At 42.2% G+C, this 144,179-nt stretch overlaps 1 protein-coding gene across 1 annotated transcript; it reads left to right on the forward strand.

The window, feature by feature from the left end:
• Positions 1–4,547: 4,547 nt before the first annotated feature.
• LOC139387554 (pinopsin-like) lies at positions 4,548–102,204 on the forward strand. Its single transcript, XM_071133882.1, has 4 exons — positions 4,548–4,917; positions 33,877–34,205; positions 82,970–83,203; positions 101,848–102,204. Exons 1-4 carry the CDS (start codon positions 4,548–4,550, stop codon positions 102,202–102,204), a joined length of 1,290 nt encoding a protein of 429 aa, XP_070989983.1.
• Positions 102,205–144,179: the final 41,975 nt, after the last annotated feature.

The raw sequence follows: 144,179 nt of genomic DNA on the forward strand, positions 1-144,179 counted from the left end.
TGCCACAACAGTTTGCCAAAAAAAACTAATTTGCGGCGACTTGGGAACTCCTGGTCAAAGATTTGCCACAACTGTTTGCCAGAAGCCTGTTGTTTCAGTAAGAGTGAGCTGGGTCTACATGATTATACTGGGAATGGTCACAATGTTCTGTTATTTGGTCTTTTATTGGACTCACAAACATAATTAATGGGACCATCCAACATCCAGTTGGGAATGTCCTGGATAGAAGTTAAAGGTTAAGTCTTCTGACCTTGTGACCCTAGTAGCGCCCTTGTAAAAGGAGAGCTCTCTGAAGTCAATCTACGGTATAAAACTAAAAAACTTTTACGAAATACCATGGAAGTCCCACTGAGCTTATTAAATGGAACAGATATTCAGCAGAATACCTAAAATGTCTTAATCCAACCCAATTAGGGCTGCATGTCTGGAAGACCTTTTTCATATTAAATGTCGCAATGCTGTTTTTAAATTGGTAATTAAGCTTGAAAAAAGAGTTTGTGTTGGAAGTACTTTCCATCCGTCTCCTATAGTGCAAGAGCAAGCATTTATGGCCATGCATGTGAATAGAGTAGTCTTACAATACAGCAATGAGTTTATAACTACCAAACCAAATGCGGCCTTCTTCCTCATAAAGGTTAAGGTAAAGGAGTTCATGCGTGGGTTACAATTACCTACACTGACAAATAAAACAATTGGACTGGAGTGGTCTGGAGTGGACTGGAGTGGTCTGGCTGCCATCAATTTGTCTCACGCAGGTAACAGCGAAGATATCTGGAAAACGACCATGGCATGTGATTCGGAGTACATCAAATCAAATGTTATTGGTCACATGAACCGAATACAACTGGTGTAGACATTACAATGAAATGCTTACTTATGAGCCCATTACCAATAAAGCAGAGTTAAAAACAAGTGTTTGCTAAATAAAAAACGGAAATAGTAACACAATCAAAGCAATAACGAAGCTACAGTGTGTATACAGTACCAGTCAAAAATTTGGACACGCCTACTCATTCAAGGGTTTTTCATTATTTTTACTATTTACACATTTTTACATATACACATATGAAAGTGTAGCAACAAAGATTTTTTTGAACAAATCAAAATATATTTTAGATTCTTCAAAGTAGACACCCTTTGTCTTGATGACAGCTTTGCACACTCTTGGCATTCTCTCAACCAGCTTCATGAGAAATGCTTTTTAAAACAGTCTTGAAGGAGTTCCCACATATGCTGAGCACTTGTTGGCTGATTTTCCTTCACTCTGTGGCGCAACTCATCCCAAACCATCTCCATTGGGTTGAGATCGTGTGAATGTGGAGGCCAGGTAAACTAATGCAGCACTCCATCCCTCTCCTTCGTCAAATAGCCCTTACACAGCCTGGAGGTGTGATAGTCCCACTAAACCCAAACCAGATGGGATGGCGTATCGCTGCAGAATGCTGTAGTAGCCATGCTGGTTAAGTGTGACTTGAAATAAATCACAGACAGTGTCACCAGCAAAGCACCCCTAAACCATAACACTTCCTCCTCCGTGCTTCACAGTGGGAACCACACATGCGGAGATCATCCATTCACCTACTCTGCGTCTCACAAAGACACGGCGGTTGGAACCAAAAATCTCAAATTTGGACTCATCAGACCAAAGGACAGATATCCACTGGTCTCATTTCCATTGCTCGTGTTTCTTGGCCCAAGCAAGTCTCTTCTTATTGGTGTCCTTTAGTAGTGGTTTGTTTGCAGGAATTCGACCATGAAGGCCTGATTCACGCAGTTTCCGCTGAACATGTGATGTTGACATGTGTCTGTTACTTGAACTCTGTGAAGCATTTATTTGGGCTGCAATCTGAAGTGCAATTAACTATAATGAACGTATCCCCGCAGCCGAGGTAACTCTGGGTCATCCTTTCCTGTGGTGGTCCTCATCAGAGCCAGTTACATCATTGCGCTTGATGGTTTTTGCGACTGCACTTGAAGAAACTTTCAAAGTTCTTGAAATTTTCCAGATTGATTGACCTTCATGTCTTAAAGTAATGATGGACTGTTGTTACTATTTGCTTATTTGAGCTGTTCTTGCCATAATACGGACTTGGTCTTTTACCAAATAGGGCTATCTTCTGTATACCACCCTTACCTTTTCACAACACAACTGATTAGCTCAAACGCATCAAGAAGAAAAGAAATTCCACAAATAAACTTTTAACAAGGCACATTTGTTTTTCAACAGGACAATGATCCAACACACCTCCAGGCTGCGCAAGGGCTATTTGACCAAGGAGAGTGATGGAGTCCTGAATCAGATGCCCTGCCTCCACAATCACCCGACCTCAACCCAATTGAAATATTTTGGGATGATTTGGACCGCAGAGTGAAATAAAAGCAGCCAACAAGTGCTCAGCATATGTGGGAATTCCTTCAAGACTGTTGGAAGGCCTTCCTCATGAAGCTGGTTGAAAGAATGCCAAGAGTGTGCAAATATGTCATCAAGGCAAAGGGTGGCTACTTTGAAGAATCTGAATTTTAAACACACTTTTTTGGTTACTAAATGATTTCATATGTGTAATTTCATAGTTTGATGTCTTCACTATTACTCTCCAATGTAGAAAATATACTTTAAAAAATACCTTGAATGAGTAGGTGTGTCCAAACTTTTGACTAGTACTGTATGTAAAGGAGATTTCTGTATTTAATTTTCAAAGAATTTGCACATTTTCTAAAAACATGCTTTCACTTTGTCATTATGGGGTATTGTGTGTAGATGGGTAAGAAAACTAATCTATTTATCCATTTTGCATTCAGTCAACACAACAAAACTTGGAATAAGTCAAGGGGTATGAATACTTTCTGAAGGCACTGTAAAATTAGATATGTTGTAATGTCTAAATCAAAGACAGGAAGTTGCATGTATAAGAATCAAATCAAATAACTCAAGTGAGTATGTTTTTTGTACTGTACTGCTGGTCATACTGCAAATTAACTTGCAGCCTTGAGTCACTCTCGTATTGTGGTGGTGAATAAAACCGACATTAATATAGAATTGTTGTTTCCGATCAACAAAAATGTTGTAATTAATGTTGTTGTATGGTACTGGAAAAAATGACGACAAACAATAATTCAATGGGTTGATTAAGAAAAACGTTCTAAAACAATTCTGATTGGGGTGACAATATCCTACAAGAATGATCAAAAACCTATGGAATCCAATATGATATCTTTTGATTTCCAATAGGAAAAAAGTAGTCCAATAGGATTCCAATAGGATTCTGATAGAGGTGACACAAAATCCTATAGGGTTGCAAGAATCGTACAGGATCCAATATAATTACTTTTGATTTCCAATAGGAAAACATTGTCCAATAGGATTCCGATAGGATTGTGAGAAACCAATAGGATTCTTTTAGAACAATCACAAATTATATAGGAATATATATATATTTTTTAAAGGTTTCACCCATCTTTATCCAAAACCCCACTGGCTGCGTTAAGATCAGAGCTCTGTACAGCAGCTAATCTTAACCAAAATTGTATGAAATGTCATATCTTCTCGGTCTGAAATCATCCACGACAACAATACACAGCTTGAAAATGAATAGGCTTTATTGGATTTGCAACTTCACCTATGTTTAGACAGAAATGATAAATTACCTTAACAACGAAGAAGGATCGATAGCAAGCACAAAACATGCACACACTGTCATGTGTAGCCTATAAACGATTTACATGTGTTCTTGTCTTTTAAGGAGTGATTAAATGCTAGGAATGAAAAGGCGAGTAAAACAAAAGGAACAAAAGTATTGCTCTGAAACAGAAGAGTAGCTCCTCTCTCATGGGATGCTGACATTCATAAAAGGAACTATTTTGTACGAAACTTTTCGCACCGTTGATTGGATATATTTGATGTAGTGATGTAATTCAATTGGCAAAGATTTCAGGACCATGGACCGCGCCTGCACGTGGTGGTTACTAAGGTACAGAATAACAGTTTCAGTGATAGGCTACTATCACAGCACTTAGCCTAAATTTGGTTAGATTTTGGTAAAAAGAAGTTGAGAGTCGGCTGCATATGGGTGGTGTAGCCAACTGTACCCTACTTTTTCTGTAGTGGAAGTGGCAGCAAAATAAAAGGTGGAAGTGGCAGAGGTCAGGCAGCCGCAGTATAACTTCTTTTCGCTCGCTTTCATCTGCGTTGGCCTTTTAACCCTCACTGCATTTTCAGGTCATTTGGACCCCCTGCGAATACAAAATGCTCAGTTCCAAGGCGCTCACGTCATCTGTGAAAGTAGTACAATAATATCAACACAGACGGAGAGAGTCTAGTCCTGCGGTGTGTGGATTTTAACTACCACATGGTGGAGCACAGCCTTATCAAACTTTGTTCTGGTTTTAAACCATGAACTGGGAAACAAAGTTATAAATTTGGAAAACAAATTATTCAAAGCAAAACGTTTCTCTGCAATCAACCTTAATGGATTTTAACTCAGAATCCCACATTTTTCGTCCCTCCTAAAAATGCCAACCACACGCTTGTGCTGAGAAAACGGATTGCGATGATTGTGCCCAACGTGAGCCTCGGCGGCTGCATGAGGACCAATGGCGCGCAGTGTGCGGGTGCTGGAGACAGGAATCTGGAAGCGTCATACCGCACCACCCTAAGCCCGACCGGGAACCTGATAGTCGCTGTGTGTTTGGGCTTTATTGGTACCTTCGGATTCCTCAACAACCTCCTGGTTCTCGTCCTCTTCTGCCGCTACAAGGTGCTGCGCTCGCCTATCAACCTGCTACTAATTAACATTTCCTTCAGCGATCTGCTTGTGTGTGTGGTGGGCACTCCGTTCAGTTTCGCGGCAAGTACGCAAGGAAGATGGCTCATAGGAAAAAGTGGATGTGTATGGTACGGCTTTGCCAATTCACTATTTGGTAAGTGTACTACAGAGTTGCTTCATTATTAGCGTTTGGTTATGTTTCAAATGTGGTTGTAAAATAGATATAGGCTATCCTCGATGTGGTGTGCGCTTTTGGAATCTGGCCAGCACAATGCGTAGAGGGGATATGCTTGGTATTCTTTTTTTGATGGTTTAATTTGAATATCACAATTGCATATCGATAGTCATCAGTTCCAACCGTAGCATGCAGGTCTAGATGAATGATGGGTTCTTTCTATTTAAACTTCCATATATCATCAATTAATATCTTGTTTCGACATACCCTTCTGAAGTCTCTGACTCATTTGTGATAGATAATGTGATAGATGTAAAAAAAAAAAAATTATATATATATATATATATATATATATATATATATATATATATATATATATATATAAATATATATATCTTGTCATACACATTAAATCAGGCTAGTTAAACATTATCTCTGCTTGATTAAACTGCATTATGGTGTTCACTGTAGGTAGGCTACATGAAAATAGCTCTGGCATCAAAAACTAATCTTATTTACAGTGTTTAGACATTTTGTTTAGTCTTCATTAGTGTTTAAAGTGCACGCCCGACTGTGTTGTGAGTCAAATTGGTTATTTAGTCTGTTAAAATATAATAGTTTTCACACGATTCATATGCGGTCTTAAAATGATAATGAAATGCATGTGAGGGCACCAACAGGTCGGCTATCATGTCCTTTCAAAGACCAGATTGTTTTAACAACAGTGTGCTGTCTGTCACATTTTTTGTTGGGAGACTGTAGCAAGAGTGCAAAATTGTAAAGTCGAAGATAGACTCACCATAGGCTTCCTCGCCAAGAATGAGAGTATAGATACAATTGTATTGCACGGGAGATGCTTCAAGAGCTTTAGTCACAATCAACTGTGGCGGTGTGTGTGGATTTATAGCTGTCTATTTACTGATAAACCATGCAGTGATATGGTCCGATGCCTATAGTGTAAAACCATGACATCTGACACGTTTATAACCAAAACGTCAATGTTTAAAACTTATTAAACATTAGGCATTTAGGCACATTAGGTATTTTGATTTGCTAGTATTCTCATCTTTAACACAGGCGTTCAGAATACAGAATTAATCATGATAGTCAGCCTTTTCCAGTCAGTTCCAATCAGGAGGACATCTATATCTCCTGAGCGTTTCGATTTGAAACACAAGTGTTTACTTTCCTATCATCCTGTTTTGAGTGCATCTAATCATTAGAAATGTATGTGACCTTCCATGTCTTTTATTCAGTTCAGTGTTAGGAATGTCTGTCACCTTACCTACATTTCAGCACAACTGAACATGACATTTAATTTAATGCATATTTTTAATTGAGTGGTGTTATTACTCCTTGTTACACCTTGTTAAATGTATTTCTGTTAACTCAGAGTGAAAAAGATGTAGGAGGGGCCTCATAATTTTTCCCAGTATGCTTTGTTGCAGGGAGATTTTTAGAATAGTTTGTTTTAATATCTATTTCATTTCCTCATGCACATTGATTAATTAATGAATCTATACAAAGATAAATAACTGACATTTTTCTAAACTAATCCAATCTGTTAGCTAGTCTTGTTTATTAATTCCATCACCATAGTAGTCATTCAGGGTACAGGTTGAGTGTGATAAAATATTAAAATTCTTGAATATCCTCCCTCACTTCACAAACCAGCGTATTGTGACATGCAGGTCTGATGAACTAGGCCATAACTAAAGGCATTATGTAATGTATAAGATGTTGCCATAAAGGGTTTACTTTTAATTGAAACAAATTCACTAAGGCAGTCACTTGGTGAAAGCTTCAGGAGTATAATTTATGTAATGCAACAACCAGGTCTCTGTCACTAACAAACACAGTCATTGGTGGGTATCTCTCTCATTCACTCAAAAGGCACGCTGGGAAATATGAAAATACGTATTTTACACCCCACAGTGTAAAAACAACACTCCCAGTGTTTAGTGTTTTAAACCGAAGCACATTGTGAATATAAACGTGTTAATGTGTTTAAAAAGTGTTACAGCGAATAAACATGTTCTGGTGTTTACGATCTAAAAACACTATGACATGTTTTCATTGAAATTCTAAATCCCTTGACGCATTTAAAAAGTGTTACAGAAAAGAGTTTAGTTATGTGTTCAGATCATAAACACTAGGCTTTACACTGTACCAGAGATTCAGGATACCAATGACTTAATTTCATGTGATTTCAAGCTAACTGAAATAATCACTTCAACAGTGACTCCGAGTAATTTTATCAGTCCTACTCTGTGATGCTGCTTCAGTCCCTCACAGATGTCTGGAGTTTGGAATTGTGCCATATTGGCTTCTCATGAGTTAAGTTGTCTGAGTGTTAGATCATGAAGGTTATGTAAATACTCCACTGGGGCTTATTCAGAGATATCGGTCTGCCTCTTTGTGTGGTTTTTACTGTTGTTTTTGGAGTTGGGCACCCTCCTAATCTCTCCTAATTGCCCGAAGCCCCGCTCAATTGCTGCCTTGCACATTAAACTGTCCAAAGTGCATTAGTCCATCCAACCAAGCCTCAATAGGCTGTAAAGAAAGAATCACCAATGTTCCTGTGATCTTTTTCCCGATATAAACACAAGTTTATTGAAACTGGCCATATGTGGGCTGCTTGGGTTGTTCTAGGCCAGAACCAGTGCATATCCTCTTTTTATAACATCTCAGGCTCTCTGCTATCTTTATACAACAGCATTTAGCAGCTATAGCTCTTTTTAATAGTCTCCATAAGCCTGTTTAAAACACCACTGGCAAATGTGTCCAGACCTGCATTAATACCCATTGGCACCAATAAAATGTCATGTTTCAACCCAGTATTGTACATCCAAACCAGTTTTAACTGCCCCAATCACACCCAATACTAGTCCCTCTCCTTTGACCACACATTATAAAAGCTGGAATGTCAGCCCATAAGACATGTTGTCACGAAGATATATACTGTACGTGTTGATTTTCCATCTGCCCCTTAAGAGATGCAGGCAGTGCAGAGACATTCAGTGGGCTAAAATCTAAAAATGGCACATCCGACTTTGTATCATGAATCCATTTTTTTTTCAATTGAATTTTGCTAAACAATGCATGTTCCATTAAAAAGCTTTTCCACACTGGTTTGGCAGTGGCGGTGAGCCATGGCGAACAACAGAATACAACCATCGTTTAGGCCTATTAAATACAGATGCATTTTTCATAAAACAATTATGTTTAGTGATACTCCTGCATGGTTTAATTCATTCATTTTTTGGGAAATTAAGTTGAAATGGACAGAAAATTGTTATTTTCTTCTCTTCAACGGCTTACTTCTAAAACAAAAAAAGGGTGCTTTTCGGTAGAGCTATGGGCAGTATCATAAAATATTTACAACTTAATTTCATACAGAAACATTGTTAGTGCATCCCTTCAGGTTAGATAAGTGGTATCCTTGTGACATTGTTAAAACTTTTTATATTCACAGAACTATCTTGACTTTTTCTCTTCTTAAATAGTTTTTTTGCCTCCAACTTGAAAGGAAGCTCACATAGCATCACACCAGCTCCCAGAGTTTTGCCTGGGACATTTCATTGTGATCATTTCAAGTCTCTTAGTCTTGATTTATTGCTTACTAAGTTACCCACTATATGAGACATTTAGTGGTTCCGCATTACTTATCTGAAGTGATAACAGTACGTTCCACAAGGAGCCAATTTACTAACCCTTTGACAAGTTTTGGCATCTGAATCTGAGGCATGGTGTGTGGTCGCTGGGCACTGTTGCTCCCAGACATCAACAAGGCTCGATTTTCCATTGGCTCTGGCTGAGGAATTACTCAGAGTCACTCTTGAAGTGATTATTTCTCAGTTTCAGTGTTATACACTCAGGCTTGTAGGATTTGTCTTATGCAGGCTTGTCAGAAAAATACTCAGTGGAAGAACAATCATAAATGTATCATAAATCATCCTTCTAAGAAATAATCACTTAGAGGGGAACAAAACAGAAAGTATACACATTTATAGTATACACACAATTTAAATGTGTTTGGTATCAAATATTTACGATAGTGTAAACCAAGAGGCTGCAGTAGTCAGCACCCACACATATACTGTTAAGCATCTTGCCATATACACAAACGTTCGCTAAGCTGAGCTCTGCTGCAACATCAAATCAAAATAAAATGAAATGTTATTGGTCACATACACGTGTTTAGCAGATGTTATTGCGGGTGTAGCGAAACTTTCGTGTTTCTAGCTCCAACAGTGCAGTAATATCTACCAATTTCACAACAATACACACAATACACACACACGAGCAATGTCAGAGCGGCATATAGTAAGATACAGTAGAAAATAATCAAATCAAATTTTATTTGTCACGTGCCGAATACAACAGGTTTAAACCTTACAGTGAAATGCTTACTTACAAGCCCTTAACTAACAATGCAGTTTTAAGAAAAAAAGTGTTAAGATAAAAATAGAAGTAACAAATAATTAAAGAGCAGCAGTAAAATAGCAATAGCGAGGCTATATACAGAGGGTACCGGTACAGAGTTAATGTTCGGGGGCACAGGTTAATCGAGGTAAAATCTATATGTAGTTGGAGTTAAAGTGACTATGCATAGATAATAAACAGAGAGTAGCAGCAGCACAAAAGAGGGGGGAGACAATGCAAATAGTCTGGGTAGCCATTTGATTAGCTGTTCAGGAGTTTTATGGCTTGGGGGTAGAAGCTGTTAAGAAGTCTATTGGACCTAGACTTGGTGCTCCGGTACCGCTTGCCGTGCGGTAGCAGAGAGAGCAGTCTATGACTAGGGTGGCTGGAGTCTTTGACAATTTTTAGGGCCTTCCTCTGACACCACCTGGTGTAGAGGTCCTGGATGTCAGGTAGCTTAGCCCCAGTGATGTACTGGGCCGTACGCACTACCCTCTGTAGTGCCTTGCGGTCAGAGGCCGAGCAATTGCCGTACCAGGCAGTGATGTAACCAGGATGCTTTCGATGGTGCAGCTGTAGAACCTTTTGAGGATCTGAGGAACCATACCAAATCTTTTCAGTCTCCTGAGGGGGAATAGGCTTTGTCGTGCCCTCTTCATGACTGTCTTGGTGTGTTTGGACCATGATAGTTTGTTGTTGATGTTGACACCAAGGAACTTGAAGCTCTCAACCTGCTTCACTACAGCCCAGTCGATGAGAATGGGGGCTGGCTCTGTCCTCCTTTTCCTTTAGTCCACAATCTTCTCCTTTGTCTTGATTGCGTTGAGGGAGAGGTTGTTGTCCTGGCTCCAGGTCTCTGACCTCCTCCCTATAGGCTGTCTCATCGTTGTCGGTGAACAGTCCTACCACTGTTGTGTCATCAGCAAACTTAATGATGGTGTTGGAGTCGTGCCTGGCCATGCAATCATGAGTGAACAGGGAGTACAGGAGGGGACTGAGCATGCACCCCTGAGGGGCCCCCGTGTTGAGGGTCAGGGTGGCGGATGTGTTGTTACCTATCCTTACTGAAATAATCACTTCAACAGTGACTCCGAGTAATTTTATCAGTCCTACTCTGTGATGCTGCTTCAGTCCCTCACACATGTCTGGAGTTTGGAATTGTGCCATACCACCTTGGGGCGGCCCGTCATTTAGTCCAGGATCCAGTTGCAGAGGGAGGTGTTTAGTCCCAGGGTCCTTAGCTTAGTGATGAGTTTTGAGGGCACTATGGTGTTGAACCCGAAGCTGTAGTCAATGAATAGCATTCTCACATAAGTGTTCCTTTTGTCCAGGTGTGAAAGGGCAGTGTGGAATGCAATAGAGAGTGCATCATCTGTGGATGTGTTTGGGCGGTATACAATTTGGAGTGGGTCTAGAGTTTCTGGAATAATGGTGTTGATGTGAGCCATGACCAGCCTTTCAAAGCACTTCATGGCTACAGACGTGAGTACTACGGTCAGTAGTCATTTAGGCAGGTGACCTTAGTGTTCTTGGGTACATGCTTGAAAAATGTTGGTGGTATAGACTCAATCAGGGACAGGTTGAAAATGTTAGTGAAGACACTTGCCAGTTGGTCAGAGCATGCTGGGAGTACACATCCTGGTAATCCATCTGGCTCTACGGCCTTGTGAATGTTGACCTGTTTAAAGGTCTTACTCACATCGGCAACAGAGAGCATGATCACACAGTCGTCTGGAACAGCTGACGCTCTCATGCATGTTTCAGTGTTACTTGCCTCGAAGCGAGCATAGAAGTAATTTAGCTCATCTGGTTGGCTCGTGTCACTGGGCAGCTCGTGGCTGTGCTTCCCTTTGTAGTCTGTAATAGTTTGCAAGCCTTGCCACATCTGACGAGCTTCGGAGAGCCAGTGTAGTACGATTCAATCTTAGTCCTGTATTGACACTTTGCCTGTTTGATGGTTCGTTGGAGGGCATAGCGGGATTTTTTATAAACTTCCGGGTTAGAGTCCCGCTCCTTGAAGGCGTCAGCTCTAGCCTTTAGCTCAGTGTGGATGTTGCCTGTAATCCATGGCTTCTGGTTGGGATATGTACGTACAGTCACTGCGGGGACGACATAATCAATGCACTTATTGATGAAGCCAGTGACTGATGTGGTGTACTCCTCAATGCCGTCGGAAGAATCCCAGAACATATTCCAGTCTGTTGTTAGCAAACAGTCCTGTAGTTTAGCATCTTCTTCCTCTGACCACTTTTTTATTGACCGAGTCACTGGTGCTTCCTGCTTTAGTTTTTGCTTGTAAGCAGGAATCTGGAGGATAGAATTATGGTCAGATTTGTCAAATGGAGGGCTAGCTTTGTACGCATCTGTGTGTGGAGTAAAGGGGGTCTAGAGCTGTTTTCCCTCTGGTTGCACATTTAACATGCTGGTAGAAATTAGGTCAACTTAAGTTTCCCTGCACTAAAGTCCCAGGCCACTAGGGGCTCTGCTTCTGGATGAGTGTTTTTCTTTTTTACAGCTAATTGAGTGCGATCTTAGTGCCATCATTGGTTTGTGGTGGTAAATAGACAGCTACGAAGAATATAGATCAAAACTCTCCTGGTAAATAGTGTGGTCTACAGGTTATCATGGGATACTCTTCCACAGGCGAGCAAAACCTTGATACGTCCTTTGATTTCATGCACCAGCTGTTGTTTACAAATATACATAGAGACTGCTGTTCTATCTTGCCGAAAACGCGTAAAACTCGACAGACGACTCAGTGAAACATAAGATATTACAGTTTTTAAAGTACCGTTGGTAGGATATACATGTTCGTAGTTTGTCTCTTTCATTATCCAATGATTGTACATTGGCCAATAGGGACCGATGGTAAAGGCAGATTACCCACTCGCCGTCGGATCATTACAAGGCACCCAGACCTACGTCCCCGATATCTCCGTCTCTTTGTGTCTGGTGTAAATCCTTTGTGTCCGATTTGTTAAAGAAAAAATCTTCTTCCAGTACTGGGTGAATAATCGCTGTCCTTATATAAGAGACGGTGGCAGAAACATTATGAACAAAATAAGTTACAAATAACGTGAAAAAACACACGATAGCACAATTGGTTAGGGGACCGTAAAACGACAGCCTTCTCCTCCGAATAGAGTATATACATATAAGATGAGTGATGCAAAATATGTAAACATTATTAAAGTGACTAGTGTTCCATTATTAAATTGGCCAGTGATTTCAAGTCTATAAGGCAGCAGCATCTAATGTGCTAGTGATGTCTATTTAACAGTCTGATGGCCTTGAGATAGAAGCTGTTTTTCAGTCTCTCGGTGCCAGCTTTGATGCACCTGTACTGACCTCGCCTTCTGTATGATAGCGGGGTGAACAGGCAGTGGTGGATGATGGCCTTGATTATATTTTTGGCCTTCCTGTGACATAGGTGTAGGTGTCCTGGAGGGCAGGTAGTTTTTCCCCGGTGTTGTGTTGGGCAGACCGCACCACCCTCTGGAGAACCCTGCGGTTGTGGGCGGTGTAGTTGCCGTACCAGGCGGTACAGCCCGTGACTCAGCCCGTGATACAGCCCGACAAGATGCTCTAAATTGTGCATCTGTAAAAGTGCATCTGTGAGTGATTTAGTTACCAAGCCAAATTTCTTCAGCCTCCTGAGGTTGAGGAGGCACTGTTGCGCCTTCTTCACCACACTGTCTGTGTGGGTGGACCATTTCAGTTTGAGATTAATGTGTACACCGAGGAACCTTAAGCTTTACACCTTCTCCACTGCGGTCCCGTCGATGTGGATAGGGGGGTGCTCCCTCTGCTATTTCCTGAAGACCACGATCAGCTCCTTTGTTTTGTTGACTTTGAGTGAAAGGTTATTTTCCTGGCACCACACTCCCAGGGCCCTCATATGTCCTCCCTGTAGGCTGTCTTGTTGTTAGTCATCAGGCCGACTACTGTTGTGTCATCTGCAAACTTGATGATTGAGTTGGAGGCATGCATGGCCACGCAATCAAGGGTGAACTGGGAGTACAGGAGGGGGCTGAGCACACACCCTTGTGGGGCCCAAGTGTTGAAGATCAGCGAAGTGGAGGTGTTGTTTCCTACCTTCACCACCACTCAGGGGCGGCCCATCAGGAAGTCCAGTACCCAGTTGCACAGGTTGGGGTTTAGACCCAGGACCTCGAACTTAATGATGAGTTTGGAGGGTACTATGGTTTTGAATGCTGAGCTATAATCAATGAACAGCATTCTTACATAGGTATTCCTCTTGTCCAGATGGGATAGGTCAGTGTGCAGTGCGATGGCGATTGCATGGATCTGTGGATCTATCGTCTGTGGATCTATTGGGGCGTTAAGCAAATTGAAGTGGGTTTAGGGTGTCAGGTCAGGTAGTGAGTGCTACTGAAGTGAGTGCTACGGGGCGATAGTCATTTAGTTCAGGTACCTTAGCTTTCTTGGGTACAGGAACAATGGTGGCCATCTTGAAGCATGTGGGGACAGCAGACTGGGATAGGGAGAGATTGAATATGCCCATGAACACTCCAGCCAGCTGGTCTACGCATGCTCAGAGGATGCTGCTAAGGATGCCATCTCGGCCGGCAGCCTTGTGAGGGTTAATACGCTTAAATGTGTTTACTCACATCTGCCACGGAAAAGGAGAGCCCACAGTGGTCGGTAGCACTGTGTTATACTCGAAGCAGGCGAAGAAGGTGTTTAGCTGGTCCGGAAGCAAGAAGTCAGTGTCCGCAACGTGACTGGTTTTCCCTTTGTAGTCCGTGATTGTCTGTAGACCCTGTCACATACGTGTAGTGTCTGAGCCGTTGAATTACGACTCCACTTTGTCTTTGTACTGACGTTTTGTCTGTTTGATTGCCTTACGGAAGGAATAACTACACAGTTTGTATTCGGCCATATTCCTAGTCACCTTGCCATGGCTAAATGCAGTGGTTCCTGTTTTCAGTTTTGCGTGAATGCTGCCATCTATCCACGGTTTCTGGTTAGGGTAGGTTTTAATAGTCACAGTGGGTACAACATCTCCTATACACTTCCTGATAAACTCAGTCACCGTATCAGTGTGTTCGCCGATGTTATTATCAGAGGCTACCCAGAACATATCCCAGTCCGCGTGATCAAAACAATCTTAAATTGTGGATTCCAATTTGTTAGACCAGCGTTGAATATTCCTTAGCACTGGTACTTCCTGTTTGAGTATCTGCCCATAGTAGCAGTGGTTGAGTGTTTTAGCAGCGCGAGTACTACAGTCAATGTGTTGATAGAACTTCGGTTGCGTTTTCCTCAAATTTGCTTTGCTAAAATCCCCAGCTACAGTAAATGCAGCCTCAGGATATGTGGTTTCCAGTTTGCCTAAAGTCCAGTGAAATTCTTTGCGGGCCGTCGTGGTATCGGCTTGAGGGGGAATATACACGGCTGTGACTATAACCAAAGAGATGTCTCTTGGGGGGGAATACAGTCTGCATTTGATTGTGAGGTATTCTAGGTCGGGTGAACAAAAGGACTTGAGTTCCTGTATGTTATCACAATCACACCATGAGTAGTTAATCATGAACCATACACCCCCACCCTTTTCCTTCCCAAATGTATTCCTGTCTGCGCAATGAACTGAGCTTTGGGTATATCCCGAGAGAGCCATCTTTCCGTAAAACAGGGTATGTTACTATCCCTGATGTCTCTCTGGAAGAAAATCGTCTCCGTGAGCTCGTCAACTTTATTATCCAGAGACTGAACATTAGCGAGTAATATACTCGGACTTGATGTCCACTCTGAATCCCTCTTCTCTGCCGGCGGTGTTTTGGATCAGCCTCTGGAATCAGTTCAATTGCCCTGGGGGGGTACGAACAAAGGATGTGATTTGGGAAATTCGTATTCCTGATCGTAATGCTGGTGAGTTACCGCCGCTCTGATATCCAAAAGATCTTCCTGTCTGTATGTAATAACACAAAAAATATTCTGGGCTAATAATGTAAGAAATAACACATAAAAAACAAAATACTGCTGCCCTATCTATCTGCACCGTTTTCTTGGTTGTTTTTCTTGACAGCTGTGTGACAACAAATACTGACAAGGATAACCTCTCACTTCATATTCTCTTTCAGGCCATTTCAGAGGTGAGGTAAGTGTACACAACTCAGACTTTCATGTAAAATCATTAATTGATGTCAATGGGTGACTTATGTGGAAATTTGTGTTAAGTGTGCAGATCTCAAGTTGTAACACCGTCTTTATTCTATGTTGTTAGTTGCCCAGCATAGGAACATCATATCGCTGAATAAGCAATCTCCCTAAAGAAAAGCACACTAACTTACCCTCAAGAGGACCCTCAAGAAGCTGTGCTCATGACATTAGCATGACATTATGACATTAGCTTTGGTTTTGAGGCTGTAAAACAGTTGAATGTTGCATACATCAGTCTCGCCTTTGGACCTGAACGGCCATTATTGTAGTTAAGTGATGTCTGGAATGACTTTAGAACCTGCTGCCTCAACTTAATGGCCTGAGATGAGAACTCAGCAGGTTTAAGACCGGAAAACATTATTGCAGTCACACATCTTATTTCACATTAAAAGGGCTTGCTTAGTTAGTAGCCCTGGGCAACCATTTAGCCAGTCCAACTCCTCTTTGCATTTGTATCCTTATCTCGCAGTGTCATTGTCCTCTATTATATTGAAAATCACTTCCTTCCTCTTTTTGAACTTCCTTCCCCCATCAGTGCTTTGTGATCCTGCATACGGTAATGCACTACATTACCAAAAGTATGTGGACACCTGCTCGTCGAACATCTCATTCCAAAATCATAGGCATTCATATGGAGTTGGTTCCTTTTTGCTGCTATAACAGCCTCCACTCATCTGGGAAGGCTTTCAACTAGATATTGGAACATTGCTGCGGGGACTTGCTTCCATTCAGCCAAATTAACATTAGTGAGGTTGGGCATTGATGTTGGGCGATTAGGGCTGGCTCGCAGTCGGCATTCCAATTCATGCCAAAGGTGTTGGATGGGGTTGAGGTCATGGCTTTGTGCAGGCCAGTCAAGTTCTTCCACACCAATCTCAACAAACCATTTCTGTATGGACCTCGCATTGTGCACAGGGGCATTGTCATGCTGAAACAGGACAGGGCCTTCCCCAAACTGTTGCCACAAAGTTGGAAGCGCAGAATCGTCTAGAATGTCATTGTATGCTGTAGCGTTAAGATTTCCCTTTGCAACCGAGGACAAATGATTTTAAGCGCTTCAGCACTTGGCGGTCCTGTTCTGTGAGCTTGTGTGGCCTACCACTTTGTGGCTGAGCCATTGTTGCTCTTAGACATTTCCACTTCACAATAACAGCACTTACAGTTGACCAGGGAAGCTCTAGTAGGGCATAAATTTGACAAACTTACTTGTTGAAAGGTGGCATCTTATGACAGTGCCACATGAAGTCACTGAGCACTTCATTAAGGCCATTCTACTGCCAATGTTTGTCTATGGAGATTGCATGGCTGTGTAATATATATACACTTGTCAGCAACGGATGTGGCTGAAATATCCAAACCCACTAATTTAAAGGGGTGTCCTTATACTTTTGTATATACAGTGGGGCAAAAAAGTATTTAGTCAGCCACCAATTGTGCAAGTTCTCCCACTTAAAAAGATGAGAGAGGCCTGTAATAGGTACACTTCAACTCTGACAGACAAAATTAGAAAATAAATCCAGAAAATCACATTGTAGGATTTTTAATGAATTTATTTGCAAATTATGGTGGAAGATAAGTATTTGGTCACCTACAAACAAGCAATATTTCTGGCTCTCACAGACCTGTAACTTCTTTAAGAGGCTCCTCTGTCCTCCACTCGTTACCTGTATTAATAGCACCTGTTTGAACTTGTTATCAGTATAAAAGACACCTGTCCACAACCTCAAACTGTCACACTCCAAACTCCACTATGGCCAAGACCAAAGAGCTGTCAAAGAACACCAGAAACAAAATTGTAGACCTGCACCAGGCTGGGAAGACTGAATCTGCAAGAGGTAAGCAGCTTGGTTTGAAGAAATCAACTGTGGGAGCAATTATTTGGAAATGGAAGACATACAAGACCACTGATAATCTCCCTCGATCTGGGGCTCCACGCAAGATCTCACCCCGTGGGGTCAAAATGATCACAAGAACGGTGAGCAAAAATACCAGAACCACACGGGGGGACCTAGTGAATGACCTGCAGAGAGCTGGGACCAAAGTAACAAAGCCTACCATCAGTAACACACTACGCCACCAGGAACTCAAATCCTGCAGTGCCAGACGTGTCCCCCTGCTTAAGCCAGTACATGTCCAGGCCCGTCTGAAGTTTGCTAGAGAGCATTTGGATGATCCAGAAGAAGATTGGGAGAATGTCATATGGTCAGATGAAACCAAAATAGAACTTTTTGGTAAAAACTCAACTCGTCGTGTTTGGAGGACAAAGAATGCTGAGTTGCATCCAAAGAACACCATACCTACTGTGAAGCATGGTGGTGGAAACATCATGATTTGGGGCTGTTTTTCTGCAAAGGGACCAGGACGACTGATCCGTGTAAAGGAAACAATGAATGAGGCCATGTATTGTGAGATTTTGAGTGAAAACCTCCTTCCATCAGCAAGGGCATTGAAGATGAAACGTGGCTGGGTCTTTCCGCATGACAATGATCCCAAACACACCCCCTGGGTAAAGAAGGAGTGGCTTCGTAAGAAGCATTTCAAGGTCCTGGAGTGGCCTAGCCAGTCTCCAGATCTCAACCCCATAGAAAATCTTTGGAGGGAGTTGAAAGTCCGTGTTGCCCAGCAACAGCCCCAAAACATCACTGCTCTAGAGGACATCTGCATGGAGGAATGGGCCAAAATACCAGCAACAGTGTGTGAAGACCTTGTGAAGACTTACAGAAAACGTTTGACCTCATTGCCAACAAAGGGTATATAACAAAGTATTGAGAGAACTTTTATTATTGACTAAATACTTATTTTCTACCATCATTTGCAAATAACTTCATTAAAAATCCTACAATGTGATTTTCTGGATTATTTATTCTCATTTTGTCTGTCATAGTTGAAGTGTACCTATGATGAAAATTACAGGCCTCTCTCATCTTTTTAAGTGGGAGAACTTGCACAATTGGTGGCTGACTAAATACCTTTTTGCCCCACTGTATATTGTATCTGCCTCAGGTGTACACAGGCTTTGAATTAACCTAACCTTGTCTGTTCTTGCTGAAGTTAGACTGTATTCTGTATATGGCCTGGATTCGTCTGGTGTTTTTTTTTTCAAGGTCGGTGAGAACTCTCAACAGTAAAGGGAAGCAAAATCACTCCAACGTAAAGGTCATGATACGATGGTAATGAGCAAGTCCAATAAATAGTGAATAAACACATCTCACAATACTCATTATGTATGATGGGAGGTGGTATTTCAGAGCATTAGTATTACTATACAGACTTGCCTTGGGTGCCGAAAGCAAAGGCAGTCATTTGTACTTTATCCGTAACCTTTTATTCATACAAAGAAAAAAAGTACACAGCTTATGTTAATTGTGTTAAGCCACTTTCAGATCCTGTATCTTGTCAGTGGTGCATTCTTTGACCTTTTGTGCCTGTAATTCCTTTTAAATGTATGCACCTCCTCTGGCCTTATGAAAGATAAAGCAGAGGTTCCCAAACTTTTGCAAAGGCTTCCTTTCTCTAATCTGTATCATTCCCACATTGAAAGTCATTCAGAGTGGTTGTCCTCTTTCTAAATTGAATTAATTTAATCACAGAGCCTCTTCTCCATAATAAAACAGTGTATCCATTTGAGTCCAAACATTTAACAATGGGCCTTCATTCATTTTCTTGCTGATTGTATTTTCCTTATGGTACAAAGGATTCTGTATTCTATACTGATTTTGTGAAAACGTGTTTTTGAAACACTTCACTTGTTCACATGTAAAATTGGTGTGGTTTTTCCACAAGGTTGACTATGGTTGAACTACAGATAGTGTGCATGAAAACCTTTTGCAAAACATTTGCGGTGAGCTCTCAACTTTATATTTGATAGGGAAACTTTTGCACTTATTAAACTTTTCCAGATGTTGAGTTACTGGCCGAAATGGAAATCAGAAATGACGGCAGTTCAGGATTTTTTTCTGGCATGGTCGCACACTCGTTGTGGCTGAAATGTAGAGATCATTTTCTCAAAGTTCTCAATAGAGCTGCAGTTTCAAACCAAATTTCCTGTCATTCTACTCATTTTGCCATGGCTAATCGTGTGTTCTTTTGCTCAAACGTAAACACAAAATACATTCCGCTAAATTCATTGATATTGCAATTTTTAAATCTTCCTGACTGTGTAGATTATATTATAAAAAAATATATAGGACCATTATCTTTTCTACATACTTTATCTCTGGTTTAAGTTAACACTGAAAGCGCTTTAACACACTGAAAAGGTAATTCTGACAGTTTGATTTTAGGCGCTCCAAAGAAACGCTTAGACGGCCCACCCAAGGATTTCAATGGCAGAAAAATCGCTGCAGTCAATTATTGGGCAAATGTAGGTATCATTTCATCCTGTGATAAGAACTGTACAATAACAAAACATTTACATGATTCGATTTTCTGTGAAAGACAAATACACGGTGCACAAGGAACTAACCCAAAACGGGGGAAATGCTCAAGTGGATTTCATCTTATTTAGGTAATTTCAAAACATATCAGATTAAGCTGGCCTCTCTGATGTGAGGTCCATCGAGTTGGTGTCTCACTCCATAAGGCTCTACTTTGAATAAGCAGTCCCATGTTGATTTCATGCTAGCGAGATGGTCCAAACTTGGGCAGAGGCATCTGCTTGGCCAACTAACATAACCTAATTTCGGCGGTTGTTTCCTCCACTTAATAATGGGAATATTAGATTTCATATTCGCCGTCTTTGAAGAAAGGCTTTAATTAATTTTGAGTAATTATATTTGATTTGAGTAATTTGTTGGCTGTATACAGCTCTCCATCAGCAGAGCATCACCTTTATTATACGTTTAGATGCTTGAATATGCTGGGGTCAGTGCACAGAGAAGATACTGGGCACTTTATTAAATGGACTACCTGGATGTCTATGTTTTGAAACCATGAGATGCTGTAGTATTTTGGTGTCATTTTTTGTAGTATATTGCAATTTCATAACTTTCATAAAGCTACACATCTCACCAGCCCAGATAGGTCAAGAGTATCAATAAAAACGTCCATTAAGTCCATCAAGCAAGCACATGTGAATCCAGTAGCCGTGGTCGTATGAGGTAAACATGTGATTAATATCTCTGAGCTTTGCCTGCGGCTCAAACAGTCAACAGCTGTATATTACACATGTATGCAGACACTGCTGTGAACCGGTGTGCGCGCACAGATGAACGTACACTCACACCTAAACAACCTGCACTTTCAGAACCCATGCAATATCTCCCATTGCCTGTGAGAGCTAAGAACTATACAGCAGCTCAGTGAAAGGTCTCTGGCCCACACTTTTAAATTAGAGGGCTGGTTGGGTCTGCTTCATTGCTGTTGGAAATCAATGGCCGTGAAGGATAGCCTCATGGATCAAATCAAATGTTATTTGTCACATGCTTCATAAACAACAGGTGTAGACTAACAGTGAAATTCTTATAAAGAAATAATAGAAAAGTAGTAACATGCAATAATTAAAGTAATAATAAATACACAATGAGTAACGATAACTTGGCTATATACACGGGGTACCAGTACCGAGTCGATGTGCAGGTGTATGAGATAATCGAGGTAGAAACAGTGTATTCGGACTCTTTTCTTTTTCCATATTTTGTTACGTTACAGCCTTATTCTAAAATTGATTAAATAAAAACAAATTCTCATCAATCTACACACAATAATGACAAAGCAAAAACAGATTTTTGAAAATGTTTGCAAATGTATAGAAAATTAAAAACAAATATCTTATTTACATAAGTATTCAGACCCTTTGCTATGAGACTCGAAATTGACCTCCGGTGCATCCTATTTCCATTAATCATCCATGAGATGTTTCTACAACTTGACTGGAGTCCTCCGGTGGTAAATTCAATTGATTGGACATGATTTGGAAAGGCACACACCTGTCTATATAAGGTCCCACAGTTGATAGTGCATGTCAGAGTAAAAACCAAGCCATGAGGTCGAAGGAATTGTCCGTAGAGCTCCGTGACAGGATTGTGTTGAGGCACAGATCTGGGGAAAGGTACCAAATCATTTCTGCAGCATTGAAGGTCCCCAAGAACACAGTGGCCTCCATCATTCTTAAATGGAAGAAGCTTGAAACCACCAAGACCCAATCGGGGGAGAAGGGCCTTGGTCAAGGAAGTGACCAAGAACCTGATGTTTACTCTGACAGAGCTCCAGAGTTCCTCTGTGGAGATGGGAGAACCTTCCAGAAGGACAACCCTCTCTGCAGTACACCACCAATCAGGTTATGGTAGAGTGGCCAGACATAAGCCAATCCACAGTAAAATAAAAAGGCACGTGACAGCCCGCTTTGAGTTTGCCAAAAGGCACCTAAAGGACTATTAGACCATGAGAAACAAGATTATCTGGTCTGATGAAACCAAGATTGAACTCTTTGGCCTGAATGCCAGGCATCACATCTGGAGAAAACCCAGCCAGAGCCCGGACTTGCCAGAGCCCGGACTTGAACCCGATCTAACATCTCTGGAAAGATCTGAAAATAGCTGTGCAGTGATGCTCCCCATCCAACCTGACAGAGCTTGAGAGGATCTGCAGGGAAGAATACAGGTGTGCCAAGCTTGTAGCGTCATACCCAAGACGACGCAAGGCTGTAATCGCTCCCAAAGGTGCTTCAACAAAGGTCTGAGTAAAGGGTCTGAATACTTATGTAATTGTAATAAATCAGTTAAAAAAAATCTAAAAAACTGTTTTTGCTTTGTCATTATGGGGACGACGCAAGGCTGTAATCGCTCCTCAATTTTTAGATTGAGGGAAAATACTATTTCAAGGGGTCTGAATACATTCAGAATGTACTGTATGTACAGTACATATAACTAGGAATATAGTTCCTAGACAACAGGATAGATAATAAACCGTAGCAGCCGTGTCTATGCTGAGTCAAAAAGTTGAGTGCAAAAATGGTTAATGCAGGTGCTATTTGTTGTAACTATTTAACCAACTATTTAGCAATCTTATGGCTTGGGGGTAGAATCCTTTCAGGGTCCTGTTGGTTCCAGACTTGGTGCATCGGTAACGTTTGCTGTGCGGTAGCAGAGGGCCTTCCTCTGACACCGCTTGGTATTGAGGTCCTGGATGGCATGGTGCTCGGCCCTCTTGCGGTCGGATGCCAAGCATTTGCAATAGCAAGTGGTGATGCAGCCAGTCAAGGTGCTTTCAATGGTGCAGCTGTAGAGCTTTTGGAGGATCTGAGGCCCATGCCAAATTCTTTCAGCCTCCTGAGGGTGAAGAGGTGTTGTCGTCCCCTCTTTATGATTTTGTTGGTGTGTGTGGACTATGATAGATCCTTAGTGATGTGGACATCGAGGAACTTGAAGCTCTCGACCCGCTCCACTACAGCCCCATTGATGTGAATGAATGGAGGCGTGCTTGGCCCTCCATTTTCTGTAGTCCACAAACAGCTCCTTTATTTAGCTGACTTTGAGGGAGAGGTTGTTGTTCTGGTTACAACATGATTCCATATGTGTTATATCATAGTTTTTATGTCTTCATTATTATTCGACAATGTAGAAAATAGTAAAATTAAAGAAAACCCTCGCATGAGTAGGTTAGTCCAACCTATTGACTGGTACTGTATATTATAATCAAAACAGTAGGACTATAGTACTTTTAAAACTCACCTCACTGTGATAATCAATTTGAAGAAAGAAGTTCAACAGCAGGTTAAAACCGTCCCAAACATGGTTGTTGTGGATGTTGTTTCAAAGCCTAACATAAAAAAAATGGACAGCACTTACTAAGATGATGATTAATTCAAAACATAGTAGAGCTCATGCATATGCATAGACTTATGAGTACAACACCCCCCCCCCCCCCCCCATTATTAAATGCATAGCGTACCGCATATTATGGCAGAAAAACATTTAAAAAACTGATTAAATATGCCTTTGGTACATAATTGGTCTAGCATATACTCAGAAATTCAACAAATTCAAGTAATCACCTTTGAGTGTGAACTGTATTATGTATACTGGATGGACTGGTTATCTTATGCTAAGTTCCCCAAAATATCCATGAAGCTGGAAGAGAAAGTATAGCCCTAGGCGATGCTGTTGGTTCATTGATTGTGCAGGACGGCTTACAGTTAGCCTACAATTACTGCATTTTGAACAGCTAAGTAATAGTGCTTTTTTTTCATAAATTGGGTGACACTACCTTTAGCTATGCAGAATATATCACCATCATGATTTCTCCTCCTCTCTCTCTCTCCTTTATTACTTTCTCGAGCGTGTAGACGGGCTGTCAACAGTTTAGTGAAATATGTTTAGTTGCTTACACATGTTACTATCGATGTTCCCGGACAGATTTCACTTGGATTCCCAAATTAAGCACTGGGTAGCTGCAGGAACAGGGTTGGAGAGGCATACAGAGTTTCAGCGGAATATCATAGTTCGGGGCAGACAGAGCATGCTCCTCAAACAGTGGTTGATGCATGGAGTGAAATAAGTGTTCTTATATGTATTTCTCAGCTGCTCATCAGCTGCACATCTCCGCTATAAAACCGAAGTAGCCTACCTACTGTTTCAGTATGATATGTTAGATAAAGGAATAAAGACAGACACCAATGTCAGGTTCAATAGCCTTGTTTGTGCATTGTACAAATCCCTACAACTGGAGTCCGGGGAACAGTCGGGCTAGTCGATTACCTATCAACTAGACTCCATAACATCATCCTTTTCAATAGAAAGTGCAAACATAAAGGCATAACATTAAGTTCTTAACAGTCAGGTCATAACAATAGAAAAATCATTACATTTTCTTTTTTACTTCAGTTGTCATCTTCCTTTTTTAATTTTAATTAACCGAGGGCAAGTTAACAGTCCCTTGCTTACAGAGTAAGCCTGTCCGGTGGCTTGCACAGCCGACCCACCCGTGAGTAAGTATTGGCTCTGACAGGGGCAGGATTAGGGGCACGAGCTGGAGAGCTTGGTGGGGTAGAAGCCTCACCTTCAGTTGGCCCATGTCTCAATTCTGCGCCCCTTACCCTTAGGCCTGGACTGTGATCCAGCTCATCTAGGTGAGTGTATGGCGTGTTCTGGTTTGTCTGCTCTGCTACGCGCAGATCCACCCGATTGCGACGATAGACGGAGCAACCAACATCCACCAGGTAAGAACGCGATGCAACTCTCTGCAGGCATGTGCCCAGCCTCCAAAGTCCTGTGTGGTCTCCTGGCAGCGGTCTCATCCTTATCGTTTCACCCACCTCCAGCTCTGGTAGGTCTCGAGCAGTCTGGTCGTAGAAGCACATAGCGAGCTGCTTTCTGTGACGCAGTTTGTCCGTGACGCCAGCCATGACACAGGGCTCAAGTAGCTTGTTAGCTACGGGGATGGTAGTCTTCAGACGTCTGGACAGAAGGCGTTGTGCTGGGCTGCTGTCCATGTTTTCGGTGGGTGTGTTCCTCCACTGTAAGATCGCTTTCCATGGGTGGTTGCTGTCGCGCAAGGCCCTGCTTAACAGTTTTTTTGCAATCTTGACAGCTGATTCTGCCTTGCCATTTGCTTTTGGGTGTCTTGGAGAGGAGGTCACGTGGTCAAACTCCCATTCTGAGGCAAAACGCTTGAACTGTGCAGTGAATTGTGGGCCATTGTCCGTGATTACCTTGTCAGGCTAACCTTGCCTTGCAAACTGCGTCTTGCAGCGCTTAATGAACGTCTCTGCAGACAAGTCAGGGAGCAGTTCAATTTCCCAAAAGTCAGAGTAGTGATCAACGATGAGAAGATAGTCCTTTTGTCTGTGGCTGAATAAGTCCATGCTGACGATTTGCCAGGCCCTTGTGGGCAGTTCGTGTGACATCATGGTTTCCTTTTGCTGTTCATGAGCGTACTTGTTGCATGTGGTACAGTTGCTGACAAAGTCTTTAATTTCTGCTTGCATGTTTGGCCAGTATAATGTTTCACGAGCCTGGCGGTAGCATGCATCACCTCCAACGTGACTGGAGTGTATGCGGGTAAGCATCTCTTATCTCTGGACGTAGTGATTTGGGAATAATGACCTTCTGACCTCTGAACAAGATGCCATTTTGCACGCTGATCTCATCTCGAAAGGTCCAGTATTCTCTCACTGTGAAAGGTGTCTCCTCTTTCAGGTATGGCCAACCTGCGAGAGCCATGGACTTCAGTGACTGTAGGTGTTCGTCCTTGTCAGTGTTGCCTTATCTGGGCTAGGCGGTGATCTGTGACGTTTAAGTAGTCTGCCTGATTGATCTGTTGAACATCTTGTTGTTCCTGCTGTAGCGAACAGATGGCCTGCCGCTGATAGACAGTGCCTCTGCCTGTACATTGTGTTGTTGCCCTGCTCAGTGTGTCGCTGATGTACATCTCTGGTCCTGGCTTGTAAATGACCTTTAGGCTGTAGTTTTGCAGAGTCAGGAGCATGCTTTGAAGCCTCTTGGGCGGGTTGAGGGCAAGGTTTACTGAATATGGCAATGAGTGGTTTGTGGTCAGTTTCAGCGATGACCAGGTCTCGCCCATATAAGTAGTGATGGAATTGCTGGCAGGAGAAGACGATGCTGAGGCACTCTTTCTCAATTTGTGCATAGTTTTGTTCGGTGGGGGTGAGCGCTCTCGAGGCAAACGCAACGGGCTGGCCTTCCTGCATAAGGCAGCATCCAAGTCCCCTTTGGCTGGAGTCGCTCTGGATTGTGACAGGCTTCATGACGTCGTAGTAGCGCAACACTGGCATGGATGAAGCCAGAGATTATCTCCTGCACTGCGGCCTCGTGCTTGGGTAGCCAGTGCCATGGTGTGTCTTTGTCCAGCAACCGGCGCAGAGGCTCACAGACTGCTGATAGGTGTGGCATGAACTTTGCAAGATAGTTTGCAAAGCCGATGAGACGCTGCACTCCTTTTGCATCAGACGGGTTTGGCATGTCGAGGATTGCTCTGACCTTGTCTGGGTCCGGCTTCAGGCCTTTTGCCGAGAGAATGTGGCCATGGAAGTGGACGTCTTTCACCTTGAACTGCAGCTTCTTCAGGCCAAGGTGAAGCTTAACTGATCGGCAGAGCTCCATCAGTGCCAGGAGCTTCACATCGTGGTCGCGTTCTGCTTCTTCGTCTGTGTCACCACAGCCTACGATCAGGACATCATCGGCGATGGGTTCAATGCCCTTGAGCCCAACCAGTAACTCGTGCTGCTTACGTTGGTATATCTCAGGCGCCACTGAGACACCAAACGGGAGCTTGAGCCAGCGTTTCCGACCCCAGGGGGTCCAGAAGGTAGTCATGAGGCTGCTTTCTTCATCCAGCTTGCATTGAAGGAATGCATCTCGGGCATCCACCAAGGTGAAAATCCTGGCCTTGGGAAGCTTATAGAGGACATCCTCTAGTGTCGGCATGATGTGGTGGGATCGTTTCAGTGCTTGGTTCTGATGCTTTGGGTCGATGCAGACCCTCAGCTTCTCTGGTTTTTTCACTATGACCATATTGCTGATCCAGTCAGTTGGTTCAGTCACAGATGTCATGTGGCCATCGGCCTCATACTTGTCCAGCTGGGCCTTCACAGCCACTTTCATTGCAAAGGGCACATTGCGAGGAGCACACTGGACTGGAGTGATGCTCTCATCCACTTCAAAGTGTACCTCCCCAGGCACAGATTCAAAGGGCATGTTGAATACATCGTCATATCTGCTGAGTAGTTGTTCTTTGGACAGGGGTCCATGCTGGACATGATCCACAATGTGCAGGTCATTTGGTACAGTGAACTGCATCAGTCCCAGGCGTTCGCATGTAGAGCCTGAGAGGAGAGGATGTTGACTGGTTTTTACAATCTCAAACTCCAGCTTGTGTTTGCGTCCCCGAATAACACATTCGGTCTCAAAGGTGCCCATAGAGCTCATTAGCTCTCCTGAGTACAGCTTTAGTCTAGTATCGCTGGGCAATAGATGTGTGTCAGGTGCCAGATTGATTTTGTCTTTGTAGCTCATTGCGTTGCATGTAGCACCAGAATCCAGTTGACATTGTTGTTGCTTGTTGTGTAATCGTAGTGTCACTAACCATTTCTTCCCTCTTGAGTGTACAGCCCCAATGGATTCATGCATGTAAATGTCACTTTCACTTTTCAGCTCTGAACATTGAGTGACATCATCAACACAGTGAATCTTGCCCTCACTCACCCTTCTTTTGCTTTTGAGACACACTTTTGCAAAATGATTATTAGTTCCACAAGCTCTGCATGGTTTTCCGTAGGCAGGGCAGTGCTCTTTGCCACGTGTGTGTGTATTCCCACAGTATTTACATGCTACGGGGCTCTCTGTCTTCACCGTTCGTGGTGAATTGCTCTGCCTCGATTGGTTTAGTCTGATGGTCTGCCTAGCAACAGCGTGAACAGTATCAACGTCGGAGCGTGGGGTTTCGATTTCCATTGCTCTCATTCTCATGTCAGTGACTTCAGCAGTGCGGCACATTTCGATGGCAGTTACTAATGTTAAGTCTCTATCTCTCAGTAGACGCCGGCGTGTATCCTCATTTGCAATTCCCAGCACTATTTTGTCACGAATCAATTCATCTTTCAATCCCCCGTATTCACAAGTGGCGGATTTCTCTCTCAAACGGGTTACAAAGTTGTGTACTGACTCACCCTCTTCCTGTTTACAGCTTCCGAAAACGAACCGCTGATAAATTACGTTTCTGGCGGGTTTGAAGTAATTCTCCAATGCATCCAATATAGCCTTTGCATCACACTGTTGTCGTGCTGTGAGGGTGAGATTGTGCCGGTAGATATGCCTGCATTCGCTGCCCATTAAACTCCTCAGAGTTGCAGCTTGTACCTCGTTGGGTTTCTCATGTAGACCGGTCGCCAGCGCATAGTCCTCGAATTCATCCCTGAAGTTGTCCCAATTAGTATTCCAGTCCCCTGTGAGAACCATGGGATTTGGTGGCGGAATGTTCGCTGCCATAGCAATGGAATATGAGATTTCTTTGCCTTCAGTCATCGACGTAGGTAGTGATGCTAGCCAGCCAGCTAACAACGAGTTGATCAGTGTTGTGAGTAGGAAACGGCGTGTGTTCGCATATGGAACGTAACTGCGCCTATACTGTACTTAGCTTCAAAAATAACAAACGTGTGTTTTCCGAGCCACTTCTGATACCATGTTTCAGTATGATATGTTAGATAAAGGAATAAAGACAGACTCCAATGTCAGGTTCAATAGCCTTGTTTGTGCATTGTACAAATCCCTACAACTGGAGTCCGGGAACAGTCGGGCTAGTCGATTACCTATCAATTAGACTCCGTAACAGAAACCTTGCGGGCTCCATTCGCCATTCGAGTGCATACAGATGCCATGTCTTTTTTCCCCTTCCCCGGTTCCTGCTCATTTCATAATCGGCCATTCTAAATTAAGATTAAAGACTTTAAATGGAGCATGGGTGAAAATATGACCACTTGATGAGAGAACAGTTGTGCAGCCTGAGACAAGGAACAGAGCTTTTTTTGCTACTTTCTCAAATCATCAATAGCCTATAGTCGCGCCATGCAGCCCATGTATGTTTTGATTTATATGACATTCTATGGTTTGTATCATTCACAACTAAAGTTGCCAGATAACTCTGAATCTAGAATATAGGACCCGTTTCAAATGATCACTTATACGTTCAACATAGCCACTTCATATGCAGTGTCGCTCCTTAATGGGAAAAATATACTTTCCATTTTCTTCAGCTAAATTCAATTATATTCTTCTTATTGAAAAAAAATGGTATAAAATAATATAAACTACAGGACCTACAAGCATATATTGTCAGCTAAATGAACAAGCCCATGGCATGGAGCATATCCAGATGTTTTAAGATGGAGCAGAAGAGGATGGCAGCCGTTTTCCATGCCCCTAACCAACTGTGCTATTTCGTAATTTGTTTTGCTTTGTTTGTAACTTGACTTGTTTTTTTAACTTATTTTGTAAATAATATTGCTGCTACCATCTATTATGACCGAAAAATTACTTCTGGACTTCAGAACAGTGATTGCTCACCTCAAACTGGAAGAAGCTTTTTCCTTTAATGAGTCTGACAAGAAGGATATACTGCTTTCCCAGGAACAGGCCCAAATCCCCATCATTTGCATGAAGAAAAGACAGAGGAAAAGGGGGCGCATGTCGGGCTGCCTTCTGAGAATCTGTAGGCGAGCGAGTAAACTCCCATTGCCATCTTTTCTACTGGCTAACATGCAATCATTGGAAAATAAGATTGATGACCTACGATTATGATTATCCTACCAACGGGACATTTAAAAACTGTAAAATTGAATGTTTCACCAAGTCGTGGCTGAATGACGAAACTAATACTATAGAGCTGGCAGGATTTTCCATGCACCAGCAGAAAAGACAAGCTACGTCTGGTAAAACGAGGGGTGAGGGTGTATGTCAATAATAGCGGATGCGCGATGTCTAATATTAATGAAGTCTCAAGGTATTGCTCACCTGAGGGAGATTACCGTATGATAAACTGTAGACCACACTATCTACCATGAGAGTTCTCATCTATATTATTCGTAGCCGTCTATTTACCACCACAGCCCGCTGCTGGCACTAAGACCACACTCAACCAACTGTATAAGGCCATAAGCAAACAAGAAAATGCTCATGCAGAAGCGATACTCCTAGTGGCCGGGGACTTTAATGCAGGCAAACTTAAATCGATTGAACCAAATTTAGTCATCTGTGCAACCAGAGGGAAAAAAACTCTCGACCACCTTCACTCCACACACAGAGATGCATACAAAGCTCTCCCCCGCCCTCCTTTTGGCAATTTTGACCATAATTTTATCCTCCTGATTCCTGCTTACAAGCAAAAATTAAAGCAGGAAGTACCAGTGACTCGCTCAATACAGAAGGGGTCAGAGGAAGTAGATGCTAAATTACAGGACTGTTTTGCTAACAACAGACTGGAATATGTTTCCTGGGATTCATCCAATGGCATTGAGGAGTTTACCACATCAGTCACCGGCTTGATAAGTGCATCGACGACGTCGTCTCCAAAGTGAACATGCATACATATCCCAACCAGAAGCCATGGATTACAGGCAACATCCGCACTGAGCTAAAGGCTAGAGCTGCCACTCTCAAGGACACTTATCCGGACGCTTTTAAGAAATCTTGTTACGACCACCGACGAGCCATCAAACAGGTCAATACAGGACTAAGATCAAATCCTACTACACAGGCTCTGACGCTCGTCGGATGTGGCAGGGCTTACAAACTTTGCTTTCTTCAATGCTCGCTTCAAGACAAGCACAACTGAACCATGCATTAGAGCACCAGCTGTTCCGGATGACTGTGTGATCACGCACTCCGTAGCCTATGTGAGTACGACTTTTAAACAGGTTAACATTCATAAAGCTGCAGGACCAGACGGATCACAAGACGCTAGCGAAACAGTCCTGTAGCTTATCATCCGCTTCATCGGACCACTTCCATATTGAGCTGGTACTTCCTGTTTGAGTTTTTGATTGTACGCAGGATTCAGGAGGATAGAGTTATGGTCAGCTTTGCCAAATGGAGGGTGAGGGAGAGCTTTGTATGCATTTCAGTGTGTGGAGTAAAGGTGATCTAGAGTTTTGATCCTCTAGTTGCACAGATGACAATTAGGTAAGACATATTTCAGTTTCCCTGCTTTAAAATCACCGGCCACTAGGAGCACCGCCTCTGGATGAGCATTTTCTTGTTTGCTTATGGCCCTATACATCTCTTTGAGTGTGGTGATCAGTTTCTGGTGGTAAATAGACAAATATAATAAATATAGATGAAAACTCTCTTGGTTAATAGTATGGTCTACAACTTATCATGAGGTATTATAACTCAGGCAAGCAGAACCCTCAAGACTTTCTTAGTATTACAGCTGTTGTTAACCTGTTGCGTCTACCAAACCCGGATCCGGGATTCTATTTACAGACCTAAGCTCATTACCATAACGCAACGTTAACTATTCATGAAAATCGCAAATGAAATGAAATAAATATGCCATCTCTCAAGCTTAGCCTTTTGTAAACAACACTGTCATCTCAGATTTTCAAAATATGCTTCTCAACCATAGGAAAACAATCATTTGTGTAAAAGTGGCTAGCTAGCATAGCATTTAGCGTTAGCATTTAGCGTTAGCATTAGCGTTAGCATCCAGCACGCAAGATTTCAACAAAAACATAAAAGCCTTCAAATAAAATAATTTACCTTTGAAGAACTTCGGATGTTTTCAATGAGGAGACTCTCAGTTAGATAGCAGATGCTCAGTTTTTCCAAAAAAGATTCTTTGTGAATTCGAAATAGCTCCGTTTTCTACATCACATTTGGCTACCAAAAAAAAATCAAAAATTCAGTCCTCAAAACGCGAACTTTTTTCCAAATTAACTCCATAATATCGACTGAAAACATGGCAAACGTTGTTTTGAATCAATCCTCAAGGTGTTTTTCACATATCTCTTCAATGATATATCGTTCGTGGAAGCATGGTTTCTCCCCTCAATCAAATGGAAAAGTACAAGCAGCTGGCGTTTGCGCACCGAGTTCCACGCAGGACACCAGGCGGACACTTGGAAAATGTAGTCTCTTATGGTCAATCTTCCAATGATATGCCTACAAATACGTCACAATGCTGCTAACACCTTGGGGAAACGACAGAAAGTGTAGGCTCATTCCTTGCGCAATCACAGCCATATAAGGAGACAATGGAAAACAGAGCTTCAGAGATTCTGCTCATTTCCTGCTTGACGCATCATCTTGGTTTCGCCTGTAGAATGAGTTCTGGGGCACTTACAGACAATATCTTTGCAGTTTTGGAAACGTCAGTGTTTTCTTTCCAAAGCTGTCAATTATATGCATAGTCGAGTATCTTTTCGTGACAAAATATCTTGTTTAAAACGGGAACGTTTTTCATCCAAAAATTTTAATAGCGCCCCCTAATGCATAACTGGTTAACAAAAAGACACTCACCTCTCCCCTTGAGCTTACCCGATGCTTCCGTTTGATACTGCCAATGCATAGAAATACCAACTAGATGTATATTATCCATGCTCTCGTTCAGCCACGACTCCGAGGAACATAGGATAGTCTTGAACGGAGCTCGTCCAGTTTGTTCTCCAGTGATTGTACGTTCGCCAATTGAACGGAGGATAGAGGTTTATTTATTTGCAGACTTTTGTAAGGGTGCCCGCATGCCGGCCTCTCTTATGCCGTCTTTTCCTTTTCCGAGTATCTGGGATACATAGCCCATCTGTAAATAGCCCATCCAACTGTCTACCTCATCCTCATATTGTTTTTATTTACTTTTTGCTCTTTTGCACACCAGTATCTCTACTTGCACATCATCATCTGCACATCTATCACTCCAGTGTTAATTTGCTAAATTGTAATTACTTCGCTACTATGGCCTATTTATTGCCTTACCTCCTTACTCCATTTGCACACACTGTATATAGATTTCTCTATAGTGTTATTGACTGTACTTTTGTTTATCCCATGTGTAACTCTGTGTTGTTGTGTTTTGCCGCATTGCTTTGCTTTATCTTGGCCAGGTCGAGGTTGTAAATGAGAACTTGTTCTCAACTGGCCTACCTGGTTAAATGAAGGTGAAATAAATATTTTTTAAATTAGGGCCTGGTCTGGGGTGAGTGGTATGTCCTGCGCCCTCGACTCGCTGAAGTAGAAATCCTCATCCAAATCAAGGTTAGTGATCGCTGTTCTGATGTCCTTTTCGGTCATAGGAAACGATGGCGGAAATATTACATACAAATATTACGTTTCACTTCAATGAAAAAACAAACAAGATAAAGAAGATGAGGAGTCAGGTTTCTGGGAGCAGTGACTGGATATGAAATGCTCCTTTGCAAATGCTGCAGAGCAGGAAGTATGTGCATTGAAAGGTGAGAAATTATAGAATGCTACATGGAAGCTTTTCTGGCATCTCTTCGTCACTGGTATCATTGGCCCTCCTGCAGAATGTCTAAAAGCTTAATTCTGCATGCCCTATGCTACTTTGTGTGAAGCAATCACACTAACATGTACATTGGAATCTCTCTTTGCAAAGTAATAACAACCTATATGGATGCATTACTTACCCTTCCAGGGTAAACAGTAGGAAGCCAGCATACACTCAAGTGTGATATAATTGACTCGTGTCTGTATGAGCACTCCCACTAATGTTTCTGCATGCATTTTTGTTTAAACACCCCGTAGGTAAATGTTTGTTTTAAGGCTGGAGTGTTGTGTCTGTGTTGTCTTTGACCACCCGATAAACTCCTGTATTGACCCTGTTCTACATAGTCTGAGCGAGTGTCTGTGTTCTCGTTTCCAGGCATCGTGTCCCTCATCTCCCTGGCCGTGCTCTCCTACGAGCGCTACAGCACCATGATGGGCCCAACCAAGGCCGACTCCACCAACTACCGGAAGGTAGCCTTGGGCATTGCTTTCTCCTGGTTCTACTCCTTGATATGGACCCTGCCGCCGCTCTTCGGCTGGAGCCGCTACGGCCCCGAGGGGCCCGGTACCACCTGTTCCGTGGACTGGAAGGCCAAGAGTGCCAACAATGTCTCGTACATCCTCTGCCTCTTTGTTTTCTGCCTCATCATCCCCTTCCTGGTCATAGTCTACTGCTATGGTAAGCTGTTGCATGCAATCAAACAGGTGAGTAGGACAACCACACTTGTTTTCCTGAATTCATACATTTATTCATGTTGATTTTCATTACAGTAGCTATTGCACACAGCTCTGTTACAGTGCACACTACTAAATGCATGGACTACTGTTCCTTGGTCTCGGCAGTGCTGAATTGCAGTTACAGAGACATCTCCGACCTCCCCAGCCTTACTAATAACAACACACACTATGGGGTATTTTTGCAGCTACTTTATTGTGGCAGTAAATATACTAGCTGTTGTAAAAACACGTGGAAATGACTAGAGATTCACGCATTAAAATATTTTTCAGCCATTGTCCAAGTTCAGAAGTTAAATACGATACAATATATGTATGGATTAAACCACAATTGTGTCTAGAGTGCAGCAATGATATATGTAACGGTACTTCCAACTTGTCTCACATTTGTATGTTCTTAAGAGCATTATTACCCCAGTAAATCATCATGAACTATGGCAGTTTTTGTTTTCGTTTCCACTCTCATCTCTGACTATCAGCAGACAAGCTGTAAAGGAAGCGTTGTCACACACTGAGAGAGAGACCTCCTGGGGATCTCGCCTTGCTCTGATTTCTGAAAGCCGGTCTCAGAGCAATCTTTCCAGGATTACAGCTCACTTAACTCTTTGTGCATCATGCCTTAAATGATAAACGCTCAGCGGCTCATCAACAACCATGAGGAGTGACATGAATAATAACCAAAGTTTCCATTATTTTAATAAGCAGATCCCTCCTTTCTTAATTTTTTTCCTTTTCTTTTTTGTCTTCTGAAGACGCATAGTAATGAAATCAGAGAAGCTGACAGCATTGAATTCCCCATTCTAATAAAGTGCTCGTCTATGGTCTGGGCCACATGAGGATAACAAAATTGATTAATCTCTTTTAAGCTGCGACAGGCTCCACCATCTCTACCTTATCAATGATAAAATGATTACGTACCTAATTTGCAATCACTGTATATAGACTTTTGGTTTTGTTTTGTTCTACTGTATTATTGACTGTATGTTTAGTTTATTCCATGTGTAACTCTGTGTTGTTGTATGTGTCGAATTGCTACGCTTTATCTTGGGCAGGTCGCAGTTGCAAATGAAAACTTGTTCTCAACTAGCACTACCTGGTTAAGTAAAGGTGAAATACAAAATAAATAGCCAATCAACGTAAGGGAGGTGAGGGAGGGAAGTTTTGGATGATGCAGCTTCCCCATTGTGGGTGTTATCGTCTTTTATTGCTGCCGCATTGTATGGAAATTAAGGGTGTTTATTAGTAGAGAGGAGTTGGTCATGGGACAGGCTCCCTCTCTCTGCCCTTGCATAGAGAAGACTTAGGGACAGTTTTGAAGGTTTAACGACAGTGCCTTGCTTAAGTATTTTTCCCCCTTGCCATTTTCCCCCCAAAAATTGCATTACAACCTGTAATTTTATTTGGATTTCATGTAATGGACATACACAAATTAGTCCAAATTGGTGAAGTGAAATGAAAAAAATAACTTATTTAAAAAATGTCTAAAAAATAAAAACGAAGAAGTAGTACAGATCAGGGTTGGGTTATAAAAATATCTGAAACTTTGAACATCCCACGGAGCACCAATAAATCCATTATTTAAAAAATGGAAAGAATATGGCACCACAACAAACCTGCCAAGAGAGGGCCTCCCACCAAAACTCACAGACCAGGCAAGGAGGGAATTAATCAGAGGCAACAAAGAGACCAAAGATTATCCTGAAAGAGCTGCAAAGCTTCACAGCGGAGATTGGAGTATCTGTCCATAGGACCACTTTAAGCCGTACACTCCACAGAGCTGGGCTTAATGGAAGAATGGCCAGAGAAAAAAAGCCATTGCTTAACCTCTTGAAGCTAGGGGGCACTATTTTTATGTTTGGAAAAATAATGTTCCCAAAGTAAACAGCCTTTTTCTCAGGACCAGATGCTAGAATATGCATATAATTGACAGATTATGATAGAAAACACTCTAAAACACTCTAAAGTTTCCAAAACTGTCAAAATTGTCTGTGAGTATAACAGAACTGATATTGCAGGCGAAACACTGAGGAAAATCCAATCAGGAAGTGCCTCTTATTTTGAAACCCTTCTGTTCCTATGCATGCCTATCCTCCATTTAAAGGGATATCAACCAGATTCCTTTTTTATGGCTTCCCTAAGGTGTGAACAGTCTTTAGACATAGTTTCAGGCTTTTATTTTGAAAAATGAGCGTGAAAGATCACATTGCAAAAGTGGATAGGTGGGGGTTCTCAGAGTGAGTTTTTGCGCAACTGAGTAAAGCCACCATTGTTCCTCCCGCTGTTATTGAAAAACCTACACACTCAGTTGATATATTATCGAATTATATTTAAAAAACTACCTCAGGAATGATTATAAAAAACGTTTGACATGTTTCTGTGGACATTATGGAGAAAATTTGGAATTTTCATCTGCGTTGTCGTGACCACTCTTTCCTGTGGATTTCTGAACATAACGCGACAAACAAACGGAGGTATTTTGGGGTATAAAAATAATCTTTATGGAACAAAAGGAACATTTGTTGTGTAACCGGGAGTCTCGTGAGTGAAAACATCCGAAGATCATCCAAGGTAAACGGTTAATTTGATTGCTTTTCTGCTTTTCGTGACCAAGCTTCCTGATGCTAAGTGTACATAATGCTATGCTAGGCTATCGATAAACTTACACAAATGCTTGGATTGCTTTCGCTGTAAAGCATAATTTCAAAATCTGAGACGACAGGTGGATTAACAAAAGGCTAAACTGTGTTTTGCAATATTGCACTTGTGATTTCATGAATATGAATATTTTTTTGTTATATTATTTGACTGTTGCGCTATGCTATTCAGCGGTTGCTGACGAAAATGATCCTGCGACAGGGATGGGTAGCGTCAAGAAGTTAAAGAAAGAAATAAGCAAACACGTTTGGTGTTCGCCAAAAGGCATGTGGGAGATTCCCCAAACATATGGAGGAAGGTACTCTGGTCAGATGAGACTAAAATTTTGCTTTTTGGCCATCAAGGAAAATGTTATGTCTGGCACAAACCCAGCACCTCTCATCACCCAGAGAATACCATCCCCACAGTGAAGCATGGTGGTGGCAGCATCATGCTGTGGGGATGTTTTTCATCGGCAGGGACTGGGAAACTGGTCAGAATTGAAGGAATGATGGATGGCGCTAAATACAGGGAAATTATTAAGGGAAAACTGTTTATCTTCCAGAGATTTGAGACTGTGACAGAGGTTCACCTTCCAGCAGGATAAAGACCCTAAGCATACTGCTAAAGCAAACTCGAATGGTTTAAGGGGAAACATTTAAATGTCTTGGAATGGCCTAGTCAAAGCCCAGACCTCAATCCAATTGAGAATCTGTGGTATTACTTAAGGATTGATGTACATCAGCGGAACCCATCCAACTTGAAGGAGCTGGAGTAGTTTTGCCTTGAGGAATGGGAAAAAATCCCAGTGGATAGATGTGCCAAGCTTATAGAGACGTACCCAAGAGACTTGCAGCTGTAATTGCACAAGGTGGCTCTACAAAGTATTGTTTTTGGGGGGTGAATAGTTATGCACGCTCAAGTTTTCAGTTTTTTGTCTTATTTCTTGTTTGTTTCACAAAAAAAATATTTTGCATCTTCAAAGTGGTAGGCATGTTGTGTAAATCAAATGATACAACCCCCCCCCCCCCCCCCCCCCAAAAAAAAAATCTATTTTAATTCCAGGTTGTAAGGCAATAAAATAGGAAAAATGCCAATGGGGTGAATACTTTCACAAGCCACTGTATATAATTTATTCCATCCTAGTCAAATTTTCTCATCTGATTGCATGCAGCTCCCCTATCAAGGTGTTTGGTACCTCCCATATGCACTACACTTTTCTGCACACTAACTATACCACAGGTACTGTAATTGTAGCAGCCTAACGGTGTGTCCTGTCCTCTATCTATCAGGTTTCAGGTAAGACCCAAATGCAGACTGTGTTGAAGTACAATGTTTATTACAGCAACAGGGGCAGGCAAACGACAGGTCAAGGCAGGCAGGCGTCGATAATCTAGAGTGGTGGGGCAACGGTACAGGACGGCAGGCATGCTCAGGGTCAGGTCAGGCAGAGGTCGGTAATCCAGAGAAGGGGCAAAGGTACAGGACGACAGGCATGCTCAAGGTCAGGGGCAGGCGGAGTGGTCAGGCAGACAGGTTCAGAGTCGAACAGGCAAGGGTCAAAACCAGGAGGGCGAGAAAAAGAGAGAATGGGGAAAAGCAGGAGACGAGACAAACTGCTGGTTCACTTGACAAACAAGACGAACTGGTAACAGACCAACAGAGAACACTTGTATAAATACACAGGGGATAAGGGGGAAGATAGGCGACAATCACAAGGACAGTTAAAATAGATCAAGGCGTGACACTATCCACCATTAATAGTGACAATAGTGGGAGGTGGATCATTTGTCCAGATCTGCAATAGGCTAACTAGCAATCTTACCACACATCATTGTTGTGTGGTTCATTGGCACAGAAAACTGTTGGTGGAAAATTTGTTGCATATATTTCATGCCATGTAATATCCCTTGCGTTTTCTTTTCCATACACATGCTTGTCTGTAAATACACATCTAGAGAGTATACTTGCATTTCAGAAACACATGGTTATCTGACTCAAACAGTTTGCATGTTTTTAAAATGCCAATTAGTGGGACCTTTGCAAGTGATCTTGAGGAAGCTCTTGTACAGTTTGTGTGTGGGCCACAAGTGGCAGGTCTTGCTCCTTCACTCTCCGTTTCTCTCTATTTTGGCTAATCTCTCTCAATCTCTTAACCACTCTCTCTGTCGCTCTGTGTGTCTCTCTCTTTATCTTTGTCTCTCTGTGCCTTTGCATCACAATACAGACTTTCCTATCCACATCGTTAACCTGTAGTTACGAGGCCTTGAATCAGATTAATCCGCTACTTCTTTGACTCTTGACTTTTGATTAGCAGAGGGAAAACATAGGTGGTTGATGTGCTAGGGGTTCAAATTGAAGTTTTCTAGGAAAGCTTTAGAGGAATGATAGCTAGCAAACATACAGTGCAGATAAATTCTTCAAATTCATTATTTTACACAAAACCTTATCACAGCACTGGAAAACCATGGTTGACCAACTGACCAAAATGTCTGACCTTTATCTCATCATAAGAAGGTTCATATCCATTCTAGTATTCTAATTCCTAATTCTATCGATTCGACCCCCTCCCCCACATTCTCTCCCCTATTGTGTGCTGAGCTTCCACCAGCTTGATAATATGGCTGTTGAAACCAGAACGGGTCCCAGGGTGTGTGTGTGCACACAAGTGTGTACATGTTTGTGTGTGTGTATGTGTGTGCACATGTGTGTGCCTTTGTGTTAAGGCTGGTTTACAGTCTGTCTATCGACATGTCTATAGACAATTAGAATGTGACAAGTGTTGATGGTCAAAATGCTATTTAATTTATACTCCAGTGGAATGTCTGTTGCACAGACATGAAAAAAGTTTGTCTCTGTGACTGTCGCAACATCCGTTGTCGTGTTTACCAGACTGCCACAGCAACCAGACTTGTAATTATATTGTTGTGGGTTTATTTACCTGTAATGATGAATAAAAAGTAGTTAAAGTTAAGATGTTGTCAGCTATACTCTGGTCATTATTTGAACTGGCTATCTCGCCAGCTAGCTAGCTAGCAACGAACCAAACCTTTGTTGATAAAACAGTTTTTAGTTGCCTGGCATGCTAGGTTGACATTTACTGAATGTAGTTTTAAGCGGATGGGTTTATTGGTGTTAAAAAAGAGAAAGTATGCTATTTGGAGCACCGGGCTGCTGATGTCATGCAGAGGCTGTCGTTTTGTGTTTATACTTTTTCATAATGACAATGATGTCGGATGACAATAGAATGTTCATGATGTCGCTACGACAATTGTCTATAGACATGTTGATAGACGGACTGTAAACCAGCCTTTAGTCCCCGTCTTAAGAGTGATAGACGAAGCAGTGAAGCAAAGTGCGTCTGTGTTTCTAGTGTACATTTGTGCACAAGTGTGTGAAATTGTACCTGGTTTTCAGGATTGGGCGAAGTGAGCACTTTGGACTTTACTATTTTGTATTAGCTGAGGCTAATCATGTACAGTATCACTGTTATTGTATAGGATCGACTACTAATTTAATCTTTACATTACGAAACCACATGACAGCAGTGACCCATTCAATTGCTGTGGAACTGGAGACTGAGGATTTTCATTATTTTGCACTTTCAAATGAGAAAATAGCAAAATGTCAGTTATTTTTCGTTTTTTAACTTCGAAAAGGAAGGGGGGTTCTACTTTATAACATATGAAATATTGGATATAATATTGAATTTGGCCTTTACTACTATAGCCCTTAAAACGCATTGAATAAGACATTCATAAATGGCAAAAAGACAATCAAAAATATAAGATATAAGACAGCTCAGAAAATGTTTTATTTAACCCCTTATTTTTGTTGGCACAAAACTACCTTCATACTTCCATTCATTTGTATGGGGTACCTTCAGACGAGTTCTGTGACAATTGTAGCTGAAACGGTTCTGACGCTACAGACAGCAGTTGGCACATCAGCATGACTGACTTCAGACGAGTCCCGTGGGGCTTGTGTGGGTCGTAGAGGAAAATGGAGAACACCATTGTGAGAGTCTTATCTTTTCATAGAGTGGTCCAATTAGTTTGTGAGAAGACCGATTTTCGGGATGTCCCATGGTCTGACAAACACCGCTGTAGCTCGGCCACCTTCCACCGTAGATGAGGAAGGCCGACGGTGGATTGAGGCGGATGCGGTGGATTGAGAAGCTGCCCATGTAAAAAATCAGATACCCTATACATTCAAAAGTATGTGGACATTCAAAAGGGTGTGGCCATTTCAGCCACACCCGTTGCTTACAGGTGAATAAAATCAACCACACAGCCATTCAATCTCCATAGACAAACATTGGCAGTAGAATGGTCTTACTGAAGAACTCAGTGACTTTCAACGTGGCACCATCATAGGATGCCACCTTTCCAACATGTCAGTTCATCAAGTTTTTGCCCTGCTAGAGCTGCCCCGGTCAACTGTAGGTGCTGTTATTGTGAAGTAGATATGTCTAGGCGCAACAGCGGCTCAGGCCCAAAGTGGTAGGCCACACAAGCTCACAGAACGGGACGACAGTGCTGAAGTGCATAGCGAGCCTAAGATCACCATGCGCAATGCCAAACATTGGCTGGAGTGGTGTAAAGCTCGCCTCCATTGGAGCAGTGGAAGCGCGTTCGCTGGAGTGATGAATCACGCTTCACCATCTGGCAGTCCGATGGACGAATGCCAGGAGAACGGTACATGCGCCAATACATAGTGCCAACTGTAACTGCTAGGCCCGTTAGTTTCAGTGAAGGGAAATCTTATTGCTACAGCATACAATAACATTCGAGACGAGTAAGTGCTTCCAACTTTGTGGCGACCGTTTGGGGAAGGATCTTTCTTGTTTCAGCATGACAACGTGTGAGCTCGATGCGCAGTTTCTCTAAAAATAAATCAGATCAAGCCTGAACTGTGCGATGTACTAGGGAGTTGTAGTTTCCACCAGACCAATAATCTACATAGTTTACCCCAGAAAACATGATCATTAACTTCAATGACCATAATCCATTGCATGCACGCCTACTTGTTCCATCTATGTGGATCACATATGGAGATGGAGAGAAGAGAGAACGCGTGATCAAGAGGGATAGAAAGCAGTTGCTTGACAAGGTATCTCTACCTGAAAATACATGATCTAAGTGATTGATAGTTGGTGTTCAGCAGTCATAAATTATGACTTATTTACTTTGAAGAACTACTAAAATAATGATTTTGTCAGACAGCACAGCATAGGCAGCAGCTCTATAGAGTCATCAAATTAAACAAATACACAACAACTGAAATATTATATATTTATTAAAGTAAAGTCATGTGAATAAATGATGGTTAATAAGTAATAAGCAAAAATGGGCAGTCACTACCATCATTGGATTTTTATTAATTGTTGTATTCTGTGTTACAGTATTCAGCCCACATAATGCATAGTGCATTTCATGTAATAATAATCAAAACTGAAATCGAAAAACATGGTTATGTTTTAATAATCTAACTGAAACCGAACCAACCTCAAAAAGCACTAATCGATTAGTACTACTTTCCATTGAACTTTTTTAAATTGTAGACTAAACTATTGGGAACGAAAAGCAAACAAACGACTACTTCCATGGCAACGTGCCAGGCCACAATCATAGATGTCATTCCCTTCCATTCTGCCGTGGCAGCGTATGACTGACACCAACCACTGAAAAATGAATCGCTCACCTCTTAGGGATGTCTTTGTTCCTGAGTGTGGAACCACCTGACATTTAACTGCCTGCGCTGCCGACCTGACATCTGATATATTTCAATTTGGCAACCCTGCAACTTTGTGACAATTATCATGTTTCCAAAGAGCGTCCGTTACTAGCCTATCACAGTAATGAAATTGGGTGTTCCATACCTGTAATCTAATTTAATGATTTTTTATCTTGGCTGTATATTTGCTCAGAGGAAATTGCCCGCATTCAAAATGACACAGGCCATCGGTTCAGTAATTTTGTCAGTGGTATCTGATTATTTTTGTGAGCACATCTGAAACCTTATATGTGGAATTCTTTGGTATAATGAACTAATTAATTTGTTGATGAATTCATTAGAGATTAGAGATACCTTCATGTTCACCATTCATTTCATTACTCTTATAACCACATAATATATAATCCATTTGATGTTTTGATCAATGGAACATTGTACCTCCATGATCCCCAATTGAAGAAAGTCAGAACCACTCTAAAGCTTATTGTGCCACAAGTTTGACAACAAATAAGCTCAGATCAATGGATATTCCACATTTTTGGACTGAGGTTTCCTATGTCCTGTGAGTTTACAAAATGTTATTTCTGTAAAGCTGCCCTAATAGATTGGGAGAAACTTCAGCCGGCCAATTGGATTTAGAGAATGTGCTGATGATTTAAGTTTTTACATAGGATAAACCTTTAGCTGGTGAAACTAAGTGAAACTGCAGGTAAAGAAATTCAAACCTTTTGATTATCACAATCCATGGCTATGTTCCAAAGTTAGCATGCATACCCAATACATCTCTCCATTCTGACATTTTGGAACTGAGCCAATATTCCTGATCCATATGTTCATTCTCTGAAACTCCCTTTTGGTATTTTTCTCTTCTATTTTTGATCATCACTCTCTATCTGACTCGTTCACTGTCCTTCATTCGCAATGAAAGCTGTTCTCCTCTCCGTAATTGCCATTCCAACACACACTTCAGACATGTCTCATCTCCTGTCCAATTTTTGATGGTTTGGGCAACTGTTTTCTGTCGATAGGAGGCATGAAACAGTTTCACTGCTGTCAAGATGATACCACACAGCAGTTGCATGGAAATAGAGGAACATTTGACATAGACACCATACAGTAGTAGTCTTTTTTATTTTAATGATACATTTGGTGTCCAATGTTCTGAGTTGAGACAACTATTGCTATTTATTGGGCATGGCTTTGTAGTGATTAGAAGTCATTTTAACAACGACACCACCCCCTTAATTATACTTTTCAGGTGTCAATGTGATGTGTGTGTTTGATACATGTCAGTTTAATTCTTTGTTTGTGTGTTACATGTTCCCTGTGTACTACATTTTGTGATGGTAAAACATTTTTGTAATAATCACCTCTTTCCTCCCTCTACATTGGTGATGACACACTCGACAGGCAAAAAACGGCAATTATGTGTTCACTTTATTGAAATACAGTTAGAGTGAATAGTGTATAGTAAATAAGAGCACCTTTGCAGCAATAGATTGACAGACATTTATCCCTTGGCGGTGAATACCTGTCGGATTTAGTCATTTTTCCTCAATCTCTTGGTTTTTAGGTGATTATCTCTGCTTTGACACATCCAAATTGTCTGTGGCCATGATTTCACTTAGCAAGGTCTGTCACATAGGGCAGACCTATAGGGAAGGCTGAAATACTTCACACTTATTACCAAGTGTTGCTTGCTGTTAGTTACCAAAGTGGTCTGCTTTCATGCTCAGTGACAGTTTTTTTTCCAACACCATTGTCTCAAGTCAGATAGCGTGACGGCCATCTGCACTGATCTGTCTGATAACTCGCAAACACTCATGGGATAGCTAAAAGGAGTCTGGCTACAAAATGCTGTCCTAACTAGTGCTGTTGCGGTGACTATCACCGCCACACCGGCAGTCATGAGTCATGACAGCAAGTAAAATTCCATGTGACCGTTGACTCAAGGTAATCTCCTTTTATGCATTTTGGACATTCTTTGGTAGTACCCAACTTGCTAATAACCATCAGGTCCTAATGGCCTGGCACTCAGGGCTATATTGTCCCTCTAACTCCGATATCAATGCAAATGTATTTGAAAATCAGATGAAAGAGTTATCATCAAAACAGTATACTGCTTTTAAAACTCACCTCAATGTGATGATCAATTTGAAGAAAGAAGCCCGGTCCTGGGCTGTGTCGCAGCTGGCCACGACCGGGAGGCCCATGAGGCGACACGCAATTGGCCCAGTGTTGTCCGGGTTAGGGGAGGGTTTGGCCGGGGTAGGCCATCATTGTAAATAAGAATTAGCTTTGAACTGACTTTCCTAGTTAAATCAAAATTAATAAAATTGTACCAGTGGTGTAGTGGTGCCTGGAGAAGTAGGAGTACTATAATTTTGCACCCAAAAATGCAAGAGGCCCGCCCAGGCGAAGGAAAGGCTGTGTAAAAAATTATATTACAAACAGTGACATAAACTTTGAATGACTTATATGATAAATCCCATATTGGTCTTTCAGTCAGGCCAAACCAAGTTGCACTGTGCAGTAGGCTAATGGTAGGCCTACTATTGAAACATATAAGTCTGAAATTCACAGGTTTCAGATTTTCAAAAATAATTTCTTCAGGTTTTCATTCTCAGTCATACTTTTTTTAAATATTTTTATTACAGAATATGACAAAAATGTATGTTCTAATTCCATAACAATGCTTAACCCACATCAGGAGACCACTTTTGAGAGTATTTGCCCTTTCATTCAAATGTGTAGGCACCTAGCACTGTTGTTTGATTGAAGGTGTTTCTGAATTGATGCAAATAATCATGATATCATTCTGACAGGTAGGCATAGTCTACTTTGTATGTACAGTAGTTAACATTTAATAGAGAAGAATTTTGGAAAAGCCTTTCCATCTACCAGAAGACTGTTAGGCCAATCATTAGCATCGCTATATTTTTTCCTGTTCCTAAATTGTTTGAAAGCTTGATGTTTCACTTCATTTTATGAGCCATGTGTTAACTTTCTACAAAGTAGCCTTTAGAAAATATCCCACCATAGAATCTTAGAGACAATTATTATAATAAAGACTTACTCATATGCGCTCTCTTGTTCTATTAGTTTTCTTTCAACTTTCTTTATTGTCTAGCAGCCAAATGGCATTATCCTATTCATATTAGCAGCCCATGATAGTTGTTGCTTCTTTAAATCCCCCCTCTTCCTAACTGATATTTCCATCCTTGTCCATGAAACCGCTTGATTTTAGAAAGGTGTTTTCCCACAAATTGCATTTTGGAACATTCACGTGTAGGCCTACCTCAGTGTGTACATTTCTGCCCCTAAAATGTGGAGAAATAATAGTTTGTCAACATTTTAAGCTAAACATTACTATCTGTTCCATCAGCCCTATTAATTGATATGGCATATACCTCCACTACACTACTTTGATACTTATCAGTGAGTATAGGCACATGCCTACATGGCTTACCTACAGTATGTATACCCTCCACTACTCCACTGATTGTGTCTTATACAATACATAGCCTACCGCATTTTGCACATTACGCATGGCAGAAAAACATACAATAAAACTGACTTAAGATGTCTTTGGTACATAGGCTAATTGGTCTATATCACTTGCTTTCCCAAATTTAGTATGGGGTAGCTGCAGAAACAGGGTTCGAGAGCCCATGTCTTACAGAGTTTTAGCGAAATAAGTGTTCTTATATTTATTTTTCAGCTGCTCATATTAAGCACAACTCTGCTATAAAATCGAAGTAGCCTCCAGGCAAAATTGAAGAAAAAAAAACGGACTAGTGGGAAAGCATGCCTCCATTCGCTATTCGAGTGCATATACAGTGCCTTGCGAAAGTATTCGGCCCCCTTGAACTTTGCGACCTTTTGCCACATTTCAGGCTTCAAACATAAAGATATAAAACTGTATTTTTTTGTGAAGAAACAACAACAAGTGGGACACAATCATGAAGTGGAACGACATTTATTGGATATTTCAAACTTTTTTAACAAATCAAAAACTGAAAAATTGGGCGTGCAAAATTATTCAGGCCCCTTAAGTTAATACTTTGTAGCGCCACCTTTTGCTGCGATTACAGCTGTAAGTCGCTTGGGGTATGTCTCTATCAGTTTTGCACATCGAGAGACTGACATTTTTTCCCATTCCTCCTTGCAAAACAGCTTGAGCTCAGTGAGGTTGGATGGAGAGCATTTGTGAACAGCAGTTTTCAGTTCTTTCCACAGATTCTCGATTGGATTCAGGTCTGGACTTTGACTTGGCCATTCTAACACCTGGATATGTTTATTTTTGAACCATTCCATTGTAGATTTTTCTTTATGTTTTGGATCATTGTCTTGTTGGAAGACAAATCTCTGTCCCAGTCTCAGGTCTTTTGCAGACTCCATCAGGTTTTCTTCCAGAATGGTCCTGTATTTGGCACCATCCATCTTCCCATCAATTTTAACCATCTTCCCTGTCCCTGCTGAAGAAAAGCAGGCCCAAACCATGATGCTGCCACCACCATGTTTGACAGTGGGGAGGGTGTGTTCAGGGTGATGAGCTGTGTTGCTTTTACGCCAAACATAACGTTTTGCATTGTTGCCAAAAAGTTCAATTTTGGTTTCATCTGACCAGAGCACCTTCTTCCACATGTTTGGTGTGTCTCCCAGGTGGCTTGTGGCAAACTTTAAACAACACTTTTTATGGATATCTTTAAGAAATGGCTTTCTTCTTGCCACTCTTCCATAAAGGCCAGATTTGTGCAATATACGACTGATTGTTGTCCTATGGACAGAGTCTCCCACCTCAGCTGTAGATCTCTGCAGTTCATCCAGAGTGATCATGGGCCTCTTGGCTGCATCTCTGATCAGTCTTCTCCTTGTATGAGCTGAAAGTTTAGAGGAACGGCCAGGTCTTGGTAGATTTGCAGTGGTCTGATACTCCTTCCATTTCAATATTATTGCTTGCACAGTGCTCCTTGGGATGTTTAAAGCTTGGGAAATCTTTTTGTATCCAAATCCGGCTTTAAACTTCTTCACAACAGTATCTCGGACCTGCCTGGTGTGTTCCTTCCAGTTTTTTTTTTCCCCTGCCCCTGTTCCTGCCCATTTGATAATAGAAACTCATTTCATATACGCTAAATTAATAAAAGTATGTGGACACCTGCTCGTCATTCCCACACTTTGCTGCTATAACGACCTCCACTCTTCTGGGAAGGCTTTCCATTTGATGTTGGAACATTAGTGAGGTTGGGCGTTTAGGCCTGGCTCGCTGTTGGAGTTCCAATTCATCCCAAAGATGTTAGATGGGGTTGAGGTCAGGGCTCTGTGTAGGCCAGTCAAGTTCTTCCACACAGATCTCAACAAACCATTTCTATATGGATCTTCCTTCATGCACATGGGCAGTGTTATGCTGAAACAAGAATTGTCTAGAATGTTATTGTATGCTGCAGCGTTAAGATTTCCCTTCACTGGAACTGAGGGTCCTAGCCCGGACCATGAAAACAGCCCCAGGCCATTATTCCTCATCCACCAAACTTTACAGTTGTCAATATTTATTGGTGCAGGTAGCATTCTCCTGGCATGCGCCAAACTCAGATTCGTCCTTCGAACTGCCAGATGGTGAAGTGTGATTCATTACTCCAGAGAACACTTTTCCACTACTCCAGAGTCTAATGGAGGCGAGCTGTACACCACTCCAGCCGACACTCTGCATTGTGCATGGTGATCTTAGGCTTGAAGCCCCCGACGAAAAGTTATTGTGCTGACATTGCTTCCAGAGGCAGTTTTTGAACTCGGTAGTGAGTGTTGCAACCGAGGACATACGATTTTTACGCTTTACACATCTCAGCACTGTGGTCTTGTTCTGTGAGCTTGCATGGCCTACCACTTTGCAGCTGAGCCGTTATTGCTCCTAGATTTTCCACTTCACAATAACAGGACTTACAGTTGATCAGGGCAGCTCTAGCGGGGCAGAGATTTGATGAACCGACTGGTTGGAAAGGTGGCATCCTATGACAGTGCCACGTCGAAAGTCACTGAGCTCCTCAGTGAGGCCATTCTACTGCCAATGTTTGGTTATGGAGATTGCATGGCTGTGTGGTCAATTTTATATACCTGTCAGCAACGGGTGTGGCTGAAATAACCCAATCCACTAATTTGAAGGAGTGTCATACTTTGGATAAATAGTATATAAGTAAAGACAAGATTTAATTGAGAATAGTCTGATGGGTGAAAATATGATCACTTGATGAGAGAACAGCTGTGCAGCCTGAGGCAAGGAACAGAGCGCAAGCTTTTTTGTGACTTTCTCAAAATTATCAAGAGCCTGTAGTCGCATCATGCAACCCATATATGTTTGATTTCTAAGACATTATAAGGTTTGTATAATTCACAACTAAAGTTGCCAAATAACTCTCAATCTAGGGTACAGGACCTGTTTCAAATAATCACTTTCAGCTCAACATAGCCACTTCATATGCGTACTCGCTCCGGAATGTGAAAAACTTATCAAGCTAAGTTCAATTATATTCTTCTTACCATAAAATCATATCATTTTAAATAATGGCACCGTACTTATCTTGTCAGCTAAATGAACAAGCAGCCTAGAGTATAGCCAGATAACATACAGTAGGCCAACTCATATTTTGTTCTTCAGAAATACATTTTCTTCATATCATGTTTCTTTAGACATGACTAAAATAAACAATGGATTTATTTTGATGGTGCATGTTAAATTGATTTATTAGACTTTTTTGAATGTAGCTGTTCCAAAGGTGCGCCTCAGTGGCTTGTAAGCAGCTTGTATGCGTGGAGGCCTGGAGATGCTAAACGTATTCATGTTAATTAACCGTCAACTGCCGAGAGACCAGCAGACTTTTGCATGACAATAGCCGGCTGACAAAATGTAGTGGCTGCCACAGCCCTAGTCCTAACATTCAAACATGTTACCAAGGTGACATCATCCATTGAACCCCCTTTCATCCTCAAAAGAGTCAGAGTTAATCTTATCAAAAACTATAAACCTGTAGCTAATATTGATGTATTTTTTTCATGAGCAAGCCTTCACTACTTAATTCTACATCTAGCGAATGTGTTTTGTGGTGGTAGAATCAGTATTTATGACATTTGAAAAATGTGCACGGACATTTGCTAGTTAAGGAGTAAGTGTCTGCTTGCTGGCTGGACCAGTCTCAAATCAATCCATATTAAATGAAAGGCAGAGATGCTAACAACACCAGTACACACACTCAATGCTGAATACCCTCTCTAGTTAGCTAACTAGCTAGTGTAGTCAAGTTCTAGCTAATGTACACATTTAATTTCTTGACATCTGTTCTTCCGTGATTAGTGCTGAGAGTTCTACAGCACAGCTGACAGCTCTCTGCATAGTTATCGCTTTGGCCAATTGTTACAAAGTAGCCAGCTGGCACCGTGTTAACCTTTCAGAATCAGATACATGCTGATTTCTGAGAACAGTCCCATAACTTTGATGCTTTACCACGTTGGTGACTTTGGGAGTATCTCCCAAAGTTAAAGAGGTGAATGAGCTTTGTGGTAAGGTGACAGTTCTGAGGCAGGATAAGGAGGAGCTGAGAGAGAAACTGGCAACGGTCGAGAGCATCATAAGTAGAGAGGTAGCTGACATCAGGGAAGATCTACAAAGGGATTTGTCATAGAATTGCTACAACACAGACATCATCATCCACACTCTAAGAAAACAACTGGAGCAACCCTCACTACCACACCCTCACATCCCCTCATGAACAGTACCACTGCTTCTCATAGTGAACCTCCGGAACTCACACACTCAGCCCAAGAGGTAAGTAGCTAGACCCAGTACAACTCCTCCTCCCACACCAGCACATTCCCCTCGTCCGATAGGTCTGGCCAGACCTGCCCAAGATCATCCCAGCCCCAGAGCACCAGCGCTAGCGGAGCCATGCTGGGACCCTCAGGAGAGAGGAAGACAACGAAAGGCCACCTGTGTTCCCCATCCCAGTCCATCCAAAGAACATCACACCAGACAGACAACACAGCCCAGAACAGCAGCACACAGGCAGAGGACCCTATGGCCTTCATTATATATGTCCATTGGGACATTTCTCATAGAGAAACTGCTAGTCCTTGGCATGTCAGTCAGAAAGCTATGGTGCCCAACAACAGCAAGTGTCTTGAAAAGTCTGTCAAGCAACAAATGAAATTGGGCCAAACATATTATAATTCACACAGGTACTAATGATTTGATGGTAATGATAAGACATGGAGCTCCTGCAATGCAGCAAGTGGCAGCCAGAGTTGTAGAGAGATTTCCTAACACCAAAATCACTATGTCCACCCTGTTACCACATTGCAATGTGCCCTTCCACATTATTCAAGGCAAATAATGCTGAGATGTCTGAGAGTTCTGTGCACTCTTGGACAATGTTTACCTAGCGTACCACCATGACATTTACCACCCGCTGATGTGCAACCTAGTACACTTGAACAAACAGGGTTTCAAGGTGTTTGCTAGGAAACTGAATGAAAAAAAAAACAGGAACGCGGCCATACATCCTCCAAGATCACAACCACCAGCTCCCACCTAGAGAGATCAGCACCACCCTACACCACCAGGCCCTAATCCAGAGAGGCCAGCTCCACCCTGCACCATCAGGCCCCTTCCAGGCCCCTTCCACCCTGCACCATCAGGCCCCTTCCCCTTCCCACCCCACTATCCACCATGCTAACAGGACAACACCCCAATCAGAAGAGACCAACAGTCCAGCAACACAGCTATGGAGAAGTGGCACAAAGAATAGAGCACCCTGCTGCAGCCAAGCTAACAGGGCCTGAAATGTACTTTTTGGTCCACCAGCCACTTAGACCAACTTTTCTGCCTGTGCGCAGCGCTTCTAAAAAGTAATTTTTCACCCAGCTCTTCACATGCCAGGCAGTGTTACAGCACAAGGTGGGATAGGATTCATAGTTATTTTACTTTGTGTGATTAATTTTCCAGCCATGAAAGAAAACAGCAGAAATACTTTGAAAACAGCTACTGCAACATTTATTCTACTATAAATGTGATCATACTTGACCATTTTTATTCACAACTGCGAGTGAAATGCTCACACTGTCCAGCCCAGCTGTCCACCCGCCAACATGTATGGTGAAATAGGCATCTTACCCGCCAATGCCAAAATCTACCTGCATTTGGCAGGCGGCGATTGTTAATTTTAGGCCATGCGAGCTAAAATCCACAAATTCCTTATTTTGTATTATAAGAAATATAATTCTTAGAAATACAACCTATTATCATTATGAGTTCAGTTTTATATAAGCTACCCAAGAAAGAGTTAACGATAGCTCATATAAATCAAATCAAATCGAATTTATTTATATAGCCCTTCGTACATCAGCTGATATCTCAAAGTGCTGTACAGAAACCCAGCCTAAAACCCCAAACAGCAAGCAATGCAGGTGTAGAAGCACGGTGGCTAGGAAAAACTCCCTAGAAAGGCCAAAACCTAGGAAGAAACCTAGAGAGGAACCAGGCTATGTGGGGTGGCCAGTCCTCTTCTGGCTGTGCCGGGTGAAGATTATAACAGAACATGGCCAAGATGTTCAAATGTTCATAAATGACCAGCATGGTCCAATAATAATAAGGCAGAACAGTTGAAACTGGAGCAGCAGCACGGCCAGGTGGACTGGGGACAGCAAGGAGTCATCATGTCAGGTAGTCCTGAGGCATGGTCCTAGGGCTCAGGTCCTCCGAGAGAGAGAAAGAAAGAGAGAAAGAGAGAATTAGAGAGAGCACACTCAAATTCACACAGGACACCGAATAGGACAGGAGAAGTACTCCAGATATAACAAACTGACCCTAGCCCCCCGACACATAAACTACTGCAGCATAAATACTGGAGGCTGAGACACAGCCTCAGAAACAAAGTTCATGAGATTAGTAATTTGCTAATCTTAGATAATATTTTAATATATTATCCCTTTCTGAGACTCTTGATGATACAGCAGTAGGGATAAAACATATAACATCTATAGAAAAGAAGGGAATGCTTACGGGGAGGTGTTTCTGTATTATTCAGAGCCTTATTCCTGTAAAGCTCAGAGAGGATCTCATGACAAATGAAGTAGAAGTGCTGTAGTTGCAGGTTTACCTGCCTCATCTGAAGCCTCTTCTTTTAGAGTGCTGCTATAGACCACCAAGTGCAAACTGTCAGTATCTGGAGAATACGTGTGTGATGTTAGATAAGGTCTCTGATGCTAACAGAGAAATGTATTTTCTTGGTGACCTGAACATTGACTGGTTATCATCTAGTTGTCCTCTCAAGAGGAAGCTTCTTACTGTGACTAATTCCTGTAACATGACCCAGGTTATCACTCAACCAACTAGAGTGTATACCAATAGTGTTGGATCTGTGACATCCACTTGTATTGATCATATCTTCACCAATGCTGCAGAGCTTTGCTCCAAAACAATACCCGTTCTCATTGCCTGTAGTGACCATAACATTGTGGCAATAACAAGGAAAGCCAAAGTACCAATGGCAGGAGCTAAAGTTATTTAGTTATTTAAGAGATCATACAAAAATTATTCTCAAGACTCTTTTGTTGAAGATGTAAAAAATGTATGTTGGCCTGATGTGTATAAGGAGAATCCAGATACAGCACTTGGGAGTATTAGTACAATTATTATTGCAAATTGTTGACAAACATGCACCTGTTAAGAAACTGTGGGAACTGTTATTGTATGAAGCAAAAAAGGTGGCAAACAAGTCAGGCTGCTCAGCTGATTGGTTGACATACTGTCAATTGAGACATTTTTTTTTAAGAAATTGTATTGCCAAAACAAGATATTACATAAAAAACTAGGGGGGAAAGACTTAAATGCACCTTAAATTATATTATGGGCAGAAAACCCAATTCATCATTCATTGAAGTTGATGGATCATTTATAACAAAACCTTATGATATAGCCAATCATTTAAGTTACTTTTTCTCAGGTAAAGTGGACAAACTGAGATGTGAAATGACATTGAACAGTAAACCATCATATTAGTGTATTGAATATCTAATAATGTAAGAGAAGGATTGCTGTTTTGAATTTGGTCAAGTTTGTGTGGAAGAGGTGGATAAACAGTTGGTATCCAACCACCAGGTATAGACAACCTAGATGGGAAACTATTGAGAATGGTATTTGCCATGTCTTTAACCAAAACCTAAAGGAGTGTGTGTCTCCTACTGGGCTAAAAGGAAAGGAATATAACATACAGTGTTTACTGGAAAGTCACTCTACATCCTTAGATGAAGTTGCATGAAAAAAGGAATGGGTGGTGAAATCATTTTCTGTCATTGTCATGGACAAGGAACTCAAAAGGTGTGATATGAATCAACACAAATTTCGATCTGAATGAGCAAATAGTCAGGAATGATTCGCCAGGAAGGTGGCTCTTTCTGAAAATGAAAGTGGATGAAAAAGAGATCATGCTCATTAATCTATATGGTCCAAATCAGGATGATCCATAATTCTTTGAAACTATTTATACCAATTCATTACATTTACAGGCAACAAATGATCAAATCACTATGGTGGGAGACTATAGCACAGTGTTAAGTACCTCAATGGACCATAAAGGAAATCACTCCACAAACTATCATCACCGTGTGATGGAAATCACAAATATTATGGACACATTGGAAATAATGGATATTTGGAGACTAAAAAAACCCAGACCTAGTTAGATATACAGGAAGGAGACTTCAAGCTAGTCGTCTTGACTACGTTCTTGTCTCTTTCTCTCTTGCATCAAAGGTTAAACAAGTTTTAATTGGAGACAGAATGCGATTGGATCATCATCTAATTGGCCTTCACATAACTCTTATAGAATTTCACGTGGACGGGGATATTGTAAATTTAATCAAAGTTTACTTATTTATAACTAAGACAGAATCATTTATAACTGAATTTTTCCAGTATAATATAGCAGTTTCTGGCTTAAGAGACCAGACTAACAAGAATGAATTAATAGTACAGGTAGATAGCAATAAAAACAATACTACAGAGATACAAAATAAGTTAGAGGAAAAACAAAAACAACTCGAGGAACTTATTCAAGAAAGATCCAATGTAATCTATTACAAAAAAACACAGGAAGGCTAATAAACATAACTTTCAGAAACTCATTACTGAAGACGGAGTCATCTATGACTCTCTGAATTATATTTTAAAATAGGAAGCTAAATATTTTAAGCAGATGTTCTCTTTTCCATCTCATCCTCTCCCACTGAATGAAGATTACGGTAAGGAATTCTTTCCAAATAATAAAAAAATGGAAAATTAACATATGTACAGAAAGATCAGTGCATAGGCCAAAGTACAGAGGGAGAACATTTTGAGGCTATTAAAGCCTTTCTGTCTGGAAAAACCCCCAGGGCTTGATGGAATACCGGTAGATGTATATCAAGCCTTTTTTAATATACTAAAAGCTCCATTGCTAGATTGTTTTAACTACTCCTATAGAAATGGTAGTCTGTCAGGTACTCAGCAGGAAGGTCTGATTTCACTAGTATTAAAACAAGACCTAGATGGCAAATATAATGTTCCAGTCTATCAAAAAAAACTGGAGGCCCCTTACACTTCAATGTTTTAATGCTAAAATACTAGCGAAGTGCATAGCACTCAGAATTTAAAAGGTTTTACCAGGTATTGTTCATCCTGATCAGACAGGTTGGAGATAATAGATGACAACTACTAGAAATAATAGAACATCATGACACATCTAAGAAGCCAGGCCTGGTATTTATAGCTGATTTTGAAAAGACCTTTGATTAAGTAAGACTGGATTTTGTTTATAAATGCCTGGATTCTTTCAATTTCGGTGATTCTCTTATGAAATGGGTAAAGTAAGGTAACCAATAATGTAGTTTTAAGAAAATACAAAAAAAGTAAGAGATAAGAAGAACAAATAATTCAAGCAGGAGTAAATAACAATAGCAGGGGGTACCGGTACAGAGTCAATGTGCGGGGGCACCAGTGTCAAGGTCGAATACGACCTTACAGTGAAATGCTTACTTACAGGCTCTAACCAATAGTGCAAAAAAGGTATTAGGTGAACAATAGGTAAGTAAAGAAATAAAACAACAGTAAAAAGACAGGCTATATACAGTAGCTAGGCTATAAAAGTAGCAAGGTTAAATACAGAAACGGGTTAGTCAGGCTGATTGAGGTAGTATGTACATGTAGATATGGTTAAAAAGACTATGCATATATGATGAACAGAGAGTAGCAGTAGCGTAAAAGATGGGTTGGCGGGTGGTGGGTGGCGGGACACAATGCAGATAGCCCGGTTAGTCAATGTGCAGGGAGCACTGGTTGGTTGGCCCAATTGAGGTAGTATGTACATGAATGTATAGTAAAGTGACTATGCATATATGATAAACAGAGCGTAGCAGCAGCGTCAAAAAGAGGGGTTGAGGGGGGGCACACAATGCATATAGTCCGGGTAGCCATTTGATTACCTGTTCAGGAGTCTTATGGCTTGGGGGTAAAAACCTTTTGGTCCTAGACTTGGCACTGTGGTACAGCTTGCCATGCGGTAGTAGAGAGAACAGTCTATGACTGGGGTGGCTGGGGTCTTTGACAGTTTTTAGGACCTTCCTCTGACACCACCTGGTGTGAGGTCTTGGATGGCAGGCAGCTTAGCCCCAGTGATGTACTGGGCCGTACGCACTACCCTCTGTAGTGCCTTCCGGTCAGAGGCCGAGCAATTGCCGTGCCAGGCAGTGATGCAACCAGTTGCCAGTGCTCTCGATGTTGCAGCTGTAGAACCTTTTGAGGATCTCAGGACCCAAGCCAAATCTTTTTAGATTCCTGAGGAGGAAAATAGGATACGTAGTGCCCTCTTCACGACTGGGCTGTACGCACTACCCTCTGTTTGGACCATTCTAGTTTGTTGTTGATGTGGACACCAAGCAACCTGAAGCTCTCAACCTGCTCCACTACAGCCCCGTCGATGAGAATGGGGGTGTGCTCGGTCCTCCTTTTGCTGTAGTCTACAATCATCTTCTTAGTCTTGGTTACGTTGAGGGATAGGTTGTTATTCTGGCACCACCCGGCCCAGTTTCTGACTTCCTCCCTATAGGCTGTCTCGTCGTTGTCAGTGATCACTGTTGTGACAGTGTTGTGTCGTCTGCAAACTTAATGATGGTGTTGGAGTCGTACCTGGCCATGCAGTCGTGGGTGAACAGGGAGTACAGGAGAGGACTGAGCATGCACCCCTCCAGTTTTGAGGATCAGCGTGGCAGATGTGTTGCTACCTACCCTCACCACCCGAGGGTGGCCCATCAGGAAGTCCAGGATCCAATTGCAGAGGGAGGTGTTTAGTCCCAGGATCCTTAGCTTAGTGATGAGCTTTGAGGGTACTATGGTGTTGAACGCTGAGCTGTAGTCAATGAATATCATTCTCAAATACGTTTTCCTTTTGTCCATGTGGGAATGGGAAGTGTGGAGTGCAATAGAGATTGCATCATCTGTGGATCTGTTTGGGCGGTATGCAAATTGGAGTGGGTCTAGGGTTTCTGGGATAATGGTGTTGATGTGAGCCATTACCAACCTTTCAAAACACTTCATGGCTACGGACGTGAGTGCTACGGGTCTGTAGTCATTTAGGCAGTTTGCCTTTGTGTTCTTGGGCACAGGGACTATGGTGGTCTGCTTAAAACATTTTGGTATCAAAAACTTAATCAGGGACATGTTGAACATGTCAGTGAAGACACCTGCCAGTTGGTCAGCACATGCCCGGAGCACACGTCCTGATAATCCGTCTGGCCCCGCAGCCTTGTGTATGTTGACCTGTTTAAAGGTCTTACTCACGTCGGCTACGGAGAGTGTGATCACACAGTCGTCCGGAACAGCTGATGCTCTCATGCACGCCTCAGTGTTTCTTGCCTCGAAGCGAGCATAGAAGTGATGTAGCTCGTCTGTTAGGCTCGTGTCACTGGGTAGCTCTTGGCTGTGCTTCCCTTTGTAGTCTGTAATAGTTTGCAAGCCCTGCCACATACGATGAGCGTCGGAGCCGGTGTAGTGTGATTCAATCTTAGCCCTGTATTGACGCTTTGCCTGTTTGATGGTCCATCACAGGGCATAGCAGGATTTCTTGTAAGCTTCCGGGTTAGAGTCCCTCACCTTGAAAGCGGAAGTTCTACCCTTTAGCTAAGTGCGAATGTTGCCTATAATCCATGGCTTCTGGTTGGTGTATGTACGTACAGTCACTGTGGGGACGACGTCCTCGATGCACTTATTGATAAAGCCAGTGACTGATGTGGTGGACTCCTCAATGCCATCGGAAGAATCCCGGATCATGTTCCAGTCTGTGATAGCAAAACTGTCCTGTAGTTTAGCATCTGTTTCATCTGACCACTTTTTTATAGACCGAATCACTGGTACTTCTTGCTTTAATTTTTGCTTGTAATCAGGAGGATAGAGTTGTGGCCGGATTTACCAAATGGAGGGCGAGGGAGAGCTTTGTACGCCTCTCTGTGTGTGGAGTACAGTGATCCAGAATTGTTTTCCCTCTGGTTGCACATTTAACATGTTGATGGAAATTTGGTAGAACTGATTTAAGTTTCCCTGCATTAAAGTCTCCGGCCACTAGGAGCACTCTGGGTGAGTGGTTTCCTTTTTGCTTATTCCTTATACAGCTGACTGAGTGCGGTCTTAGTGCCAGCATCTGTCTGTGGTGGTAAATAAACAGCCACGAAAAGTATAGCTGAAAACTCTCAAGGCAAGTAGTGTGGCCTGTAATTTATCACAATATACTCTACTTCAGGTGAGCAAAGTCTAGAGACTTCCTTAGATTTCATGCACCAGCTGTTGTTTACAAATATGCACAGACCGCCCCCCTTTATCTTGTGCTGTTCTATCTTGCCAGTGCAGCGTGTATCCCGCTAGCTGAATATCCATGTCGCCATTCCGCCATGATTCCGTGAAACATAGGATATTACAGTTTTTGAATAATGCACCATAATTCCAGGTAATTTAATGCTTAAAAAATGTTATAATATCAATAAGATAATTGGCTACAAATACATTTTCTTACCGATTTCTACAGCTTCTGATCAAAAACAAATCCTGTGAAATGAGTTCAACACATACTGGAGGAGTTACTGGCTAGCTACAGTGGCTAGCTTCGCTAATGAACTAGCTACGTCGGTTGTGGCAAACAGGACCAGAAATGACACATCAATGAACTACCAAACGCACACCCAATTTCTGTTTTAAAATTGAGAAAGAGGCGCAGTTGGACAATTTTTTGTGCCCAAAGTCCACCTTTAAGAATGACCAGAAAGCATAGCCACGGAAATTAGACGTGCTGAGAGACCCCCTGAAAAATCTGAATTATTATAGTTTTTTACAAAAGTAGTACACTGGGCCTTTACTAGACCTGTATTAGTGGACCGATATAGCTGTCTCACTCATGTTTACTGCAGCTCAAAAACACATGAGTCATTTGGGTGACAAATCTTTTGGTCCTTGAGTACAACAGCACAGCTAAATCCTGTAGACACTGAGGCTCATCAGCACCATTGTACCCCTGCATTATCACACTACATATATCTCCTTAACAAGACAAGTATTACTTAATTAATTGGCCTTTACCATGAGTTCTTGTTGTTCCTGGTTGGCCGTCATTATAAATAAGAATTTGTTCTTTAACTGACTTGCCTAGTTAAATAAAGGTTCAACGTTTCAAGGCAGTACATGAAAACGTTGGCAAAATCTGTGGAATGTCAGCGTCCCAGATTTTACTCTCCCTTCTTGTTTTTATACTGGTGTTTGCTGGAGCCGGAGCCATTTGTTGACGATCTCAGATGCTCCGTGTGTCAAATATAACTTCTGCTTTTTCATTATATTTATTTTTATTTGCGAGAGCTCATGGTGCCCAAATATATCTAAGCACTCCTCCAAGCAGGAGCAGGATATCATCCAGTTTGTCATTCCTGTTTTGGACTCAACAAAGCGACTTCGAAATCAATCCCTTCCAAGGGCTCGATTTGATCCATATCGTTCAAGTTCAGCACAATATCGCACATTTAAATTGAAAGTTAATTTCAGATTTAGCTGACAGACATTGCATTCGGAAAGTATTCAGACCCCTTTACTTTTTCCACATTTTGTTACGTTACAGACTTATTCTAAAATGGATTAAATCAATATTTTTCCTCTTCAATCTACACACAATCCTTCACAATGACAAAGTGAAAACAGGTTTTTAGAAATGTTTGCAAATGTGTTAAAATTAAAAAGCAGAAGTACCTTATTTACATAGGTATTCATACCCTTTGCTATGAGACTCGAAATTGAACTCAAGTACATCCTGTTTCTATTGATCATCCTTGAGATACTTCTACAACTTGATTGGAGTCCACCTGTGGTAAAGTCAATTGGTTGGTCATGAAAGGCACACACCTGTCTATATAAAGTCCCACAGTTGACAGTGAATGTCAGAGCAAACACCAAGCCGTGAGGTCGAAGGAATTGACCGTAGAGCTCCGAGATAGGATTGTGTCGAGGCACAGATCTGGGGAAGGGTACCAAATAATTTCTGCAGCATTGAAGGTCCCTAAGAACACAGTGGCCTCCATCATTCTTAAATGGAAGAAGTTTGGAACCACCAAGACTCTTTTTAAAGCTGGCCGCTCGTCCAAACTGAGCAATCGGGGGAGAAGGGCCTTGGTCAAGGAGGTGACCAAGAAACCAATGGTCACTCTGACTACCATTTCTGCAGCAATCCACCAATCAGGCCTTTGTGGTAGAGTGGCCAGACAGAAGCCCCTCCTCAGTAAAAGGCATATGACAGCCAGCTTGGAGTTTGCCAAAAGGCACCTAAAGACTCTCAGATCATGAGAAACAAGATGATCTGGTCTGAAGATTTTTTGTGACCCGAGCCTTTTAAACAAAATATCACAGATGAGACACAAATGTTCAGCTGCCCCTTGAAGGGTGGTAGGTTAATGTGGTAACAGGCCTGGAGTTTGTTGCTTTTATTGTGCAGGTGATAACTGATGCATAGTCACCCTTACCTACATGTTCAAATTACCTCGACAAAATATCACAGATGAGACACAAATGTTCAGCTGCCCCTTGAAGGGTGGTAGGTTAATGTGGTAACAGGCCTGGAGTTTGTTGCTTTTATTGTGCAGGTGATAACTGATGCATAGTCACCCTTACCTACATGTTCAAATTACCTCGACTAACCTGTACCCCCGCTCATTGACTCGGTACCGGTACCCCCTGTATATCGCCTGATTATTGTTATTTTATTGTGTTACATTTTATTATTTTTTACTTTAGTTTATTTGGTATTTCTTGAACTGCACTGTTGGTTAAGGGCTTGGAAGTAAGCATTTCACGGTAAGGTCTACACATGTTGTAATTGTTGTGACAAATAAAGTTTGATTTGATTTGTCCTGGCCAAACTAACAAAAATTCTGAGAAACTGGACATTATTGTGAATGCTGCTAAAGGATTATTTGATCTGCAAGACCTCATAGCCAAAGCATTGCACACAATTTTGTCGCAAGATGTGCCCCCCTCAGGCTCCTGAGCCTGATGGGATCTGAGTAAACAGTTCACTTTGAATGTAGGAATGTATAGATTTTTGTTTATTATACATTTTTGTTGATTATGGGATTTATTTTTCACCCTTTCTCCAATTCCCCTTTTCTATGTTAAAATTTGAACTATTAACCCCACCCAATAGGTGGCGGCAATACACAATTTTGGGATATAGTCCGCCCTAAAATCCTGAAGAAGAAGAAGGAGAAGCAGTAAGTGCCAACACCCTCAAGTCAAGTGCCTGTGAGATTGAGAGAATTCTGACTAGTAGCCGACGACCGTTGAAGCAAACTCAAACATTGAAAAACAACCTAGTTTGTGAGCAAAATAATGTAATTAACCAAGAACATGAGGACAAAGTCTCACTTTAGTAGACTTCTGAGTAAATTAGACCAAATTTTATGCATGTGCACAGCGCTTCACTCACAGTGTGAGTGAAATGCTCACACTGTGGAGCCCTGACCACCCACCAACGTGGCTGGTGAAATATACAGAAGACTGAAATATAACAAAATCATTTGACATAGAAAAACTGGATTCTTTGGCAGTTTAAAAAATATATTTTAATTCTGAAAAATATGAATAACATTCCACCCATGAGGCCACTAGAGGGTGATTTGGTCATTTGACTTCAGGAAAGGGCTTCTGTTACTGGACGGTGTCTGTTTATTTATTACATCACTTCCTCATAGCTTTGATAAAGAGAGGGGTTGGGTGGTTGTTATATCTGTTACATCTGCTATCCAACGCATCAACATATTACACCTCAATTTTAATCTAAAACATTGAACATTAATGAAGCTTAAACTAAAAACTGATAATACTTTTATTTCCCTTTTGACACACATTTTAATCGCATAGACCAGTGGTTCCCAAACTTTTTACAGTCCCGTAGCCCTTCAAACATTCCATCTCCAGCTGCGTAACCCCTCTAGCACCAGGGTCAGCACACTCTCAAATTTTGTTTTTTTGCCATCATTGTAAGCCTGACACACACACACTATACAATACATTTATTAAACATAAGAATGAGTGTGAGTTTTTGTCACGACCCTGCTTGTAAGAAGTGACAAAGAGCTCTTATAGGACCAGGGCACAAATAATAATAATCAATAATTTTGCTCTTTATTTAACCATCTTACATATAAAACCTTATTTGTTCATCAAAAATTGTGAATAACTCACCACAGGTTAATGAGAAAGATGTGCTTGAAAGGATGCACATAACATACATGTTTGGTTGTATTGGAGAGAGTCTCAGTCCTAAATTATTTTCTAGTGAGGGCCGAGAATCCACTCTTACATAGTTACGTGGTTGCAAAGGGCATCAGTGTCTTAACAGTGCGATTTGCCAAGGCAGGACACTCTGAGCGCAGCCCAATCCAGAAATCTGGCAGTGGCTTCTGATTAAATTCAATTTTCACAGAACCGCTTGTTGCAATTTCAATGACGCTCTCTTGATCAGATATCGGTAAGTGTGGGGCGGCTGGGTAGCCTAGTGGTTAGAGTGTTTGGCTAGTAACCGGGAAGGTTGCAAGTTCAAACCCCCGAGCTAACAAGGTACAAATCTGTCGTTCTGCCCCTGAACAGGCAGTTAACCCACTGTTCCTAGGCCGTCAATAAGAATTTGTTCTAGTTAAATAACGGTAGAAAAAAAATGTGGACTGGAGGCAGGGCATGAACGGGTTAACGAATGCAGTTGTTTGTGTCATCCGTTTCTGGAAAGTAATTGCGCACCCAACTCACTCAGGTGATTTGCTATGTCACACTTGACATTGTCCGTAAGCTTGAGTTAATTTGCACACAAAAATTCATGCAATGATGGAAAGACCTACAGTGGGGCAAAAAAGTATTTAGTCAGCCACCAATTGTGCAAGTTCTCCCACTTAAAAAGATGAGAGAGGCCTGTAATTTTCATCAACTATGACAGACAAAAATGAGGAAAAAAAATCCAGAAAATCACATTGTAGGATTTTTAATGAATTTATTTGCAAATTATGGTGGAAAATAAGTATTTGGTCACCTACAAACATGCAAGATGTCTGGCTCTCACAGACCTGTAACTTCTGTAACCTGTATTAATGGCACCTGTTTGAACTTGTTATCAGTATAAAACACACCTGTCCACAACCTCAAACAGTCACACTCCAAACTCCACTATGGCCAAGACAAAAGAGCTGTCAAAGGACACCAGAAACAAAATTGTAGACCTGCACCAGGCTGGGAAGACTGAATATGCAATAGGTAAGCAGCTTGGTTTGAAGAAATCAACGGTGGGAGCAATTATTAGGAAGTAGAAAGACATACAAGACCACTGATAATCTCCCTCGATCTGGGGCTCCACGCAAGATCTCACCCCGTGGGGTCAAAATGATCACAAGAACGGTGAGTAAAAATCCCAGAATCACACGGGGGAACCTAGTGAATGACCTGCAGAGAGCTGGGACCAAAAGTAATAAAGCCTACCATCAGTAACACACTACGCCGCCAGGGACTCAAATCCTGCAGTGCCAGACGTGTCCCCTTGCTTAAGCCAGTACATGTCCAGGCCCGTCTGAAGTTTGCTAGAGAGCATTTGGATGATCCAGAAGAAGATTGGGAGAATGTCATATGGTCAGATGAAACCAAAATATAACTAATTGGTAAAAACTCAACTCGTCGTGTTTGGAGGACAAAGAATGCTGAGTTGCATCCAAAGAACACCATACCTACTGTGAAGCATGGTGGTGGAAACATCATGCTTTGGGGCTGTTTTTCTCCAAAGGGACCAGGCCGACTGAAAAGGAAAGAATGAATGGGTCCATGTATCATGAGATTTTGAGTAAAAACCTCCTTCCATCAGCAAGGGCATTGAAGATGAAACGTGGCTGGGTCTTTCAGCATGACAATGATCCCAAACACACCGCCCGGGCAACGAAGGAGTGGCTTCGTAAGAAGCATTTCAAGGTCCTGGAGTGACCTAGCCAGACTCCAGATCTCAACCCCATAGAAAATCTTTGGAGGGAGTTGAAAGTCTGTTGCCCAGCAACACCCCCAAAACATCAATGCTCTAGAGGAGATCTGCATGGAGGAATCGGCCAAAATACCAGCAACAGTGTGTGAAAACCTTGTGAAGACTTACAGAAAACGTTTGACCTCTGTCATTGCCAACAAAGGGTATATAACAAAGTATTGAGATAAACTTTTGTTATTGACCAAATACTTATTTTCCACCATAATTTGCAAATAAATTCATTAAAAATCCTACATATGTGTTTTTCTGGATTTTATTTCTCATTTTGTCTGTCATAGTTGAAGTGTACTTATGATTAAAATTACAGGCCTCTCTCATCTTTTTAAGTGGGAGAACTTGCACAATCGGTGGCTGACTAAATACTTTTTTGCCCCACTGTATGTGTTGACCTTTTTAATGCAGACAAGGAAGAGTTCCAACTTCTTAATCATAGCCTCAATTTTGTCCCGCACATTGAATATATAGAGAGAGTCCCTGTAATCCTATATTCAGATCATTCAGGCGAGAAAAAACATCACCCAGATAGGCCAGTCGTATGAGAAACTCGTTCATCATGCAAGCGGTCAGACAAGTCAAACTTATGGTCAGTAAATATAACTTTAAACTCGTCTCTCAATTAAAAAAAAAATGTGTCAATACTTTGCCCCTTGATAACCAGCGCATTTCTGAATGTTGTAAAAGTGTTACATGGTCGCTGTCCCTATCACTGCATAGTGCAGAAAATACACAAGAGTTAAGGGGCCTTGCTTTAACAAAGTTAACCATTTTCACTGTAGTGTCCAAAACATCTTTCAAGCTGTCAGGCATTCCCTTGGCAGTAAGAGCCTCTCGGTGGACGCTGCAGTGTACCCAAGTGGCGTCGGGAGCAACTGCTCGCACAAGCGTTACCACTCCACTATGTCTCCCTGTCATGGCTTTTGCGCCATCACTACAGATACCAACATGAGGAGCAGCTACATTTGGCTACATACGGACTGTTTGTGGAATTCCTGCGAGAGAGTAACGGTTAATGTGATTGGATGTTAATTATTTGACTAGGCTACCTGTATTTGTCACTGTGTTGTTATTTTGCTGAACACTAGATGGTTTAATTTCATTTCTGGCAGTGAAACGAGGCTACTCAGGCAAGAAAAAAACATCACCCAAATGTATAACCCCGATGGAAAATATAAATGGACTGTTTGAAAATGTGAAGAAAATACATGTATATTTATATATTTTTTAAAAAAAAAGTGAATCACATTTTTATTTGACGTACCACGACGGCATTGCGCGTGGGGGGGGGGGGGGGGGGGGTCTGGAATTATGGGCTGCAGTCACACACTATTGCCCACAATTGCCTCTAGACTTCCAACCTTGCAAGCCTTGCCTTGCCTTAACACAATGCTTTAATAACAGCTGGCGATTTTTATTCCCCAGCCTTACTTTTTTCTCTTTCTTTCAGTAAAAGCAACAATCATTCCCTGTGTCTGACCTCGCAGAGGGGAAACACCTTGATGGTGTGACAGAGAGGGAAGGAGGGATTGTTGGAGCCAAAGCACAGAAGGAGAATCTGGCTGCACATTTTAATTCACGGGCAATAAAGAAAAAACACCAGGTAAAAAACCTATAGTGCCTTCAGAAAGTATTCACACCCCTTGACTTTTTCCACATTTTGTTGTTGTTACAGCCTAAATTTAGAAAGTATTACATTTAGATTTGTTGTCACTGGCCTACACACAATACCCAATAATTTTTACAAATTCATAAAAAAATGAAAAGCTGAAATGTATTCAACCCCTCCCTTATGGGAAGCTTAAATACATTTAGGGGTTAAAATGTGCTTAACAAGTGACATAATACGTTGCATGGACTCACTCTGAGTGCAATAATAGTGTTTAACATGATTTCTTGAATGACTACTACTCTGTACCCCACACATACAATTATCTGTAAGGTACCTCAGTCGAGCATTGCATTTCAAACACAGATTAAACCACAAAGACCAGGGATTTGGTTCTATTGACTCCCAAATAAGGGCACCTATTGGTAAAAAAAACTGACATTGAATATCCCTTTGAGCATGGTGAAGTTATTAATTACACTTTGGATGGCGTATCAGTACAGCCAGTCATTACAAAGATAGTCCATCCTAACTCAGTTGACAGAGAGGAAAGCAAAGCTCAGGGATTTCACCACGAGGCCAATGGTAACTTTAAAACAGTTACCAAGTTTAATGACTGTGATAGGAGAAAACTGAGAATGGATCAAAAACATTGTTGTTACTTCACAATAGATAGAGAGTAAAGAAGGAAGCCTGTATAGAATACAAATATTCCAAAACATGCATCCTGTTTGCAACAAGGCACTAAAGTAACACTGCAAAAAATGTGGCAAAGAAATTCACTTTTTGTCCTGAATACACAAAGTGTTATGTTTGGGGCGAATCCAATACAACACATTACTGAGTACCACTCTCCATATTTTCAAGCATAGTGGTTGCTGCATCATGTTATGGATAGGCTTGTCATCGTTAAGGGCTGGAGAGTTTTTAGGATAAAAAAGAAACGGAATGGAGCTAAGCACAGGCAAAATCCTAGAGGAAAACCTGGTTCAGTCTGCTTTCAACCAGAATTTATTCACTTTTCAGCAGGAGTATAACCTAAAACACAAGGCTGAATCTACACTGGAGTTGCTTAACAAGAATGTTGCACAATCCAGGTGTGGAAAGCTCTTAGAGGCTTACCCAGAAAGACTCACAGCTGTAATCACGGCCAAAGGTGCTTCTACAAAGTATTGACTCAGGGGGTGTGAATACTTACAGTGAGGGAAAAAAGTATTTGATCCCCTGCTGATTTTGTACGTTTGCCCACTGACAAAGAAATTATGTCAAAAATGCGCATGTCAAAAATGTTATAAATTGATTTGCATTTCAATGAGGGAAATAAGTATTTGACCCCTCTGCAAAACATGACTTAGTACTTGGTGGCAAAACTCTTGTTGGCAATCACAGATGTCAGACGTTTCTTGTAGTTGGCCACCAGGTTTGCACACATCTCAGGAGGGATTTTGTCCCACTCCTCTTTGCAGATCTTCTCCAAGTTATTAAGGTTTCGAGGCTGACGTTTGGCAACTTGAACCTTCAGCTCCCTCAACAGATTTTCTATGTGATTAAGGTCTGGAGACTGGCTTGGCCATTTCAGGACCTTAATGTGCTTCTTCTTGAGCCACTCCTTTGTTGCCTTGGCCGTGTGTTTTGGGTCATTGTCATGCTGGAATACCCATCCACGACCCATTTTCAATGCCCTGGCTGAGGGAAGGAGGTTCTCAACCAAGATTTGACGGTGCATCGTCCCTTTTGATGCGGTGAAGTTGCCCTGTCCCCTTAGCAGAAAAACACCCCCAGAGCATAATGTTTCCACCTCCATGTTTGACGGTGGGGATGGTGTTCTTGTGGTCATAGGCAGCATTCCACCTCCTCCAAGCACGGTGAGTTGAGTTGATGCCAAAGAGCTCCATTTTGGTCTCATCTGACCACAACACTTTCACCCAGTTGTCCTCTGAATCATTCAGATGTTTATTGGCAAACTTCAGAAGGGCATGTATATGTGCTCTCTTGAGTAGGGGGACCTTGCGGGCGCTGCAGGATTTCAGTCCTTCACGGCGTAGTGTGTTACCAATTGTTTTCTTGGTGACTATGGTCCCAGCAGCCTTGAGATCAATGACAAGATCCTCCCGTGTAGTTCTGGGATGATTCCTTACCATTCTCATGATCATTTTAACTCCACGAGGTGAGATCTTGCATGGAGCCCCAGGCCGAGGGAGATTGACAGTTATTTTGTGTTTCTTCCATTTGCGAATAATCGCACCAACTGTTGTCACCTTCTCACCAAGCTGCTTGGCAATGGTCTTGTAGCCCATTCCCTCATTAAAATGCTAATCAATTCATAACATTTTTGACATGCGTTTTTCTGGATTTTGTTGTCATTCTGTCTTATTTTTCTGTCTTACTTATTTTCCACCATAATTTGCAAATAAATCCATTAAAAATCCTACAGTGTGATTTTCTGGATTTTTTTCTCTCTCATTTTGTCTGTCATAGTTGAAGTGTACCTATGATGAAAATTACAGGCCTCTCTCATCTTTTTAAGTGGGAGAACTTGCACAATTGGTGGCCGACTAAATACTTTTTTGCCCCACTGTATATACATACACATAAAATAATATACCATTATTTTTATTCCCCGCAAACCCTACCGCCGATCCCCCAATTGGAGTATGCTAATAAACACTTCTGCTTTTACCTTCAATTTCTACATCTTTTTCACATTTTATAGACACAGTCTACTTTACAATCATTCTCTCTTGTTTGTTCTTAGTCCTTTCTCTATTTCTGATGTCCATCCAGTTTGATTTATATTTGTAACTATGCTATTTCACAAAAGTTCCGAACCTATATACAATTTACAGATCCCGTATGCTTGTTTATCTTGTTATTAGTCCCACCCTTCAGCTCCATTCAACCCCCCCATCTGTCTCTCAACATCAGCCATTTCGGATTTCTATTTGCCATATATTTTTCAACTGTGCTGTGATGTTTCACAAAATAATTGGACCTTCCTATTCTCATAGCTTCTACAGATTGTAAATTAAAAATAAACACTTTTGTTAAAATAATTATTATATTATTGATTGATTGACGATGGCTTTTCAAATCACCCAGTATTGCTATCTGTAGCGTTAGTTCTAGGCAAATGTTGCAATTCTTCAGCCATTCCTGGACCTGTGACCAAAAACGAGCTACATATGGACAATACCAAAATAAATGATCTAATGACTCTGCCTCCTCACAGCAGAATCTGCAGAGCTGGGAAGATTGTATCCCCCATTTATATAACATTATATTAGTTGCAATCATTTTATATAGCGGCGTTGTTTTGCGTATCCATTCATAAATCATGTGCCATGGAATGGGTACATCAAAAATCTCTTCCCAACTATTTTGCAATTTATTTTGCACAGCTGTCAGTTTTTTGGTCCTTAAATGAAATTGGTATATGTTTTTATTCATCACACTTTTCTTTAACCATTTATGTTCTTTAATACAGGGCCGACCTACAAGTTCCTTACTTTTTTCCCCTTCTACTTGCCGCTTCCATTTTTGTGGTAATGCTGCAATTAATTGGTTGTAATTTTGGGTAGAGCAGAAATTTCCATATGTCTGTGTTAGCTGCATGTATGACAACTCCACCAGTCCTATTTATTATATCATTCACTAAAATTATACCTTTTTTTATTTTTATTTCTTCGATAAATAGTTTTTTTTTATCAATTAGTATATTTGAATTTAACCACAATATTTGTTGTACTATTTGTTCCGTCCTTTCAGGTGGATTAAACTGAAATTGCAACCAACTTTCTAAGGCTTGTTTAAAAAAATAAAGATATTTTGGAGATTATTTCCTTTTCAAACAACCGAAAATGAGCAGGTGTAATCTGAATAAAGGGGAAAAGGCCCTTCCTGAATATAGGATGAGACATTCGTACCAATTGACTAGAGAACCAGTTTGGATTTAAATATACCTTTTGTATGACTGATGCCTTTAGTGAGAGGTCTAATGCTTTAATATTTAATCATTTCTGCCCAACGAATTCATATTCATTATATAAATAGGCCCTTTTCATTCAAATAAAATTGAATATTTTTTGTTCGTATAATTTAAAAAGCAGGTCACTAGGTGTAGGCAAAACCATAAGCAAATAGGTAAACTGTGATATAACTAAAGAGTTAATCAGGGCGATTTTTCCACAAATAGACAGGTATTTTCCTTTCCATGGTAGCAAGATCGTATTTTTGCTAACTTTCTATGAAAAGGTATTGGAGTGAGTATGTCCACATCTCCATCAGACCATTTAATTAGTAAACTACATGGTAATGTAAAATGTGCATTTTTTAGTAATCCAATACGTAATATGGTACATTTATCATAATTTGGTTTTAATCCAGAGAGGATAGCAAAAGTATCTAGATCCTCTAAGAGGCCATGGAGAGACTCTAATTGTGGTTTTAAAAGAAAACATGAATCATCAGCGTACAATGACACCTTCGTTTTTAAGCCACGGATTTCTAATCCCTTAATATTATTGTTTGATCTAATCTTAGCAGCTAACATTTCGATGGCAATAATAAATAGATATGCCGATAGTGGACAACCTTGTTTTACTCCTCTAGATAGTTTAAAACTTTCTGAGATGTAGCCATTATTTACTATTTTACATCTAGGTTTACTATACATAACCTTAACCCATTTTATAAGAGATTCCCCAAAATTGAAATGTTCTAGGCATTTATATATAAACTCCAGTCGTACTTTATCAAAAGCCTTTTCAAAATCAGCTATGAAAACCAGGCCTGGTGTCCCCGATATTTCATAGTGTTCTATTGTTTCCAGTACTTGTCTTACATTATCTCAAATGTACCATCCATGTAAAAAACTTGTCTGATTAGGTTGAATAATATCTGACAATACTTTTTTAAATTCTAAGTGCCAAGCATTTTTCTAAGATTTTTGCATCACAACACTGAAATGTAAGAGGTCTCCAATTTTTTTAATGGATTGGATCTTTATATATACCACTTGGGTCCTGTTTCAGTAATAATGATATCAGACCTTCTTGTTGCGTGTCTGATAATCTACCATTTATATAGGAGTGGTTAAAACAAGCCAATAATGGTCCTTTGAGTATACCCCAAAAAGTTTTGTATACTTCCACTGGTATGCCATCCAAGCCTGGAGTTTTCCCATCCTTAAAACCTCTTGGTGTTAGGGGGCGCTATTTTAATTTTTGGATGAAAAACGTTCCTGTTTTAAAGATATTTTGTCACGAAAAGATGCTCAACTATGCATATAATTGACAGCTTTGGAAAGAAAACACTCTGACGTTTCCAAAACTGCAAAGATATTGTCTGTGAGTGCCACAGAACTGATGTTACAGGCGAAACCCAGATAAAGATCCAATCAGGAAGTGCCGCATATTTTGAAACCGCCTCATGCTAATGACTCCTTATATGGCTGTGAATGAGCTAAGGATGAGATTACGTTTTCCACGTATTCCCCAAGGTGTCTACAGCATTGTGACGTCTTTTTACGCATTTCCATTGAAGAATAGCCGTAAGGGAGCATATTTAGCAAGTGGTCACATGGTGTCTCCCGCAGAAAATCTTGCGTAAAATACTGAGGTAGCCATTTTTCCAATCGCTTCTTATGAGAAACCAATTGCCTCGACGGATATATTATCGAATACATATGTTAAAAACACCTTGAGGATGGATCCTAAACAACGTTTGCCGTGTTTCTGTCGATATTATGGAGCTAATTTTGAAAAAAGTTTGGCGTTGTAGTGGTAGCATTTTCCGGTCGATTTCTCAGCCAAGCTTGATGAACAAACGGGAGCTATTTCGCCTACAAAAATAATATTTTTGGAAAAAAGGAACATTTGCTATCTACCTGGGAGTCTCCTGAGTGAAAACATCCGAAGTTCTTCAAAGGTAAATTATTTAATTTGGTTGCTTTTCTTATTTTCGTGAAAATGTTGCCTGCTGCTAGCAGAGCCTAGCATAGCATTATGCCATGATAAACTTACACAAATGCTTGTCTAGCGTTGGCTCTAACGCATATTTAGAAAATCTGAGATGACAGTGTGATTAACAAAAGGCTAAGCTTGTGTTTGAATATATTTCATTGCCGATTTTCATGAATAGGAAAAGTTTCTAGGGGTATTTATGTCCACTGTGTTATGCTAATTCGTTTGAGGCTATGATTACGCTCCCGGATTCGGGATTGCTAGTCGCAAGAATTAAAGGCCCCAATTGCCTCAAGCAGTTCCTCCTCTGTAATTTGGCCTTCACATGAGTCTTTCTGTACAGATATTAATTTTACATTATTATTAGGAATAAAATCCATACAATTAGTTTCAGTTAGTGGAGATGGAGGAGCCTGAAATGAAAACATATTCTTAAAGTACTTTACTTCCTCTTTCAAAATATCATTTGTTGAATCATGCGTGACTATCATTTGTAACAAGTTTTAATAAAAACTATTTGGTAGCATTTATATATTGAAGATTGAAAAAGAATTTGGTGCATTTTTCCCCATATTCCATCCAGTTCACTTTATTATTATAATATATTGCACCCCTTTTGAATTTCTTTGCCCATGGGAGAAGTATATTTCGCCCCCCAGTTCTTTTCCCACAAAACTTAATCGAGAACTGTTGAATGGGTTTCCTGTAAACAATAGATATGATATTCCTTCTCTTTTAGCCAGGTAAATACTGATAGTCTTTTCTTATTATCTGCTAGGCCATTACAATTGTAACTGGCTATACTTATCTCACCACCTTTCATAATGAGACACAACTTTAAATTATTTTTATCAAAATATATGTTTGTAAACGTACCATTAAAAAGTAACATGACGATTGAGTGTCTATATACAGTGCCTTGCGAAAGTATTCGGCCCCCTTGAACTTTGCGACCTTTTGCCACATTTCAGGCTTCAAACATAAAGATATAAAACTGTATTTTTTTGTGAAGAATCAACAACAAATGGGACACAATCATGAAGTGGAACGACATTTATTGGATATTTCAAACTTTTTTAACAAATCAAAAACTGAAAAATTGGGTGTGCAAAATGATTCAGCCCCTTTACTTTCAGTGCAGCAAACTCTCTCCAGAAGTTCAGTGAGGATCTCTGAATGATCCAATGTTGACCTAAATGACTAATGATGATAAATACAATCCACCTGTGTGTAATCAAGTCTCCGTATAAATGCACCTGCACTGTGATAGTCTCAGAGGTCCGTTAAAAGCGCAGAGAGCATCATGAAGAACAAGGAACACACCAGGCAGGTCCGAGATACTGTTGTGAAGAAGTTTAAAGCCGGATTTGGATACAAAAAGATTTCCCAAGCTTTAAACATCCCAAGGAGCACTGTGCAAGCGATAATATTGAAATGGAAGGAGTATCAGACCACTGCAAATCTACCAAGACCTGGCCGTCCCTCTAAACTTTCAGCTCATACAAGGAGAAGACTGATCAGAGATGCAGCCAAGAGGCCCATGATCACTCTGGATGAACTGCAGAGATCTACAGCTGAGGTGGGAGACTCTGTCCATAGGACAACAATCAGTCGTATATTGCACAAATCTGGCCTTTATGGAAGAGTGGCAAGAAGAAAGCCATTTCTTAAAGATATCCATTAAAAGTGTTGTTTAAAGTTTGCCACAAGCCACCTGGGAGACACACCAAACATGTGGAAGAAGGTGCTCTGGTCAGATGAAACCAAAATTGAACATTTTGGAAACAATGCAAAATGTTATGTTTGGCGTAAAAGCAACACAGCTCATCACCCTGAACACACCACCCCCACTGTCAAACATGGTGGTGGCAGCATCATGGTTTGGGCCTGCTTTTCTTCAGCAGGGACAGGGAAGATGGTTAAAATTGATGGGAAGATGGATGGAGCCAAATACAGGACCATTCTGGAAGAAAACCTGATGGAGTCTGCAAAAGACCTGAGACTGGGACGGAGATTTGTCTTCCAACAAGACAATGATCCAAAACATAAAGCAAAATCTACAATGGAATGGTTCAAAAATAAACATATCCAGGTGTTTGAATGGCCAAGTCAAAGTCCAGACCTGAATCCAATCGAGAATCTGTGGAAAGAACTGAAAACTGCTGTTCACAAATGCTCTCCATCCAACCTCACTGAGCTCAAGCTGTTTTGCAGGGAGGAATGGGAAAAAATGTCAGTCTCTCGATGTGCAAAACTGATAGAGACATACCCCAAGCGACTTACAGCTGTAATCGCAGCAAAAGGTGGCGCTACAAAGTATTAACTTAAGGGGGCTGAATAATTTTGCACGCCCAATTTTTCAGTTTTTGATTTGTTAAAAAAGTTTGAAATATCCAATAAATGTCGTTCCACTTCATGATTGTGTCCCACTTGTTGTTGATTCCTCACAAAAAAATACAGTTTTATATCTTTATGTTTGAAGCCTGAAATGTGGCAAAAGGTCGCAAAGTTCAAGGGGGCCGAATACTTTCGCAAGGCACTGTAGCTGTGCCATGATCTTTGCATTTCTACTAAGTAAACCTCCAATTGGTCCCTACTATTCCACCCGCTAAAAGCCCTCCTCATCCCGATTTGGGTTGTCATCTCAATGCCCGGCAGACCACCCTCGACGCCCTGTATCCCAAAACCCATACCCGACTGAGATCCATCCTTTGAAAAGAGCACATAGTACCATTTACCGAATTGAAGTAGATTAACTGCCAAATGCATTTCCACTTCGATTTGTATTATATATAGCTGTGTTTCATAGTTTTTTATTAGTTATTTTTCTTGTGAAGCACATTGCGTTGCATCCATGTCTGAAAGTTGCTATATAAATAAAGCTTGATTTGATTTGATTTGGAAAGGATTGTGAGCTTTCGTGGCAAGGCACAGTCGAGCGTTCAGGCTTCTTGCTGAGAAAGCCCTTTACCAGCGACAAGTGAATCTTGGCAGGCCACAGGAGCCTCATGTAGGGTAATGCAAGAGACACAAAGAGTGTGATCAATCACATTTAACGGCTCGAGCAGGACTGGCAGGAAGTCCTTGTGGATTCAGGAATTGGAATGCTGAAGCGAAACAGGCAGTCAAAAGTGCTGTGTGTGTGTCTTTGTGGGGTATGTGTGTGTCTCTGGTGTGTATGGGCATACAAATGTACTATCTTAATTTGATCACTCTTTTTCCTGCTCAGCAGGAAATGCAGATTGTAGTGTATTCAAGGTTTAAAAAGGCTTCTAAAGTTTGTCTTTTCCACGTTAAAATGTCAGACTTGATTTATCCTACCAAAGAAATGATCAACCTCTACAAAAATGTTCATTCATTATAATCCACACAATAATTCACAGTTCCTGTTGTTGCAGGATTAATATAGCACAAATTAAGATAGCACATTTGTATAAGTGAGTGTGGCTGTCTGACTTGGAATACCATAGTGTGTGAATAATCGTGTGTGTGTTTATGTGTTTTTTGGGAGGTGTGGGTAAAGTCTTATATGTGTGATAAGCTTAAAGAGTGTGTGCCCCCTCCCTCCCCGTCGCCTCTAATGCTTCACAACATACTGTAGAAAGACACTTTGGGTAAATACATTTTGAGGTGTGAAGATGTATTTCGTATGACACTCGGCATTATTGGAATTAATTATTTCTCAGACTTTTAGCTTTTCCCTGGGGTATGGAGAGAAGATGAGGAGAATAATGTTAGATCTGATTGGTGAGGATGTAGCTTTCTGAGGCATTTATGTCCTAGTGGGAGATGTCGACTTTACTTTGTTATCATACACAGCTGCAGCTGTCAAACCCTGCTAAGAAGAAATCACCAAAATACTTATCCAAGTGAAAGCTACAAGGAACTGCTTCCTTTATAATCTGAAATGTATTTTCCTAAATGATAGCTACACACAATCATTCATGTCAGATTTAATGTCAGAATAGTAAATCGATACATTTATCTCTGTGTTTTGCTCAATAAGTAACACCAGTCTATCTTTCAGGTTTTGATTTTACTCTGTAGTTTTCCAGACGTGTGACCATTGACTCTGGAATCGAGCTGACATAGTCATATATAATAAATGAACATATAAAGTTGATTGTTTATCATTTGAACTTCAAGGTGGCCCGATTGATTCCCTTACGCTTCCACAGATTCTTCCTCATTATATAGATTTTTTTTGGTCCTTGCCTTGATTCAAAAGCCCCTGAGATGAACCAGTGCAGTTTTGTTCTGAGGATTAAGTTGGATGCAACTGGAAACAAAAAAAAGCAATAGAAGATAGGAAATTCAGTCGTCACTCAGAAAGATGATTTAATCTTTCGCAAACCATTCCATTCTTGCTCATCTCTCCCAAGAGTTTGAGGCATAGATGAAACTCTCTGGAAATTTCCCCATCCAGAACTAATTTGTTTGGCAGATGCTTTCTAAGAGTCTCTGAGGGAAGCCATGTGGTGGTGTGGGTGGCAGGTTTGTGTTGTTTGGCGGGGCATGAAATCAGGTCCCTAAAAGTGGAAGAGGCCTGTTTGTCTTCCCTCTGCAAACAGTACAGGGTCATTTTGCTTTCGATTCACTGCCCAGGTGACAGAGGCTCACCTATTCCAAGGCTGGCAAGCCACCGATGCTAATCGCCTCATTCTGCAAGATGGAGAAGGTGGGAGTCGTAGAAACACGTGCCATTTATCACCCCAATTCTCCGCTGATGGGACACGCACTGGACATAGATTGGACATCAAATGGCCATGAAAGGACACACATTTTGTGCTCTCCCAGCCGCTCCCGTACTTCCAGCAATAGGTGATGTTCACTGACCGGGCCAGAGTCGGTTGCAGTCGGTTAATCCAGTTAATCCAGGTTGTCTACTACTTTAAATTGACTGATTATGTGGATTAATTAAGCACATTAAGGTGCTCTAATATATGGCCAGGTGCCGGTGCTCTTTCTGAGAAGAAAGTGTCTTCTCGCAGAGTTGTTGGCTCGCTTTAAGGAGACACTCCAAGGGGAGGGAGGGAGGGGGAGGGGGAGGGGGGGGAGGATAGACTCCAAGATTGATCACTGGCCATGTTGTAAGGCCTTCGCCTGGATGTAGTGTAAACATGCCACCTTGAGTTATCCTGTGCCCTGTAGAGCCAATGGCGCCTCAAAGGAGATGGGTACATTTCACTTTGCTAATGTGCGATATATTACAGGCAAAACATTTTATACAGGTGATTCTCCCTTGCCTTTCACTGATGTCACGTTATTTGATGGATGAATGCCATTTCAATTTAACATCCTTAACAACCCGCCATGTTTTGTTTACAGCACTATAGTGTAAATGGTTAGCCAGACACATTACGTTACATGCTTCACAGGGTGGCAAAGCCGGGCATGGACCCCCCCAGACCTCCCTCCTACAGTTTTGTTTCCCCATAAACATAACAATGGTACATGAATTACCTGCCAGGCCGGGCCTTCCAGTAGCGCAGACCGGGAAAGAGCCTATATGCAGGCTGTTAACTCTTGATCTGAAGAGGGGTGAGGGAGAGGGAATGTATTGATGTAATATTTAGTAGTTAAAATCCCCCAAATTCATTCTGATTAGGTACCGCCTTCATTACATTGTTTAGGAAGCTCATTGGCTCCCAGGGCATTTTTTTTCTCTCAAAGTTGTTCACATTTGCAGATAGCTACAGTTAGTTATAGCTAGTAGCTACTAGCTTCATTAAGTTTTGGTAGCAGTGCGCTGAATAATTATAGCTAGTTGACTAAGCTTTGATCAGCATGAATATCTGAAAATGGCTATGCACCATGTCGATAGTGATGCCAAGCTCCCCGACCAGCATGCAGGCCCGACCACCGAGGCTGAGGAGCCTAGCAGCAAATGTAATAGCCGCCCATCCCCCATACCAACAAGATCGAGAAAAGCAATGGCCTAGCACCAGCAGCAACAGGGTAACGTCACAACAAGCACCCGCACCTCCGTTAACCACAGCCACATGCACCTGACAACCTATTAAATCGAACCAAAACTGAACCAGTGGAAGCAGAGTTTATTGTGGCTGGCACATTCTTGCAAAGTGAAATCGCAACCACAGCCAGCAAACAACAAATGAACCCCACTCAGTGTTTGTTCTACAAAGATACGGCAGGTCTTTGTCAGCAATGGCGACTGTGCTGTTCGCACTGAAACCTGGTAAAAACATTTTGGGCATCTACAGCCATGTGCAAAAATTTGTTCTCCACCCTGAAGAATGTATTCAGTGAACGCAGACTCAACACAGAGCATGTTACATCAATGAAAAGCCCAGCTTGTCCAGTGGCATTTGAGAGGGACCTGACAGGTACATTTTCACCAGGAAGGAGAATGGAATCAGAAACTTCTCATGAGGTTGAACACAGCATCGAGGAGGCTGCAACTCTTCTAAATGGTAAGCTACAAATCAAATCAAATTGTATTAGTCACATGCGCTGAATACAGTGAAATGCTTACTTATGAGTCCCTAACAAACAATGCAGTTTATAAAAATAAGAATAAGAAATAAAAGTAACAAGTAATTAAAGTGCAGCAAGTTCTTTTTGGTCATAAGAGATGGTAGCGGCAACATTATGTACAAATTATGTAACAAAAATAAGTTGCAAAGACACGTCAAACATCTCCAGCGTCATTTTTACAACCTTTTCACTCAGTAATTTTAGACCTTTGCTTTTTACTTAAATGCAGCTTTTAGAATTATCTGTGATTCTTAATGTTATTGCTTGTGGGTCAAATTGCTATTGCTATGTTGTCCTGGCTGTCCACTCCAGTGGTGCTGAAATTGGCAGCTCACGTTATCCTTTCATCGGCTGACTGGCGGTAGCTTTCTGTCCATGGTTCTGAATCGATGTTACTGCGTGTGATGTTGTAATGAGCACATCTTGGGCTACCAGTCTTCGTGGGGGTTTACTTCAACATCGCGTGCTTTCTTGTGTGCAAAGTTACAGTTGTTGTGTATATGGCTGCATTTCAGATAGGCCTACATTTCTTTTTACATTCTGTATGTTGCAGTAGTAGGACCAATACCGTGTGTAGCCTACTGAAAGAAGTAGGCAAACGTTCACTCTGTTATCATTAATTCTCATTACACACGGTCATTGTGTGATATGCTACAGTAAAGGTGATGTCAGTACTATGAAAATGACACAGCCTGCTTTTTCGCCCCCTACCTGCTCTCTCACTATAGCTTGTGTGTGTGTGAAACTCTCCCACACGTAAAATATTGCGCACCTGGAGAAAGTTGCGACCTGGTTACGCTCATTGCGTAGTGTCACAAATTTGACAGCAATGTAGCCTATAGCTCTAATTATTGACTTAAGTTATGATGCCTGTAAGAAACTTTGATAGCTTAGGGTTGCGCATTCTGTCAAGTTGATCTGTGTGTTGGTAGGCTCTTACAGTACTGGGCATTGGCAGCCCACAGTTACATACAATTTAAACACTTAAAAGAAGTGTATTTGTGAGGTGGTGTCCCCATGTTTCCCCTTGCCTATTTTTTTTTTTTACACCAAGTCCTCATAAACATTGTTTTGTGTTTAGCTTGTGAGGGCAATGGAGGTAAAACATAAGCTTGTATGTAGACCGCAATCACATTCAGACCTGAGGGTCTGAGGGTCGATCACAGACATGGAAATTCTCTGTCAATATGACACAGAAGACATCTTTCAGAGGTTTTTGTTCCCAGGAAGGGACACTCGTTTAGCACATACTATTTATTCTATTTTATTGGCATTTCAGTCTCAGCCATAGTGAAAAGGACCCCCTATACTTGGCACGCACATACACAGCACCCACAGACACAGCATCTGGATTTAGTTAACACCACAATCTGTTGGCATAGATTTGTATTAATTTTATAATTGAACTGCACAACATAAAAGGATTTCAGTGCCTGCTGAGGGAATTCAAAAGATAATGCGTTTATTAATGTCTACATTTATGTTTTTGCCACGTTTAAACTCTATTACAGACAGAGTAATGTCTATTTTAAAATTATATTACGTGAGCTAAACTATATACATATTATTTAAAAACATTTTCCTTCAAGTATAATTTTTTGAGATTACTAATGTTACTACAACAACAACAAAAATACTTAAATACATGTAATTTTGTTCTTGAAACTTTTAATTGAAATACTGTAGAATTCCATTCATTTCTATGGAGGACTGATCCTTCTGGGGAGTGCCAATAAACCTCCCGGTGGCTTCAAAGCCTGTTCGATGCAAAGTCATCTCGCTGATTCTACCTTTAAAGGTACAAACTTTAGTAAGAGAACTAGTTCCCACATTTTCACTAACATTTCACCCTTTAGTTTTGTGGGATAATGGAATTGCTGAACATTGGTAACTATACCTAACGAATACTGCTCACTGACACTGGTTTCAGGCAGTTAGCTCTTAGCCTTTTGGCGAAATCGGTCTCTGCCCCTAGGCAAAGCTGGAAAAGATTGCTTATAATGCAGAAGGGTCAACAACAGAATGAATAGTCCCAAGCAGTCATTACTTTAACCGATGGGACAATTTACTGGAAATTCCCACTGCAAACAGAATAATTATGATCATGTTCAGGAACGATTTATATAAAAATACTTTGAAATGTGATAGTACTCCCCTGCTCGCTAGTGCCTAGTTCTCCCACACGCATAACCCATAATACAAAGGGGAGCTGGAAGAAGCCTCCAACATTTACCAAATCATCACAGTGTTGTCTTTAGAGAGACTGATCAACTGATCGACTGAGCAACCTGGTTTCAGAGTATTACGTATTATTCTGTATGTAAATCCGAGACACTCCCTTTAGTAAGATATGTTACTTTTCGTATGGTATTTATTAAGTTGTGGATGACCATAACCTATTTTGTATTTATGTTTAATTTTTAAATGTAACCTTTATTTAACAAGGCAAGTCAGTCAAATTCTTATTTACAATGACTGCCTACACCGGCGAAACCCGGACGACACTGGGCCAAATCGACGCCGACCTATGGGACTCTCAATCATGGCCGGTTGTGACCGGTTGTGATACAGCCTGGATTCGAACCAGTGTGATGCCTCTAGCACTGAGATACAGTGCCTCAGACCACTGCGCCACTCGTGAGCCCCCCGAGTGGCGTATGATACACTATATATACAAAAGTATGTGGACACCCCTTCAAATTAGTGGATTCTGCTATTTCAGCCATACCCGTTACTGACAGGTTTATAATATCAAGCATACAGCCATGTAATCTCCATAGAAAAAACATTGGCAGTAGAATGGCCTTAATGAAGAGCTCAGTGACTTTCAACGTGGCACCATCATAGGATGCCACCTTTCCAACAAGTCAGTTCATCAAGTTTCTGCCCTGTTAGAGCTCCCGCGGTCAACTGTAAGTGCTGTTATTGTGAAGTGGAAACGTCTAGGAGCATCAACGACCCAGCCGCAAAGCGCTAGGCCACACAAGCGCACAGAATGGGACCGCCAATAGTGCATAAAAATCGTCTGTCCTCAGTTGCAACACTCACTACCGAGTTCCAAACTGCCTCTGGAAGCAACGTCAGCACAATAAATATTAATTGGGAGCTTCATGAAATGGCCAAGCAGCCACACACAAGCCTAAGATCACCATGTGCAATGCCATGCGTCGGCTGGGGTGGTGTAAAGCTCGCCGCCATTGGACTCTGAAGAAGTGGAAACACGTCCTCTGGAGTGATCACGCTTCACCTTCTGGCAGTAAGACGAACAAATCTGGGTTTGGAGGATGCCAGGAGAACGCTACCTGCCCCCAATGCATAGTGCCAACTGTAAAGTTTTGTGGAGGAGGAATCATGGTCTGGGGATGTTTTTCATGGTTTGGGCTAGGCCCCTGTTCCAGTGAAGGGAAATCTTAAACGCTACAGCATACAATGACATTCTAGACAATTTTGGAATGAGATGTTCGACGAGCAGGTGGCCACATACTTTAGGTTATGTATGTTATGAATTACAATTCATATTATATATTATGAATTTGCAAAACATGCAATATGTTATGAAATTTCAAAACGTATGATATGTTATGAATTCTAGCTAGGTGCCTAACGTTACCTAGCTTGCTAACATTAGCTAGGCTGGGGCTTAGGGGTTAGGGTTAAGTTTAGGAGTTAGGTTAAAGAGTTAGGTAAAGGGTTAGCTAAAAAGGTGAAGATCACGGTCAGGGGAAGGGTTAGCTAACATGCTAAAAAAGCTAAAAAGTAGTAAGTAGTGGAAAGTTGCTAATTAGCTAAAATTCTAAAGTTGTTCCTGATGAGATTCGAACACGCAACCCTCCGTTCATTTTTGCCTTAAGTAACAATCTGTCTTATGTAACCATACCAAACGTAACATATACTATATGTAGCTTCACGGATTTCAGTATAGAATAATACGAAATGTTCTGAGACCAGGTTGTACTGAGAGTGAATCTCGCTACCATGATTAGCTGCCATGAGAATAGGAATTAATGGCTGAGACCCAAAAGTTGTTTTATGTTTTAGTAATGTTTTTTGTTGTTGTTTGGGTGGATGAAAACACTCCTATTCCCTAAATCATGTCAGCACTGCAGCCTTTTGAAACCGGGTTCCTGCCGAAGTGTCTGTCTCCGTGGCAACTTGAGTGACAGGGGATGATGGACGGTCATCGGGGAAACAGTGCAGATAGTCAAATATAAACAGCTCATGTTTGTGCAGAGCATGAGGCCCAGCGGGCTTTGTGTGTGTGTATTTCTATAGCCACGACAAGATGGATGACATTTAGCCCTGATGTCTCAGTGTGCCTCCCAATGGAGATGCCATGATTTGGACCCTGTTTACATTTGGGGAAAAATGTTAAGAAATGAGGATTCCTGTCGCACACCAGTACCTAAATAGACAATGCACTCTGTCAGAACATGCATGTCTGGGAAAAGTGGTCGATGGTGGGCCGCTCGATCTCATTCCTTTCGCTTTGTTTCTCTGATTCCACTGTCAGTGCATTCCCTGTGTCTGATGAGCAAGCGTGACATTCCAGACGTTGCTCTCTCTCACTCATTGTCTTTCTCTCCCTCTGTTACCCCATTTCCTCTGGTCTCTTTCATCGACTGCACATTCTTTCCTCTAACCTCCTTCCTTGCATCTTCTCTGCTTCCCTGCTTATTGCCTCCCCAGGTTAGCGGCATCAACACAGCTATGAGCAGGAAGAGGGAGCACCGTGTACTTGTCATGGTAGTTGCCATGGTGCTAGTGTACCTGATGTGCTGGATGCCCTACGGGGTCATGGCCTTGCTGGCCACCTTCGGACGCCCCAGCCTGGTCACCCCTGAGGCCAGCATCGTGCCCTCGGTCTTGGCCAAAACCAGCACGTTCATCAACCCCATTATCTATATCTTCATGAACAAGCAGGTAAGATATATAATCATGGTCATAATGTAATAGTCATACTTAAAAAAAGGTTTTCCAGAAAAGGGTGGCTAATTTGAACACTTTTTTGGTTACTACATGATTCTATATGTGTTATTTCATAGTTTAGATGTTTTCACTATTATTATACAATGTAGAAAATAGTAAAAATAAAGAAAAACTTTTGAATGAGTAGGTGTGTCCAAACTTTTGACTGGCACTGTACATTACCTGACTGTCATAATGCAACATTTGCCCGAGGTCAACTACATCTTCACAAACAGGTGAGAGAAACTTTGTAATCATCCACGTGAATTATGCAGATAAGTTACAAAATAACTATCTAAAGTGGGTGAATCCTCACTACAGAAACAATGAGAAAGAAAAGAAAAGTGAGAGAAATAGGGTTCACTGGTAAACAGCTGTGAGATGTGGGCATAACATTGTGTTGGATACAGGGTAAAAATCCACAAAGAAATGGTTAATTGACCACATAATTAATATTTTGCAATAGCCATCCGTCTCCAGACTGGAACCCCATTGAAAATGTGTGGTTTGAATTAAAGAGGGCAGTCCATAAGTGCAGACGAAGGATATCAAGGATTTGGAAAGATTATGTTTGGAGGAAGGGTCAAGATCCCTAGCAATGCTTTCTCCCATCTCATAAAACCTTTTATAAATGGCACAGTTTTGTTATCCTCGGAAGTGGTGGAGGGTGCTGGAGTATTGAAAACAGGGGAGGCAATAATTTTGAGATGTTAATGACTTGTTCAACAAAATATTTTTCTCTGGGCAATTGTATTAGTATAAAATACACTGAACAAAAATATAAACGCAACAGTATATTGAAATAAATTAATTAGGCTCTAATCTATGGATTTCACATGACTGGGAATACAGATATGCCTCTGTTGGTCACAGATACGTCAAAAAGAAAGGTATGGGCGTGGATCAGAAAAACAGTCCGTATCTGGTGTGACCCGATTTTCCTCATGCAGCGCGACATATCTTCTTCACGTAGAGTTTATCAGGCTGTTGATTGTGGCCTGTGGAATCTTGTCCCACTCCTCCTCAATCGCTGTGTGAAGATCCTGGATATTGGAGAGAATTGGAACATGCTGTTGTACACATCGATCCAGTGCATCCCAAACGTGCTCAATGGGTGACATGTCTGGTGAGCATACAGGCTATAACTGGGACATTTTCAGTTTCCAGGAATTGTGTACAGATCCTTGCGACATGAGGCAGTGCACTATCATTCGAGCTTCTACTTTTAAAAATCCACCTTTCCAGAAATAAGTCTCTCACTGTTGCCGCTTGTCATAGACCCCCCTCAGCCCCCAGCTGTGCCCTGGACACTTTATGTGCATTTATTGCCCCCCATCTATCTTCAGAGTTCGTTAGGTGACCTAAACTGGGATATGTTTAGCACCCCGGCCATCTTACAATCTAAGCTAGATGCCCTCAATCTCACACAAATGATCAAGGAACCTACCAGGTACAACCCTAAATCCATAAACATGGGCACCCTCATAGATACCATCCTGACCAACTTGCCCTCTAAATACACGTCTGCTCTCTTCAACCAGGATCTCAGCGATCACTGCCTCATTGCCTGCGTTCGTAATGGGCCCGCGGTCAAATGACCACCCCTCATCACTGTCAAACGCTCTCTAAAATACTTCAGCGGGCATGCCTTTCTAGTCGACCAGGGTCGGGTATCCTGGAAGGATATTAACCTCATACCATCAGTAGATGATGCCGGGTTGTTCTTTAAAAGCGCTTTACTCACCATCTTAAATGAGCATGCCCCATTCAAAAAATGCAGAACTAAGAACAGCTAAAGCCCTTGGTTCACTCCAGACTTGACTGCCCTTGACCAGCACAAAAACATCCTGTGGTATATGGCATTAGCATTGAATAGCCCTCGCAATATGCAACTTTTCAGGGAAGTCAGGAACCAATATACACAGTCAGTTAGGAAAGCTAAGGCTAGCTTTTTCAACAAAAAAAATTGCATCCTGTAGCACAAATTCCCAAAAGTTATGGGATACTGTAAAGTCCATGGAGAATAAAATGACCTCGTCCCAGCTGCCCACCGCACTGAGGCTAGGAAATACTGTCACCACCGATAAATCAAGAATTTCAATACATTTTTCTACGGCTGGCCATGCTTTCCACCTGGCTAGCCTCTACCCCGGCCAACAGTTCTGCACCCCCTGCAGCAACTTGCCCAAGCCCCCCCGCTTCTCCTTCACCCAAATCCAGATATCTGATGTTCTGAAAGAGTTGCAAAATCTGGATCCCTACAAATCAGCTGGGCTAGACAATCTGGACCCTCTGTTTCTAAAATTATCTGACAAAACTGTTGCCACCCCTATTACTAGCCTGTTCAACCTCTCTTTCATATCATTTGAGATCCCTAAAGATTGGAAATCTGCCGCAGTCATCCTCCTCTTCAAAGGGGGAGACACTCTAGACCCAAATTGTTACAGATCTATACCCACCCTGCCCTGCCTTTCTAAAGTATTCAAAAGCCAAGTTGACAAACAGAATACCGACCATTTTGAATCCCACCGTACCTTCTCCACTATACAATCTGGTTTCCGAACTGGTCATGGGTGCAACTCAGCCACGCTCAAGGTCCTAAACGATAGCATAACCGCCTTAGATAAAAGACAGTACTGTGCAGACGTATCCAGAGGCCCAGACAACTGCCAGAGGTTCGGACAACAGGCCAAGGCTTTCGATTCTGTCAATCACCGCATTCTTATCGGCTGACTCAATAGCCTTGGTTTCTCAAATGACTGCCTCGCCTGGTTCACCAACTACTTCTCAGATAGAGTTCAGTGTGTCAAATCGGAGGGCCTGCTGTCCGGACCTCTGGCAGTCTCTATGGGGGTGCCACAGGGTTCAATTCTCGGGCCTACTCTTTTCTCTGTATATATCAGTGATGTCGCTCTTGCTGCTGGTGATTCTCTGATCCACCTCTATGCAGACGTAGCCATTCTGTATACATCTGGCCCTTCCTTGGACCCTGTGCTAACAAACCTCCAAACGAGCCTCAATGCCATACAACACTCTTTCTGTGGACTCCAACTGCTCTTAAATGCTAGTAAAACTAAATGCATGCTCTTCAACCGATTGCTGCCCGCATCTACCTGCCCGCCTAGCATCACTCTCTGGACGGTTCGGACTTAGAATATGTGGACAACTACAAATACCTAGATTTCTGGTTAGACTGTAAACTCTCCTTCCAGACTTACATTAAGCATCTCTAATCCAATATTATATTTAGAATCAGCTTCCTATTTCGCAACAAAGCCTCCTTCACTCATGCTGCCAAACAGACCCTTGTAAAACTGACTATCCTACTGATCCTTGACTTCGGCGATGTCATTTACAAAATAGCCTCCAACACTCTACCTAGCAAATTGGATGTAGTCTATCACAGTGCCATCTGTTTTGTCACCAAAGCCCATATACTACCCACCACTGCGACCTGTATGCGCTCGTTGGCTGGCCCTCGCTACATAGTCATCGCCAAACCCACTGGCTCCAGGTCATCTTTGCAAGGTAAAGCCCCACCTTATCTCAGCTCACTGGTGATTTTTGCAATTTGCTCCAGTCATTGGCAGCAGAGAACTGGACCAGTGAAATATACTTGCTGGAGCGCGTGCTACTGGTGGGTGTATCGTGATCACGATACACCCACCAGTAGCACGCGCTCCAGCAAGTATATTTCACTGGTCCAGTTCTCTGCTGCCAATGACTGGAGCAAATTGCAAAAATCACTGAAGCTGGAGACTTATATCTCCCTCACTAACTTTAAGCATCAGCTGTCAGAGCAGCTTACCGATCACTGTACCTGTACACACCCCATATGTAAATAGCACACACAATAGCACACACAAATAACACACACATCCCCATATTGTTTTTTTTCCCTCTTTTGCACCTCTACTCATCATCTATCACTCCAGTATTAATGCTAAATTGTAATTATTTTGCCACTATGGCCTTTTTATTGCCTTACCTCCCTAACCTTACTACATTTGCACACACTGTACATAGATTCTTCTATTGTGTTTTGACTATATGTTTGTTTATCCCGTGTTGTTGTTTTTGTCGCACTGCTTTGCTTTATCTTGGCAAGGTGCAGTTGTAAATGAGAACTTGTTCTCAACTGGCCTACCTGGTTAAATAAAGGTGAAATAAAAAAATCATGCTGAAAGTTTGTGTTCGGTCGTACTTTATACCACCATGGGGCACAATGGGGCACAACCACCATGGGGCACAACGTTGACATCAGCAAACCACTCGCCCACACGACGCCATACACGCTGTCTACCAAGTCGGTTACGACGCTGAACTGCAGTCAGGTCAAGACCCTGGTGAGGATGACATGGACACAGATGAGCTTCCCTGAGATGATTCTTGACAGTTTGTGCAGAAATTCTTCAGTTGTGCAAACCCACAATTTCAACAGCTGTCTGGGTGGCTGGTCTCAGACAATCCTGCAGGTGAAGATGCTGGATGTGGAGGTCCTGGGCTGGCGTGGTTACATGATTGTGAGGCCAGTTGGACGTACTGACAAATTCTCTAAAACGACATTGGAGGCGGCTTATGGAGTAGAAATGAACATTACATTCTATGGCAACAGCTCTGCTGGACATTCTTGCATTCAGCATGTCAATTTCACGGTCCCTCAAAACTTGAGACATCTGTGGCATTGTGTTGTGTGACAAAACTGAACATTTTAGAGTGGCCTTTTATTGTCTGTCCCCAGCACAAGGTGCACCTGTGTAATGATAATGCTGTTCAATCAGCTTCTTGATATGCCACACCTTGGCAAAGGAGAAATGCTCACTAACAGGGATGTAAACACATTTGTGTCCAAAATTTGAGAGAAATAAGCTTATTGTGTGTCTGGGACATTTCTGGGATATTTTATTTTAGCTCATGAAACATGGAACCAACACTTTACATGTTGCTTTTATATTTTTCTTCAGTATAATGTGATTTAACATTTTTTTGAGCATACAATATAGCTCAGTATGTGTATTATCCATGCCCCTTCATCTTCCCCAAATAAATGAACTGCTACTATTGTTACACAAAAATATGGTATACGAATAATGCAGTTATTCAGATTTACTTAATCAATTTGATTTTTACTTATCAAGAAATAGTACATACAAACACCAGTACCTGGTTTCCGTTCCATATTGAAATCAAAAATAAATAAACAATGAATGACAAAAAAAACAGTTTACCACTTTGCAATGTCACATGAAATGTACAATAGCTAGGGTGGACCAATTTCTTTTGCAGATTCTCAAATGAAAACAAAAACAAAAGTTAGTTCTGGAAGTATTGTGATTATTAGGTTGTATAAACATGATGTGTGCTTTCCCCCCACAATTTTGGCCTAAATAAAGAGAATAGGTTGCTGCTGTTGGTCAGTGGTCAGAGTTGGGAAACAAGCAGGCTGCCTCTGACTGGGAGAGAAACAGGCTCGCTTGAGCCTACAGATTGATTTAAGGTTCATAGAAACAACCCTTGTCTAAATCTGTAGCCTACTAGAAACTAGATGTTTTAAGGTTTATAATACTACCAAGGTGCCCAATATAACCGTTACCAATTACCACTCTTTTGAAAAATGCGCTTTCTCACTTTCTCCATTTAAAAAAAACATAATTTGTGCTTATGAATTTACCATGTTACTTTTGACTGTACTATTTTAAATGTTCCAAGTTAGCCTTGCTCAACTTTTTTTCCCGCCACAAACCAAGGCGGGGAGGGGGGGTAGGGGGGAGGGGGGGTCCAATCATAAAATGAGGAAATGAGTACCACGGTGTGGTGTAAAAGACAGTAGCTGTCTGACACTTTACGGTGGGGAAAATAATTACCTATCGTTCAAATTAATCATGGTATATTACTGAGGACGTCAAATTGACCTGTCTCTAATATTGGATGGGGCACGACTCCCGTCTCCCCGCAAGTTAAGCGCTTGACTGTGAGACATGGTCATTGACATTTTAACATGGTACTCCTCACATCTGTCATCTAGTCAATGCTCCTAATTTTCATGTGAAGACGTCTCCATTTATATGTCTTAGGCCATGTCTGCTGATGAATTTCGTCTATGATGTTGAACCTTCCTCAGAGAGTTGACGGTCCGTTACTGTATATCCTGATAAGCAAACAGCCAATCAATTGGAGACAATCAACATATTTAGAGGAGGTCATCTGGGTCATCTACTAAAATTATTAAGAGGAGACATGGCATCCTCCTCACCAAAGACTCAACCTAGAAATGCAGTAATGACCAACTCTCTGCCTTGACGGGGGATTTCACCTTCACAGTCCTTCTCTCTGGAAATCGGTCATACACCCGGTTCAAACATTTATTTTGAACAGTTTACCCTATGTTTGCTATGATGAAGTTATGATGATTGCATATAGGTAAATGAATGACTGATCTGTTTCACCTGTCTTGTGCTTGTCTCCGCTCCCCACCAGGTGTCTCCCATTTGTCCCCATTATCTCCTGTGTATTTACGTCTGCGTTTTCTGTTTGCCTGTTGCCAGTTCGTCTTGGCCCGTCAAGTCCTACCAGCATGTTCCCGTGATTCCTGTGCTCTAGTTTCTCCCAGTTCTGCCCTTTTTGCCTGCGACTCTTTGCCTGCCTTGACATTCCGATTGCCTGCGATCCCGTACCTGCCTGAATCTGATTTGGATTGCGACCCTTTGCCTGCCTTGACTACCCTTTTGCCTGCCCCTTGAACTGTAATAAACTCTGAGATTCGTACTATCCACCTCCTGTGTTTGCATCTGGGTCTGAGTGCTGATCAGAAGCACCGAATTGACTTTGTTTTCTCTTTGTCAATGAGACATAATTTCTCTCTCAACAAGACCAATGGTCAAAGATAAATGGTTGGTCTTGTATCTTTACCAACTTGTGAAACGTCCTGCACCTTCAGCATCTGGTGTGGGACAGAATAATTAACAACCCACCTAGTGCTTGTCCACTATTTCTGATAAGATCGCTCTAATCAAATATATTGGCTACACTTTCATGTGATGTTATCCGATTGGTAGTGTTCCATTATCAGCTTATCAAACTAACTCAAATTATCAGCTGGTCTTACTGTGGGCATAGTGGATGAAGAAGGTAAAAAAATAGGGTATTTCTAAATGCAGCTGTTGTTAGGGACTTTATTATACCCAGAAACACCAAGGCAGTGCCAACTTAGAGGGAAATTTCTGTAACTCAATCACAAGTACTGTCACATCGTACTTTGTGTGTGCGTGTATACAAAGCACATTTGAGAACAAGGCTACCTAAATTCTATCAGCATATTGATTGCATTACGCGCAGGGGTAATACACTCGATCACTGCTACTCTAACTTTGGCGATGCATACAAAGCACTCCCCCGCCCTCCATTCGGCAAATTTGACCCCGACGCCATCTTGCTCCTCCAATCTTATAGGCAGAAACTCAAACAGGATGTACCAGTGACTAGAACCATTCAACGCTGGTCTGACCAATCAAAATCCACACTTCAAGATTGTTTTGATCACGCGGACTGGAATATGTTCCGGTCAGCCTCAGAGAACATCATCGACCTATACGTTGACTATGTGAGAGAGTTTATAAAGAAGTGCATTCGACATGTTGTACCCACTGTGACTATTAAAGCCTACCCTAACCAGAAACCGTGGATGGATGGCGGCATTTGCGCAAAACTGAAAGCACGAACCATCGCATTTAACCATGGAAAATAGCTGAATATAAACAGTGGAGTTATTCCCTCCACAAGGCAATCAAACAAGCAAAATGCAGATACAGGGACAAAGTGGAGTCGCAATTCAACGACTCAGACATGAGACGTATGTGGCAGGGTCTACAGGAAATCACGGACTACACAAGTAAAACATTTAAACGTGTTAACCCTCGCAAGGCTGCTGGCCCAGACGGCATACCTAGCTGCGCAGACCAGCTGGCTGGTGTGTTTACGGACATATTCAATCGCTCCCTATCCCAGGCTGTTGTCCCCACATGCTTCAAGATGGCCACCATTGTTCCTGTACCCAAGAAGACAAAGGTTAACTGAACTAAATGACTACCGCCCCATAGTACTCACTTCTGTCATCATGAAGTGCTTTGAGAGACTAGTCAAGGATCATATCACCTCCACCTTACCGGCCACCCTAGACCCACTTCCGTTTGTATACCGCCCCAACAGGTCCACAGACGACGCAATCGTCAGTACACTGCACACTGTCCTATCCTATCTGGACAAGTGTATGAAATGCTGGACAAATGTAAGAATGCTGTTCATTGACTACAGCTCAGCATTCAACAACATAGTACCTTCCAAGCTCATCATCAAGCTGGAGGCCCAGGGTCTCAACCCCGCCCTGTGTAATTGAGTCCTGGACTTTCTGACGGGCCGCCCCCCAGGTGGTGAAGGTAGGAAACAACATTTCCACTTCGCTGACCCTCAATACTGGGGCCCCACAAGGGTGCATGCTCAGCTCCCTCCTGTACTCCCTGTTCACCCACGACTGCGTGGCCATGCACACCTCCAACTCAATCATCAAGTTTGCAGACGACAGAACAGTAGTGGGCTTGATTACCAACAACGACGAAACAGCCTAAATGGAGGAGGTGAGGGCACTCGGAGTGTGGTGTCAAGAAAACAACCTCTCACTCAACATCAACAAGACAAAGGAGATGATTGTGGACTTCAAGAAACAGAAGTGGGAGCACCCCCCTATCCACATCGAAGGGACAGAAGTGGAGAAGGTGAAAAGTTAAGTTCCTCGGCATACACATCACAGACAAACTGAAATGGTCCACCCACATAGACAGTGTGGTGAAGAAGGTGCAACAGCACATCTTCAACCTCAGGAGGCTGAAGAAATTTGGCTTGTCACCCAAACCCTGACATACTTTTACAGATGCACAATCGAGAGCGTCCTGTCGGGCTGTATCACAGCCTGGTACGACAACTGCACCGCCCTCAACCGCAAGGCTCTCCAGAGGGTGGTGCGGTCTGCACAACGCATCACCGGGGGCAAGCTACCTGCCCGCCATGACACCTAGAGCAACCGATGTCACAGGAAGGCCAAAAAGATCATCAAGGACAACAACCACCCAAGGCGCTCCCTGTTCACACCGCTACCATCCAGAGGGCGAGGTCAGTACAGACATTACCCGAATAATTGATCAGGTATAGACACTGGTATATATTGTGATATACAGTATCTTCCTCTGCTCCCTTGTTTCTGTTATTGTTACCTCACGGACAGATAAAACAGAGTGTATTTTTGTTGAATTATTCAGAAGGTTTTATTTGTGGTAGTGGGAGATTGGCCGTGAGCTCCATAAAAAAAGTGTGATGAAATGTTTGACTTTTCGGAAATAAAAGTTCAAACATGAATGCCTTTTGTTTTTGTTGTACAACAAAGAACAAAGTTTCCGAAGTTAAGGTTATTCAAAAGAGTATTGTTTTTTGCAGGTGAAAAATTATTGAATCCCCTTCGGGGATGTAAAACTTTGCCATTATGTCTTATTAATGGCCTTGGCACATCTTGGTGTCCCTTTCAAAGTTATTAATTGCGGTAAAGCCTCGTTTACATGCATTTGCTTTCCTTCTGTCTTAATGATGAAGGGCTGGATCGTGGCTGCATTAATTCTGAGTATGATTAATCACATCGCTTTTTACTGATGTGTTCTGATTCGCACTGTTTCACGCAGTCATCTCTTTTCATCAAAGGGGTCAGAATAAGTGGTAAGTAAAGCACTTGTCAGCTTGTTTCTTGTGTGTGTAAAACACTAACACAGTGGCTGTTTATGGTGTAGCGCTGGAGATGGGAGAATCCCAGGGCGGGATGACTATGTCTAGTGGACACAGGCATGTCATGAGTTTTGACTGGAAACACAATACATTGTTTAAACTTTGTTTAGTGAACTGGAGCATGTCATCTTGTATGAGACTCATAAATGAAAGAAAACCTCAATATAACTTGAAGTATTCCATAAAATAATATGTAGGCGGTAGCCCAGAGGTTAGAGAGCCGAGCCAGCAACAATATATTTGCCCATTCGAATCCCAGGTCAGATGAGAAAAATCTGGTGGGAAATGAGCCGACCACCAGAGGGTTGGCATCAGTATCCTAGCTGCCATCTTTAGCCTTTGTGCCCTTGAGTAAGGCACTTAACTGCTCACTGGGCGCAGTGTGTGTGTGTGTTTGTTATAGACATTCTCGAGATCATTTGGCTCCGTTCATGTAAAAGAGCCGGCTCATTTGGCTCCCAAACGGTTCTTAGTTCAAAATGCTTAAAAATTCACCTAGAACCATGAAAAAAATGCACATCTCCAATGTAAAGCCCCAAAGGTAAGCTACCATTATGTCAGATTGTGAAATGTGTGTTCAAATATATTTTTAACTGGGGGCCAAATTATTAGAAGGCCTGCAAAGATTGTTTTTACACTGACGAGCTCTCCCCACTATTTACTGTTTCTGTAGTGAGGATGCACCCACTTCAGATAATTATTTTGTAACGTATCTGCAGAAAAACGTTGTTTTGAGCTCAATAAGCAGTAGTAGCAGTATGCAAATCAGGGAGCCACCGATGCGATTCGGTTCCTGACATTCGCCAAAATGATCCAGTCAAAAAGAGCCGTTCGTTTGCGAAAGACAATCACTAGTGTGTGTGTGTGTGTGTGTCTGTATTGGGTGGTTGGGTGGAAAACAATGGAAAACAAATGTCTTCTTCTTGTAATACCAATAGTGGTTATACTTGTATGGTATCCCCAGGACCACGTTTGGGAAACTCTGCCATAAGATATGAGAGAGCGAGAAACCTTGACTTCTTGTAAACTATTTCCTTTACCAGTTCAACATTATGTGTATCAAGTGCAACATTTACTCAACAGTAAAACACTGGTGTTCCGAGTTGAATAGCCTCTATGTTTTCACTGAAGGTGTATTTCTCACAAGTTTAATATTAAAGCAAGATATATTTAGATATAATGGTATGTAATGACAGTACGAATGCTCCACTGTCCCTTCCTGGCACTTTCAATTATACATTCTCCTCCCCGTGTATCCGACCAATGGCTGACCTTTCAGGAAGATTTGAGCCCACTCATCTACTCAACGGAGACACGAATGTCCTGTATGTCATTTTCAGTCTTCAATTCCTCCCAGCCCGTTACTATGGAAACTGTGAGTTGAGGCGAGTTGAAGACTAAAAATGCTGTACAGATACAAGTAGCGGCATGTGTTTGTCTCATGAAGACCTGTGGTAACAATTATCAGAGAAGACAGATCATTGCCCTCTAGACGGGGGTATGGAACTTTGCTTATGGTGAGTACAATTTTCTACTTCTCTTCCTCTCAGTACAGTGGAAGTGGCCATGGATGTTGCAGATGGGTATGGTTAAAATGGCAAAAAAACAAAACAAACATAGACTGAGAGGAAAAGATTGGAACAAATAAACCATCAACTACACCATAATGTTGATTTTGGTTTCGCCCCCCAGAACTTTACAGTTTCTACGTTTCTAGCTACCACTGGAGGTAGAAAGTGTATTGGAGTTTGGCCCTTGACCTATAAAGGCTATGGTTCAGAAATATCCCCAATTTAACTTGCCTTAACTTGTTTAATTACATTTGAAAAATGAGTGTGCCTTAAAGAACCACTCATTCCCCAATTGAGTCCAAGTGACTCAAGTTAACCAGAGAATGAAGGATGTGTACTGTGTCCTAATCAAAGTTCACTAGTGAGACCCTGGAGGGCCACAAACTGTCAACTGTCCCTTGAAAGCAAAAGCGTTCATTATTGAATGTAGAGAGCAATGTGCAATGTTGCGCCTACTAAGCACCCCCCCCTTCTGCTTGTCTCGCCTTGTGTATTCAGACCTTTTATCCAAATGATGACTTTAATTAAACACGCATTGAAAAGAAAAGCAGCCAACTCTGCATCTCTGCCTCCCCTGAGGAGCATTGAAAGGCATTACATTATAAAGGCCTAATGAATGTGTAGATGGGTACATGTAATGTAAAATATGTGCTCACAAAATATGTGCTCACTGGCTTAGAGCTTGGGTTTATTATCGACTGCAAACGTATGACCTCATCCAGAAACAACCCTTTGCTTGTACCCCAAGCCCCCATAGGCACATGTGTAGACCTGAGACAACTGCTGTTAGAATTATGGCAAACAGTCCAGAATGTTTATCAGAGAAACAGAATGGCGGTACTTACAGTGCCTTCAGAAAGTATTCACACCCCTTGACTTTTTCCAAGTGTTGCTGTATTACAGCTTAAATTTTAAATGGATTAAATATAGATGTGATTTTACTGGCCTACACACAATACCCCACATCATGTTAAAGTGTATTAATGTAAAAAATGTATTTATCAAAATACTAAAAATGAAAAGCTGAAATGTTTTGAGTCAATATGTATTTAACCACTTTGTTATGGCTAAATAAGTTCAGTTGTAAAAATCTGTTTAACAAGTCGCATTATAAGTTGCATGAACTAACATTTTTAAATGACTACCTCATCTCTCTACCCCACACATACAATTATCTGTAAGGTCCCTCAGTCAAGAAGTGCATTTCAAACACAGATTCAACCACAAAGTCTAGGGAGGTTTTCCAATGCCTTGCACATAAGCGCACCTATAGGTAGTTTTTGTTTTTCAAAGTAGACATTGAATATACTTTTTAGCATGGTGAAGTTATTAATTACACTTTGGATGGTGTATCAATACACCCTGTCACTACAAAGATACACAATACAACCACTCAGGGATTTCACCATGAGCCTAATGTTTACTTTAAAACCATTACAGAGTATAATGGCTGTGATAAGAGAAAATTGAGGATGGATCAACAACACTGTAGTTACTCCACAATACTAACATAAATGACGGAGTGAAAAGAAGGAAGCTTCTACAGAATAAGGCACTAAAGTAAAACTGTGAAAAATATGGCAAAGAAATTAACTTTATGTCCTAAATACAAAGCGTTATGTTTGGTGGAAATCCTACATCACTGAGTACCACACTTCATATTTTCAAGTATGGTGGTAGCTGCATCATGTTATGGGTATGCTTGTCATCGGCAAGGAGTAAGAAGATTTTTAGGATAAAAAGAAACAGGATAGAGCTAAGCACAGGCAAAATCCTAGAGGAAAATCTGGTTCAGTCTGCTTTCCAATAGACACTGGGAGACAAATTCACCTTTCAGCGGGACAATAAACACAATACCAAATATACACTGGAGTTGCACACCAAGATGACATTGAATGTTCCTGATTGGCCTAGTTACAGTTTGGACTTAAATCGGCACGAAAATCTATGGCAAGACATGAAAATGTCTGTCTTGCAATGATCAACAACCATCTTAACAGAGCTTGAAATAAAAACAAGCTACTACTTTTCATTTGGTCTGGCTGGTTTCACCTTGCCAAATTTCAAACAAACTAAAATGCCAAAGCAAAACCATGTGTTAATGCAAGTAATTTGTTTAAATCCATCTATGATTATCAAGAAGCATAACTTGTCCCAAACTTCATATTACTTTTGCTTTGGTCTTCCAACAACATGCGGGAGAAATCTGCTCAATAGCCGCTCTAATTGCGACGTGAATAGACTTTATTCAATAGCCCATTGCAACGAGTGCGCTGAGTCGGGAAGGAAGTACAGGGAGTGTGTGTTTTAATAAATAAACAAAACAATAAAGACAAAACACAAACAACGCACCGACATCAGAGTCAATAACACCTGAGGAAAGAACCAAGGGGAGTGACAGATATAGGGAAGATAATCAAGGAGGTGATTATCCAGGTGAGTGTCATGAGACGCTGGTGCGCTTGACGATGGTGACAGGTGTGCGGGATAATCAGCAGCCTGATGACCTAGAGACCGGAGAGGGAGTATGCGTGACACCTATATCCTCGTATAGCCCCCATCTCCCTTAATTTGCATCCGATGCGCTCATGAATGTGTTGCTACTCATATAATGTTTCAGATATATCAAGTTATGGTACTGAGTGCATTTTATAAAATGCTTGCAGTCAAACAACCAATAATACTGGGCCTCTGCTTATTTTCCTGTGTTTGGTCCAGACTGCTTTCTCAATGCCTTCTCACCTGCAGCGAACAGCACCATGATAGAAATGGAATCGCACTGAGACCATCCTTTTTGAGCGAACCATGGTGCGTTGTTTAGTGCACTTCAGGGCGCGTATAGAGTATTCCCACCAGTCCAAACTAACCGAACTAAGGGGAAAACACACGCCAGAGTTCGGGAAAAATGCTATAGCGCGCTTGACATTTAAAAGTAATTTTCAATTGACCCAACAGGCTTTACCTTAAATGCCATCTCTGCGAATGCGGTAGCATTGCCTTTAAAAGCTGCACTGTTGACTAGAGCGCACAGATTGAATCCTGGCCTTATATAAACCATTGTGTTTGCTGAGCTAGCCTCGGAGCTCACTAACTCCTCTACCCCTCTTTGTGACATCTAGGTTGTATGTTTTCATCCAGACGTTTAGATTCAGCTTCACTGTCACGAACATGACCAGAATAGTCAAAATCCATGAAAAACTCAAACTTCCTGGTCATAGACCCGCTTTTGAAGTTTACATATTTCACCCATATATGACCGACCTGTGTATGCTGTGTCTGCTGCTCTGCTTTCCATAACTCACTCATCTATCCAATCCTCTCAGTGCCTCAGTAGGGTTTGTGTTTTGACAGCTGACAAAATCAGGGTATGCGCAACAAGATCATAGAGTTTCTATGCTTTATACACCAGTCTTTAGTCTCTCCAATTTGACATTATGAGTTGGGGATTGTGTTTACTTTGCCAATGCATGCACTGTGGTTCAACACAAGGTGGATCTGTGTTACTGTATCTTTGTTTTGTCTGGATGATCTTTTTTGTGTGTGTGTCTATTGTCTTTGTGTATTCCCTCTGAAGAGGCAGCGGTGCCGTAGGACACTCGTTCTTTTTTACGTCTCTTGAGAAAATGTAGTAGACTATAAGTATACATGAAACTCGCAGAGTATACTAAGTACACTACGTTTTCTCAAGGGAGGTGACGTCAGAGCCCTTAAGATGACGGTATGGGACGGGAGTGCTGTTAAAGTTCAGCCTGGGAAGTAGGCCTTTTCAACCAAGGTCTCTGTCTCCATCTGTATGTGTGTATGCCTGGAATAAAAATGAACCAAATACCCTCATTGCATTGTTATGCTTTCAAAACTGGATCTAAAGTTTTTTAATAATTAACTCTGTCTGTCTGCCTCCAGCAAGTGCTAAATTCAATATCTGCACTATGAGCTCTTGTCTTTGAGCTTTGTAGCAAAAAGTGACATCAGTGTGAAACACAGCACCTGTGGTTTCCTGATCAGTTTGTAGATTTTAAATATGGATGGCATGTTCATGCAGATTTCCTTCTATAACTTTCCCCCCCAAAAAATTATTTCCATGCTCATCTGCTGCAGGCAGCTCCTGACTCTTCTTTTCCTCAAAAACATCTGATATGTTTATATAATGTTGTGGTATGACTTTTACAAACACTTTATAAAATCATATAAGTATATACAAGTTACTTTGTTGGTGGATTAAGGGGATAGTGGAGTCACTGCGAATGTGAGTTGCTTTTCAAGTTATGAGTTATAACAGCTATTAGGACCTCACTCCTTCCTTTACCATGCAGTGTGTCTTGAGACCAGCTATCTAGTCCATTTTGTAATCATTACTCATCTGTATGGGAGTATGATGTAGTGGTTAGGATAGGTATGAGAAAAATCAGTCTCTGTTGTCCTCTTCTTTTATCAGGCTTTTTATATAGCCAGTCAAGGTTTCCTGCGCCTCACATTATCAAATACTCATTCTTGAATGAGAGCCTAATTAGTTCAGCATTTAATACCATTTGGGAAATGTACAAATAATGAGTGTCTTTCAGCATTGTTCTATGTGAAAAGGCAAGGTGAGACAACAAGCTCGACGAACGATAGGGAGAGTGAGAAGAGAGAAGAGGAAAAGGAGGTATCCAACCAGACGGTTATGGATTACTCATAATTATTCACCATTACACTTCTCAGAGATAGAGGGAACAAGAGAAAGGGAGACTTAACTTCCCTGGTGAGAAAGGTGCAACTTGTATGGACCCTTTGTTTGTCAGCAGGAAGTAGAAGAGTTTAGGAGGTTGTGCCTGCGGAGGTGGGATGGGGAAACAACCTCAAGTAGGTACATAAGCATCTATAAGTGATCTTTGTGGAGTTGGGGTAGGAAACAACTTGAAGTCGGTACATTGGTATAATGGTCCTTAAACCTTAATCCTGCTGTTTGTGACGGATAAAGAGTAACAGCAGCACATACATTATTTGTTTTCCCCTTTTTAAGGAAGGCAATGTGTAACGGATCTCTTCGAGTATGACATATCGGACCAATGCGCAGCGTGGTAAGTGTCCATGTTAATTTATTAACTGAACACACAAAACAAAATAACGAAGTGAATGGAAGAAAACGAAACAGTTCTGCAAGGTGACATACACTAAACAGAAAACAACCAGCCACAAACAAGAGTGGGGAAACGGGCTACCTAAGTATGGTTCTCAATCAGAGACAACGATTGACAGCTGCCTCTGATTGGGAACCATACCAGGCCAAACACATAGAAATACCAAACATAGAACAAAAACATCGAATGCCCACCCCAACTCACGCCCTGACCAACCTAAAATAGAAACATACAAAAGGAACTAAGGTCAGGACTTGACAGTACCCTCCCCCCCAAAGGTGCGGACACCGGCCGCAAAACCTAACCCCATAGGGGAGGGTCTGGGTGGGCATCTGTCCGCGGTGGCGGCTCTGGCGCGTGACGTGGACCCCACTCCACCATAGTCTTGGCCCACTTAAGTTGCGCCTTTGTAGCAGCAACCCTCGCCTCCGACCTTGGACTGGGGACCCTTACAGCGGGCCCGAATAGACGGGAGATTCCGGCAGCGCCGGACAGGCGGGAGACTCCGGCAGCAGCGGCGTGAAGGGCGACTCCGGCAGCGCCGGAGTGAAGGGCGGCTCCGGCAGCGCCAGAGTGAAGGGCGATTCCACAGTCCAGGAGTGAAGGGTGGCTCTGGCAGCTCCTGACTGACGGGCGGCTCTGGCAGCTCCTGATTGACGGGCGGCTCTGGCAGCTCCTGACTGGCGGACGGCTCTGGCAGCGCTGGACAGGAGGAAGACTCTGACAGCGCTGGACAGGAGGGAGACTCTGGAAGCGTTGGACAGGAGGGAGCACCAGGAGAGAGGAGACGGAGAGACAGCCTGGTGCGCGGGGCTGCCACAGGAGGCCTGGTACGTGGAGGAGGCACCGGATGGACCGGACCGTGGAGGGGCACTGGAGGTCTCGAGCACCGAGCCCGCACAACCTGTGCTGGCTGGATACTCCCCTTAGCCCGGCAAGTTCGGCAGGATGGAACAGACCGCACTGGGCTGTGCTGGCGAACCGGAGACACTGTGCGTAGGGCTGGTGCCATATACCCCGGGCCGAGGAGACGCACTGGAGACCAGATGCGCTGAGCCGGCTTCCTTTCTCCTGGCTCGATGCCCACTCTAGCCCGGCCGATATGAGGCGCTGCGATGTAGCACACCAGACTATGCCTGCGCACTGGGGACACCGTGTGCCTCACAGCATAACACTGTGCCTGCCCGGTCCACCTCTCTCCACGGTAAGCACGGGGAGTTAGCTCAGGTCTCCTACCTGACTCAGCCACACTCCCCGTGTGCCACCCCTCAAGACATTTTTGGGCCTGCCTCTCAGGCTTCCTTGCCAGCCGTGTTCCCTCAAAGAGCTGGTTCCCTTTACCTGCTGCCTCCGCTCTCCTGGCTGCCTCCACCTGTTCCCATGGGAGGCGATCCCATCCAGGCAGGATCTCCTCCCATGTGTAGGAACCCTTCCCGTCCAGAATGTCCTCCCATGTCCATGAGTCCATTCCACGCTGTTCCTGGTTACCACGCTGCTTGGTCCTTTTTTGGTGGGAGGTTCTGTAACGGATCTCTTCGTCGTCTGACGACGAGTATGAAATATCGGACCAATGCGCAGCGTGGTAAAGGTCCATGTTAATTTATTAACTGAACACACAAAACAAAATAACGAAGTGAATGGAAGAAAACGAAACAGTTCTGCAAGGTGACATACACTAAACAGAAAACAACCACCCACAAACAAGAGTGGGAAAACAGTCTACTTAAGTATGGTTCTCAATCAGAGACAACGATTGACAGCTGCCTCTGATTGGGAACCATACCAGGCCAAACACATAGAAATACCAAACATAGAACAAAAACATTGAATGCCCACCCCAACTCATGCCCTGACCAACCTAAAATAGAAACATACAAAAGGAACTAAGGTCAGGACGTGACACAATGACTGGTTGGGTTGGAGTTTTGTAGCCTCACCATTCATTATAGTTCATTTTTCTGATATTTCAGCATTCGAGCAAACAGATGCTTTACAGTTAGTCCAACTTGACTCTTTCTGTCTCCCCATCTTTTTTTCTGTTTGTCCGTCTGTATGTTGGGGATGTGTTTGTTCACTGGTATGCCAGTTCTACAGGTGCTTCCGAGCCCTGCTGAGGTGCCAAGAGCCCCAGAGGGGTTCCAGCGTCAGGAGCTCCTCTAAGGCGCCGACCAAAGCTGTCCGTGGTGGCACCCACAAAATCAACGACAACAACTTCACCTTCGAGGTGGCCTCCCTCGGGCAGCCCACCAGCATGGTCCCCCAGCTGGGGAACGCAACTGTGTACGCAGCCATCCCCGCTTCCTTTGACATGGTCAAGCCCAACATGGTGTCGCTAGTGGCCCACTACAACGGCGAAGGTCTGGGGCCGTCAGGGGTTACGACCTCTAGGAACCAATTACAGGGAGGGGAGGTGGATCCAGAGGGGCCGTCAAAGTGGATTTAGTGCTGTTACGAAGCTTGCCTCTTGCCAGTATGATGGACAGGAGGCATAGAGGGAAATCTTTGAAAGCCTCCTGACTCTTCGGAAGTGGAGCCATAGGAGCTACTAGTCCGTCTTGAGGAAGGACATCAATCTGTCTGGCTCTGCACAATGTTATACATATTTTCGCCATTTACTATCTCAAATACGCCTATGGACTGAGAGTGGGGAGAAAAGGGTGTGAAGAAACCCTGTTATTTTTTACAATTTCTAATGTTTTGTCGAATATATTAGTTCTATGAAATGTCATGATGCGATTTCACCGTCTGTACCTTTACAGTACAAAGATAAAGAGCGATGAAGAGTGCATTTTTGTATTGATCTGAGATTGGAATCACAGATTGAGGACACTCTATTATTGTATTCAAGTATTTTCAGGAGACAAAACCCCACTAAAGGTAATGATGGGATTGTACTGTTAATGATTTTTTTGATTGCTGAACCCAGTTCCATCACTCAAACGTATTCAATTGTAGGTAGTCACGTATATACTTTGTGTCATAAACATAGGTAGCATGTGTCTGGCATGTATATTTCTTTCGAAAAACATTTTATGTAAATATTTTTTTTTTTAAGTACAAAAAGCTGCAGATGTGGGTTATGAATCCGGAGGTCCAGGGAACTGTTGGTTTTCTTTTCTCCCTGGTGGTTAATTGATTGATTTATGTAACTTATTGGCCAGAGACTCCACTCACTGTGTTAAGTCGCATCAGTCCCTGACTATTTCTGGCCTTGCGGTCTGGATCTGAGAAAAGAAGATCTTATCTGTTCTGACAAAAATGTTGTAATTTTTTTTACAATATGTTATGTTGGGTCTGTAGGCACTGCAATCCTCAAGTGACTTGAATAGAGCCCTGCTATGTAATATAAACTAGTTTTAACAACTTTACAGCATAATGTACAATAGTTTGTTCCTTTTCATGTGAAATATGATGGCCCGTGTTGTGATTAAGGGCCTACAAATAGCTAGGTGTCCAGCCAAAATGCGTGGCTTACTGTAGGTATGGTTAGATATCACCTATCATACTAAATTAGGCTTGCTAGCGTTAGCATGTGCGACACTCACCGCCCATCATCTTGATTGGTATTCAGCATTTACCCATTTTATTAATACCACTACATCCCTGGCTCTATGTCTAGCCAGTTTGTGTGACCACCCATTTAGTCAACATAAGGGGCATCCCGATTAAGCCTAAAATTATGTGAAATTATTGTAAATTGCTTCAAACGGCAGAGGCCTCATCTATATAGAAAGCACGTTGAAGGTATCAAGAAGGAGCTGTGACAGTATTGACAGAGAAATGACCTGGGAATTACACAGTAATTACAGAATTCATTACTGCTACCTAGTTACTTCTACTACTAGATAGGTTGTTTACTTTGGCTAATTGATCCAATTTGAATATCAATGAAGTACTTTGGGACATAAAACCATGAAAATAATCACATTTGCATCATACCCAATTGGGTTCGACTGCATGACTTGTTATGACATGATACTAAAGTGAAAGTAGAGGACTGGTAGAGCATGTGCTCTTGAGATATTGTATTATATAGCCTTATGTCTTACAAAATGTACTGTATACATTGGTCCTCAACCTTTGAGGCTATGCTCAGTGCTTCAGGTGGAATACAAAATGTGTATTGGTGCACCAGTGAGTAGGCCTAATGGCCCACTTCATGTACAGTGTGTGCAGTATGAACAAAGGGCACTTCTGTTTTTGTTTTTTTAATTGGAGCACATTTTTGTTTAAATCTGAAAAAGGGGGCATGAGTTTGCATAAATATTGTTTAGATTTCTGTTAACACTACAATGGTTATGTAGGCGTTATAAAAGTATTGAATTGACCGTGCTGAATAAGAGTATGACAAAATGACAGGTGACAGTTGAACTAAGGTCATGAGGCATTTATAAGTTGTTCTTCAAGAATCAATGGGTACATATACATTTATATGTCCAAAAATGTGTGTAGCTGCTGCAGATTGCCCCTTCAACTATGGACAGACCAGACAGACATGCCACATGTAAATAATATTATACCAAAGCAATAGGAATATCATACTGTATTGAGTGTTGCAGTTTAATAAAGACTTTCTGAAAACAATGTATAAAGTCTTCTGTTGTTGATGTATTCTGTAAAGAGCTGCTGTACACACTAGGCCCATTGAAAGCGGAAACAAGAATCTGGCAACTGTGAAGTGATGTTGTAGTGTTACACAATATGCAGATGTATCCAAGCCAGAACATACCTGTTTCTGTTACGTGAGGCAGCTTGATATAAAGTACACCACCTTGACAGGTCTAGTGTATCGCAGGGCCTCACCCCCAATCCATCTCCTCAATTCTGAGTAGTGTCAACCTACTTTTGAATGAGACAGATCTGTTACAGTAGGAGAGGACACAACATTCAGACACCTGGTTTCACTTCACCTCCCTTTCATGTATGATTGCCTGACAACCAAGGAGGCAATTTTATTAGCTTTATAGGTAAGGGTTGAGGTATGGTCAAGTAACAGGCAATATAACTTACCCTGTATTTGGCTGTAAAAGCTTAACTACAAGCCTAAACCACAAGCTTTTCTGGCAAAATGCCACATATTTTGCCAGACGTGACCCTCAAGCTTGACGACCCTCAAGCTATCAAAATAAATCACATAAGCAAAGGGTGGCAGAAGAGTATGCCACAATTGGCAAAGCACCAGATATAACATGTATATCCTCCTGTTGCCTTGTAAAGTACTTTTCTCCTTAGAGCTACCGTAATGGAGTGTTTATAAAGGCTTCATTAATTAAGAAATCACAAAATGTATTTAGTAAAGTGTATCTCAATTGACCCTCCGCTAACCCCCGCCCCCCTTGGTTACTTTTGCAGCCTCGGACAACATTTTCCCAGGAACCCCAATTCCCCCTTCTGACCCCTGGCAAAATCCCCTCACAATGATCTAAAACTGTGTTTTAATACACAATGAAATTGAATACAGACAACCCCTTGCTAATCACAACAATATGTTGTGGTGGACTGTTATTACAATTGCTTCACAGGAGCCTGGTAAAATGGTTGTAGTGAGGCTATCCACTGGATGGCTCTGAATGCACTGTCAGCATGCAGCCAAAGTTACTAAACACTTTTGGGGCTATCTAGTGCTCTCTCAAATTGTATCCTGATGACGATGAGAGTTGTATTCATAACATGGTTAACTAAGCTAAATAACATTCATTTGAAAAGAAAATAGTTATATTAACTAGCTAGCTAGCGTTAACAACGTTGGGTGGTCAATAAGACAGAACTAGTTAGCTAGCTAACTGCTTGTAATATTCATATGTGTGAACATACTGAATTGTAATTTGATGCATTTGACCACCATATCATACTGTGCTATGATTGGTTAAGACCACCCAAATGGTTAGGCCATGGTCAGTTTTGATCCTGGTTGGCCATACGTGAACATGCCAGTTATAGCTAGCTAATAAAGAGCTACGTTAAGAAATATTCTGTAATATTGCATTTTATTATTGTGTACAAAGCGTGCAAAACTAGACACTGCTGAGCTAGCAAACGATGTAAGAAATGTAATTTCGGGTTTAAAAAGTACTCCCAACAGGCGCTGCATTTCCGGGATCACAGTAGCAAGTACCCTTGGTTGACTATTCAATTATTTAGCCATTTTAACAGTTTGTCTTTGTAGGAAAACACAGTTTTTGTAAAACCCTCAATGGCTTTCATGTAGTGGTGGGGAGTCACCTCCAAAATAATCAATACCTCGACACCTTGCCCCTCGACTCACGGTGTCAGCTCTCATTTCTGGGTGTCGAGCTTCGATTCCGCTAGAAATAGACTCCTAATATTCAGGATTTTTGCAACGGAGGAAACTGTTTTACGTAGTGTACTTCGAGAAGACAAACTCTTGCATCTTTCGCAGCAAATAAAGAGTGAGCTAGCGAGGGAGAGAGAGATGGGAGGGGGGACAGCCAGGCATAGGTAAGGCCACCAGGCAGACAGTTGGAAACTTGCATCGGTAATCAAAGGATGTAAAATGCAACAGACCGAAGACCAAATACACACTAGCGTTTTTCATGGCGAAGAGAAATTGGAGCAGGCGATACAGCGAGGGAAAGAGAGGATTGGGGGAGGCAGACAGACAGAACTGTAAGCATAGGCTATATCTTGGTACTCTGTATGCAGCAATGTCTTGTCTAGCAATGCCTCGTAAATTCACCAAAAGTATATTAAACTATAAATTAGGCAATCAATAAGTATGGCTAAGATATTCTCAATGGTGCCAGTGAATTGAAGTTGAACATCGCCAAATGCATCAGTTTATTGGTGCCGGAGGGGATGGTTGCCGTCTTGTCGGCTCTTAACCATCCATGCTATTTTGTTTGTTTTTTCGAGTTGTTCGTAACTTGTTTTTTACATAATGTTGCTGCTACTGTCTCTTATGACCGAAAAGAGCTTCTGGACATCAGAACTGTGATTACTCACCTCAGAGGCTTCTAAACAGCTTCTACCCCCAAGCCGTAAGACTCATGAACAGCTAATCAAATGGCAACCCGGACAATTTGCATTGCCCCCCCCCCCCCCCCATTTCTGGGTGTCGAGCTTCGATTCCGCTTGAAATAGACTCCTAATATTCAGGATTTTTGCAACGGAGGAAACTGTTTTACGTAGTGTACTTCGAGAAGACAAACTCTTGCATCTTTCGCAGCAAATAAAGAGTGAGCTAGCGAGGGAGAGAGAGATGGGAGGGGGGACAGCCAGGCATAGGTAAGGCCACCAGGCAGACAGTTGGAAACTTGCATCGGTAATCAAAGGATGTAAAATGCAACAGATCGAAGACCAAATACACACTAGCGTTTTTCATGGCGAAGAGAAATTGGAGCAGGCGATACAGCGAGGGAAAGAGAGGATTGGGGGAGGCAGACAGACAGAACTGTAAGCATAGGCTATATCTTGGTACTCTGTATGCAGCAATGTCTTGTCTAGCAATGCCTCGTAAATTCACCAAAAGTATATTAAACTATAAATTAGGCAATCAATAAGTATGGCTAAGATATTCTCAATGGTGCCAGTGAATTGAAGTTGAACATCGCCAAATGCATCAGTTTATTGGTGCCGGAGGGGATGGTTGCCGTCTTGTCGGCTCTTAACCATCCATGCTATTTTGTTTGTTTTTTCGAGTTGTTCGTAACTTGTTTTTTACATAATGTTGCTGCTACTGTCTCTTATGACCGAAAAGAGCTTCTGGACATCAGAACTGTGATTACTCACCTCAGAGGCTTCTAAACAGCTTCTACCCCCAAGCCGTAAGACTCATGAACAGCTAATCAAATGGCAACCCGGACAATTTGCATTGCCCCCCCCCCCCCCCCCCCCCCCCCCCCCCCCTCCTCTACGCTACTGCTACTCTCTGTTATTATCTATGCATAGTCATTTTATTAACTCTACCTACATGTACGTAGTACCTCAAATGCCTCGACATTGACTCTGTACCGGTACCCCCTGCTAATGTTATTTACTGCTGCTTGAATTATTTGTTATTCTTATCTCTTACTTTTTTTTGTATTTTCTTAAAACTGCATTATTGGTAAGCATTTCACTCTATTCAGCGCATGTGACAAATACAATTTGATTAGCCCTAAATGTGCAATAAAAAGTATTGTGCCTATACCTTATTTAATGAAACCCTGGCTGACTGTTAATGTCCTAGGTCAGGGTACTCCAATCCTGTTCCTGGAGAGCTAAATTCCTGTAGGTTAATTAACCGGCTAATTATTGAATCAGATGCGCTAGATTAGAGTTGGAGTGAAAACCTACAGGATAGTAACGCTACACGAACAGAGTTGGAGAGCCCTGTCCTAGGCAATAGATCGCAAAGCAGAATCCCTGCTAAACTTTTTGGAAATCGGAAGTTCACTTTCTCTTCCATAAACACAGTCAAGTAAAAAAAGTATGATCACACTTCATCAATTTAAATATTATGGGGAGACATATAGATTTAGCAGCCAAGCACGAGTTATCAGTGTAGCATATTATCATCTACACACGACGCCTACAATAAAACCCTACTATAGGCTTCCGTCATAAGAGTCAATTCAATTATTAAGAATTACAGGGGGCAGTTTAAAAACTAAGCCTGTGTAAATCGTCCTCTGGAATAACGCACATGCTTTGATAATAATGACAAAACCAACATCTCTAGTAATAACCGCCCGAATATGGCATGGTAAAGAATAGGTTTATCAGCATCATCCCATGGGATCCGTCAAGGTGGCAAGGTTGCGCAATGCAGAAATACTGTATTACTGAAATATTCTAGTTCCTACGCATCACCTTCTATATTCAAACAACATGCATTTTATAGGCTAAATTGATGAGCAAAAGGGCACCATCATGCTCATGTCAATCCTCCAGAACGCAAATGTAGTCTTACAAGTAGGACTTAATAATCAGGTATATGTGTGCGCATCTGTTTCAGCGTGTTTTGGGAGTCGACTCCAAAAATCCTGGAGTCGTGTATCGCTACTTCATGTGTTTCAAATGTGAGCATGTCCGAGGTGTTGGACTAGATGACAGTTGCTATCCGTTGGAGCGCTCTGATTGGTTGCCCACAATTCTGGGGCGGGCTTAGTGAAGGGTCAATTGGGTCCCAGGAACAAATTATTATTGTCTAGGAGCATTATCCCTTACAGCTTTTACAGGGAAAAGCTTGCACAAGTTAGCAAGAACAGGAAACAACAAGAGATTACCCGGCAATGTGGCGCTGTGCCGGTATAGATTGTACTCCTTTGAATTGATGTAATCAGGACCCAAACTGATGTTATCAGCCTGGAGTGAAGCAGACATTTGGAGTTTGCGGTGTAGGGCTGGGATTTGGACACTAGTGTTCATAGAGGCCTCAAGGGAGTGGCGATCTGAGCCGCTTCAATAATCAATATGGCTGGCCCACATTATCGTGGATCATTCTGATTTCTCCCAGAAGGCTGCAGCCAGGTAATGGCTGATTAACCTTGTGGATAGCCTGATGACATCCCCACCTCTTAGGATAGGAGCCTGAATGAAATCAAAATTACCCTTTTTGTCATGGATCAGTTCAACTTTGGGAGAAAATAGTTCTGATAAATAGCCGCCATGTAATGACAAAGGTCCTGCGTCACAATTGAATATTTTTCTTCCCACCGCCGTAGAACAGCAAGGACTCCTCAATGTGGACATGAGAGAGGAAAACAAACAGAAGGATGAAATTAAAAGCTGCTCTTCAGCTTTGACCTGACAGAAAGTTTACTTATTTTGAGTCATGGGGCCTTTTTTTCTCTCGGTTATTTCCTCCCCCAAAGTTTGTGTACATTCGCCTCCATTCCATCATGTTGGCGTGCTATTTTATTTAACAGATAACACAAGGTGGCACTACGTATAATTATTAAAAAATAAATACAATTATATTACTCTAGTGTTAGAAAAAATGATTGATAACATTTAGAATTATTCACATTTGTTTTCTTGATTGTATTTTTTTACATTTTGGGGCAATTATATGTCCAACATGTATGTTCTAATCATACACGTATTAATTATACAGCTATTTATCCCCCAACTCCTATTTTGTTCTTATCCCTAACCACAGGTTAGACGCTGATAAATATCCTGTGAGATTTGAACTTGCATTAAAATTACAGACGTCGGCTGTGTCTTCTGTATTCTGCTCCTGTAAATGAATAGTGTCTGTGACACCAAAGTGCTCCAAATCTGTTTTATATTCTATTGACATGCCCCGGAACAGGTGGAATTTGTCTTCAGCTCATGCCAAATAACACTCACTGCCATGGCGCTTGGCTGTGTGCCCAGCTATCAGTGGATGGCCAGCATTAAAATGATAAACCACAGGGTAAATATACAGAGAGATGGGGAAGGAAGTTGAATAGCTAATTGGTTAATTGTATGTATGCCTACAAGACCTTTCCTCGTATGGATTTTTTAATGACGATTATTCCATCTGACCTCTCAGGATTTGTGTGTGCAGGAACCTTCATGTTCCCACTTCGCCACTTGATTGCTCTTCAACCCAGTTCTAGAACCTTATTTGTTGGATAAATACTCCACCCATAATGTGGTATTGTATTATGTTTCACATGGCATAGTAGCAGACTTGATGTAATATTAAACTGAATGGCCATAAGGCAGTTTGGACAAATGGCAAATGGGCTGGTCCAATCTTTAGTTCAGTGGGCTGGTCTAAATTGGGGGTTTTGTTCAGAATTATCATTATTTCACCAATAATGTGCCCTCAAGTAAAAATATTTCCTGGTGTGTTTGAAATGCCAGGCACCATTTCTGGTCCCAGTCCATCCATGTGGAGACCCATCTCTAACCCTCTTAGCGGAAAAATGAGTGGGTAACCACCTCTAACCCATTAACATTCCAGATCTGTACCTAGGGGAAAAACATTACCACTGGAGCAAGTTCCCAATATCCTTTCTATCAATGAATTTTGAATGTTTTTTTTACATTGTTTAAAGAACCAACGCACTGGGATGTACACTACACAAACACCCAGACAGACAAAAGCACACAGGACTTCACATGCTTCTATTACTTCTCATGTCGTTATCAGTCCATGAATTATTTAGCCTTTATAAATCCAGGTTAGTAGAGCTAAAACCTTTTGTGCAAGTAAGCAAAGGAATACCTGGTCCAAGTAAATTCTTAATTGTGCAGAATACCACAACAAACTTAAAGGGCTAGAAATGTTTTTGAGAGGGAAACTTTGCATCATGTTGATCCCACTCAGATAAATACTGGTGTTGTAGTGATAGCACTGCAAATTGCAGTCACAGCTCCACACACCTTTAGTCTTTACTTTAGATATAAATGCAATAGTAATGTTTGCTAGATAGCATGAAGAGCACCGGAGTTTAGCATAGCTAGGTTTAATGACGATAGTCGATAGAGAATGGCAACAGAATGTAGCCACCTAAATGAAACCTTACGACATCATAATGATGACAAAGGGATTATTTGCCTACTTTAGAAATGTCATTGTAGTTCCAACCCACACACGTTCTGGCTTCAGTCGGTTATCATAACAAACATAAAAATGGAGTGACACGCTGTGAAACCAATGAATAGAAAGCTCTCCCGGGGGAGGGACAGGACAAACAGAGTCAGCAATATAATTCCAGGTGACTGGATAAGTTTTGCCTTTTAGATCGTAGCGAATGAGGTTAAATGGACACGGGAGACCTGATCCAACATCAGAACTCCTACAATACTCGGAGGCAGTTTGTGAAAACGGGCACTGGTGTCCTCACATTGAAGTGACCTGGACCCACAAGGCCTGACTAATGGAGCTCTGCATAAAAGAGCAAGGTTTCTCAGATCTCTAACTCCCTCTGTCCTGTTCTTATTCTGTCTTTTGTGATTGCCCATTGATTATTTGCAGCTGTATCTACCTCTCTCTTTCTCTCTGGCACACACAGACACACATTCACACACCACATCCGTATAACTATCCTGATCTTCTTCCAAGTGAAAATTATTATTATTTTTTTTATGCAAACGGATGTGGATGTACAGCTCACAAATTAAAAAGAAAGAAGATGGTCACATTAGTGACATAGTTAGTTGGCAAAAGTTGACATACTTACTGCATGCTGAATTCTACAGTGACATTAATGGCAAGCATTTCAGTAAGGATGCCAACTGGACACCATTGGGTCAGTCTCTGTCTTGTGGTCAAGCCAGACCATCTGCAATTAGATACAATACCAGTACAGTCCTCAAGTGAGGGCCCTTCGAGAGTAAGGCTGAGAAACTCTCTAGTTAGTTATTGACTTAAAGAGACTTCTTTAAGGCCGAAGTTTAGTAAAGATCACAGAATAGTGGAGAATAAAGCATGTATTAGCTTATAATTATCCATTAACGCATGTGTCATCCAATTCAACAACACATACATTAATAAGCACTTTATGACTGACATGATCACATGTGGTTAGAGCGTTGGGCCAGTAACCGAAAGGTTGTTAGATCGAATCCCCGAGCTGACATGGTAAAAATCTGTCGTTCTGCCCCTAAACAAGGCAACCCACTGTTCCTAGGCCATCATTGTAAATAAGAATTGGTTCTTAACTGACTTGCCTAGTTAAATAAAGGTTAAATAAAAAATAAATAAAAATGGCCTCCAATTCAGAAGTACTTTTTTTTCTCTCATTTCTACCCACACTACCTGCATGTCTTTTCACCACAGAAGAATGAGGATACGTCCCAAATGGCACCATATTCACTTTATAGTGCACTTTTCTTTTTACCTGAGCCCTATTAAAAGTAGTGCACTATAAAGTGAATAGTGTGCCATTTGTGACACATGCTAAGTCATGATTAGAAGACAGAAGCCATGGTGAAACAAAAGTTTGGAAAATAAATTGGCCATCATTGTGCCTATGCCAAAGTGAATTATGCTAAGGTCAAGCATTGTCTTGGTAACATTCCACAGTGCAGAGTGGGTTGATTGACCAATTTGGTTCTGCTTTAAATGAAGTGCAGCTTGTACAGGCTACATAAAGCCTTCATAAGCACCACATAAATGTGTTACAAAGCATCTATAACCGCATGTCATGGTTTACAAAGGTTTCATAAATTTGGCATAACTGTGTGACATAATAACCACCAATGTCAAATGTGACATAACCTACTATGTAGAATATGACATGAACCTGTGCTTCTAAAAGGGTGACATAAGCATTACTTTGTAAAAGCTTTATAAATCATATGAATTTGAGGCTTCACAAAGCATCTATAACCTTATCATGTCATACTCAAAAAAATGCATAGAATGGCCCAACCTTTTCCCCTCTTTGGTGCAAAGCCAATTAGACCTGACCCCAACCTTCATGTCATTCAGGTCATAGTAGTCACATAACACCAGGAATCAGTTACCTTGATAAAAGCCCCCAAGATAAGGAACTTGGCAGTGGCTTTCTTCTGGAACAAATTTACGTCTTCCTCCGAAAACAAACACGCACACAACAACACAGCGAGCCATATCGTGCGGTGCTGGACACAGTTAGGTCCTTGACACATTCGCCCTCTACCAGCTGAGAGATCAGCCACAGAATGTTGACTAGAATAAATCTCTAACACATGCACAAAAACAAGCCCTGCTGGTCTATCAACCCACTGTAACCTGAGGATGTTGAGAATCTTCATAAATGGGCAGAACATTTATAACCTATTTATTGACACTTTATTTAATGTCCTGTAGTTCTTCGTATTAAGTGAGTCCTTCGGTCATTCATAGCACATGAAAGTCGGAAGTTGACATACACCTTAGCCAAATACATTTAAACTCAGTTTTTCACAATTCCTGACATTCAATCCCTGTTTTAGGTCAGTTAGGATCACCACTTTGTTTTAAGAATGTGAAATGTCAGAATAATAGTAGAGAGAAGGATTTATTTAAACTTGAATTTCTTTCATCACATTCCAAGTAGGTCAGAAGTTCACATACACTCAATTAGTATTTGGTAGCATTGCCTTTAAATTGTTGGGTCAACTTGGGTCAAATGTTTCCACAAGCTTCCCATAATAAGTTGGGTGAATTTTGGCCCATTCCTCCTGACAGAGCTTGTGCAACTGAGTCAGGTTTGTATGCCTCCTGGCTCTCACATCCTTATTCAGTTCGGCCCTCAATATTCTATAGGATTGAGGTCAGGGCTCACTCCAATACCTTGACTTTGTTGTCCTTAAGCAATTTTGCCACAACTTTGGAAGAACCATTTGCGACCATTTGCGACCAAGCTTTAACTTCCTGACTGATGTCTTGAGATGTTGCTTCAATATATTCACATCATATACACATCATTTCTGTTTTCCCTAGTTTCCTTGTGGTTCTTACAAATATGAGAGTCGTAGGATACTTTAACGGGGGACAATGTTGAAGTTTCCACTGTAATAAATAAAAATGCATTAGTTCACAGTTCAATGCCAGTGTGTTAGGACTGGATTTACGTAAAAGAGTAAATCAGACAGAGAGTACCACAAAAATAATGTTGAAATGTCAAAGGGTCGGTAAACCCTTTGTGTAACGTGTAAATATTTGTATGAACATAACAAGATTCAACAACTAAGACAAAAACTGAAGACTAACAGAAATGGAATAATGTGGCCCTGAACAAAGGGGGGGTCAAAATCAAAAGTAAGTGTGGCCAGCAGCTGCATTAAGTACTGCAGTGCAGCTCCTCCTCATGGATTGCACCAGATTTGCCAGTTCTTGCTGTGAGATGTTACCCCACTATTCCACCAAGGCACCTGCAAGATCCCGGACTTTTCTGGGGGGAATAGCCCTAGCCCTCACCCTCCGATCCAACAGGTCCCAGACATGCTCAATGGGATTGAGATCCAGGCTCTTTGCTGGCCATGGCAAAACACTGACATTCCTGTCTTGCAGGAAATCACGCACAGCGAGCAGTATGATGAGCGAGCACATTGAGCGAGCAGTATGGCTGATGGCATTGTCATGCTGGAGGGTCATGTCAGGATGAGCCTGCAGGAAGGGTACCACATGAGGGAGAAGGATGTCTTCCATGTAATGCACAGCATTGAGATTGCCTGCAATGACAACAAGCTCAGTCCGAGGAGGCTGTGACACACCACCCCCGACCATGATGGACCCTCCACCTCCAAATCGATCCCGCTCCAGAGTACAGGCCTCAGTATAATGCTCATTCCTTCGACGATAAACGCGAGCAGTATGGCTGATGGCATTGTCATGCTGGAGGGTCATGTCAGGATGAGCCTGCAGGAAGGGTACCACATGAGGGAGAAGGATGTCTTCCCTGTAATGCACAGCATTGAGATTGCCTGCAATGACAACAAGCTCAGTCAGATGAGGCTGTGATACACCGCCTTCGACCATGATGGACCCTCCACCTCCAAATTGATCCCGCTCCAGAGTACAGGCCTCAGTATAATGCTCATTCCTTCGACGATAAACGCGAATCCGATCATCACCCCTGGTGAGACAAAACCGGGACTCGTCCGTGAAGAGCACTTTTTGCCAGTCCTGTCTGGTCCAGCGACAGTGGGTTTGTGCCCATTGGTGACGTTGTTGCCGGTGATGTCTGGTGAGGACCTGCCTTACAACAGGCCTACAAGCCCTCAGTCCAGCCTCTGTCAGCCTATTGCAGACAGTCTGAGCACTGATGGAGGGATTGTGCGTTCCTGGTGTAACTCGGCAGTTGTTGTTGTCATCCTGTACCTGTCCTTCAGGTGTGATGTTCGGATGTACTGATCCTGTGCAGTGTACTCATCCTTTGCAGTGTACTGATCCTTACACGTGGTCTGCCACTGCGGTGATGATCAGCTGTCCATTCTGTCTCCCTGTAGCTCTGTCTTAGGCGTCTCACAGTACAGACATTGCAATTTATTGCCCTGGCCAGATCTGCAGTCCTCATGCCTCCTTGCAGCATGCCTAAGGCACGTTCACGCAGATGAGGACGGACCCTGGGCATCTTTATTTTGGTATTTTTCAGAGTCAGTAGAATGGCCTCTTTAGTGTCCTAGGTTTTCATAACTGTGACCATAATTGCATTAACAACCTTTCCACAGGTGCATGTTCAATAATTGTTTATAGGTCATTGAACAAGCATGGGAAGCAGTGTTTAAACACTTTACAATTAAGATCTGTGAAGGTATTTGGATTTTTACAAATTATCTTTGAAAGACAGGATTGTTTCTTTTTTTGCTGAGTTTAGATGTAGAGCTGTAAATAGATTAATGCAATGTGCTTTGACATAGGACAGGGTAAGCATATCTCTGAATTCTGTGATCCCACGTAACATCATTACAAAGACATTCTTCCATCCCCTTTCTCTTCCACCCCCCCATCTGTCAATTTCTCCTATTTATTCTTCCCCTCCTGCCTTTCTGTCCTTCACCCTTTACGAGTCTCTCTACAGTAAGTGGATTTCATGAAAGCATTGTTATGGTGGTTTTGTCCATGACATTCATTTTGTGTCCTTTTACTTTGTCTTGCGAAGGCAGCAAATCACATTTAACTGATAGTTGTCTTTATTGTGTCAATTTAAAATTTTGGGGGAATTTAAGGTTTCAGAAGATTAACTCAGTATATTTTAATTTTGTGTTTTCTTTTTGTTTTCGTGAGCTGTTGGATTCAGTGTTTAAAATGGGTATTTTTGTACAAATGGTTTTAATTTCTTCCTACATGAGTTATGGCTCATTGCATATACTGATGGTATATTAGCTTTTATCTTTCAGAGGGATTCGATTGTGTTGCCATTTGACTTCTACTGTGACATGCACATAAAAGTTTCTCATCTACAGGGTTTGGTCTGGCTAAAAACTGTGTTTGCTGTATCAGATGACTGTAGTTTGGATTATTTTAAATAATCTAAGTGCAGAGAGATTTTATCAAGGTATTTTATTATTCTTCCCCTTTGGTGTCAGGAAACATTCACCCAAACCCAGGCCCATTGGCTATGGATGAACTTCCCACTCCAAATGATTTTAAAACTAAATCAGGGTTGGGACTGATGGATATTAATGTGAGGAGTTTGATGCCGAAATTGGACATGATTAAAGTCTGAGTTCACACTGCTGACCCAGATGACTTAGTACTGTCCGAGACCTAGCTTAAGAAATCTCTTCTGAATCAGTCTATAAGCTTGGATGGTTATAATGTTATCGATGTGACCGACAAAGTAAGGGGGGAGATATAGCCATCTATATTAAAGACAGTTATGTGGTTACTGAACTAAGGTCTTTATCGAAACCAAAGCAGTTTGAGTTTTTAGCATTGAAGCTGCAGTTATCGAAAGCAGTGAACTTAGATTTGATAGGATGTTACGGACCTCCATCTGCAAAAGTAGAATCCCTGGATTCTCTGGCTGAACTGATACGTGGTTGGGGGGGAAATGAAATGGTCCTTAAGGGCGATTTAAACTGGGATTGGTTATCTCCAAACTCTGAGGCCATAAGAGGACTGTGCAATACATTACATTTTACTCAAATTATAAATGTGGTTACAAGTCTCCATTCCAAAGACATCTCTAAGTCAAATTTATTGATGTTATTCTAACAAAATCTGCATAAATACTCGGCCGTTGGGATTTTCGCTAATGATTTAAGTTATCATTGTGCAGTTGCTTGCATTAGAGACACCAAAATCCTCAAAGTGCCCTCTCGGTTCATAGTCAAATTAAATTTTACGCAGTTCTGTGAGCAGGCGTTCCTGCATGAACTTTATGCATGCGCCTGGGATAGGATTGCGCTTATTCCAGATATCGAAGAGGAATTCTCCTATTTTCATTCTGTTTTCTACTATCTGTGTAAACACCTCCCTCTCAAAAAGTATCGGGTAAGAGGTAGAGACAATCCCTGGTTTACAAGGGAATTATTTGATTTGATCCATAAATTAAATACACAATGGGCAAAAGCCAGGAAGGGTAATTCCCAGGCTGAATGGCAGTTATCCAGGGCACTGAGAAACAAGTGCACCTTGTTAATATGGAAATGCAAATCTAGCTTTGATTACGAATCTATCAAATCAAATCAAATTGTATTGGTCACATACACATGGTTAGCAGATGTTAATGCGAGTGTAGCGAAGTGCTTGTGCTTCTAGTTCCGACAGTGCAGTATTATCTAATAAGTAATCCAACAATTTCACAACAACTACCTTATACACACAAGTGTAAAGGGATGAATACAAATATGTACATATAAATATATGGATGAGCGATGGCCATGCGGCATAGGCAAGATGCAGTAGATGGTAGAGAGTACAGTATATACGTATGAGATGAGTAATGTAGGGCATGTAAACATTATATAAAGTGGCATTGTTTAAAGTGACTAGTGATACATTTATAACATCCAATTTTTAATTTTTAAAGTGGCTAGAGATTTGATGACAACAGGATGATGACAGGGTGAACAGGCAGTGGCCCTGGTGGTTGTTGTCCTTGATTATCTTTTTGGCCTTCCTGTGACATCGGGTGATGTAGGTGTCCTGGAGTTGTTTGCCCCTGGTGATGTGTTGTGCAGACCTCACTACCCTCTTACGGTTATGGGCGGAGCATTTTCCGTACCAGGCGGTGATACAGCCCGATAGGATGCTCTCGATTGTGCATCTGTAAAAGTTTGTGAGTGTTTTTGGTGACAAGCCAAATTTCTTCAGCGTCCTGAGGTTGAAGAGGCACTGTTTTGCCTTCTTCACCACGCTGTCTGTGTGGGTGGACCATTTCAGTTTGTCTGTGATGTGTACGCCGAGGAACTTAAAACTTTCTACCCTCTCCACTACTGTCCCGTCAATGTGGATGGAGGGGTGCTCCCTCTGCAGTTTCCTGAAGTCCACGATCATCTCCTTTGTTTTGTTGAGTGTGAGGTTATTTTCCTGACACCACACTCTGAAAGGCCCTCACCCCCTCCCTGTAGGCCAGGGGTGTCAAAGTCAAATGGACGGAGGGCCAAATAAAAAAATCAGCTACAAGACGAGGGCCGGACTGTTCGAATGTTCATTGAAAAATTTTTAAATGACGCATATAGTCTAGTGAACCTAATTGAACCTACTGAAAACCTAACAAATATATTACAATATGATCAGATAAATAAAGCAATATTTTCTTATGGCTCTGTCAGTAATCTTTAATTTTCAACAGACACAAAAGACAAATTTCCTTTATATAAATATCCCCATAACATGAACATTAAATGAAAGAAACCGGTATTCAAGGCACCATCAGTAGACTATATTTTCTATTTTAGCAAAAGTGGGCTAATTTACTTCAAAGAAAAAACAATAATAGCAATTTTCTATCATCCACTCAACTGAAATATTTTTAAAATATAATTGGATTGAAATACAAAAAAATAAAGTGCAAAAATCTATTAATCAAAAACAACACTTTGTTTAAGGAGAAGTAACATGCAGTGAAAACAAATATTAAATTTTAACTTTTAAACTTGAACTGAGTAAAAACTCTAAATATGTGATTGCACAGTAATGTTCACTTGTTTGAGGTTGAGGGTGATACTTGGTGGTGTCCCATCTTTTCCACAAGTTCATCAATGTTCGGGGTAAGGCTCTGAGCTGAAGAAATCCTCAGAATTGAGTGGAGGTGTTCAGCAGTAAGTCGACTTCTGTGTGATGTTTTGTTCAGGTTCATCAAAGAAAACAGTTGTTCACACAGGTATGTGCTGCCAAACATAGACAACGTTTGAGCAGCCTGGATGCGCAGCTGGGGCATTGTGCCGGGGAGGAAACGGGCGAACTCCGCAGCACCCACTGCCGCATATTTTGCCCTCAGTGCATCATTGCATTGGAGGTCAATCAACTCCATTTGGAGGTTTGGTGGTGAGCTTTCCACGTCAACAGCAAATGGGTTACCGAGCAGTTCCAACCTGCTTTTTTGTGCTTCAAAGTCAGCAAATCGGCGTCGAAAGTCAGCGGCAAGCATACCTATTTTATCAGCCAACTGTGTGCTCGGGAACGCACTGGTAGAGAGCTTCTCTTTCATGGTCTGGCAGCTGGGAAAGTGGCTCAAATTTTCTTTCCGCATCTGCGTCTCCCACAGAGTCAGTTTGGTTTTAAATGCCTTCACTGTACTGTACATATCAGAGATGACACGATCCCGACCCTGCAGCTGCAAGTTTATTGCATTCAGATGACTCGTAATGTCACACAGAAAAGCCATTTCACACAGAAACATTTCGTCTCGGAGTTGTGTTGTGTCTTTCCCTTTGCTGTCCAAGAACAGACAAATCTCCTCACGAAGCTCGAAACATCTTTGAAGCACCTTTCCCTGGCTTAGCCATCGCACCTCTGTGTGATAAGGCAAATCACCATGCTCCGTTTCTAACTCCGTCAGAAATGCCTTGAACTGGCGGTGATTCAAACCTTTGGCTCTGATAAAGTTAACTGTGCGCGTGATGATGCTCATTACATGCTCCATTTTCAAGGCTTTACCGCACAACGCTTCCTGGTGTATGATACAATGATAAGCTGTCAGCTCACCTGTCGCGTTTTCCTCTTGCATCTTTTCCCGTATCTTCGCCACCAGTCCGCTCCTGTGTCCACACATCGCAGGTGCTCCGTCGGTTGTCAAACCCACAAGTTTTTCCCAAGGCAGCTCCATCTCATTTACACATCTTGACACCTCTTCATACAAATCATGCCCCGTAGTTGTGCCATGCATAGGACGTAAAGCCAAAAACTCCTCTGTCACGCTTAGGTTGGAGTCCACTCCGCGGATGAAAATTGACAACTGGGCAATGTCAGAAATGTCGGTGCTCTCATCCACAGCCAAGGAATATGCAATAAAATCTTTTCCCTTTTTCACAAGCTGCTCTTTTAGATTGATGGACAACTGGTCTACTCTCTCGGCAATGGTGTTTCTGCTCAGACTCACATTTAAAAAGAGTTGCCTTTTTTCTGGGCAAACTTCGTCACAAACTTTAATCATGCAGTTTTTGATGAAATCCCCCTCCGTAAATGGCCGGGCTGATTTAGCGATCTCTTCTGCCAAAATAAAACTGGCCTTGACAGCAGCCTGGCCTTGTGATTTGGCTTTTTTGAACAGAGCCTGTCGAGATTTGAGGCCTCGTTTTAATTCCTCTGCCTTTTGTAGCCTTTGTTCCATGTCCATATTCTTGTTTTTGTCCGCGTGTTTCGTTTCATAATGTCGTCTCAGATTATACTCTTTCAGTACCGCCACACTTTCTCCACACAGAAGACACACAGGTTTTCCAGCTACCTTCGTGAACATATACTCCGACTCCCACCTTGTTTGAAACCCCCGGTTCTCAGTATCCACCTTCCGTTTTGCCATTTTTGATGGGTATCTGAAAGTTAATTTTACTGTGATGCTGACGACTGCTGTGCCAATAAATATTGAAATGAAGCAGCCTACTGCTCGGTGCGTCACCTTTGCATTGTGGGAAATGTAGTATTGGTGCGTGTAAAAGATCTGCGGGCTGCCGGCTTGCTGCGGGCCGGTTCTAATAATAAATCAAGATCATCCCAGGGGCCGTAAAAAACCTTCTTGCGGGCCGGATGTGGCCCGCGGGCCTTGACTCTGACATATGTGCTGTAGGCAGTCTCGTCGTTGTTGGTAATCAAACTGTAGTGTCGTCTGCAAACTTGATGATTGAGTTGGAGGCGTGTATGGCCACGCAGTCATGGGTGAACAGGGAGTACAGGAGAGGGCTGAGCATGCCTTGTGGGGCCCCAGTGTTGAGGATCAGCGGGGTGGAGATGTTGTTTCCTACCCTCACCACCTAGGGGCGGCCTGTCAGAAAGTCCAGGACCCAGTTGCACAGGGCAGGGTCGAGACCCGGAGTCTCGAGCTTAAGGACGGGTTTGAAGGGTACTATGGTGTAAAATGCTGAGCTGTAGTCGATGCATTCTTACATAGGTATTCCTCTTGTCCAGATGGGTTAGGGCAGTGTGCAGTGTGATTGCGATTGCGTCGTCTGTGGACCTATTGGGGCGGTAAGCACATTGGAGTGGGTCTAGGGTATCAGGTAGGATGGAGGTGATATCCTAGTCTCTCAAAGCACTTCATGATGACAGAAGTGAGTGCTACGGGGCGATAGTCGTTTGGTTCAGTTACCTTAGCTTTCTTGGGAACAATGGTGGCCGTCTTGAGGCATGTGGCAGCAGACTGGGATAGGGATTGATTGAATATGTCCGTAAACACACCAGCCAGCTGGTCTGCGCATGTTTGAGGACGCGGCTAGGGATATCGTCTGGGCCGGCAGCCTTGCAAGGGTTGACACGTTTAAATGTTTTACTCACGTTGGCTACGGTGAAGGAGAGCCCACAGGTTTTGGTAGCGGGCCGTGTCAGTGTCACTGTATTGTCCTCAAAGTGAGCAAACATGTTGTTAATTTGTCTGGGAGCAAGATGTCGGTGGGGCTGGTTTTCTTTTTGTAATCCGTGATTGACTATAGGCCTTGCCACATACATCTTGTGTTTGAGACGTTGAATTGCGACTCTCTATACTGACGCTTAGCTTGTTTGATTGCCTTGCGGAAGGAATAGCTACACAGTTTCCAATAGCCTTGCCATGATTAAAAGCAATGGTTTGCGCTTTCAGTTTTGTGCGAATGCTGCCATCAATCCACGGTTTCTGGTTATGGAATGATTTAATAGTCACCGCAGGTATTACATCACCAATGCACTTGTTAATAAACTCGCTTAACATGTCAGCATATACATCAACGTTGTTGTCTGAGGCTATCCGGAACATATATCTCAGAAGTTAGAGTAGCAAAGATCCAGAATGCTGCCATTCTCCAGTTGCGCATTCGATATACTGATAAAATTTAGGGAGCCTTGTTTTCAGATGAGCTTTGTTAAAATCCCGAGCTACAATAAATGCAGCCTCCGGATATATGGTTTCCAGTTTACATAGAGTCCAGTGAAGTTCCTTCAAGGCCGTTGAGGTGTCTGCTTGAGGGGGGATATACATGGCTGTGATTATAATCGAAGAGAATTCTCTTTTTAGATAATGCGGTCAGCATTTGATTGTAAGGAATTCTAGGTCAGGTGAACAAAAGGACTTGAGTTCCGGTATGTTGTTTTGAATACACCATGAGTCGTTAATCATAAGGCATACGTCCCCGCCCTTCTTCTTACCAGAGAGATGTTTGTTTCTGTCGGCGCGATGCTTGAAGAAACTGGGTGGCTGTACCGACTCTGATAACATATCGCAAGTGAGCCATGTTTTTTTGAAACAGAGAATGTCAGAGAGAATGTCTTGTTGTCAAGAGCCTGGACATTTGCAAGAAGTATACTGGGGAGCGGTGAGCGATGTGACCGTCTACAGAGCCTGACCAGAAGACCGCTTTATCTGTCTTTCTGCGGAGCCGTTGTTTTGGGTCGCCTACTGGGATCAGATCCATTGTCCTGGGTGGTGGTCCGAACAGAGGATCCACTTTGGGAACATCATATTCCTGGTCATAATGTTGGTAAATTGACATTGCTCTTATATCCAATAGTTCTTCCCAGCTGTATGTAATACGACTTGAGATTTCCTGGGGTAACAATGTAAGAAATAATTATTTTAAAAAATAATACTGCATAGTTACCTAAGAATGCGAAGTGAGGTGACCATATCTGTCGGCGCCATCTTGATGATCTACCAAGGCAAACCTCATTAACCCGACAAAATTATGGAAAGCCATTAAATCCATGAATGCTAACACAAACTCCTTTGGTGTTGACCTCAAATTCAATGGATGTGACTGGCAAGAATAAACTGCTTGACATGTTTAATGAGCATTTTGCTAAAGCTGGTGTTGGGTGTTGGGTTTGCTCCAGATATAGCTTTTTCTTTGATGTCCAAAAAGCTCAATTTTAGTCTCATCTGACCAGAGCACCTTCTTCCATTTGTTTGGGGAGTCTCCCACATGCCTTTTGGTGAACACCAATCATGTTTGCTTATTTTCTTTCTTTAAGCAATGGCTTTTTTTCTGGCCACTCTTCTGTTAAGCCCAGCTCTGTGTATGGCTTAATGTGGTCCTATGGACAGATACTCCAATTTTCACTGTGGAGTTTTGCAGCTCCTTCAGGGTTGTCTTTGGTCTCTTTGTTGCCTCTCTGATTAATGCCCTCCTTGCCTGGTCCGTGAGTTTTGGTGGGTGGCCCTTCCTTGACAGGTTTGTTGTAGTGTCATATTCTTTCCTTTTTTTAATAATGGATTTAATGGTGCTCTGTGGGATGTTCAAAGGTGTGGATATTTTTTTATAACCCAACCCTGATCTATACTTCTCCACAACTTTGTCCCTGACCTGTTTGGAGAGCTACTTGGTCTTCATGGTGCCGCTTGCTTGGTGGTGACCCTTGCTTATTTGTGTTGCAGACTCTGGGGCCTTTCAGAACAGGTATACTGAGATCATGTGACACTTAGATTGCACACAGGTGGACTTATTTAACTAATTATGTTTCTTTTGAAGGTAATTGGTTGCACCATATCTTATTTAGGGGCAAAATAGCAAAGGGCGTGAATGCATATTCACGCACCACTTTTCCGTTTTTTTATTTTGTATAATTCTTTTAACAAGTAAAAATTTTTCATTTCACTTCACCAATTTGGACTATTTTGTGTATGTCCGTTACATGAAATCCAAAAAGAAATTTACAATGCAACAAAATAGGAAAAAACGCCAAGGGGGATGAATACTTTTGAAGGCACTGTGCTTAAACTTATAACAAACAAATGATTGTATTTTTCTTGTCTATATTGAGTATATCATTTAAACATTCACAGTGTAGGTTGGAAAAAATTATTTGAACCCCTAGGCTAATGACTTCTCCTTGTCACACCTTGATCTTTCACCTGTCCTTGTAATTGTCTCCACCCCCTCCAGGTGTCGCTTGTTTTCCCCAGTGTATTTATCCCTGTGTATCCTGTCTCTCTCTGTCAGTTCGTCTTGTATGTCCAAGTCAACCAGCAGTTTTTCCTGTTCTCCTGCTTTTGCTAATTCTCGTTTTTGTAGTCCTCCCAGTTTTGACCCTTAACTGTTTCTGGACTCTGTACCTGCCTGCCTGACCATTCTGCCTGCCTTGACCTCGAGCCTGCCTGCCACCCTGTACCACGACCATTCTCTTCCCAACTCCTTTTTGGATAGTTAAACATCTAAGACTCCAACCATCTGCCTCCTGTGTCTGCATCTGGGTCTCATCTTGAGTTATAATAATACGAACTGGCCATGACAGACCCAGCAGACTTGGACCAGCTTCGCCACGCTGTCTCCCTGCAGGGAGCCACCATTGGGAGACATGAAGAGCTGTTACAGGACCTTCTGGAAGGGCTTCGTTCTCTGACAGAACGCCACGACCAAGGGGTTAAGACTACTATGGAGCAAATTAAGAAGTTAACTCATAGGCTGTCTGCCATCTCTGAGAGACCCCAACCTCCCGGTACATTGTTTTCCTTTTAGTGGTGAGTTGGTACAGCCTACCCCGGTTCCCCGAGAACCCCTGATTACCTCCTCGAGAGCGATATTCTGTAGATCATGGTACCTGTCGGGGCTTTCTTTATCAGTGTTCGCTCATTTTTGAGCTACAGCCATCTTCGCTCCCTTCAGACCGATCAAAGATAGTGTATATTATTACGCTAATGTCGGGAAGGGCGCTCTCCTGGGCTACGGCTGTTTGTGAGCAACAATCCACCACAAGCTGGACCACAAGCTCCATCATGGGTTGGAGCTCATTTTGCCATTCCCACTGTCTTCAAGCAGCACAGCCTTCCACCATACATCTTCCTCAGGACGTCAGCAAGGCTTTGGATGTTTCTGTCATTCCCACTGAATACCATGACCTACTTGAAGTTTTCAGTAAGGCACGTGCCACCCCCGCACCGTCCTTATGATTGTGCCATTGATCTTCTCCCAGGCACCACAACACCGCGGGGTCGGCTATATTTTCTATCCGGGTCGGAGACCAAGGCTGTAGAAGAAGTGGATAGAGGAGTCTCTGGCTACTGGGGCCATCTGTCCATCTGCATCTCCTGCCGGCGCATGGTTTTTCTTTGTGGAGAAGAAGGACAAGACCCTGCATCCGTGCATTGACTACCGGGGACTGAATGACATTACTGTCAAAATCGTTACCCCCTACCACTCCTTTCCTCTGCTTTTGAACCTCTCCTGTGGGTCACCATTTTTTCCAAGTTGGACCTTCAGAATGCCTACCACCTGGTTCAGATATGCGAAGGGACATGCTCTGCTCAACTGTTTTGTGTTTGTCTACCTTGACGACATCCTGTTTTTTTCCTGGTCTGCCCAAGAACATGTTATTCACTTCAGGCAGGTCCTTCAGTGCCTCCTGGAGAACCAACTGTTTGTGAAAGCCAAGAAGTGTGAGTTCCACCGCTCTACAATCGCTTTTTTGGGATATGTCATTGCTGAGGGTAATGTCCAGGTGGATCCTGGAAAGGTGAAAGCAATTGATGGATTGGCCACAACCTACGTCCAGGGTGCAGTTGCAACATTTCCTATGATTTGCACATTCCTACCGCCATTTAATTTAAGGTTACAGCACCCTGGCGGCCCCCCTCTCTGCACTCACTTCTCCCAAAGTACCGTTAATAAAGTAGTCTCCTGCTTTCAACAAAGCCTTTGCGGACATGAAGCATCGGTTCACAACAGCACTCATCCTCATCCATCTGGACCCGTTGCGTCAATTTGTGGTTGAGGTGGATGCATCTGATGTTGGAGTGGGGGCCATCCTGTCCCAGTGATCCATCCAGGACCAAAAGCTTTATCCCTGTGCCTTCCTGTCTTATCGTCTCAATTCTGCAGAGAGGAACTACGACGTAGGCAACCGAGAACTCCTGGTGGTCAAGATGGCATTGTAAGAGTGGAGCCACTGGCTTGAAGGAGCAGAACAGCCATTCCTGGTCTGGACCAACCATAAAAATCTGGAATATCTCTGTACAGCCAAGCGCCTTAACTCCAGGCAGGCTTAGTGGGCTCTGTTATTTACTAGGTTCAATTTCACCATCTCCTACCGCCCAGGGTCCAAAAACATGAAGCCGGACGCTCTCACCCGTCTATACAGTTCCATTGCCACTCCCTCTGAATCTGAGACCATTATCCCTGCCTCTGTTTGTGCCTGATGCGGTCCGGTCTCAGGTCCTGGAATGGGCTCCCTCCTACAGGCTTACCTGTCATCCTGGTACTCGTCGTACCCTGGCTTTCCTCCGTCAACGCTTCTGGTGGCCTACCATGGTTCTTGATGTCTCGGCCTTCGTCGCTGCATGCATGGTATGCGTGCAAAGCAAGACTCCGCGGCAAGCTTCGTCTGGCCTCCTACAGCCACTTCCTGTCCCTCATCGCCCCTGGTCCCATATTTCTATGATTCGGTCACAGGGCTTCCTCCGTCAGATGGCAGCACCACTTATTGGGTCATCTACCAGCCTGTCCTCTGGGTTTCATCCCCAATCTAATGGCCAGTCGGAGTGAGCCAATCAAGATATGGAGACGGCACTCCGGTGTCTGGTTGCCAGTAACAACACCACCTGGAGTCAGCAACTTTTTTGGGTAGTATATGCCAGGAACACTCTCCCTTGCTCAGCTACTGTACTATTCTCTTTCGAATGCTCCATGGGGTATCAGCCCCCGCTCTTCCCAGAGCAATAAATTGAGGTCAACGTACCTTTAGCCCAGCTTTTCATCCGCCGCTGTCGGCGTACCTGGAAAAGAGCTAGGGGGGCTGTTCTCAAGACCATCTCCAGGTATCGTCAACAAGCGGACTACCACCGAACTATGGCTCCTCGCTATCATGTCGGGCAGAGGGTATGGCTGTCCACTCGGGACCTACCCCTCTGGGTATAATCCCGTAAACTTTCCCCCAGTTTCATTGGTCCTTTCCCCATTTCTAGAGTCATTAGTCCCACTGCTGTCCATTTGCTGTTGCCCCATATCCTCCATGTTCACCCTACTTTTTCATGTTTCCAGGATTAAACCCTCGTCTCACTATGTTCTGCTTCTAGGCCCATCCCTCCCCCCATGTCATCGATGACCAGCCAGCGTATACGGTGAGATGCCTCCTGAGGGTTCGACAACGGGTTTCTAGTATCTGGTTGACTGGGAGGGTTATGGCCCGGAGGAGATGTGCTGGTTCCGGACGTGGCCCTCATCGCCGAATTGTGTTTTGGTCAGCCAGGTATGCGCCCAGGTAGGATGCCTGGTGGCGTCCCTGGGGGGGGGGGGGGGGTACTATCACGCCCTGATCTGTTTCATCTGTCCTTGTGATTGTCTCCAGGTGTCGCTTATTTTCCCTGATGTATTTATCTCTATGCCAGTTCATCTTGTATGATCAAGTCAACCAGCGTGTTTTTCTCGTGCTCATGCTTTACTATTCTCATTTACTAGTCCTCCCGGTTTTGACCTTTGCCTATTTTTCTGGACTCCATTCCCGCCTGCCTGACCTCTAGCATGCCTGCTATTCTTTACCTCTGGAACTCTGAACTGGTTTTGACCTTTTGCCAGTCTCTTGCCTACCCCTTTTGGATTGTTAATAAACATCTTGGACTCTTGGAGTTTTACCTTCTTGCTTGGTCACCCTCACAAAATAGGTTTTTAACGTCAATGGGTTTTACCTGGTTAAATAAAATGTTGTTTCCCTCCCACTTGCGGAGGAGGTTTCGAGCTCTGCTGCTGATTCAGGCTTTGCTGTCTGCGTGAAACATACGCTTTGAGGAAACTTCAGCTCTCCAAGGGCTGCAACTGACAAACTCCCTAGGTGAACCTCTCTAATCCTTGTCAATAGTAAACTACTGTATTGAAATACCGGCACTTTTTCATTATCCACCCCACATGTGGTTAAATATAAGGTTCAGGTCACAAGGGCATCATAGAGGTAAGGCCATTAAACGCTCTCTTGATTTTCATTGTTCGGCCTGCCAACATGGACATGCTTTCCAAATCCTTGATCGATTCCATGTCCCCTTTCTTTCTGTAATACCAAATGATTGTACTGTCAATCAATAGAGTAGGATAATCTTCTTGGACTGGAAAGCTCCTTAGCGTAATTAAGAGAAGAATGCTATACAAAGGCAAACTACATTTGAGTTGTTCAAATGGTGTTTTGTTACCAACTATGTTTTCTAACTACACCTCCTCGGTTTCCCCAACTTAAATTGGATTCTTATTTCAGAGCTGGGTGAAACCCCCTTTCAACCCAGTTGACTTATTTCAGTCTCAGGCTCACAAAGTCACTGAATTCTACTTCAAAATGTCCCTTTGGATTCTACCAGTGCCTTTCCAGACTCCCTCCACCTACCCAAGGACGTCGGAGTACAACAATCAGTTAACCAGCTAACTGTGGATCTTCCTTTACCCTTGCGTAATTCCTTAGATGCAGTCGCACGTCTAACAAGAAAAATATTTGTCACAAGAAATTTGCTCCCTGGTATACAAAAATATCTGAGCCCTGATGCAAGCTTCCAGACAATTGGAACGGAAGTCTTCTGACTAGCTTGGAAAGACAGTACCGTGCAATATCAAAGAGCCCTCACTGCTGCTCTATCATCCTCTTTTTTTTCAACCTAATTGAGGAGAATAAGAACAATCCAACATTTATTTTTGATACTGTTGCAAATCCAACTAAAAAGCAGCATTCAACAAAAAATGAAAAAGCTGTTTAGCAGCAACTCACTGCCTTCCTGAAGACAAATAATGGTGTCAGACCAAAGCTCTGCATCTGTCCTCGTGCTCCTAGACCTTAGTGCTGCTTTTGAAACCATCGATCACCACAATCTTTTGGAGAGATTAGAAACCCTAATTGATCTACATGGACAAGTTATTGCCTGGTTTAGATCTTATCTGCCGGAAAGCTATCAGTTCGTCTCTGTGGATGGTTTGTCCTCTGACAAATCAATTGTAAGTTTCAGCGTTCCTCAAGGTTCTGTTTTAGTACCACTATTGTTTTCACTATATATTCTACCTCTTGGTGATGTCATTCGGAAACACAATGTCAACTTTCACTGCTGTGCGGACCTCACAGAGCTGTACATTTGTATGAAACATGGTGAAGCCCCAAAATTGTGTTTCAGACATAAGGAAGTTTTTTACTTATAAACTAGGATAAAAAAACAGATGCTAATTCTAGGTCCCAAGAAACAAAGATATCTGCTGTTGGATCTGACAATTAAAACCTCTTCATCCTACCCCCTCCTTTTTCGAACATTCTGTTAAAAATTGCGCAACTTTTCAGCGTCCTGCTACTCATGCCAGGAATATAGTATATGCATATGATTTGTATGTGTGGATAGAAAACACTCTGAAGTTTCTAAAAGTGGTTAAATCACGGCTGTGACTATAACAGATTGTGTGTTTCATCGAAAAGCGCAAGAAAAACTGCTCACTGAAAGCTAAAAATAATATCCATGCGTCACTTTCATGGGTTGTTAAAAGGGCACAAAATTAATTATGGACCTGCATGCAATGTTTTGAAGTGCACATTTTCAGCCATTGATTTGAAGACGAGGAGCTATTGAATACACATCGCCCTGTAATCATTTTGATAGATTATAAACGTTTACTAATACCTAAAGTTGGACTACAAAAGTATTTTGAAGTGTTTTGTGAAAGTTTATCGTCGACTTTTTTAATTTTAAAAAATGACGCTGCGTTTTAAAACGATGTTTTTTTCTGAATTACACAGCTTCCATAGATAGCTATTTTGGGTATATATGGACCGATTTAATCGGAAAAAAAGACCCAATAGTGATGTTTATGGGGCATATAGGAGTGCCAAGAAAGAAGCTCGTCAAAGGTAATGAATGTTTTATATTTTATTTCTGCGTTTTGTGTAGCGCCGGCTACGCTAAATCTTTGTTTACGTCGCATTCAGGCATTTTGGGGTGTTGCATGCTATCAGATAATAGCTTCTCATGCTTTCGCCGAAAAGCATTTTAAAAATCTGACTTGTTGGCTAGATTCACAACGAGTGTAGCTTTAATTCAATACCCTGCATGTGTATTTTGATGAACGTTTGCGTTTTAACGAGTACATTTAGCATTTAGCGTAGCGCATTTGCATTTCCAGGTGCCTACTTGAGACATCTGCGTCTCAAGTAGGAGCAAGAAGTTAATCTTGATTTGTTGTACAGTCCTCTCAAATAAAACTGTGAAGGACCTCGGCATTACTCTGGACAGTCTTTTGACGAACATATCAAGAATATTTCAAGGACAGCTTTTTTCCACCTTCTTAACATCTGAAACCTTTTGTCCAAAAATTATGTAGAAAAGCTAATCCATGCTTTTGTCTAGATTACACTATTGCAATGCTCTACTCTCCAACTACCCAGATGAAGCACAAAATTAACTTCAGTTAGTGCTAAACACGGCTGCTAGAATCCTGACTAGAACCAAAAGACGCAGGCATCCTTATTGTCCCTAGAATTTCTAAGCAGACAGCTGGAGGCAGGGCTTTTTCCTATAGAGCTCAATTTCTATGGAATTCTTTGCATATTCACGTGAGAAACGCAGACTTGGTTTCGACCTTTAAGTCTTTACTGAAAACTCATCTCTTCAGTAGATCCTATGACTGAGTGTAGTCTGGCCCAGGGTTCGAAGGTGGACGGCAAGGCACTGGAGGGACGAACTGCCCTTCCTGTCTCTACCTGGCCGGCTCCCCTCTCTCCACTGCCTCTGACCCTATTACGGGGGATGAGTCACTGGCTTACTAGTGCTCTTCCATGCCATCCCGGTGGAGGAGATTTGAGGGCTATATACTCAGCCTTGTCTCAGGGTGGTAAGTTGGTGGTCTGTTTTTATCCCTCTAGTGGTGTGGGAGCTGTGCTTTGGCAAAGTGGGTGGGGTTATATCCTGCCTATTTGGCCCTGTCCGGAGGTATCGTTGGACGAGGCCACAGTGTCCCCCAACCCACCCCAGTCTCCAGTATCTATGCTGCAATAGTCTATGTGCCGGGAGGCTAAGGTCAGTCTGTTATATCTGGTGTAATGTGTGAATTTTATGAATGCTCCCTCTAATTCTCTCTCTCTCTCCTTCTCTCCCTCCCCTCCCGGAGGGCCTGAGCCCTAGGATCATGCCTCACGATTACCTAGCCTGATGACTCTTGGCTGTCCCCAGTCCACCTGGTCATGCTGCTGCTCCAGTTTCAACTGTTATGCCTGCGGCTAGGGAACCTAGAGCCTGGTTCCTCTCTAGGGTTTTTCCTAGGTTCCTGCCTTCCTAGGGAGTCTTTCCTAGCCACCGTGCTTTTACATCTGCGTTGCTTGCTGTTTGGGATTTTAGACTGAGTTTCTGTAAAGCACTTTGTGACATCCCCTATCTCCCCCATTCCCTTCTTCTCCCCCCATTTCTCATTATGCACCACCGTGGGGCTCCCAGGCCCAGCAAGGGTGAATGGAACGATGGAACGATGCCAAATCATTCCGGGTCCAGGTAGGAGTGGGAAAAACTATCCGGAGTTGGATCACTCAAGCCGGAAAATAAATTTCACAGGGAAAACAGATGGTGTTCCATCCTCCATTAATCTCTCACTGGCTGACGGCTGGTCTAAATTGAGTCGCTCTCCTCCTGCTTCTTCCATTGATCTTTATCAGTCTCACACTACCCCCACCCCCCTGCACAGATACACCCATCCACAAAGGTGCAATCTCTTGTGATAACACCACTCACGTGATGGATTAAGTAAGAGTTGCCATGAGCTTTGGGGGACCCCCTGAACCTAAGCCCATTAAGGTTCCTGGTTCTGATTGAAATATTGTGTACAAAGAACTCTGTGAACGCTATAGGGACCTGTGCCTTATAGTGTGTGACAAACCTCTTCAAGGTTAGGAGAGTTTGTCACAAATAAAGCGGGAGACCGTCACCAAAATCACCCCAGAATGAGAGTTCTGTCGAACAGGACACTATCTGCATGTTGGTTTCTCCGTCCTGGTCTGCCCAGGCCGCAGGCGTGGTCAAGGATAGCAGGGTTCGGTACACAAATCGGGTTCTCGGTAGGTCCAGGTCCAAACGTCAACTGTTAAGTCCAAACAGTCCAGGTCATACACGATAAATCCAACTGATATATATTGTCACTTCCTCTTTGCCTATGGTTCACAGATCCCCCAGCCCCTTCCTCTCTCTCTTCCCGGTTTGTCTTGACCCCTTATCTGTGGGTCGGTCCCACCTTCCAAGCTTTCCCCTTGCTTCTGGGGATTGTCGTTTTTGGCGATCGGCCTATTTTGTGATCTGTAGTTCTGGTCAGTGAGAGGGCAGAGCCCGTTTATTAGTTCTGCCCTCACATATCTGCCATTTATCACTCGGCCCCCTTCTTTGCCACAAGTGCCAGAAAGTCCCATCTGCTCTCCACTGCCACTCTCCCAGCGAAGCTGACTTGAAGTGTCAGGCTTCATACACCACATTTATGTAGAGAGTAAAGTGTCACATTACCTAGCCTATCTAGAGAAATAATTGATTTTCTCTTCCTCTGAGTGAACGAGCCCAGCCTGGGAGACTGCATATAAACAGTGACAGCTAATCTAGCCGTTGTGGTTTCACCTCACTGTGATATTCTGAGCCGGATTTACCTCTATCAACATGAAAAAAGACTATATAATTTGATATAATTAAAAAAAGATGACTTTGTCTTGATCACAGACTGACAAAATCACTCGGTGCTTAAAGCTGAAGTTGTAAGTTGTGAGTCTGCACACATTTGAATGTTGTCTCTGCGCCCTTCAGTGGATGTTTATAAGAAAATTAGCTATTGGTGGTTAAATGAAGTAGTGACAATACTGTACTGTCTCTAATGATAATAATTTATTAAACTTTTATAAAGCTATTAATTACATAAAGAAATCTCAATGGCACTGTAAAACAACAACAAAAAACAAAGCAATTTTAAAACATAACGAATCATCATGAATAGATCGACGTTCAAGAGACTGGAGGTTGAGAAAGTTCATGGATTGAGGAGGTGGTCAAAGGGGAGCCGGGAGCAGGCAGGCACCACATTATCATCATGGTGTCTCACCATCCACGCCCTCTGTGACTTCATAGTAGGACTCAGTCATATGAAGTTAGAGTTCTGTACTAGGCACTGGACTAGTAGCTAGCTAGATACTCTTCACTACTAGCAAAATGCAGCACCCACTTGGGCGCCAGAAAGCACATCACACTTCAATAGTAATTCAGGATTAGCCTTATAACTTAGTCCACCATACAGTCTCATCTCTGTACACCTCTGCTTCTCTCCATCCTCAACCTCTAGACAGTTGGCATAATCGAATAAAACATTGCATGCTAGCCAGCCAACATAAAAAATGTTATAAAAACTATTAATTATTACAAATACTTATTGTTACTATATTTAAAAGCATTTCAGTCATTTGAATCACTAACCATCTGAATTCTTTAGCAATACAAGACCATCGCTTAATGAGAGGTCGACACGTCTGGTTAGCAGATATCACTGAATTTGTTCAGGAAATGTGTCATTCTAATGCTTTCTAAGCCCTATTGCCCTAGTTTTGTTGAATATGAAAAAATGTACTGTATGTGTTTTCGTTAATAAAAGAATGATACAAAAATGACTGTTTCAAAATGCATATGTTTATTTCAACTACATTTTACTTGCACTTCCCCATATCACAGCCATGGGTAAAACATTGCTGAGATAATCAATGTATTTGTTTCACTGTTGTATCGTCAGTTTCTCGAGCCAAAACGTCTTGATGGTCTTCACAAGTTCATCTTTGCTTGTAGGACTGGCAGAGCTATGGATGAACGTTTTCAGTTGATGTCAAACAAATTTGATCGTTTTCAAATCAGGACACCTACATGTAGAGTTGAAAAAAATGTGTTACAGATACTGTAGGCCTTCAATAAGCGTGGTGAGTCTCACTATTGTAAAAAAGTTAAGTCGTGCTGTGGTAAAGTGGTCTACTTACTCTGCTGGCGTCTTGACCCAGTTTATGTCCTCATTTGCAATGTTAACCCAGGCAGCAGGGTGTTTTGGGTCATTGTCTGCATTTGAACAAAAAAAAGGACACTAGCCTAACAGCCAGCATTAGGCAGAATAATAGAAATCGATTTCTCTATGAGTGATTTAAAAAAAAAACATGTTTTATTTATACAGGTAAGTCAATTTAAGAACACATTTTAATTTACAATGACGACTGTGAAACACAAATAAACACAACAATTAAACACCTTAATGCTGGCATTATAATTGGGGAGAACAGGCTTGTGGTAACGACTGGAGCAGAACTTGTGGAATGTGCCTAATTTCAGATTATGTGACAAAACAAGCATAGAGGATGTAGAGAATCATTGTAATATCTAAACCACTATGAAATATATTTTAAATAACAAACAATATTATATTTTCAGCTGTTTGAAGCTGATGTACAAAACTGAAAGTAAAAGCACTCCTAGTGGGCTGTCATATGGCTTTTACTGAGGAGTGGCTTCCGTCTGGTCACTCTACCATAAAGGCCTGATTGGTGGAGTGCTGCAGACATGGTTGTCCTTCTGGAAGTTTCTCCCATCTCCACAGAGGAACAAAGTTTGGCCACTGTGTTCATGGGGACCTTCAATGCTGCAGACATTTTTTGGGGTACCCTTCCCCAGATCTGTGCCTCGACACAATCCTGTCTCGGAGCTCAACAGACAACCCCTTTGATCTCATTGTTTGGTTTTTGCTCGGACATGCACTGTCAACTGTGGGACCTTACATAGACAGGTGTGTGCCTCACCAAATCATGTTCAATCAATTGAATTTACCACAGGTAGACACCAATCAAGTTGTAAAAACAGCTCAAGGATGACCAATGGAAACAGGATGCACCTGTGCTCAATTTCAAGTCTCATAAAAAAGGGTCTAAATACTTATGTAAATAAGGTATTTCAGTTTTATTTACTTTTTTTTAACCTGTTTTCACTTTGTTGTGGAACTCTATTGGAAGGATGTGGCACCATTATTTTGTGGGAAATTCCATCATTTGGTGTTTTGTTGATAGTGGTGGGAAACACTGTCTCAGACACAGCTCCAAAATCTCCCATACGTGTTCAATTGGGTTGAGATCTGTTGACTGACATGGACATGGCTTACATCAGTTTCATGCTCGTCAAATCATTCAGTGACCACTCATGCCCTGTGGATGGACCATTACCATGGTGGCCAAAATAATGTCCTGCCCAGCATGTTTATACATGACCCTAAGCATGATGGGATGTTAATTGCTTAATTAACTCAGGAACTACACCTGTGTGGAAGCACCTGCTTTCAATGTACTTTGCTTTCATTATACTTTCGTATACCCATATGTACATAGTTACCACAATTACCTCATACCCCGTATATAGCCATATTGTAACAGTCTTCTTCCTCCTCTGACGAGGAGTAGTAGGAAGGATCGGAGGACGAATGCGCAGCATGGTAAGTGTTCATGATACTTTTAGTAGAAGACAGAAAAATACAAAATAAAAACGTGAAATAACAAAAACCGAAACAGTTCCGTGTGGAACACTCAGACACAGAAAATAATCACCCACAAATCAAGGGTGAAAACAGGCTGCCTAAGTATGGTTCTCAAACAGGGACAACGATTGACAGCTGCCTCTGATTAAGAACCATACCAGGCCAAACACAGAAATACCAGCTCATAGAAAAACAAACATAGACAACCCACCCAACTCACGCTCTGACCATACTTACACAAAGTCATAACAAAAGGTCAGAACGTGACAGTACCCCCCCCCCCCCCCCCAAAGGTGCGGACTCCGGTCGAAAAACCTGAACCTATAAGGGAGGGTCTGGGTGGGTGCCTGTCCGCGGTGGCAGCTCTGGCGCAATCGTGGACCCCACTCCACCATAGTCTTTGCCCGCCTCTTTACCCGACTCCGTGGCCTCTTTAGAGCGGCGACCCTCGCCGCCGAACTCGGACTGAAGACCCTAGCAACCAACGGGTTCCAAATGGACGGGAGAATCCTGCAGCACCGGATTGCCAGAGCCGCGGGTCAGTCAGCACTGAGCAGGCGGGAGCAACTGACCGACGGCTCTGGCAGCTCCTGACTGGCGGGCGACTCTGGCAACTCAGGACAGACGGGAGACTCTGGCAGCTCAGGACAGACGGGAGACTCTGGCAGCTCAGGACAGACGGGAGACTCTGGCAGCTCTGAGCAGGCGGGAGCACCTGTAGGGAGGAGACGGAGAGACAGCCTGGTACAGGGGGCTGCCACCGGAAGGCTGGTGTGTGGAGGAGGCACTGGATAGACCGGACCGTGGAGGTGCACTGGAGGTCTCGAGTACCGAGCCTGCACAACCCTACCTGGTTGGATACTCCCCATAGCCAGGCCAGTGCGGCGAGGTGGAAAAGACCGTACTGGGCTGTGCTGGCGAACCGGGGACACCATGCGTAGGGCTGGTGCCATGTACCCCGGCCCGAGGAGACGCACTGGAGACCAGATGCGCTGAGCTGGCTTCATGGCACCTGGCTCGCTGCCCACTCTAGCCCGGCCGATACGCGGCGCTGCGCTGTAACGCACTGGGCTAAGCCTGCGCACCGGGGACACCGTGCGCCTCACGGCATAACACGGTGCCTGCCTGGTCCACCTCTCCCACGGTAAGCACGGGGAGTTGGCGCAGGTCTCCTACCTGACTTAGCCACACTCACCGTGTGCCAATAAATTTTGGAGGCTGCCTCTCTTTCCAGCCGCGCTGCCGTGCTGCCTCCTCATATCGCCGCCTCTCAGCTTTCGCTGCCTCCAGCTCTGCCTTGGGGCGCCGATATTCCCCAGGCTGTGCCCAGGGTCCCTTGACGTCCAGAATCTCCTCCCATGTCCATGAGTCCCGAGATTTCTGCTGCTGCCCGTTACCACGCTGCTTGGTCCTTGAGTGGTGGGTGATTCTGTAACGGTCTTCTTCCTCCTCTGACGAGGAGTAGTAGGAAGGATCGGATACGTCATGATACGTTTAATAGAACACAGAAAAATACAAAATAAAAACGTGAAATAACAAAAACCGAAACAGTTCCGTGTGGAACACAGAAAATAATTACCCACAAATCAAGGGTGAAAAGGGCTGCCTAAGTATGGTTCTCAATCAGGGACAATCATTGACAGCTGCCTCTGATTGAGAACCATACCAGGGCAAACATAGAAAAACAAACATAGACAACCCACCCAACTCACGCCCTGACCATACTAAAACAAAGACATAAAAAATAACTAAGGTCAGAACGTGACACATTACTTTTACTTGTTATTGTTATTCACTGTATATATATATATATTCCTTGTGTCACTTTTTCTAGTTTTTATTTAAAATATTGTGTTTATCTTAATGCTGCATTGTTGGAAAATGACCCGTAAGTAAGTTGTTAGTCTATACCTGTTGTTTACAGAGCAAGAGTGTGTTAAATGCAATTGATAGATTAGATTTTTTGTATCTCTCATTTACTCAAGTGTTTCCAATATTTTAACAGTAACCTGTAGGTAAAGTTCAATGCATCCCACTGAGTACATTCAATGCTCTAGTCAATACTCATTCAGAATACAAAACTTGACTTTAAAAGCTGAATGTGAAGTTTCAATCTACAGAAAAAGATTATGGTAATTCTAGGAACAACTTCAAACAATGTTGTGGTTGATTATTTTATCTCTTCCTCTACTGCTATCAATGTCAATTCAACTGAATAAATCAAGCTAACGCTTGTTTGTTAAAGATGCTCAGTTAAGAGTAAATTAAGCACATAATTAATTGTTTACTTCCTATTTAACTACGGATGATCTTCAAGACCTTTTAGCGATATGACATCCCAGGCTTCATTCATGCATGGCTCCTGATGGTGAGAACATGTTCCTAGTTTAATGAATGCATTAGACGACCATCGACTCCATGTCTGCATTCACTGGCATTTCACGCTTTGGTGTTCTAATCAACTGCTGACAATTGAGAGACTGTAAAGATTACGTTCTAATTAGTCAAGTCGAGGGGGCAGAGGGAATTAGAATTTCTACACCTTAGGACGTGAGTCAGCACATAGATGGACTGTCTATAGGGCAGTTCGGGGAAATGCCAGATGGGCTGGTTCATCTTTAGCCTATTGGGCAGTCTGAATTGGTGTGGATTTACGCAGAATAGTCATTTTTTAGCTAATAATGGGGGCCTCAAGGGAAAAATGGGCTGATGTGTTAGAAATGTGTGGGCCAATTTCTGTCTCCTAGTCCGTCCCTGACACGAGTCAACATACAGTGGGAATCGAAGACGGTCTCATGGAAAAGCCACCGATTTTGGACAGTTCTACTACCTAACCAACAACATCTCTATTTTACTATTTTGTATAGTAAACCCTGATGAAGGACATACTGTATGAAACCCCTCCCCTGTAACAAGTACTGCACTGTATCACCTGTCATAGTACAGTAACTATGATTTATCCATTTGTTTTGGCTACCACCTGTGTCCAAGAGAAGAGAACTACTGCCCTCCCAGTGTTTGTTTCAAGAAAATGTTGTTATCTAAAGCAATAGAGATATGACAGGATTAATATTGGATGACAATATCTTGTTCTCCATGACAGATGAAAACACGTCACTATGGTCCGGACTTGATTCCTGCCCAGGTCACGAGTAATGCCCATAATATTAACTTCAATGATATAGGGCAACATTTTGATTTCTGCCTAAATATACCCAAACATAATGATTTTGCATGTGATGGTAAGCAATAAATAAACAAACAAGTTGCATAGTTTTAGAAAGTTCTGGAACTCACCCTCCTGGTCATATTGTTAATAAATTGCAGAGGTGTACTCACTTTTGAGGGCACAAGCTCAAGCAAGATCATATATACAGTGGGGCAAAAAAAGTATTTAGTCAGCCACCAATTGTGCAAGTTCTCCCACTTAAAAAGATGAGAGAGGCCTGTAATTTTCATCATAGGTACACTTCAACTATGACAGTCAAAATGATCACAAGAACGGTGAGCAAAAATCCCAGAACCACACAGGGAGACCTAGTGAATGACCTGCAGAGAGCTGGGACCAAAGTAACAAAGCCTACCTTCAGTAACACACTACACCTCCAGGGACTTGCAGTGCCAGACGTGTCCCCCTGCTTAAGCCAGTACATGTCCAGGTCTGTCTGAAGTTTGCTAGAGAGCATTTGGATGATCCAGAAGAAGATTGGGAGAATGTCATATGGTCAGATGAAACCAAAATATAACTTTTTGGTAAAAACTCAACTCGTCCTGTTTGGAGAACAAAGAATGCTGAGTTGCATCCAAAGAACACCATACCTACTGTGAAGTATGGGGGTGGAAACATCATGCTTTGGGGCTGTTTTTCTCCAAAGGGACCAGGACGACTGATCCGTGTAAAGGAAAGAATGAATGGGGCCATGTATCGTGAGATTTTGAGTGGAAACCTCCTTCCATCAGCAAGGGCATTGAAGATGAAACGTGGCTGGGGATTTCAGCATGACAATGATCCCAAACACACTGCCCGGGCAACGAAGGAGTGGCTTCGTAAGAAGCATATCAAGGTCCTGGAGTGGCCTAGCCAGTCTCCAGATCTCAACCCCATAGAAAATCTTTGAAGGGAGTTGAAAGTCCGTGTTGCCCAGCAACAGCCCCGAAACATCACTGCTCTAGAGGATATCTGCATGGAGGAATGGGCCAAAATACCAGCAACAGTGTGTGAAAACCTTGTGAAGACTTACAGAAAATGTTTGACCTCTGTCATTGCCAACAAAGGGTATATAACAAAGTATTGAGATAAACTTTTGTCATTGACCAAATACTTATTTTCCACCATAATTTACAAATAAATTCATTAAAAATTACATTCATTAAAATTACAGGCCTCTCTCATCTTTTTAAGTGGGAGAACTTGCACAATTGGTGGCTGACTAAATAATGTTTTGCCCCACTGTATGTTGATGAACAAATACTGTATATTCTTTCTATTGGATATATATCATTACCTATTATAATGTTGATTTGTTTAATTTTATAAATAGAAAAACTATAGGCCCTTAACCAATGTTCTCTGTAGACACACATAGGCACAATGTGCTGCAATTGGAGGGGATTTTCACACATAGGCCAGGCTAATGTGGCTAATTGATTCGTGTGAAATGAATTGTGTGAAAAATTATAATACTGTTTGTTTGCCTGGCTGAGTCAATGAGCTTAACTCTTCGGAAACCAAAGTTACTAATGAAGGCATTTCATTTATTCGTTATGGAAGGCTTGGCCTATTCAGAATGGTATTTTGCAAAATCAAGCTCTATTTGTGATTTGAAAACCAAGAGAACAGAAGAGAAATGCTGGTTTCAATGGCATATGAGGAAGTATAAATTCATTCCCTCAATGGTTGGATTTTGGCTTGGCTACAGAAGCAAGGTTATAAATGCCTCATTAGGACTATATGAAGTAAAATGTACAGATTATGTTCTGTCTAGGGATGTGACAAATCAAAAAAAAAATCTTAACAATTAAACATTTAACATTTAAAACAATCAGTTTTCCATTAAAACGATAAGATCATAAAAATCATAATTCCATGTGAATTCACAATCCAGCTGTGCTTTTCAGATGGTTAAATATTTCCCCCGGAATACCATTACTGTACCTCAATTCCACATCTCAAAGCTTGCATTTCCTTCTCATTTAACTTCTCAAAGTATTGTCATACAGGACTTCGCTGCTGTCGCTCTGCCATTTTTCCAACTGTTAACCACGATGATGTGGTTAGTGGTCGAGATTGAAATCAAATAATTGATTCCTAAACTCCCGGTGTCGACTCCCATTTCTGAGTGTCAAGGTTCGACTCCCAAGATTCACTATTTTTGGAATGGAGGAGACGGATTAGTTGCCTTTGGAAACAACTGAGCAGGGGGAGGGCAGTAGTTGGAGGGCGCGAGAGGGAAGAGGGCGGACGCCTCGGCGGAAATGGAGTCCCTAGAGAAAGCAAGAACAAGATGGTTGCCAGGGGTAGTGCAGTATTATCATAAGGAGACATACACTTATGTCTAAGAGAGAGAAGGAAGAAGAGGGTGATCTTGAGTCAGATAAAAATGGTGGAAAAAAGGGAGATGTTTGTTAAAGAAGAATGGTAGAAAGTGAAAGCAGAGAGAGCTGAAGAAATGGAAGTGAATGAGGGTGAAGTATCGGAGGTGGTAGGTGTGGTGTTGGAGACCGAGGTATGCACCGAGGATCAGGAAAAAGATGAGTCTGTGACAGTTTATTTTTATTTATTTATTTCTCCTTTATTTAAACCAGGTAGGCCAGTTGAGAACAAGTTCTCATTTACAACTGCGACCTGGCCAAGATAAAGCAAACCAGTGAGACAAAAACAACACAGAGTTAAACATAAAAACAAACGTCAAGTCAATAACACAATAGAAAAATGTACAGTGTGTGCAAATGTAGAAGAGTAGGGAGGTAAGGCAATAAATAGGCCATAGAGGTGAAATAATTACAATTTAGCATTAACGCTGGAGTGAAAGATGTGCAGATGATGATGTGCAAGTAGAGATACTGGGGTGCAAATCAGCAAGAAGATGAATAACAATATGGGGATGAGGTAGTTGGGTGTGCTATTTACAGATTGGCTTTGTACAGGTACCATGATCGGTAAGGTGCTCTGACAGCTGATGCTTAAAGTTAGAGAGGGAGATATAAGCTCCAGCTTCAGAAATTTTTGCAATTAGTTCAAGTCATTGGCAGCAGAAAACTGGAAGGAAATGTGGCCAAAGTAAGAGTTGGCTATGGGGATGAACAGTGAAATATAGGTGCTGGAGCACGTGCTATGGATGGGTGTTGCTATGGTGACCAGTGAGCTGAGATAAGACAGGGTTTTACCTAGCAAAGACTTATAGTTAACCTGGAGCCAGTGGGTTTGGCAAAGAATATGTAGCGAGGGCTAGCCAACGAGAGCATACATGTCGCAGTGGTGGGTAGTATGTGGGGCTTTGGTGACAAAACGGATGGCACTGTGATAGACTACATCCAATTTCTGAGTAGAGTGTTGGAGGCTATTTTGTAAATGACATTGCCAAAGTCAAGGATTGGTAGAATATTCAGTTTTACGAGACTATGTTTGGTAGCATGAGTGAAGGAGGCTTTGTTGCGAAATAATCAGATTCTAAATTACATTTTGGATTGGAGATGCTTAATGTGAGTCTGGAAGGAGAGTTTACAGTCTAACCAGACACCTAGGCATTTGTAGTTGTCCACATACTCTAAGTCAGAACTGTCCAGAGAGTGATGCTAGTCGGGCGGGTGCGGGCAGCAATCGGTTGAAAAGCATGCATTTAGTCTTTACTAGCATTTAAAAGCAGTTGGAGGCCACGGAGGGAGTTTTGTATGGCATTGAAGCTCGTTTGGAGGTTTGTAAACACAGTGTCCAAAGAAGGTCCAGGTGTATACAGAATGGGGTCTTCTGCGTAGAGGTGGATCAGACAATCACCAGCAGCAAGAGCGACATCATTGATATATGCAGAGAAAAGAGTTGGCCCGAGAATTGAACCCTGTGGCACCCCCATAGAGACTGACAGAGGTCCGGACAACATGCCCTCCGAATTTGACACATTGAGTTATATCTGTGAAGTAGTTGGTGAACCAGGAGAGGCAGTCATTTGAGAAACCAAGGCTATTAGGTCTGCCGATGAGGATGTGGTGATTGACAGAGTCGAAAGCCTTAGCCAGGTCGATGAAGACGGCTGCACAGTACTGTCTTTTATCGATGGCAGTTATGACATCGTTTAGGACCTTGAGAGTGGCTGAGGTGCACCCATGACCAGTTCGGAAACCAGATTGCATAGTGGAGAAGGCACAGTGGGATTTGAAATGGTCGGTGATCAGTTTGTTAACTTGGCTTTTGAAGATTTTAGAAAGGCTTGGCAGGATGGATATAGGTCTATAACAGTTTGGGTCTGGAGTGTCTCCCCCTTTGAAGAGGGGGATGACCGTGGAAGCTTTCCAATCTTTGGGTATCTCAGATGATACGAAAGAGAGGTTGAACAGGCTAGTAATAGGGGTTGCAACAATTATTTTAGAAAGAGAGGGTCCAGATTGTCTAGCCAAGCTAATTTGTAGGGATCCAGATTTTGCTGTCTGGTTTTAGGTGAAGGAGAAGCGGGGGGAGGCTTGGGCAAGTTGCTGCAGGGGGTGCAGAGCTGTTGGCCGGGGTAGCGGTAGTTAGGTGGAAAGCATCGCCATCCGTAGAAAAATGTTTATTGAAATTATCGTAGATTTATCAGTAGTGACAGTGTTTCCTAGCCTCAGTGCAGTGGTTAGCTGGGAGGAGGTGCGCTTATTCTCCAGTCCCAAAACTTTAGCCTTAGATTTCCTAACTGACTGTGTATAGTGGTTCCTGACTTCCCTGAAAAGTTGCATATCTCGGTGGCTATTCGATGCTATTGCAGAACGCCATAGGATGTTTTTAACCTTTTACGA

Source organism: Oncorhynchus clarkii, chromosome 28 (genome assembly GCF_045791955.1).
Source record: "Oncorhynchus clarkii lewisi isolate Uvic-CL-2024 chromosome 28, UVic_Ocla_1.0, whole genome shotgun sequence".
NCBI classification, from domain to species: domain Eukaryota; kingdom Metazoa; phylum Chordata; class Actinopteri; order Salmoniformes; family Salmonidae; genus Oncorhynchus; species Oncorhynchus clarkii.

Coding starts and splice junctions, on each gene's coding strand:
- LOC139387554 (XM_071133882.1), top strand. CDS start 4,548: ATGATTGTGCCCAACGTGAGCCTCGGCGGCTGCATGAGGACCAATGGC. Junction 34,206..82,969: donor TGTTGCATGCAATCAAACAG/GTGAGTAGGACA, acceptor TTGCCTCCCCAG/GTTAGCGGCATCAACACAGC. Junction 83,204..101,847: donor ATATCTTCATGAACAAGCAG/GTAAGATATATA, acceptor CTGGTATGCCAG/TTCTACAGGTGCTTCCGAGC.